This window comes from Perissodus microlepis, chromosome 19, assembly GCF_051167445.1.
Source record: "Perissodus microlepis isolate ML-2025 ecotype Zambia chromosome 19, ASM5116744v1, whole genome shotgun sequence".
Lineage (NCBI taxonomy): Eukaryota > Metazoa > Chordata > Actinopteri > Cichliformes > Cichlidae > Perissodus > Perissodus microlepis.
Window position 1 is genome coordinate 17,955,675 of NC_140479.1, and position 112,391 is coordinate 18,068,065.

The 112,391-nt window shown below is 40.4% G+C and overlaps 1 protein-coding gene across 2 annotated transcripts; it reads left to right on the forward strand.

The window, feature by feature from the left end:
* Positions 1 to 26,281: 26,281 nt before the first annotated feature.
* LOC146365807 (glutamate receptor ionotropic, NMDA 3B-like) lies at positions 26,282 to 109,793 on the forward strand. Of its 2 annotated transcripts, none has more exons than XM_084915716.1 (12): positions 26,282 to 27,208; positions 69,488 to 70,188; positions 76,171 to 76,667; positions 77,745 to 78,016; positions 78,638 to 78,874; positions 83,477 to 83,623; positions 84,551 to 84,696; positions 87,475 to 87,590; positions 103,063 to 103,214; positions 104,424 to 104,588; positions 105,862 to 105,929; positions 106,727 to 109,793. In XM_084915716.1, exons 1-12 carry the CDS (start codon positions 26,675 to 26,677, stop codon positions 107,679 to 107,681), a joined length of 3,990 nt encoding a protein of 1,329 aa, XP_084771842.1. In that variant the 5' UTR covers positions 26,282 to 26,674; the 3' UTR covers positions 107,682 to 109,793. The 2 variants fall into 2 exon arrangements, with proteins under 2 accessions (XP_084771842.1, XP_084771843.1); XM_084915717.1 differs by lacking the exon at positions 26,282 to 27,208 and adding an exon at positions 44,965 to 46,005.
* The last annotated feature ends 2,598 nt before the right edge of the window (positions 109,794 to 112,391 follow it).

Genomic DNA, 112,391 nt, shown 5'->3' on the forward strand with positions numbered 1-112,391 from the left:
GTGTGGAAAAGGGGTCATGCTAAAGCCCAAGCACCCTCACCCTCTACCCCCCATGTAAAGTCGGCTAAATCTCCTTCCTTTCACCCCTCTACCCCTATCTGGGACTCTCTGGGGAACGTGGATAAGATTGAGTGCTCCATTGTTTCAGCTAATGCGGTTTAGCTGCCTGTCAAAGAGGCAGTTGGGATCTGCTTCAGCCTTAACCACCAGCTTGTCTCCAACAATTTCCCTATATGTCTGTGTGCACATGTGTACATGTAGAGCTTTAATTTGTAGCGTGCACAAACATAGGGCATGAGTCCTATGCATATTGTATGTGCAAATTTTGCAAGTATTTATTTCATTAGTCACGTCTTATGTTCCTCTGCCTCTTTTATCCTACCTCAATCCTTAAAAACTTGAATTTATTTGTCCCCCCCCCTCCCAGCCCCCGGTTCATAAAACCCTACAAATGCATTTAAATGTATTTACCCCCTATCTGCCTTTGCTCCCTGACTGCCAACCCTGCTTTCTCCCTCTTAAATAAACCAATTTAATCATGGAGGCTTCTTTGCCCTCATGCATTTCTGTGTGTGTATGTCTTTGCTTGTTTGTGTTTAGAAGTGACTGTGTGTGTGTGTGTGTGTGTGTGTCTGATAGAGAGCCGGAGAAATCCCCACAGGCTTGTGTGGGTGCTTGCGAGCATGCACGTGCAGCCTTCCCCCTGTCAGTGCTGGGTTCAGTGATGCCCAGCATACTCATCCCAAATCGGTGTGACCTTGCCAGTCAGCTAGTCAGTCAGCCATGGCAGGGCATCTAGTACACCTGCCCTCTTATGCTGTTGGGGAGTGTGTGTGCATAGAGTTTGTGCACGTGTAGCTCATTTCCTCTTCCTTCCTGTCTTATTTGTGTGGCTTCAACTGTAGCAGACAAACAAGGCCCCATTTTGTCCCCTAAGATCAAATGATTAGCATCTGATTGGGTCTTTTAATCCTAATGACTTTTTCCACCAAACGCTTTAAGATCACACCAGCTTTGTCACCAAGTTCCAGCCAATAATAATCACTTCCTTCGGGCCTGTCCCGAAGTGACTGCAGTCATTGCATAATGTCAGATCTTGAATGTTTTTGAATTTGAAAAGTTGCCGCTTGAGATTGCAAGGCAAGCTAGGATACCCAGGCAGCAAAAAATAGAAAGTAAACACTCTCCTTTTCCCTTAACAATTACTATCAAAATGTCCTAAAGCATATATCAGGTGCATATTCCCTTTTTGCGTTATTTGAAACAGTTAAGCAGCTGACATGTTACAACTCTAAGTGTTCTTGAAACTGCCTAGATATGAATGTTTTTAACTGGCTAAATAAATGTGTAGCAGAGTGTTACTGCATAAAGAGCCTAAGTGCTGAGCAAACCCTCCTTGGATAAATACAGATTAGAAACACACATATATACAGAGTTGGCAGCCAGGTCTTATGTGAAATAGACTAGACTCAAGGCAAATACCACACAATACAGTGATTTAATATAATTTTAAATCAAGCCTGAGTAAACCTGCCAAAGGAATTTTTTTTATCTCACACCTCATCAATCAATTTTTGTGCAAAAAAACAACACCTGCAAGATTTTTTTCTTTGATTCTGTTCAGTTCCGTAAACTTCCCGTCTCCTGTGTGTGGGGGATTGAGCTTAATTCATTTCTCAGAAGAAGAAATCTGGCTGTGGGCCCTCTGTGTGGAAAACCAGAGCAGTATCTCCATCAACCTAATATCAAAATGGCCCGCATCCCTCCCTCTGCCCCTGATCTGTTCTAGCTGGCACGCCTCAGGGCCGTTTGTCACACAAGCAGCATCTCATATGAGACTGAGGCTGACATTGGTCCACCAGGAAAGACGGATGACACATTTCGCTACACCTTTATACAATTGCAGAGGCTTGTCTGTCAAACTGCTGCAGAGAGGAGGAATGAGTGAAAACCCAGTGGTCAAGGCAGAATTTAAAATGAGCATCGGTTCTGATTCTTCACTTTCCTCTTTGCTCTGTTCTTTACGTTTTTCTCTCTTAAATGGACCGCCCATCACAAACACTCAGAAATCAAAAATCATTACATGTAGAAGGTGGATGTATTTTTAGATAAGCTATCAAAGTTTGTAACTAATAATTTTATTATCCTGGGTAAAGTACTCCTTAAATTGTATTTAACAAAATAGCACATTAATTAGCAGTTGTCAACAATTACAGCTCTCCCTCTCTCCACCTATTATCCCATAGAAAAGTTATCTGATGTAGAGATGATAATCCTCACTGAATTATAGTCTATAAACAGCAGTTTTTCTTTTAGGAACAGGTGATGTCTAACCATGAAATGCTTGAAATCAGCATTTCTCTCTCTTGTGTGCAGCTGACATAATAGTTTTTGTTTTTAGTTTAAATTCATTTTGCTCCTTCTTTCTTCTCCTTGCCTCCTGCAGGCTGAGATAACTGTTGGAAGTGATTTAGTATCAGAAGTGCTGGTGAGGAGGAGGGAAGGGAGCAGAGGTGGAGTTGTCTAAAGGGGAGTAATAGATGGACGGGCCAAGGATCACAATGGCACGCAGGAGGGCTGTGCAGCTGACACTGAATTCTCTGAATCAGGCTTTCTCAAGGACTTTAGTAATTCACAGTTTGAACTTGGCCTGGGGGATCATAAGGAGACAAACAGAGGAAAGGTAGACAGGAGTAACGGGCCTTCGCTCTTTGGGGCTTCACTCTGGCTGAATAAATTGAGAGAGCAATTATTTGAGAGATATGAGATAGATTGGTCACTGATGCAGTGCAACTACAATGACCGATGTGTCTGTTTGTTTCTCAGAACAACAGAAAGCAGCTGGGGTGATACTGTTATAAAAGTGTGCAGAGAGGTGGCAAGTGCTGACAATTAATGAGACTTGGGAGACTATCCAGCACCTGAGATTAATGCTGGATAGTCAAGCTAGTAGGGGATAAATCAGGCCTCACGTTGCCAGTTTGAAGCTCATAAATTACTGAGTGGCAGAGGAATACACAATTTAGTTAAAAATCAGCTCAATTGTGGCTTGGCAGACCTGTTATAAAGGCATTTGTATAAGTGGCCACTGTGACAAAAGTGACCTATCATCTTGCTCATTCAATAGACTTCTCTGTTTTAACTGTGGTGCAGCAACTTTATTGATTGTAAAACAACAAAGCACTAATTGTCTCTTCAATTTGCAGTGCATTTAAGTCTCGAGAGGATCGTGTCCTTATCAGCACTGAGCAGGCACCAGGAAATGGTGCTGAAGTCTCACACAATAGCTCATTCCATTGAATGTATAGACTCTTATGCATTTACACATGCAGACTTATGCGTATGCATATGTTTGTGTAAGTAGTGTAAGTACATACAATGGGTACACTCTAGAACTAACACAAAAATACACCTAAAAATGCACACCCCTACCTGTCAGTGGACTACAACAGAGGCTGTTTCATGTTTCCAGTCATGTATGTGTGTGTTTGAATACCTCAAAGGCTTGTGCTGTTGCCCGCCACTCAGCTTGCTCTGCAGCCCTAAGCTGCAAGAAGCAGAAGAAAGGGGATTTGCAAGTTCACTAGTGGCTGCTGAAATGAGTGTGATGCTTTGGCGAGTTCTGCTCGTGTGGGATTTAAGTGGCTGAGAAATTCGAGGACAGTTTTTACTCCTCTGATTCAATCCACTGGCTGATCTGTCTTTGGCAAATTTAATACACAAATGAAAAATTTAAACCTCAAGGGCCAAAAAAGCTCTTGACTACTTCCTTTTCAGTATGTTGTAATAAAAAGTGTGATTGTGAGTAAAATACTCTCCAGAGCTCTATAGGTGTAATATATAACATGTCTATATATGCCACACCATGCACAGACAGCCAGTCCCCTGGATCAAATCACAAATGTTTAACACCGGGTGTGTAGCTCTACAGCACTATTGAAATAGCAAAGTTAATCACTTAGAGCCACAGATATTCTGCATTACAATATTTCCTAAATCTATCCAAAGTGTCACTTCCAGTCGTTTCCTTTTGCTTATCCTTAAGCCAAGACCAGCTTAGACTGATAAGAAGAGCTAGCTGAGGGTCATCAACTGCTTATCCTCTGTTGGCCTGTGTGCATGTGTGTGTGTGCGCGCGTGTACATATGTGTCCATCTATGGGCACGCCTATCCTTGCCTTTCTTTATGATACCAAGATGTGGATGTTTGGTAATGTGCATACACATGCATCAATATTCATTATGTGCCATCGCCATGTGTTTTGTCAGCAGTGCTGATAGGCTGAGGTATTCAGAAAGGTTGGGGATCTGCTTTATCTTAGCTCTCTGTTGCTGTATCAGACTTTTCTGACCACATTCAGGGGCTCATCCTATACTGTCCCTGCACCTGCACTAAAATATGGCCTTAAAGGCAAAAAAATATGATGTTCTGTCAGTATAATGAAAAAAATGGTATCAAATATCAAATAATTGGTGTTAGTTTACAGATTTTACATTTTGCATTATAATCCTAGTTTATGCTGCGCTCCGTAACTGTTTTTACTTACTCAGTATATTATTATGTCATAATACTTTCTTTCATATTTAAATTTATTCTATTATGTATATTGTATTGCCTGTTAGTTGTATTCTTTCTTCTCATTTTGCAGAAACATGCAGAGCATGAAGACACCAAATTACATTTTGTTTAGTCTGGAGAACTTGGGGAAAATGTTTAGCATAAAAGTTAGGAAAGGGCAGTTCCACAGTTAGCTGTCTTGATTCCACAGCAGCAAAATTATGTGAAAAGACTATTTTTTGCTCAACTGCACCAGCCATGCGGTTTAAAACAAAAGGATTTTCAACCTTACTGTGCATCAAATGCCCCAGGGGGTCTACAGTCTCATTATCCTGTTTGTTTTTTGTCACCTAATGATATAATCATTAAGAAGTAACATATATTTTCTGACTGAGTTGATACTTAAATATATTTTGTGCCTCTATTACAATAATTAGTGTAAAGAAACAACACCAACCTCAAAATGGAGCTTTAAGTAATGTAAATGTTTCCTTAAAGAAGTGAAGACACAGAGCTGTACTCTACTCTGTCCTGCTTTATTATAATCTGCTAAAATGTGCTCCAATCTATTTTAACCTGATCTGTGTCATAAAACTAATCCCTTAACATCATTTTGTATCACACTTTTCTTTGTTTAAGAATCAGAATACTCTAATAATCCCTAAGGAAATTTAGTATATTTTAATGTATTATGTAAGTATATTTTAAACAACAACATGGTTCAAATGATATCTATAAAGCTAAATAATGCCTAAAGGATATTTTTTTAACAAGTTTACTGACAGTAAATGATCTGTATCCCCTTTAGACTAGTTTACTCAAGGAGGTCAGTGGTTCGCTGTCACATAAAAGCAAAAAAATAATTTTTATAGTTTGTTGTTTTATCAATCAAACAAATGAGATATAATTTGTTACATAATGAGCTTTAATTGTTGCTGTTATTGGTAGGTGACTTTTACTCACTATGGCCAGCTAAGCTGTTTTGCTTTATCTTTATGCTAAGCTATAAACTAACTGGCTGGTCTTTCTGGAAATGTAAAGATCTTATCAAGAAAAGTCGAAGAGAGGAGAGGAGAGGAGAGAATCTTTCATAATCTAATGGGGAACAGGGACTGCAGAGAAATGAAGCAGCATTGGCTGTAAGCACATTATATGGCTTTTAGATGATTTTAGATGATGAGTTTGCTTTTATGGTATTTCAGGACAATCAGCTCCTGTGTAAAAGTTATTTACTATGCCCTTGTAAATTGTGTTCCTTGTTCTTTTCAAATTATTTACTACACAGTTTCATCTAAGACCCAAGTGACATTATTCTCAGAGGATTAGGGGAACTGAACAAACTTACCTTCTTGGCTTAGCTAAGCTGTCACTGGTAAAACTGGACAAGTTGCATTAACAACGCAAATGAATGCAGCAACAAGGATCATTGTCTGTAACACTGTAATTTTAGAAACACTTGCCTGTGGTAAATAAACTAAGTCTAAAAGTGTCTGCAACAGTTTCTAAACAGCAGGAGGTAATTGCATCGCTTCATTGGTAAGTATGAGACCGTCTACTTTCTGCTTTACATTCTTACAGTTGGAGAAATTCCTTTGATGTCGTGGGATTATTGATTCTCTTTAACTCAAGCTGTGAATTGGGTCCAACACAGAAGAAGACTCATGAATGAAATACATAGCGTTTCTGAATTCATATAAATTCATACAACACAATCTCCTCTTCAGTAATATCATACACCCCGACGCAATTATCTTAATGCTTTTCAATTCTGTTTAGATGACAAAGAATTTTTTTCATTGTCAAGACGGATCCTCATATTAGATTTACCAGGATTGAATCACGTTTCTCATTAGATACTTTTGTATCTTTTTTCTTTTTTTTGTGGGGTGGGGGCTTTTTGAGTGAGTGAGTTGACATGAGTGGATCAATAACCATCTCTGTTTACTATGTGATGCAAAAACACCCAGCAGGCCATCATTCTGTCTCTCAGTGTGATAGTAAAGATGCATTATAAACATATTCCAGCTGGCTTGATGCCTGGAAATTGATTATGATTTTATTGATAATCACTGTAGTATGTCATAGTGAGGATAGTGATATGAGGAATATTAGGCCACTGATAACACAATCTTCCTGCTCTTTTCAAAACGTTGACCTTGACTTATAAATAGGTGGTAGAACATATGATCGTTATTCAGTGCTTGTCATTTTAGCGCTTAATTATAAATGGTTAGAATTAATGCAACGCTTGTATGATGAATGCTTATCATTGTTCCGGGTGGCGCCATGTGCCGTCGGCGACAGCAGTTTACGCAATCATTTCTCCTCTCAGCCCTTGGTGAGTTCATACCCTGTGACCCTGTGTGCCCCAAACATTTTGTGCTTCTGTAGACTGACTGTTAATCGATGAGGTAAATTGTCTCATACATAAGAAATAATGCAGGAGTGCATGGAGGTGATGAATCGGTAATGTAGGCTTGTCCCTGGGAACTGATGTATCTTTTTCCCCCCTGGTTGTTCCAATTCATACATTCTGTATTCAGAGCACTTCAAAGGCTTCAGTGGGAGTGGGGGGAATTCTCAGTGGAAATATACTCACCAGCCACTTTGTTAGGTACACCTGTTCAAACAGACAGTAGAATGGGTGATTTAAGGGGTTTTGAACATGGTGTGGATATTGGTGCCAGGTGGGCTGGTCTAAATGTTTCAGAAACTCCTGATCTGCTGGGATTTTTCTGCACTGCCATCTTTGAGGTTTACCGTGAATAGTCCAAAAAAGGGAAAATATCCAGTGAACAGCAGCTCTCTGGGTAAAAAATGCCTTGTTAATGCCACTCCTGTGGGTGCCACTCCTGTCAACTAAGAATGAGAAACTGAGGGTACAGTTTTCACAGGCTAACCCAAAAATAGACAACAGAAAAATGTGAAAACATTGCCTGATCTGATGAGTCTTGATTTCTGCTGTGACATTTGGATGGGGTCAGAATTTGGTGTAAACAACAAGATGGATGCATCCTGCTTTATATCAGCAGTTCAGTATGATGGAGATGATAGTAGGTGGTAGTGTGGCCTCTTAGAACTAAAAGCACATAACCTACCTGAGCATTGCTTCTGACCAGGTGCACCCCCTTATGATTACATTGCACAAATCTTCTAAAGACAGCTGCCATCAGGATAGCACGCCATGTCACAGATCTCAAACCATATCAGACTGGTTTCTTGAGTAAGTTGACTGTACTAAAATTATTTAACCCCTCGACAAAAAGGGTCTAAAGGGAAAAGAAATGCATGCAAAAATCAAGACATATGGAGAAAAGAAAGAAATTATGAGTGTTTGAAAGAAACAGAATCAGCTTACTTAAAACTCTGAATCAGTAACAAATGAAATATAAGGAGGAGGATGGAGACTTGTAAGGTTGATGATACTGCCTTTATTTGTCCTGTTTGAGTTTCTTTTTCAAATAATCGGCTTTCAGATGTGCCTTTTGTTCCAAATGTTTGAAAGGCGAGCTGTAAATTTGAGATAAACAGTTTAATGGGGTAGCATGGAACTGGCATCTATGGGTGTTGGTGTGGTCCGGGTTTCTCGTTGCTTTAACATTTGATTGAAAGCGTGTATTCTTCAGCTGTAGCAAAGAGATGGTGCTTCCTCTTTGTCTTCCTGCTAGGTGTATGGGTGTTTTGTCTGTGTTTAAACGCGGGGCCTTATTTAGAATTATCCCAGGTGATTTCCAAAGCACTTTGGGTTCAATAAAAGCACTGGTCTTTAAATGAACTCTGACAGTTTATACCCACACCTCAGTGAGCTATCAGTCAGCATCAGCTGCCCCACTGCACTGGCGGGTGCAGAGGTCTTATTGGAACTGTGTCTGTGTGGTTATTGACATCAGCAGAAGGACAGAAACACCCCGAGGTTAACAGAGGATGTAGACCTTCTCTGACGTTTCATTTCAAACCATACCTCAAAGGAGTTACTTACAAACCCTCATACTCATTTACAAAGCCAGACATATGCACATATGCACACATCCACTGTAAGCGCATATGCACAGCCTCACTGAAATCTGAGGATTAAAAGCTTCTGTTTGGTCACAAATTAAACATGTGTGCCTTTCTGTTTATGTGTGTATTAACCAGTGTGTATAATGTAGTGCATGATGAGAGGGAGCGGGGCAGAGAGAGGGGGGAGATTTTTTGGCAGGGTGCTGAGCAGAGAGAAGGTTCAAAGCTGTGGAATTTTTTTTCCATCTCCCTGCTTCAGCATGTGCACCACCAATGACCTCAATTAGCTCTGCGTTTGATAGACATACACACAGAGCATCCTCAGATCACACACATACAGACAGTAGCAAATACTGAGATATAATATAAAAAGGGAAGAGGAAAGAGAGAGAACGCTAGTAGTGATAGGATGTAGCCCATGCCATTGAGCTGCTCAAACCTGTTTTTTGTTGGCCTCCATTTCACCATTAGAGATAAACCCTGACATCCCTGGTTGTGCTGCCTGTTGGTCATAAAGAGAAAGAGTGTGACGGAAAGGGACAGAAAACCAGGAAACAATCACGGACCCTATCAGCAATGAGAAAGGTTACGGTGACCAGAAGTTTGTTATGGCTCAAAGAGAGAAACTATAAATGAGTGAGGTTCAGAAAACCAAAAGAAGGAAGATGGGTTTTTTTTTTTTGAAGAAACCAAAACATGAAGGAAGAATAAGAAAAATGCTGGGACTGAAAATGGATGAATGAATGAAAGGAAAGTGACAAGGTAAATGAATGAAAAGCAGAAGGAAGGAGAATTTTTTTAAGAACGTGAAGATGAAGGAAGATAAATGACTAGGAAGACAAAGAGGAAGAGTCGGGCTGTGCACAGATGTAGATGGCAAAAGCAGGGATCTGTCAAACGGCAGGCTCACTGAAAAACAGTTCTTTGACCTTCACGGGACAAGCTGCTACCACTGACAACAATTTATGCAAGCTCTCACTTTGTGTTATTGGGTTAGAACAGCACTAGTGCATATACGTGTGCTCAGCCATGCATACGCGTGTGCTTTGTAGTGTGCGTGGCCATATGTGTTTGTGATGAAGCATGAATGAACGTAGGAACATACTGTATGCACTGTGTGTGGGCGAGTAACAGCCACAGCATGAATGAGGTAAAGAGTGAGGGTTTTCCCCTCATCGCACATATTCCGATTTCTCTCTCTCTCCCCCTCACACTCTGTCTCACTCTCTCAGCGGGAATTCCATTAGAGCTTCCACCGTGTTATCTTATCTTGGAAAAATAGCCAAACCGCCTGTGGTTCAGAGCAATTATAGTACACCATATCTCAGGGGGGGTTTACAAATTAAACATAACTTGGGTCGTCCACGTTTATCTTTAAGCAATAGCATGCAAACAAATGTTTATGTTGCAACATATTGTATTAGACATAAAAACTGGCATGGCATTCAAACGGCTCACGCGCTTTTGTAGGAAATAACTTTAAGAAGGGATTTGAACAAAGAAAAGGTCATCGTATTATATTAGAATGAATAATCCATCTCAAACAATGGAAATTATTGAGCGAACACTAGAGAGGTGAATGGGAGAGTCATTGGTGGCTTCCAGGGAAAAAAAAACAAACTTTTTTGCTTCAAATCTCCTGAAGGAGTTGGTAAATAATGATTGAATTTCTGTCTGAAAGGCAAGTAACTCAATTAGTTATGATGTGACTCCCCTGGCACTCTTCACTACTGTAGATACAAGCTTGGTCCATGTGAGGCAGAGATGCTCAGTGGTCAACGCTGTGATTTTTACCACTTCCACTGAAACATCACTGGTGCACTCTACAATCAAAACATTAATGCCGATGGATTAACGAGAAAACTATTTCCCCTTTTTCAACAAGTGATCCGTTTGCTGTGAAAGCTTATCAATAAAATGGAAGCTCTCAAGCGAAATAATGTCTCACAACAAATTTCCAAGTGATATGGGTACTGAGCATGCACAATTAGTCATGCAATGTGAATAGTTATTTCATAGAGATTAAATTTTGCTACGTATTCCTATTTCATGTTCTTAACTTACAGTGGTGATGAGAGATGAGTTTATTCTTGCTTATTCAGCATATTTACTGAATGTTTTCAATTAGTTTTGAGGTTTATGGATAGTTACTTTACACGTCGAAATAATGCTACTGAATTAAATGCAGCCCATGGGGATGAATACAGATGAACTGGGGGAGGCACATTTTAGATGCTTTCCACACCACTGCTGTACTTAGAGGGAATACAGTAACCAAAACAAATTGCTTCCTTGTAGCTATCCTGCAGTACTAATGCGGGATAGCTGCACGGAAGGCGGAATTTCTACAATAGCCACCGCAGCAGGTTCATTTTCAGTGGATTGAAAAAATATCTGCTGCGCAGCTCAAAATGTCAGGGAACTTAAATAAATGTACACCAAGGGAGAAAAAAAGTCAGTCTGCACACTCTGCTTTTTTTTTACTGTTTGTTCCATCTCTGGCGTCTTTTCGTATCTTGATCTGATGCTATCATCTGCACATGTGTGTAAGGTTGTGATGGTAAGGCTTAGTATTTTAAAAAGTCCTATTTGGGTTGTTGGATTGAATTTGGTACGTAAGACAAAAATACATTTTCCACAATTTTAATGAGCTTAAAAGCCAACTTTTGGTATCACCATACTCTTCAACAGAGCCTGAACGTTCTTAGGCAGCTTTGTTGTAATTTCTTTGAGTAGTCTTCAGGAATAGTTCTCTGGGCTTCTTGAAGGGCATTTTCTTCCATCGTCTTTTACATCTGGTTGTAGACACTCACTGCTGTATCTCTCTTCTGACCTCCTACGATTTGAGCAAAAAATGTTAAATCTGGATTCATCATTCCATAAGACCTGTTGCCACTGATATTCAGTCCAGTTTTTGTGTAATTTAACATACTTCAGCCTTTCTCCCTGTTTCCCTTTCTTAAGAATGGCTTCTTGACAACCACCCTTTCACTGAGACCATTTCTGATGAGGCTTTGATGAACTGTAGATGGATCAGCAGAAGAGCCAGATGCATCTCTCAGGTCTGTGCCAGATTTATTCTCTTTTTTTAAGGACATGGCTTTCAGATATTGTTCATCTGCTGTAGACAGATTTTTAGGCCTGCCACTTCTTCTTTTATCCTCCACTTGTCTAGTTTGCAGAATGTTTTAAAGACACACTGCACATGATGCCCAGATATGGCAAGTTTAGGGCAAAATACAAAAATACTGTTTTATGCCTCTCAACCTGCATTATCTTTGGTATTTTTTTTTATAGATTAAGACACGGGAATAAATAACAACAGGTTGCTAATAACAAAGTGTCTAAAGAAACTATTTAAAAGTGGTTCTTTACTAAGCTGCCTGTTATGTGCAGATAGGTGTCTAGGTGTCTTTTTTATGCTCGAATGATTCGCAAGTCAGTGTTAAGTTCATTCATCAGAAAAAGATCAGGTACAAAGACAGAATAAACGAAAAACCAGCCGATGTCTGAATAAAATTTTAAGAGATCTTCAGGAAGTCAGGAGAACTACTGCTCAAAAACACTTTTTAAAAGATGTCAAGAATTTCTGTCTCCTTGGAAGCAAAATATAAAGAACTGAAGGATGGTCAAGACTTTTGCACTGTATATTCCCAAACTTATGTTATAAATGTGGAAATTTAGATGACATTGAAATAGCCATCTGTGGTCCTCCTCTCTATGTCCTTCCTTTGAGCTTTGTCATTGCAATATGTATCATGCCTTAGTATCAGTGTGCATGCCTGCATGTGACTTAGCGTGTGTTATCCTGATTGCAGGAGGCTCACAGGCACATTCTGGCTGCTTGAGAAGCATCTGCATCTATGAGGGCAGTCATCCACCTGTTGTGGAAGCCAACAGTACGGAAGGCTTTCCAAGAGTTTGGAGAGTAGAGAGAAATTATCACAAACACAGACTGATAGCTTTTGATGTGTGGCCATGAAGCCAGTTGGTGATTTGTGGCCACACCCCAACATGAGATTTGAAAAATTCGAAGAGAAAACTTTTCACTTCTACAACTTCTTTCATCTGTATGAAAACACACTAATACCTGCAGACACTCAGCGGGGCTTAAAACCTGCACAACACACACAGAGTGGACCCATGAAGGCTAGAGGCTGTTTTGTGACATGTGATTAGTGATGACTCCTAAAAGTTAAACTTGCCTCTGGTTGCACATACACACATGCATACACAGATACTAAACACACACTGTACACACAGACACTCAGGTAAGTTAAAAAGGTTTTCTGCCCCATGGTTGTCCTTGGGCAATATCATCACAGAAAGAATCAATAGAGCCATCGCTCAGAGTGAGCAGAAAGAAGAAGAGACACAGAGAGGCATTGAGGAATATATAGCAAGGGCTGACTGGGGAAGAGGGGGAGTAAAAGGGAAAGGAAGGGAGAAACAGCAAAAGCAAATGAAAGTAAAGGGAAAACACAAACAGAAAAGTAAGCAAAAGAGTGTATCATTAGAGGGAGTGAGACCAGGACACAGAGGTATAAGAGGAGTAAGGAGCTGGCAAAGGTGTTGGAGGCAAGCAGGACAAAAGGAAGCCAGATACAAAGTGACAAGGACGGATTAGGGTTGCAGGTAAAAGAACAGATGTAGAAAAGGTGGTGAGTGAGTGAATAAAGGAAAAACAGGCAAGAAGGAAAAGAGAACAGTAAATCAGACATTAAAAACAGGAGGCTATAAAATGTGGGCAGAGATGAAGAACAGAGAGAAAAAGTAAGATGGAAGGAGGATGAAAATGAAGACAGGACAAAAGAAGAGGAGAAAATGGAATGAAGTGGAGAAAAAAGAGTCATTAAGTGTTTGAGTGAGTCAGTGATTAAGTGAGACAAAGAGTGACCCTGCAATCAAGTTTTGTCAGGTTTATGGTGTACAGTACATGAATGACACGTTGTTATGCTTGATGGTCAAATTGTAATGTAATTGCTCTTGTCAACATTGGCTGATCAGAGCTTCTTGAGCACTAATGAATGTCTTACAGTAAAGCTGAAAATAAAACACAGCTGCAGCTTTGGTGCAGTACACATCCAAAGCACTATTATGAGTTTTCAAAGCTGCACCGAGGAGAGATTTTATATTTACAATGGCTCAAAGGGCTGTGGAGTTTTAACAATTGTTAATCATGGCCAACAAATAGAAATATAACCTGTATTAAAAGATTTTATTACATGTACAATGCATAGAAATGTATTTCAGTTCATTGCTTTGGTTTTACAGCCTGAACTTTTATTGTTTTGGTTCAACAGATCAACTTATTTCCATTTGCAGACTTCCAAATGATCGGCCCTCACCAAATGTTAGCAGCTGGTTGTGAAAGGGTGACAAATTCAATGCTTAAGGTCCCAAATATTTTTCTCGGGAGTTGGCAAAGACTGTCTTTAAATGAGACTTAATAATGGTCTTTTATTTAGCAGGTAGTCAGAGATATGGTTCTAAATTAAAGCAGATGTTTTCCATTTCTCTTGCCTATACAAAAAACTAATAACTAACACATTCCCACATCTACTTTATAAAGTGGTCATACTGTCGTTGCTCCATTTAAAGCTAGTTTCCACTTCCACTGAAGGGCAGCAAAGATTTTAAAGGATGTTTACTTGACCTTGTATTGTAAATTAGATCATCCTGAGCAATATCCTAAACAGCAAAGAAGAATTTAATACCATAAATACTGTTAAGGGCTGTTGTCACTTGTGTGGGTGTGCGTGTTGATAAAGGTGAAAGGAGCTCAGACTGTTAAAGACGAGAGGACGAGTAGCAGTAGTTGGATGGAGCGGATGTGCTTCTGTGAAGCTGTAATTACACTGGGCCAGTCATGGCCAGGAACTGAGCCAGTCTGTTGTCAACTTCATTAGCAAGTCCCATGTTAATGCAGTGACAAATGGCCTACATGGAAAAGCGACTGATTAGATTGAAATAGATCATAGAAGACACAGATTAGCTCATATTAGCCTCATACAAGACCTCATATTATTACCCAGCTGGCCTGTGTTCCCACTCTGAGGTGAGCTGTGTCTCCCCACTCTCCCCTCCTCTTCATCCTCCTTTCACCCACTCTACACATTGCAAAGTGCTGTGAACGCTTGGGGAGAGGCATAGTGGCCTATATTAATGTAATCCCCTGCACCTAGCACTGCCAGCTCAGCACAGTACAGCCTCCCTTATGACAATGGGAGTAATGGGCACAGCACTTACCTATTATCACAGCTCACTGTTAGCCAGGAGGGACATTAACCTGTGGAACTCAACATGTACATCTTCTACAGCCTTTTTTTCAAATTTTTTTCCGCTTTCGGTCACGCCGTGAAGAAACCGATCCACCAACGTTTAATATGGGCTGAATCTATACTGCTGTGCCAGGGGAATATCTGTCTTAGAGAGAAAACAGTGGGAACATTTATTTTTCCACAGTTAAGGAAATTGTAATTGAACAGTTGCAAGGTATAGCTAATCTTTCTAGCCTGTAAATGAGCGAAAAATGTAATTAACCCACATACCCCTCAGGCATGAAATGAAAACGCACAAACACTTTGCTCACTCATCAGGTTGATCAAAGACAGTTGGCTCTATATTTGTTTCGATCTGAGAGATAGTAAATCTCAGTTGAAACAGTCATAAAATGCAACTTTGAGACTTTTAAATGGATCTGCAAAGACTGTATGAAAATGGGCAAATATTGTGGATCAAAGACAATATGATGATGAAATGAAGAGCATAATGATGAAAATTAAGAAATTAAGCTTCTTGAGAAACATAAGCTTTTTTTCTAAGAGAGAGAAACAGAAAGTGTGGAATTTCAGACCAAACAGACTTTTAATAGCAGTGTGTGATACAGTAGATAGACGTATCGAAACATTATTTATTGGAGCATTTTCAGGGCAGATCCTATATGTTTTACAGACACTGCATAAGCAACTGAACTGGAGAAACCCATTAGCAAACGTTATGTGTTGTATATCATTGTCAAATTAATTCTTAAAGCCTGCTGTAGCCTAATTATCCCACTTAAATGAAACCATGGTTGGAAGGATTGCTGTAGCCTCTATTTTCCTGCGGTCGGTCTGTGTTGGTGCATCTCTAAATTAAGATCACATTTCCCATAAAAATTCATTACTTTTTTCAGCAAAGTGGCGCTGCAACTAGTCACTTCTCCTCCTCCTGCCTAGCATTTCCCTGTCCCTGTTTTTCTGCTTTTTTCTATTTAATGTTTTTGGTAAGAGGATGAAGGTGTTGAAGGCATTTCTAAGCTTTTCATTCATTCTGACATCTGCATATTAAGTTCAGCTTCTCCCTCCATGTGCTGTAACATGATGTATATAATGGTGTGCATTCACCTTTGTATTTTCTTTATTTTGTATTAAAATGAATTAGATCTAAAGTATTTTGTGTTGTATAGTTGCATTTAATGTGCAAATGAAGTCTACTGGGTCCAGTGAAGAACCCTTTATGTTCACCTAGAAGTTGTTAAATAAAATATGCAAAGTAACTATTGTTTCAGCAGCATTTGTGTTTAATTGTCACACTTGCTTATGAGCTGTCAAACATTTCCCTCCAGTAATGTCACAATTAAATTAACATTTCATTTCTGCTGAACTAATGTTTTCATAATGCAGTCATGTCCAATTGTCAAAGACCGGATATGCCATGGGAACTTTCAGGAGCCAATCAAACTCAGTTTGTGACAAAGCAAGAAAGAATGCAATAAACGGCAGCAGTCTTGATCGCATTTTGCACCCAACAATCTGTGTGTCATATTATTGATGACACAAAACGTGTCTTTTCTTTGACAGCTTGCTCGGTTTTTGAGCAAATGCAGTACAGCTTCCTCTGCAGATTACACAGTCATTTCTATGGTACATTCATCCTTGGATTCTGCTAATTCTACCTTTTTATCCACTTTCCAATTCAAACATTTTCTTTCTTCCTCGTGACAGCGATGAAACAAAACCAAACAAGCTTTTTCAAGTCCTGGCCTACCACAAAACGGCATCTGTCTCGTCTTTGTCTTTTATGTACATCAGCAACAGGTGTTACGCATCAACTGAGATAAAAGACACCAGAAAATCTGCAGATGTCACTTGATACACGTGTGTCTTTCTGTTGGTGTTTATAATAACAGCGAGCTTGTAATGCGCTGGAGACGTTAATCTGAACGTGCTGTGAAAATCAAAGACCAGCAAAGAACATAAAAGCAAAAAGAGCTGCAGGCAAGCGCAAACTTCTACCTTGGGAAAGTTTAAATGATTAAAAAGCTCACAGCAGCCCTCCCTCCACCATCCCGTGGCTCATTATGCCTCATGTCCTACTATTGGACCTCATCATTTTCTGTAATTGCCCTCATTGGCCGGACTCCTATTTGGCCTATTTTGTCCCATTCTGCTGAGAAATTAAGGCATTCCTCTAGCGACCCTGACCTGTCCCAGGCTTTGTCATTTGACTGACAGCCCATTAGCGAATCATTGATTGGTTGAATCTTGGAATGTGTGAGCCAACCTAATTAGAACTGAGTCCCTCCTCTCTGAATGTCAATTGAGACCCTTGGAGGAAACAAAAGTGCAGGAAAATTAGGCCTTTCTAATCCTCTAGAAGGAGACTGTTTTACACAACCAGATTGGTTTGATTTACAGTACAGAGGCTAAAGAACAAACGTGTTTGTGGATACCAACGTGCACATGCAGTCTTGCAGAATTTAACGTGGTAAACAGCATATTATGCACATATTAATCGCTTATATTTATGCATGCAGCTGCACAAACGATAATTCACCTGGGCAGTGAGTGCATATTTCCTCTGTCTTGCACAAATATATTCACTGAAACTTTTCCAGAGGTCCTGATTAACACTTCACCTCAATCACCTGTACAAACCCTCAGTGTCTCACAGGGAGGTGATTAAGCGGACGCAAACACACACTTAATTACACACATCTATGCATACATTCACATAAGAAAAACACACATTCCCACACATCTCTTCTCTCCTGAATACACAGATGCTCAGATTTTGATGTGTGTTAACATGTTTAGAGACACACACATACAAGCTTAAACACACACTGTCACACTGAGTCGGGATACATGTGTGCATGTTTTTCTGGCAGCTGCTTATGCCCACAGCAGGTTGGGAGACTATTTGGGCTAATCAGTGCAGCTCTCCACCACAGATGGTCCTTGACTGAATCTACTACTATCCTGCCATTAGTCATCCTGAGGAAACTCATGAATTCATGAACAACAATAAATAAATATTCTTCTTACCTTGAAGATCTGGGTTTTAATGTGTTTGTGAGTTCGATCATGAAAACTGAGCCACATTTGTTGTCACAGGAGGGCTAAAGATGTCCTTTTTTTCCTCCTTTTTTTTAAACCTCAGGCAAGATGCTAATGAGTTGTGGTGTTGGTGAGGGATTTGTTATGAAAAACTGGTGGCAGCGTAGATGACAGTTTATTAGGCTGGCTTAAGATAAGATTGATATTTGTGTGGCGGAATATCGCTTTACTGTGATTCTAGATTATATTTGCAGGAGTAAGTGATTATTTTTGGAATTCAATTTCTGTGCAGAGCTACAGCTACAGTGAGTGTTTTCTTTTCTTTTTCTTTTGTTCTGTTTCTGAGGGTGCAAGGTCTTTTAGAGGACACAAATGTATTCTGATTTGCTGATCAACCAAAATTCTCTTTGGAAAAGAACAGAGGGATAGCAGAGCAGAATGCAAAGGCAATGCAAACTTAGTGTGATGCAAAAACAAGTGTAATTCAGTTCTCAGCTCATATGTATAAAAAATGTACACCTTTTGTAAAATATACATGAATTGAAGTATTTTTGAACTCTGCTTCTGCATACTTCAATCTCACATTGAATCATTAAAATCTTTTTAGCGTGAAATAATTTACTACTTAAGAGCATTTCCTTGTTTGGATTTCTTATGAAACAACGACAGAAATCTTCATCCTGACTTGGGTAAGGACAGAAAGTTGATCATGCTGATCTCTAATATTGTCTTGTTCATTGTTTACTTTAGCTAGTATTGGCTAATTAACAATAATCACAAAGCCTTGTTAACACTGATGTGAATGCCACTGTTTTTGCAGGTATTTAGACAGAAACCACATTGTTGCACAAAGTCTTGTCTCAGTGATGCTACTAGATAAAAAATTAAGGCATCTCCATGGAACGTTTTCACAATTCAGCCTGAGGCAAGCAATATTTGTTTGTCCCAAATGCAGTGCGAACACTCCATCTAAGTGTATTTCGTAACATTACCGTTTCTACATTTTTGTCTAAAAAAGCCCACTGAAGTAATTATAATCTAGAGGTTATCAGAAACATTTGGCATTATAAAAATTCATTTTAAATCATGTACGCTAAATGAAAATAGGTCTTAGGTACAAATACTGAAATGTTTAATTATGAATCATAGCTGTGGACTGAGTGAACAAAAGCACTGACATACCAATACAGAAATACCCAGATGTTTGAAAAAAATAAAAATAAATAACAACCAGCAAATCTCAGCTGCTTTAAAGATAAAGATTTAGACTTTTTAAAGATCTAGTGTTTTCCATATATATTCACTCACTACTTTGTTAAGTACACCTGTTCAACTGCTTGTTTACATAAATAACTAATCGGTCAATCACATGGGAGCAACTCAAGTCACTTTGGCAGACAGGCATGCTCAAGACGACCTGCTGAAGTTCAAACCATTCCTCAGAATGGGGAAGAAACTTTGTTTCTGTGACTTTGTATGTGCTATAGTTGTTGGTGTTTATTTGGATAGAAAATATCCAGTGAGTGGCAGTTTTCTGGGTGAAAATGCCTTGTTGATGCCAGAGGGCATAGAAAAATGGCCAGACTGCTGCAAGTTGATAGGGAGGCAACAGTTACTCAAATAGCCTTTTGTTACAACCAAGGTATGCAGAACAACATCTCTGAATGCCCAGCACGTCGAACCTTGAAGAAGATGAATCCTAGTTTCTCTGTGCATTCATCAGAGTCTGAATCTGATGAATATGTCAATGTTAGATAGAAAGCACTTAGGCATAGAAAAAAAGTACATTCCTGAATGTGTGTGTGAATTCGTGAATGAGACTTGTACTATAAAGCGATTTGAGTGCTTAAGCTGAGTAGTAAAGCACAATATAAAAACCAGTCCATTTACTGTAGGAAGGCCAGAATTTGGTGTAAATACCAAGAAAGCACGGCTCCATTCTGATTTGTATCAATGGTCCAGAGTGGTGGTGTAATGATGTGGGGGATATTACCTAGGCACACTTTTGGTACCTTAGTACTAGTTTGTTTTCATTTCAACACCATCCTCTGATGGCTGCTTCCAGTAGAATAAAACTCACAAAGTTCAGATCATCTCTGGTATCTTGAACATAACAATGAGTTCCCTCCACAATCAGCACATCTCAATCCAATAGAGAACCTTTAGGATGTGGTGAAATGGGAGCGTCTCATCATGGATGTGCCTCTGACAAATCTGCAGCAACTGTGTGTGAGGCTATCATGTCAATATAGACTGAAATCTCTGAGGAATGTTTCCAGCACCCTGTTGAATCTGTGCCGCAAAGAGTTAAGCCAGTTCTGAAAACAAAAGGGGGTGCAACCTAACATTTGCAAGGTGTACCTAATAAAGTGTCCAATGAGTTTACATATAAATGTATTAGAATATATACTCATGACTTAAAATAAACCAAGAAAACGCATTCACAGAACGAAACACACATGCACACACACACACACACACTATGTGGATTTGCCAGACATGTGCAGAATGTTGCCAGACTGTACACATATACAATTACAAAAGCAGACACACTCACTTTTTAAATAGAGGCACACACACAGAGACACACACACTGGGCGTACATACACATGCAGAGTGCTTCTGTTGCTTCTAGATAAGTCTCTCTCCATAGACCACTGTCTTTGTACAGTAGAGAGAGCAGAGGGTGAGAGGAAGTCAGAGAAATGAACTCATGTCATTAATTTGTTTCAACTCCAAAGACACAAAGCATGCCAAGCCCAAATCTCACGTAAACATTCGCACTTCTCCACACTTGTGTACTCCCTACAGCCTTTCCAGCTTTGCTACAATCGATTGTCTTTATTTTTTCTGTTGTATTCTTTCTTCTTTTCTTTCTTCTGCACCGTTCTTCTCCTCTCGTGTCACTGTCTTGCTACTTGTTTGTGAATATTGTGCTAAAAGGTGATATTAATGCCTTTAGAGCTGTGCCAGGAATACTAACACACAGCTTCCCAGCATTTCAGCACCCTCTGTGCTACCTGGGTTTGTACTGCCAGATTACTTAGGATTACATTTGCACACAGCCACACAATGACACACTGACACACACACACATGCATAGGCATAAACCATTTCTCCTCACAGAAGAGCACTCACCCTTACTCAAATTGGCAGTCGTTGTTGGCTCACCCCTCAGTTGAACCACTATGTTCTCCCGCAGTCTTTTACTAGTGTAATTGAAGTTTCGGTTCGGGAATGAATCATTGATGTGGTTTAATAGTGTGGGTTGTATGTTTGGGGGCAAAATGGCAAATTTGCTGTCTACCTCAAAGAGACATGAAATTTGAAAGGAAGAGTAAGGCAGTGGGAGGAAAAGATCAGAGGAAAACCAGGATGAAGGTGAAGGCAGGAGGAAATGGGTGGAGCTGGATAGATAAACGAAAAGGAAACGGATCAAGAGCGGATGTGTGCACATTTAAAATGCAGAGACAGAGGGTTTGGTAGAAGGAGGGCCAGAACAAACAGAGGGCAGTAGGTGTTGAGCGAACAGGAGAAGCGATCTCAAACTGTGAAACGGAGACACGGCTCCGCTAGCAAAGATGAAGGGGTGCTTAATTGGGTTTCTGATTCGTGCTTAATCCTATCCTCAATATTAATCCCTTACAATGTACATAATCATAATAAATACATCCACGGGGAGAAACTGTTAATAGGAAACCGTAATGCAGATAAAGAGTGCATGTGGGACACCTGTATACAACCTTTGGGGACACACTGAGGACATGTCTCATTCATCTTTCCCCCGTGCAGTGTTTTGAGCACCAAATAGAGTTTGAAATCACGCTTGAGTCTCTAAATAACTTGCCCCAGGAACATATCGTGCTGATGAAATATAACTGTATCACTGTTGTATTCTTTAACAATGGTTTATATCCATGCGAGGCAGCAACAAGTGGAAATAAGTCAACTTGCCCCAAAACAAAAATCCATTTTGGGGACCTTGTTTATCAGCTCTGCTTGTGCCAATTTTGAAAAAATACTCTTTCTCACTCATGTTCCCAGTGTTTTAGTTTGTCATGTTGCCACTTACTAGCCTCTAGAGTGTTCTATACCTAGAATTCATGTAACATATTTCACAGTTAATTATTTTTATTCAGGTTTTGGATTTAATTCATGCTCGTGTCTTTTTTTGAATGATCAAGCAGGTCTTTCAATAAATTTTTAGAGTGGTTTGTGTATTGTATTTAATTTATTTTGCCCAGCTTGTTTAACGAAGTAAATTCTAAGGTCTCGCGGTAAAAATGTTGTACATATACAAATACAATATGACCATGTACAAATCATCCCAGTATTGGCGCAAATCCAAGATTAAACTACTTTTAAACAACTATAACGAATACACATCAGCTTTATTGGTGTTTGATTGACACATCATGTCACGATCGAACAGGGAGGATTCAAACGCAGGACTCTAAATAATGCAATTAAGTGAGTTTATTTACAGGTACACAGCAAATATGGTGGGGGTGGGGAGAAATAGGGCTCCAGGGAATCCAGGGAAGGGAACACACATCCAAACTCACTCTACACAGATGTCCATTCACACTCATGCTCGCTCGGGGCTACACTAACTGTGATAAGTACAACGATCCAGTGAAGAACATCACCCAGCCGCCACCTTAAGTAGGGCCAAATGAAGTTGATGAGCAGCAGGTGAATAAATTGCAGCCAGGTGTGTTTGCCAAAGGTGGGAAACTGCAAAAAGAGTACCGCCCAGGCGGGGGAGGAGTAAGGAGGAGAGAGAGAGAAACAGAAGCACAACAACAAACACTGACAGGGCAGAGGAGAGGACTGGAGGACCACACATATGGGATGGGCCTAACTGGGAAGGGCCTTTATTTGTACCACCCCTCCCTTAAAGTTGGGAGACTCCAGTTCCTCTTTTTCCAGGTAAATAACAATTTAACCCTCCTCAATGCATCATTAATAAGACTATATGATAATAATATAAAATTCTGTCCTGGAACTTTTTTTTTATAACTATACATGCAAAACAATACATTTTAAGCTTTGAAAAATGGAACCCTCCTCATATGACTTATTGTGGTTTGGTCCAGTTGCAAAGATGAGCTTAAAATTCAGGATGTGTGCGACATTGTTGTTTGCTACAAACTCTCATGAGAATAAAACATATTTATGCTTGTAGCCAGCCTGCATTTTGTTAGCTTCATTACCTCCCGGTTGAATCAAGTTTTTCTTATTGTTACCGGGCAGCCATGTCTCTCAGTGCATGTTTACAAGGTAGTAGGCACGTGGTACTTGTATGCAACTGCACTTGCTGAATTTTGACCCATTTTATGATTTTTGTGTTTCAGCCAAAGTGAGAAACAACCCTAGGAACATCCCTGGTCTTGTTTACATATGGTATGGCAAAATCTTCTCCCAGCATATTATGTTTCCCTCTTACTTTTAAATTGTCTATAATGTTGTAATGCCATCATAGTACTCAATATATTGCAAAAAGTAGATGAAGGGATAAAGTTATAGAGGGATAAAGTTAATGAGCCATGCCATGAATCTATGGGAAAGAGTTGTTGAAGCTATGTTACAAAGAGTGGTGATGCTCAGCAAGCAGCAGTGTGGCTTCATGCCAAGAAAGAACACTACAGATGCAATGTTTCCTTTGAAAGTGTTAATGAAGAAGTATTGAGAAGGTCAGAAGGAGTTGCACTGTGTCTTTGTAGAGCTGAAGAAAGCATTCGATAGGATGCCAAGAGAGGAACTGTGGTACTGCATGAGGAAGTCAGGAGTGGCAGAGAAGTATGTGAGGATAGCGCAGGACATACATGAGGCAGCAGTGAGGTGTGCAGTAAGAGTGACAGAACAAGTTCAAGGTGGGGTTTGGCTCTGAGCCCCTTCTTGCTTATAAGAGTGATGGACAGGTTGACAGATGAGGTAAGGCAGGAGACTGTGATGTTTGCTGACAACACTGTGATCTATAGTGAGATTAAAGAGCAGGTGGCAGTGAGCCTTAAGAGATGGAGGTATGCACTGAAGACAAGAGGAATGTCAGTAGAAGCAAGACAGAATACATGAGCGAATGAGAGGGAGACAGGTGTAACTGTAAGGTTGCAAGGAGTAGATCAAGTGTGAGTGAAGGAAGATGAATTTACATACCTGGGGTCAAAGCAACAGGCAGTGCAGGCAGAGAGGAGTGAGTGGAGACGAGTGTCAGGGGTGATATGTTATGGAAGGACAGCAGCAAGAGTGAAAGGGAAGGTTTACAAGATGGTGATGAGACCTGCTGTGATGTACAGTTTGGAGATGGTGGCTCTAACAAAAAGACAGGAAGCAGAGTCGGCAGGGTTGAAAATGTTAAGTTGTTTTGTTGGGAGTGACCAGAATGAGCAAGATTAGAAGGACAGATCAGGTTGAACAATTAAGAGACAAAGTTAGAGAAGCAAGGCTGAGATGTTTTGGACATGTGCAGGGGAGGGATAGTGGATATAATGGACAAAGGATGTTGAATATGGAGCTGTCAGGCAGAAGGAAAAGAGAATGACCACATAGGAGGACAGTGGAGGTTAGGGTGCTAAGAATAGGGTGCAATGAAGGATGATGAGCCACTGTGGTTGGTGACGCCTAACAAGAAGAAGATTGTAAGATTTTTTTTTTAATTATCTGAATTATTTACTGTGCACATTTTATGTCATCAGTTATATGTCTCATAAGTGCCAAGAAGCCATACATAATCAAAATATAAAATAATTTTTAACATTTCTTTTTCTCTTTTTATCTAATGCACGTAACTACAAATAGCCCTAAGTAACAATGTAAAATGAAACCAAAGAAAAGAGAAAAATGTTTGCTCAAATTGATAATATATCATTTGGTTACATAACAGCTTCAACACCGTGGTGCGCTCAGATTTCCACATTATAATGAACTCGGTTTCCAGACAAACATTATCACATTTCACTACGTAAACAAACAGAAATATATTTGGAAAAACGCGTTTTTCCCTCTCCTCTGCCCAGCTTCAACAGGTACCAGAGGGAGAGTGTGTGAAGAGTCATGCAAGTTTAATGCTGACGGTTTCTGCTGTACAACAAAGCCCACAGTGTTGGTTTTCATCTTTCCTCTATTTGGAGCAAGTGGAGCATGAGGCGAAGGAGGAAAGGTAAGAAAACACTCTTTTCTCCCAACTGTCTCATATTTGTCAGTAAATCGCACTGGTATCACATCAGGTCACCCAGCAGGCTGTGAAATGACTTGTTGATCCCGGGAATGTGTGAGTGCGTTAGTGATAGACAGCGAGAGGCAGTGATACTTTTATCTGCAGGTTCGCCAAGGAAACCTTTTCAAGCCAGACCTCACAGTGAAACGGCCCTGCAACTTCACCCCATGCCAAAGCCACAGAGAGTGAGAAAGAAAGAAAAGCAGAGACGGGACATTAAAGGCATCACTGGTGTTTGACAAACAGGGAATTATCAGAAAAAAGGGTGTGCGGGGACTATGAGAACCACAGCACCACCAGCCCAGATTTCACCCGGTGGACACAAAGATTTGCTGAATGTTCCGCTCTAACGATGGCAAATTAGATCCGGGGGACAGAGAAGTGAGTGCAGAATGAATGAAAGGAGTACTGAGCACTGTCCCTTGCATGAAGCCATATTAGCATGCACAGTAGATCTCTTTTATGGCATTGGCGCTGTCCGTGGTGCTGAAAAGACGTGGTTACACAACGGGTAATGTTCTACTTGGACGGTAGGAAAGAAGTGGGTATAAATCCCGGAGGAAAATTGAGATTTCAGCGAGCTATTAGCTTTGTGTTGCCCAACCTGGCAGGAACATCGCGATCCGGCCTGCAGAGGTGCTTAAAAGTGGCATATTACATCAGAAAATGAATGGCCACCTTTTCAAAAAGGATTCAATTTGAAAAAAAAAAAAAACAACTTTCAGTCCTCTTTTTGCTTCGAATCAATCTTTATGACACTTACAGCAGTCTAATACTTTTTGTGCTCGGAATTTGTGCATTTTCGAAAGATCTTTGCCATCAATAGCTCTCTGTACAAATCTAAGTCATCTAGAAGCAGCAAACTTATTTCTATATTTGATTATCTGGCTGGCTTAATACTATTGTAATACTTAATACTATATATATAGTATTAAGTATTACAATAGATTTGTCTTATCCGATACATACACACACACACACACACACACACACACACATATATAAATATATATATATATATATATATATCAGATAAGACAAATCCGATGTTTTTTTCAAAACTGAATGAAAACATTAACGGCAAATTTTCCCCGGGACCCGAAGAAGCGGAAGGAAATGTTACCCGACGAATTTTCATTAAAATTCAACAAGAGGCAAGCTCCGTGAGAGGTTAGATTATTGGCGGGCAGGCTCTGTCTCGCGCGCGCACACACACACACACACACACACACACTTGGAGAGACGCTCACACACACACTTCACAGCTGGTGTGCCTTTCTCCAGCAGAGACTGACAGAAGCGGGGCGACCGCACTAAGCTGTGAGCGCTCTTTTCTCCTCTCCTCCACCAAGCACGTCTTTTACTGTTGACATAAAAACTTTGAAGAGGTGAGAGTCGAAACGTCAAAACGCCGACAAATCACCGTCGACAGCGCGCATCAACAAAGAAGAAAGGGGAAAAGAAAAGAACCATCAAGTCTGAGAAAAGCGGTGGAGCCGGGAGAAAGAGGGAGCTATGCCATCTCCCGCCGAGCAGAGCCCAGTCCTCCAGTGTTGTGTGTCGGAGCTGCAGCATGGTGTCTCTTTCTGGACTCTGGACCTACTGCCTCGCCCCGGGGAGAACTCATCTCCTTTTCTTCTCTGCCAGAACGCTCCTGCTGCTTCTCTTATTAACCGTCTCTTCCTCCCCGGACGCCTGCTTCCCTCACCCACAACCTTGCCACATTCTCGCCCGGATAGGACACACCGTGCGTCTCGGTGCGCTCTTGCCGACCCGACAGCCGGCACGGATACAAAACGCGCTCAACCGCGCCCTGGCCAGCCTCCGGCATCAAGGCGGAGGGGCAGACTCCTCCACAACAACCTCTCAGCCACCTCCTCTGCTGCCCTACAACCTGAGCTTGGAAATGGTGGCTCGATCGCCCGCGGGAGGGGACCCTGAGTCATTGTCCCGTAGTGCCTGCCAGGACCTGGTGGTCAGGGGTGTGTCAGCCGTGCTCGCCTTTCCCCGCTCCAGGGAGGAGCTGATCCAGGTGGAGTTTCTCTCCTCTTTCCTGGAGATCCCCTTCATATCTATCCTGGAGGACACAGAACCCCTTGTGACTAAGGTAGGGATTGACGCTGTGTGTCTTTCCTGGCCGTCACTGTGCACCTGTAGCAATCATCTTTGAAAGATGACAGTGAAAAATGGTTATGTGTGTATATATCATGGCTTTCATCTTTCCAGCATCTTGCACTTCAATTAGCAGCATGCCATGACCTAACATAATTTCATCTGATTCCAAGAGCTGACATTCACCAGTAAGTCTTTGACTGACCCATTAGCCTGTGGCATGGATTTTGTTATCTGAGTTGGTGCAAAATGCTTCCTACTAGCCAGATTTTAAGGTAGACTAAAGGCAAATGGACAGTGTAAAGAACTGTGATCATCAGAGCAGTTACACTAAAGAATGAATAAAATAATACAGACAGAAATGGTGATAATGTTACATGGATAATTAATTTTAAAAAAGCGACATTTTAGTGTATCAGACTTTAACTTCTACCACTGTTGCCTTCTTCCAGCAAAGTCTGCTGTTCAGACTGATTTTAGCTGAGCTCTGGTGAACCTGCAGGCCCTTAACATGCATGTTTAATATCTGGTCACTCTGACTTGGTATTGGACTGAACCCCCGAGCGAGGTGAAAATTTATCTCTTTCTAAGCTCTTTTCTCTGTGAATCTATGTGCGTATGTGTGTGTGTGTTTGTGCCAGAAAGGATGTGTGTACTTAGAGATTGCTTCTGGCACCTTTCTGAGCCCATTCCAGCAGTTGAAATACTGATAGACAGATGTCACGGAGAAGTGTGGCTCACTCTATTAGTATGATCACATATATGCTATGTTTATGTGTGTACGTACAAATTAGGTAGACAACACAGATCTATGTGTGTGTGCAATGTTAGTATTCCCAGCAGAACTGCCAGTCAGTCAGTGCAGCTTCTGTCACATTTGCCTACATAAAAATGTCTCTATCCCACTGAGCAGCCAACTGCATCTCTAAGTCACCACAAACATATGAATGCACGCACTTTGCACACACACATTTAACTATCACCATCATGTGGGGTGGGGGTAAGTCTAAAATCTTTGTCCTGCCACCTCTCTTTGCCAACAATGGATTGCTTATTTCAATAAAGGTTGCATGAATGAGAAGTCAAACCACTTGATGAATGTGTCGGCAGAGCAAGGAGATAAGCAGAGGAGAGTCAAAGGAGAGAAATTTAGGAGATATGAAGGGGGGAATAGAAGGGGTGAGCTGGAAGAGAGAACAGGGTTCTTTTTTTCTATAGAACTGTGCCAAGCAGTCAGAGGGCAAACAACAATCATCACTCTCTTTCTTTGTCTCTCTGTGTTGTAGCGCTCCAGTATTTTTAGCCATAATTTCAAGCGGCATTTGTGAAATGAAAGCCTTTTTTGGTTGATTTTTGTGTTTAATGCTGCACAAAAGCTTCTCTTTTTTTCTCCTTGGTGTCAGACTAATCTTTCTTTTTTATTGAAGATAATGTCCAATCTTATGATGGTTAACAGACAAAAAAAGGACCAGAAAGTGGAAATTACTCCCCAGAGAATAGTTCTGAGTACAGCGTGTGACCAATAAGTGCTCTCCAAAACAAAAAAAGACAAATACAGCCATTTTGAAACACTTATTTAAAAAAAAAAAACCTGCATCTACTGCATGTAAAACATTTCTACCTCCTTTATGATCTTGTTTTTTTGAATTTTCATGTCAATTGGGTAGACTGCTGAAAACATTAGCTCGTTAGTTAATAGCTGGTTTCTTGTTTATTGTGATTCTTCTTTTCTTTTGTAATTTCATGTTTTCATATATGTGTTCTCATTACTGTCATAGATTTTGGACTGTGGGTGGACAAATCAAGCAATTTTAGGAGACTGTAAGAAATCTTAAAGGTCAGATTTTCAAATTTCCTGAATTATGAGACTAAAATCAGGATAATTTCACCATTAAAAAATACAGTTGGTTTGGTGACGATAAAATAGCCTTTAGTCACAGCCCCAAAACAGTTTGAATTTCAGAAGAATGGCCTGTGAAGGATCATAGTGTGTTTTCTTTCTCTCACACCCTAGGGTGCAACTCTATAGAAAGGGAGCAATGTGGGAAATTAAAGGACGCTGGCAGGAGGTGGGACAGGATCTTAAACACACACAGAGAGGGCAATGACGAGTGGGTTAGGTCAACAGGGAGGCAAATTGTTAGCCTGTACAAACAGGGAACAGTGCACAGGTTTCACTGCTGATAGGGGGAAAACACCCAAATCAGAAGATATGATTCTAATTAAAGATGCTATTTACATTCTAGCATCAGGAGGGCGGAGAGCTCCAGAGATGGGGGAGGTGGGCTGGAGAACAGCAGAGACAAAACAAACGGCTTGGCCAAAAAAAAAATAAAAAATCTGTCACAGATTGATCCAAATGAGAAGGGGAGGGTTTTTGTTTTTTCAAAAGAGAGTCTTTCCTCCTGGGGTTTTTAAATTGTGGAAATTCTGCAGGCTACTGGGAATTGAGCCCATGTTTTTCTGGTGAACAGATACCTTTCCTGGACATCAGAGAGGGAAAGAAAGAAAGAAAGAAAGAAAGAAAGAAAGAAAGAAAGAAAGAAAGAAAGAAAGGTTCATGCACATTTAGAAAAAAACAAAACTAATTCTTCCCTTTACCTGCCAAAAGAATACTACATCAATCTTAAAACACCACAGAAAGCTAAAAGGCGACTTGTTGACTTGTTTTCCTCACAGGCTAAACAGACTTCCTCAAGGTCAAAGAAAATGTCAATGAGGGGAAAAAAATACAGTCTTTCACAAATTAATTAGTGTGTGGCACAGTTTTATTTTTCTTTCGTGACAGCTAATTTGCCATATTTCATGTTTCATCTGACGACAACAACAAAAGAAATACTCTTCCACGTCGGGGGCGTCATGTAGCATGTGTGACATTTCTTGGAGGTTGTGATGATAGATTTTCCTGACTACCTTTAAGTGCGCCCAAAAAACTCAAACCAACCAGATGCTGAGGGGTTGAAGGGTTGTCATCATTATGCAAATTTGTCCCACAAATTGTCACATGAAATTCTCTATTGTCAATTATTCCCGTGTCACAAGACTGAAAAATATTCGGCACCACTGATGAAACAGAGACATGAAAGGGCACAGACAGACACGGGGACAGAAAGACAGCCAGAGACAGGGGTCGTCTGTCCGTCTGCGTTCTCCTCTCCCTTCTTAGTCAGAAAGAGCTTTGGGACTATGTGATGTGTCTCAGTAAGGAAGTGCTTATTCTTCCAACCTACTTAAGCTAATTAGAACCACTGTATGACCCCTAACTGTAAATCTCTCTCATCCATCTATGGCATGCAGGATGGGAGGAGAGAAGCAAGGAAGAAGGGACAGAGAGGGGTGGGGAACGAAAAGGAAATGGACTTCTAATTCCCATTAGGGCCATTATGGGCATTTTGGAAGCTGATTTTTTCATCAGTAGCTTTTCATTGATTCAAAGTAAGTAATGAAATTGAGCATATTTGATATTTAAGCAAAAAAGTCCAAAAATAGCCTGGATTAACCCATTAATAAATGGGATGGGGTTTGAAATCAGCATTCTATGGATATGTTGGGGTGTGTTGGTAATAGTAACAATTTAATTCTGTTTTTTTTTTTTGTTAAAAGTTGGTGCAATTTGCCAACAGACATAATTGAAAAATGACATCTATGCATTTTTAATGTGGCCGGCCTTTTTTCATGCACAGTACTATCAAACAATTCTGGATTTGCTGATAATATCACAGGAATTATTTAGTGAGATCATGATTTCTTTTTTTGAAAGTGTATTAGCGGAGAGAGCCGAAGGAAATGGTTTTGCTGATTTCTGAGTGTGATTAGGTGAGAGGGGTGGTATGAAGTGAATCCATTATTTGTCATTCTCCACAAGTGGAACTGAGTTCCTGCAGCTCACTTTACTCACACCAGTTGCCATTGAAATAAACCTTGGATTTTTTTCCCCATAAGGTGGAATGTACAGAAGTCTATTTCACAGACTTTAATCCTGACTAACATTCATATTTTTCCCCTTTGTAGTTCCTTTACCTCAATTATTTCCACAATACATTCCTCATATTATTATATTCCTTTCAATAAAGAACGGCGTTTTATTCCTATTTCACAAAGTCTATTTTGTACTAGCCTTGTATACATGCATTATGAGTACAAAGGCATATTTTGCTTGACCCAGCTTGCACCTGTTACATTGCCGGTGTGTTTAGTGATGCTGATAATTAAATCTCAATCTGAACTGAGCTGCTGAACCTCAAGTCCCACAGAATCGCAGCATTAACAGAACACCATAACTGCAAATGCTGACTATCCCTAAACTGTAATTACCACAATACACACCACAAAGTAATGCAGTGTATTATTTATGAGGTCTTTACTGTTTATGATTTGAAACAACCTTTATCGTTCTGTTGGTGAACTACTTTCCCTTCTGCAATCTATCCATCCCACATTCTTTCATTAAGTCTCTTCTTTTTTTAATGACATACCTCATTCTGCTTAGTAAAATGAAGATTAGTACAGTAAAAAACCCAATTTGCGACTTTGAATGAAATTACATTTTAATCCTGGGACCCTGCTGAATAAGACGCATTGTGGCTCGGAGCTAGCCCTGCTCTCAGAGGACACACATGCTGCAAACACGTTCGCACACACATCTGCACTCCCGCGTGCACATCTGCAGAGAAATGCAAGTACTGGCCTCACGCAAAAATGTATCTTGCATTTTTGAGATTCACGCATGCACAGAGAGTCTGCCCTGTGCTCACTAAAGGTTATTAAGCCTAATGAGGCTTTACAAGACCATGCTGCCTTTAGTGTTTTCTTTGAGATGAGGAGGGGATTTGTGCCGTAAAACCACAGTGGAATAAACGAGTAGAAAGAGAGGGACAAAAACTTGCGCCTAGCCAGCGCTGCAGGGAAACTGACAGCTTGGGACAAGCAGGCCACTTAATGCAAACAGCTCAAAGCTTTTTCTTTATTAGTACTATGATGACAGTTCAGCGCGGTCTTGACTGAGCCAGATTAATTGAGCAGAGCAGAAACAGTGGAGTATGTATTACCAAAAGGACTCTGGGCTTGTTTGAGCTGCTCACTATGGCATTCAAGTTAGTGTTCTAATGTTTGTCTTGTGTTTTTGCCTCTGGTAAAACAAATGTCTCCAGTAGTTCCACAACAATTTTATGTTACTCAGTGGAGCTAAAAAGTAAATGAAGTAGACCAGTGATGGATGGAAGCAAAAAGCACCAGAATGGCTGTATATATCAGCAAGCAAAGGAGATGTGGTTTTCATTATAATGAGTTAATAAAGGAAGTGATGGAGGTTTATAGGGATAAAGAAAGCAGGAATTGGTCCATTCTATACTCAGAAAGAAGGGAAAACGTTGAATGGGAGAATATGGAAGTAGGGGAAAGTGGTAATCAGGTGCTAGGAAATATGAGAATGGACAGAATATGCGGAATTAGAAACCGCATGAAAAAACTACTCATCAAGCAAAAATTAAGGAACATTTGAAGGATGAATCTTGGAAAAAAGGAAGTATATTTCAGAGAATAAGAAAGTGACTATGGAAAAAGGGAGCTACCAGGTAGAAAACAAGGAAAGTAAAGACATAAGGGAATAAACTTAGTGTAAATAAACAGGAAAGAATCAGGAATGAAAGAATAAGGCATGGGGAGAAAGTGGTTATTTAGAAAAAAGGGAGGGAAAGCAAAAGGAGGGAAGTGGGATAGAGGAATAAATAGAAAAACTAGTGAAGGGTGGAAAAAAAGAAGAGGGATCAGCAGAGGAAGGAGAGTTCAAAGGTTGCAAGAAATGAAGAAGAGAAGGTGGAGGTGCTGGGAGGGAAAGTGGTAATGCTGGGGAAGGCTGAGAGCACTCCCATGACTTTTGTTTTCTCTTCCATTGCACAGTCTGATGGAGGCAGTTTTATCTACACTGTGCTGGTTCATTAGAGGATTAGTGAGTGATAACTAAAAGTTGTCTGTGATTGAAAACACCTTCACTCCAACACGTGCACACACGTGGACATGCACACATGTACACACACATTCTGTTTACACACGAACACACACTGTGCACATATAGATTGTACTCATGCAAACTTATTCAACTTCCCAAACTTATCCCATTCACCTAAAGTTAGTGCCATCTTTCCCGTTCTGCAGAACCTGCGATTGTGCAGCAGTTGTTTGCCTGCATACACACATGAGAATGTGTGTTATAGTTTTTCATTATGTGGCAACTGAGGCAGAACACCACAAATCTAGGCCAGGTGGGCTTCAGTGATAAGGGCACATCGGGAGACAACACACACACATTTTAGGACCTCCTATAGGAGATCCCATAGGCATAGGTCAGGGGTGAAAGACAAGCAGACGGGAGAGGCAGACAAGTGGCGAGACAGGGGAGAGAAGGTGAGAAAGACATGCGCTGATGTGAGATTAAACAGATGCTGACAGATGGCGTTGGGGCATAGCTGAGCCACTGCCAGAGAGACAGGTTAGCCAAACACAAGATGAAAAAATGGGGTAAATGTCCAGAAAGGGGTAAGGCAAAATTCAAGTAATAAAAGCAAAAGAATAGGAAAGAGAAACAGATAGAGAACCAAACAGAATTAGACAGATAGCAATTCCGACAGGGTGGGGTGGGAAACAAAGAAAGATTAAAAACTGAGAAAGAAATAGCAAAGTGAAGTGAGCAAGTAAGTTAGAGATAGAAAAGGAAAGGGGGGACCAGGCGGTGTCAGAGAAAGTGTGACAGAGCCAAGAGCTGTCAGGGATGAAGTTATTTGAGAGGCGGGTGAGGCACAGACAGAAGATTGAAGGATGGTAGACCCCAAGGTAACTTCTGTGTTCCTTCTGGGATATTTATGTTGGGAGTTGGCAAGAAAACAGGCATGATTTAGAGCCCATCTGGTTAGGCTTCAACACCACCTGCCCACAGAGGAAAAGCTGTCTGTAAGGAGACATACAACAGTGCACCAGTGGCACTCGTGTACACACTCAAACATGCTTCGTTACATCAGTTACATGTGTAGAAATGGAACCATTTCCTTAGATTTGGCTCTCCTCCAGTTTTGGCGTTTTAAATTTGAGTTTAAATGCTGGGATTTAGGGCAATGCACAGGATCCTAAACATAAACTATATCATAAAGTTATATTTTGGTCCAATTTAGTGTATGTTTTGGATGCTAAAGATAAGAGTAAGGGCAAAATGAAAATGGTTGCATAGCAGGTCACAGCACTGAAAAAAGAGAAACCAGTTATGTTTGTGGATGGAAAACTTGATCGCCTTGTTTAAAGTAATAAAAATCTTTATGTAATGAGGCACGACCATAAAAACTATAAGCCTACTACTGCTTTAGCCAGATCACAGAATAGAATGATGATTATGGAAATCTGGAATTTGTGCAGCGTTTTTGTTCACTACACTCTGACCTCGCCACTCCCCACAAGGAAACACTCTACTCATCTCAGCAGGGAGAAGGGATTTGTGTTGGTGTGTGCAGGCATGCAGCAAAAGAATGAGCAGAGCACTGACAGCTTAAGTACACCGCTGTGATTGAAAGGGTTTCTTGAGGTATGTGATCGCTGCCTTTTGCTTGTCAGTCTGTTTGTCAACAGGAAAAACTACAGAACTGGATTTTATGAAAGCTGGAGGAGTATATGGAGCATGGCCAAAACTGAACTTTTAAAATTAGGCATAAATCTGGATTATCTTGTTTAAAAATTACAAAAATCAGGGAATTGGCCTTGGTTGAACATGAGCTTTGAAAGGGCCCTTTCCATTTGGTTGTGTGTTGCTTTTCTAAATGCAGCATCTAACTCAAGTGGGGCTCCTGTAACTAGCTTGCAGGTTTTAGTTTTTAATTTTTTAAGTAAAAATTTTGTTAACGATATTTGTGAACACAGTTCACAGTTCAGCACAGCTAATATTCCAGTGCATTGTTTTTAATAATGGATTGTCCATCAAACTGGTTTGGGCCACTGGGCAAACAACGGTTTTACTACAAATCCTGAAAAGACTTGGATGCTACGTTTAGTGCTCTGTATGTTCATGGTGTCAATCTACCATTAGCTCACTTTCTTCAAATCAATTTGTGGTGTTTGTGGTCAGACTGCAGAAACATCAAAAAACTAATACAGGTTAAATTGTACTAGTATGTCTCAAGAAATTAAAATATTATGAAAATTGTTTTTTTGTTAAATTAATTAAAAAGGCAGACCTTTTCATATTTTACATTCATGTGACATAAAGTCAAATATTTCAAGTTTGCTGATTATTGCTTTTAGCTTGACTGTAGTAAAAATGTAAATAACTTATTAAAGCCTAGAAATAATGTGGTAAAGGTGGCGTAATAAAGTTGGAACAAGAAGTTAATAACTAATATGGTCATAGAATGTTATTACCATGTAATTACAATAAAATGATAACTATATATAAACATTTAATAGCATTCTAATGTGTCAAGGTGTCAAAGCATCAGTGTAGAAAAATTATCATTTCCCTCAGTTTCTGACCTGTTATTAATGTTATTAATTAACCTGTTATTATTCAGTCACTTTAATTTTAAAACTGTGTATATACTGTATATTCTGTGTATTTATTATCTCACTCTTATTGCCTGTTTATGCCCTGTCCTTATCTTCAATGTCATGTTGTTCTGTTGTATCTTAATTGCCCCTTGGGGATAAATAAAGTCTTTCTGATTCTGATTAACCACATACATAGAGTTCAGTGTAATATTACTCAGGTAGAACCACTGTTTGTGCACAGTAGTCACTTGGGATCACCATCTATTTGGGCAATTAAGTGGTAATAAACTACTATTTCCACATTCTTGCCTTTTTGTTTCCACCTTGTTGTTCCCCTATTACCACATTGTCACTGGAAGCTGCACTAGAAAGTGCAACCAAAAATAAATAAATTGGAACTGCATGTCTCACGTGAGTGAAAACACCCTCAAATTAAAGCTATGTAAACTTGGCTCTTGTTTCAGCTGCAAATGCAAAACTACGGCACATGCTTTGGACTTTTCTAAAACTCTCACACAATTCCACATTTACATTAATACTGACACAATCTCCCTGTAAAACGCATGTCCTATCCCGTGATTGCAGGGACCTACTGATGTAAATCGAATCATGCTCACATACATAAACTCTAGTGTTCAAACGCCACGACAGTCACAGTCACAGCTCTGCCCCACACATACGTGGATAGGAATGCCTCAGTCAAACTGTATCTGGGACCATCCATCACACACAAGCAGTTGTCATTTCTTGGGAAGTCATGTTTCTCTCACCTTCTCGCTTTCTGTATTGACCTCTGCGTTTGAGCTGGCTCCATAAAGTAGAGCAGAGCGGAACGACAGATAAATCCTCGTCTGACTGCAGGTGCAGGGGAAACGTCAAGATGATCTGATATTCATTTGCACAACATCTAACACATAAATACTATTTATTGGATGAGAAGAGACATGCAGACATGGCACAACAGAGCAAGTCACTACAATATACAAGGTAGCAGGGAAAAATTTAAAAGGGCGAGTACTGAAGGCAAGTGATGTGTGAATTTCAAAGTGAGTTTAAATGGGATGATCCACAAGAAATAAAGAGATGGAGAAATAAAGAGCTAAAAAAGTGCGATAGAGAGAAGAGAAATAGGATGTGATCAATTTTCCTTCTTCATTGTCCTTCACTATAGAGGACAGTCCGTCCTCCATAGCGTTAAACCAGCTTCCCTGTCGCACTTATCTCCTGCCAAGTCACGCAAGAGAGCGGTGCAATATTTCACTCTAATTCAGGTAGTAGCATGCATATATCTTGCATCTAGCTGCTCATTTTCTTTGTTGTGGTTGAGGGACAACTGAAGAACACCATAAAATTACTATTTGTAAAACCTTTTAAGATAAATTGTATGACCAAAATGTGGAATGTTTGGACACTTATTCAGATAAAATGACAAATAGCATGACAAGAAAACAAATCACTTTTGTTTGATAACTTTATGCATGAGTGCCATATTTTCCCGGTACAACAGTGTAGGCGTGTAGGTGTGAACAGTCAACTAACTTCACTTGGGCTGTCATGTCATAACATTTTTATGCTATATAAAAAACAGATTCCCTGAGATGTAACAAGGTTTTTGCACCGGCAAACAGTACAAGACTGAGCAGAATCAATAAGTTGTGAAGTACCTCAGGCAAGGAAACAGAGTCAAGATTTTTTAATTGAGAAAAAGGGAATGAACAAATATTACATTGTGTTGTTCTTTGTTTTCTTTCTTTTGTTTAAAAAAAGAAGAAGCTTCTGGCATTATTTTTTTCTGTGTGTTTCAGCAGTAGAGTGGCCGTGAGGTTTTGCTGGAAACCAACTGTTTATATTTTCCCAACTCATGACACCAGAGTGAACTGGCACTGAGGCATGCAGGTGGAAAGGTTTGGTAGAAAGATCCTTTTCAGGCAGGACAGCTGGGCAAAATGGTTGGGTGGATATATCTTTTTCAGGCAGCCCGCCGTTGACTACTGCTGACTGGGACTTGTCAGGTATAAAATTGGACTGGAGGAGCGATATCTCAATTTTAGCTGAGATGCCCGCAGAACGAGTGGATCGAAATCTGTCCTTTAAAAATGTAAAGTCTCATTTAGGAGGATTGGCATACGACGTGTGATAATGAAACACATTTGAAACGACTGAACTGTTTCACCAGAGTAGAAGCATTTTATGTTGCCTTTTGTCACCTAGCTGGGTATGAAAAGCAAAGGAAGGCAGTGCAGTATCTGAAAATATGAATTCCTTCTTTAGTGCAGTGCACAGAAGAAGAAAATTAGCTTTCATCAAATGACTCCTTCAACAGAAAAAATGGGAAAGGCATAGAAGTCACACTTTGTCCTTGTCCAAAAGGCTCATTGCGCTTGAATATCAATAGCAATCTAAAATTATACATCGAAATAATCAATTGCAGGCTTAAAGCTTCCAAATAAATTAAATGATTATGAAACAGCAAAGTTGGGCCAAGGTTACATAAGGCATTATAAACGTAATCCTCTGAAACTCGCTAACTTAAAATACAAGTCCTACAATTCTCCTGCTGGCAGTGAGCAAATGGGGTTCATTTTGCAAGAGAGATTAAGTGTTGAAATTACAGTTTTGAGTTTTATTTTTACTCATGCTTAATAAATAGTTGGATTTACATGCAAGTCAAGAAGGAGAAATGGGACTTTCCTGCCATCTGTGTGTTTTGCTTTTCCTTTATGGCGCAAAGAAACAAAGCACAGCTTATGAGTCAGCAAAGCAATCGTGGCATTGGACATTCCCGCAGCAGTCACTCTCAGACTTTGTTTAACAGTGTTAATTTTCCAAATGGCACCATAGTACAGTTGCAGAGTTCATTGGCACGCTTTTCAGCTGTAGTTAAAGGATGCCTGATAGACCAGTACGTGCTTGATCTGTACATTCCACTTCCTTGTCCACTCTGTCACTCTCAATCCAACCATCGCCGCTGCATCAACAGAGGGGGTTACAAGTTGACTGCCAAGGCAGAAGCTCTGCCAATAGCACTGTTTGTGCGCCTGTGTCTTTTGTTGTTATATTGGGTGTGAAAATGTTTGTTGTGTCAGCTTTGGCATCAATGCGCTGTCCTCACTTTACCGTATAAACAGTTGAGTTTGAGCTCAGGTTTTTATTTTAGTTTCACACGAGCTTCCTCTGCAGATTCTATTGCCTGGATCTTTTGAAATAATAATGTTTACTTGTTCATTTCTGTGAGTCCTTTATAGATGTCGTGTTCATTTTGGATTTAAGGCTGACTTTTACTTTTGTTTCTGAAAAGATTGATTTTTTTAGCCACCCAGAGAGATAGGAACAAGCTGAAAATAAACACTGAGTTGCCCAGCAGACACTAAAGATCACACTTAGCATTTATCTGGATTAATGGCTTTTTAACTAATGCAAGCTTAACAGTCACTCTTTGCATACATGTAGTTTGATCTTGTTTGGAACAAGTAGTTCCAAATTTAATTTGCTTGGCATTTGGTGATGGACAGGTGGAGTACAGTGGGTTAATCAGAGTCTGTTTTCAGCGTCCGGAAAGGAAGATTTAACGAATAAAGAGTTGGTGTTAAATGGGACTAAAAATTCAAAGCGTTCTTATTCCAGGATGTTAAAATGTCATAGATGTTCTGTCACTTGTGCTGGTGTTCCAGAAATACAGCGAGATATGCTCTGTGATGTCTGTGTCTTAGACACAGAGAGATAACGGTCCTCTTTTAAAGAGTGATGCCAAGTTACTTGTTTGCCCGCCAGGGTATCGCAATTCACAGCCTATTAAGGACCTAAGTGTTTTGCATTTTGTTTTCATATGCTGATTCATTGTGACTGTTGCTTGCTTTTTTACTTGCTTCCACTCACTGCTTGGGCACCAAACACTACTTCAGTGTTTCCCCTAGGCTGGCTGCATTGGATGAAGGGAACACTGTGCTTGGTTAGGTTAAGGAAAAGATCAAGATGTGGGTTAAAATATATTGTGTTAAAACATAAATCCTGCATATTATTGTAATGACGTGTATGCACAAGTTCAATAAGGAAGGAAGATATTTTTTGGCTGCTACTCTGTTCTCTACATCACTACCACGTTCCCATGCTGTCAGTCTCAGTGCTAACACCATTACCCTAGTCCAGTCATCTTCTTGCCTGCCTTCGTTGAACCAATCAGCCTCCACTCTGCATGGTTTAAATTTGTGCTCTCCGTCACTCTCCCTTTCAGAATTGTGCAACCCACCTCCTCCCATCTCCACCTCAACCAAGTCACCCAGAGCTCCATCCAAGCCTCAGTCTTCATCTTCACCACACCTCTGCATCTAGGGGGTGTCCTGTCCTGTCACCCCTGGGATACGGATCTGCCATGATGGGTCATCGGATTCTAATCACCAAATACATTCATACATTTCTCTGTCTCAATAAATCATGTTCAGTTCTTCCATATGACCTCTCCTTACTGAACTGGTCGTGCTCTACTGGTGTCTCTTGATGTAGTTCTTTGCAAGCATCTACAGTGGCTTGCAAAAGTATTCGGCCCCCTTGAACTTCCCCACATTTTGTCACATTTTTGCCACATTAAATCAGAATCAGGAAAAAATAAATATCAGCAGGGTACACTTCAGCCATGAATATTGCAATCGGTGATAAATAAAGGATAGATGGATCTCTCATTTCCACTTGCTATAAATATACAGTGGCTTGCAAAAGTATTCGGCCCCCTTGAATTTTTCCACATTTTGTCACATTACAGCCACAAACATGAATCAATTTTATTGGAATTCCACGTGAAAGACCAACACAAAGTGGTGTACACGTGAGAAGTGGAACGAAAATCATACATGATTCCAAACATTTTTTACAAATAAATAACTGAAAAGTGGGGTGTGCATAATTATTCAGCCCCCTGAGGCTGTAGCTCAGGTGGCAGAGCAGGTCAGCCACTAATCAGAAGGTAGGTGGTTCGATCCCAGGCTGCCTCCTGGCTGCATGCCAAATATCCTTGGGCAAGATACTAACCCCATGTTTGCCTACTGGTGGTGGCCAGAGGGCCTGGTGGCGCCTGTGTCCGGCAGCCTCGCCTCTGTCAGTGCGCCCCAGGGCAGCTGTGGCTACAATGTAGCTTGCTATCGCCAGTGTGTGAATGTGTGTGTGAATGGGTGAATGACTGAATGTAGTGTAAAGCGCTTTGGGGTCCTTAAGGGCTAGAAAAGCGCTATACAAATGCAGGCCATTTACTTTGTAGAACCACCTTTTGCTGCAATTACAGCTGCCAGTCTTTTAGGGTATGTCTCTACCAGCTTTGCACATCTAGAGACTGAAATTCTTGCCCATTCTTCTTTGCAAAAACAGCTCCAGCTCAGTCAGATTAGATGGACAGCGTTTGTGAACAGCAGTTTTCAGATCTTGCCACAGATTCTGGATTGGATTTAGATCTGGACTTTGACTGGGCCATTCTAACACATGGATATGTTTTGTTTTAAACCATTCCATTGTTGCCCTGACTTTATGTTTAGGGTCATTGTTCTGCTGGAAGGTGAACCTCTGCCCCAGTCTCAAGTCTTTTGCAGACTTCAAGAGGTTTTCTTCCAAAATTGCCCTGTATTTGGCTCCATCCATCTTCCCATCAACTCTGACCAGCTTCCCTGTCCCTGCTGAAGGGAAGCACCCCCAGAGCATGATGCTGCCACCACCATATTTGACAGTGGGGATGGTGTGTTCAGAGTGATGTGCAGTGTTAGTTTTCCGCCACACATAGCGTTTTGCATTTTGGCCTAAAAGTTCCATTTTGGTCTCATCTGACCAGAGCAGCTTCTTCCACATGTTTGCTGTGTCCCCCACATGGCTTGTGGCAAACTGCAAACGGGACTTCTTATGGTTTTCTGCTAACAATGGCTTTCTTCTTGCCACTCTTCCAACTTTGTGCAGTGCACGACTAATAGTTGTCCTATGGACAGATTCCCCCACCTGAGCTGTAGATCTCTGCAGCTCATCCAGAGTCACCATGGGCCTCTTGGCTGCATTTCTGATCAGCGCTCTCCTTGTTCGGCTGTGAGTTTAGGTGGACGGCCTTGTCTTGGTAGGTTTACAGTTGTGCCATACTCCTTCCATTTCTGAATGATCTCTTGAACAGTGCTCAGTGGGATGTTCAAGGCTTGGGAAATCTTTTTGTAGCCTAAGCCTGCTTTAAATTTCTCAATAACTTTATCCCTGACCTGTCTTGTGTGTTCTTTGGACTTCATGGTGTTGTTGCTCTCAATATTCTCTTAGACAACCTCTGAGGCCGTCACAGAGCAGCTGTATTTGTACTGACATTAGATAACACACAGCACCGTGGAGGGAACAGCCATCCATCATTTGCACTATGATTTAGTGCAAATTTAGTGCACTCTATTTAGTCATTAGCACTCATCAGGCAATGTCTATGGGCAACTGACTGCACTCAGACCAAAAGGGGCTGAATAATTATGCACACCCCACTTTTCAGTTATTTTTCTGTAAAAAATGTTTGGAATCATGTATGATTTTCATTCCACTTCTCGTGTGTACACCACTTTGTATTGGTCTTTCACGTGGAATTCCAATAAAATTGATTCATGTTTGTGGCTGTAATGTGACAAAATGTGGAAAAATTCAAGGGGGCCGAATACTTTTGCAAGCCACTGTATATTTATAGCAAGTGGAAATGAGAGATCCATCTATCCTTTATTTATCACCGATTGCAATATTCATGGCTGAAGTGTACCCTGCTGATATTTATTTTTTCCTGATTCTGATTTTCTTTTTAAAAACTCTAACGTGCAGCATATACGGAGAAAAACATTGTTTCTTCAATGCAAAATATTTTTTTCATAATACAAATTACAAAAATAATTAAACCTTACAATTTTAGCCAAAATCTCAGGTACCAGATGTCCTTTCACTGGGTAATAAAGAGCTCTGCTACAGGAAAGAGGTACAAATAATTCCCTGAATATAATTCCCACATTTACCTGACACGTTTTACCTTACCAAACAAGAAAAGGTGCAACAAATTATATTACAAAATGATATAACTAAATAAATGTCATGTACTTGCATAATTTTCCACAATTTTGTTTTTAATAAATTCACCAGATAAAGGACATCAATCCTTTTCTCTTTATCACTTGTCTCCACAGCTTTAGCTTTAGCCACTTTACTTTTGTTAGCTTTTATTAAAATCTACATGTTAAACCTGGTGAGGGTGAGTTAAGTGTCTAATTACATTTGCTGTTACAAACATTTTCAGTGTTCGAGTCCTCATTAACAACAAAGAGCTTCCACATTAATGACGTGTTCTCATGTGGTTGTGAGTGTACACCTGAGTTGCTGTGTGCATGTTGCGTATGAATGAAATAGACATTTCGCTAGAAATCACAGATTATGGTTCCTGGTTGGTCAGTTATCTTATCACTATGTCCAGGTAAAACTCTCATTGAGATTAAAAATCTCTTTTTCATGAGTGTGTTGCATGCACATATCTGTGACACAGCAGTTTTTAAAAAACACCAGTATTTGATGCTCCGTGAGAATGAGCATCAAACCAGAATAGATTTGAGTGACAATTCTCTTTCGGTTTGTCACTACAAGTGACAGCTTTCACATACTAATTTGATCCACTGCTGATAACTTTATTTCTAACTCGGTTACAATTGTTGAAAGCCAAATGTATTCCATGAACGATTCAGAAGTATTCACATTTAACAATTAATTTCAGCTCAGAGTTTTGAACAAATGTGATTTCACCTGGCTCCTTTCTGCTTCAACAAAGTCAGTGCACATATTTGTGGATATATACGTACAGCAGGCCATACACTAAAAGAAATGCTGGTCAATTCTTGTTCCTTGGTGGCACTTAAAGAATGAGATATTGATTGCAACACACACAACTTATTTTCCAGCTTTACGTAAATCAGTTTGTGATTGACAGTTTCTGGACCCGGAGCTGTCCATCCCACTGACTGTTGATACCTATATCCACTTTCCAGCCTACCAGTGGTTTAACCCTGCTTTCAAATTAGCATCAGTTGCTTCTCCAAGAGCTTTTATTAACAGTGGACATTTCCAAAACCTAATAATATTGCTGGTTTCTCTCTATAGCATGCCTGGGATTGTACAAGCCTAAGTGATTAGTTTTACAGCACAAATCGCTCTGAAGTAGATTGTCAGCGGTGAGTGCAGGAGGTCCTCCAGAGGGAAAACATTCAGTCCTCTAGCTATTTAATTATGAGGGCAACAGACCCTTGGGTCCATCTTTCTCTCACAAAAGAGGCTCACTAACAAACTCCGGTGAATGCCTTTGATTGATCTGAAGCTATTTGAGGTGGCCATGAAAAGAAAAAAGACAGTTACAGAAGGAGGGAATGGGAGAGGAGGAGAAGAAGAAAGCAGGGAGAGAGGGGGCTGGAAAGAAAAAAGATGGAAGGAAAGCGGAGAGAGGGATATCAGCAGGGAGGGAAGTACTGTATGGAGCCAGGAAGAGAGAATGAGGGATGAAGGGAAGCAAGGCATGGATAGATGGCTGGAGGGATGAGTAGAGAGAGAGAGGAGGGGATGTTGGCGTCTTTTCTGGCACGGCAGTTTCCTGCACACACAGAATCCACCACAGACCCAAGAGGTGCATTTGCACACATGCTGACACAAAAACACACTTTGTTAAACTGGTGTTAGGGCTTCCACTGTATCATGGGAACAGAGATGTGGATGTATTTGCATAAGTGGGTATTATACTCTGAGCCAGTGGACAGTAGCGATGGCTAAAGTAGATAAGATAATGCTTTCATTCTCTCTTTCGCTCCCTCCCTTGCCCGGTTGCCACACACAAACTCTCCATTTATTGCTTACTGACTTTTTTTCCCCCTCTTTTTTTACTCAAGGCAGAAAAATTTTCTTCCTGCTCTTCTTACTTTGTCTCCCTCTCTCTCACCAAACAAACACATTCATCCTGTATATTTGTTGTGCAGTTAACACTTTTCACACCCTGCAACTTCTCCTCTTATCTCCTTTACTAAACTCCCAGTGTGAGAACTTTTTCAATTATCCCTGCCTCTACCTCTGAGGGTGAGGGACGAAGGCACTGTTTTGGCAGGATAAAGAGCCCGCAGAGGAGAGAGAGGGGAGAGGGGAGGGGAAAGAGAAGGGTGGAGGCAGGAGGGGTGGGAGGAAAAGAGAAGTTAAGGGAGAGATTCCGCAGTGACTCCGTTCCAACAAGTCATCTTTCATTTTTATGACTTCAATCAAGTGTCCTTGAAGCCTAAATACACCCAGATCATGCACTCTTATCCTGGCTCGAAGACTGGGATACCTTTAAGTATAATAATACCTGCACTGCCCACTGTGTGCACAGATTTTAATGACTGTCAGTCTAGTCCTGTCATTTAATAGGAAATAGTGTCCTGTCCCTGCTGTGCTTGGGCACAAATACAAAATGTACCCCATTTACTTTCATTTTTTTCTCTTTGTCATTGCCTCTAAGTGAGCCTCACTCTCTTCTACTCCTTCCCACACTTTTTGCTCTCCACATCCACCTCTCATTTCTACCACTCACATGCACACGTCTTTCTCTTGGCAGGACACCACTGCAGTTTGTCACAATATGGTACTGGAAGCAGTGAGAGTACCTTTGTTTCTCTCTATCTGTGCGTGGGTGTGTGACAGAGTCTGTGTGAGGGTGAGAGATAGAGAGACATGTGTAAACTTGCTGAGGATGTAACCTTGCCCAGAGAACTCTGGCTGCAGAAAGTCAACTGTCACCTTTGTGTGTGTTCCACTACAGTTACAGAGTTATAGGAGTGTGTAATTTCATCTGTCAGAGTCTACCTCAGTCTGTGTGTGTGCGTGTTTTACGTGTGTGTCCGCGCACGAGCACGCACAGCAGGACTCTCTCCTGTTCCTTCGGGCATTCCGATTCCTCGTCCCATTTTCATCCTTCTCTTTCTTATTAAGACTTGTCTTCTCACCTCTCTGTTTCTCCGTCTCTCTCAGTTTCCTCTCCATTTCCTCATTCCTTTCGCAGCATCGTTTTTCTCACTTCTTCTCCCCTCTCCACCTCTACTTCTCGGTCTATCCATCTTCTCTACTCTCCCTTTTTGTTTTTGCCTCACTCACCCTTCCCTCCTGCTTATCGCTTTCCTTTCCCCTATTTTCCTCCTACTCATTTCCCACCTGTATGGGACTGCTGTTCAGAGCCATCGAGCCCAGCGCTTGTAATACCCTGACCAGAGTTATTTAGCCGCGATATGACAGGTAGGGAAATGAAATCACCACTTGGGTGTGTGTGTGTGTGTGTGTTTTTCGTTTCGTTCCCCTTTACTGTTTCTCCTTCCCATTTATGAGACCCTGCTGCAGGGCTATTTTTAGTCAGCTGCCACCTTCTCACTGGCTTGTAAAAGCCGTCCACCAGACGTTCACTTAGGCAGAAATTCTCTATTGTGATTGCGGGATTGATGAATGTTATCTGCAGTGGTGTTTTGGAATGAATTAAAAAAAACACCTTCCCCTCTCTCTCTCATCGCTCCAGCATTGCCTGACATATATATTATAAATATTTTAAAACTGTTGTGTATCACATATTATATTAAGTCGACTCCGACTCTGCTTTTGGCTGACAAATGAATGATGATAAACGTATTAATTCATTTACAGGTTTAGATTTAGGGACTCATATACCACTGTCGTTTGGTTTTAGGATAGGCTTGGTTTCAGCTGGCCCATCAGCATTGTACAGAAAGAAATACTGTCTATTACCTGACAGTGAATAGATTCACACTGTTTTGCCTCGAGGCAGCAGTCAGGACCTTCTTGCCTAAGGTCCTGAGTTCAGTTCCACCATCAGGCCAGAGTCTTTCTGTGTGGAGCATGTTCTCCCCGTGTCTTTGTGGGTTCTCTCCAGGTACTCCGGCTTGCTCCCACAGTCCAAAGACATGCTGTTAGTGGGAATAGGTTCATTCTAAGTTGCCCATAGGTGTGAATGAGAGTGTGAATGGTTGTCTGTCTGTATGTGTTACTGCCTGCACATCTGATGCTTTTTAGTTTTTCTTTTTTGTATGGTGCAACATCAGCTTGTTACTAGGCTAAGCACTTTTGATAAGGTCCCCTCTTTACACTTATGCATGTCAGTAAGAAGTCCAGGACACAAAAATAAAGTGCACCAGTAAGATTTGCAGTGAGACCCGTTTAGTGAGTAGTGGGTAGCAGCCCCGGGCACTCCTCAGTGCCGATTGCCTCCTCAAGTGGCCCCAAGTTGGCCATATTGATTTGTTGATTTAGTGGAGCTGTTGTTTTTAACTATCTAATATTGTGATTGTAGATTAATTTTTAAGAAATATATTAAAATAAAGGAATAATTTGGTTTTAATTGAAATAGATTTTTTTCTTCTTTTGTGGCCACTCAGTCCTAATTTTGATTGACTGATTGTCTGTGTTTTACTGCCATGTTTGTAATATAATTCAGCATTATTAGATTAATGTTTCATAGGGTGGAATTTCCTCGGGTGGTGGTTTTGGTCATTTTTCTTAAAACTTTTGTGTATTTGATCAAGGATCAAAAGGACAGCTGCTCAGTTTGTAGCTGTGCTATGCTGCAAACCAATGATACTAGAAAGAAACAGAGTCACAGAAGTAAAGTAATAAACCAGAAGAAGGGCTTTTGAAGTTGCATCCAAAGAAATTTTGTCTGTGATGCTCATGCTTTTGCCAAATCTCCGTTCTCTAGCGTTGTGCAGGTTTGTTTGGTAACAGGCAAGTTGGTCACCCCAACTCATAAAAACAAAAAGTAGATTATGCTCCCTGTGGTGCTCCCAAACTCAGTGTTCGATAACCAAACAGAAAAGGAATCAGAGGTCCTGTACTCACTTCCAAACATTTCACACACTCTCAAAGGATCCCATGCCAGTCCTAGAACCATAAACATCCCCGTGGATCGATTTGCTCATGCTTCAGTAAAGCAGTAGGTGTACCACTCTTGTGGTCATGGATACAAGTTTGAATTGGACTGTTACTGCTTGGAAAAAATGTGTTGGGAGTAAAGTGTAAGGATCTTCTTAAGCAAAGTGGAAGTGCCGTGAAAGAGGCAAATTGAGAAATAGGGCGAATGTGACAAAGCTTGAATGTGGTTCCTGGATTAAAATGCAGTTAAAAAGAAGAAAAACTTTTCTGAAAAGGCTCTACTCACCACAACCACTCTTTTCTGTAAATCAGAAGAGCTGGCACAAAGTAGAGCTGCTTTTGCACACCATTTCCATCTGCATGATTTTTACCAAGCTCAGGGGCCCAACTGAGGTGACAGATCGCTCCCAAGGAAAGGACAGACTGCCTGATGTTCAAGAATGGAAGACTTGTGAATTTCTGATCCGTAAATGTCATTTTATCTCTTGGCTATCTTTCAAAAATTCATTTTCTGTCTCTCTTAAGGGTGTAGCTTTTCACAGACACACTTGCACGCATTCAATCTCTCTCTCTCTCCCTCCCTTTCCTTTATCCATCAGATGCTTAATCTGATATTAAAGATACTCCCAAATGCGAAGCTACCCTTCAGAGCTCCCATTTACCACTACGACGCATGCATACCTGCCAATTACACTCCCTCTTCTCTCTTCCCTGCAACTGCTCTCTTGCTGAGTATTTTATACATATGGGGACACACCTGCCAAAGGCACTGATTTCTCCACCACTTCCTTTCTCATGTGCATGCACGCACACACACTTTGACCTGCCAGTGCCACAAAGTATCTTTTCCCTTTGAGCAGACTCCCTAAAAATGTCAGGTGGGGTATAACAGGAGGTGAAGGAAGAGGAAAGGTTGATGCTGGGGAAAGAAGGGAATTGAGTGAGAGATGCACACATCAGACATGAGGAGGATTTCACTTTTGCGTGAAATCACGTTATCAGACTGGTGCAGGGTATGCCAGCTGGGAGAAGAAAGCAGCAGGAGGAGGAGATGAGAGACAGGAGGGGGAAAAATGTCTGAGACAACTGTAGGCTTTCATATCCTGGCTACAGAACATAACACATATTGAAAGGTAGAGATTTTACATTGATGAATTATTACTAGAAGGACTTCCAGACAACCAAATGGATAATTTGGATGTGCACGTGGTCGGACCAAAGGATGGCGTGTCAATTTCATGGTTACTTTGTTTTGTATGCCAACGTAAGCTTCAAAGAAAAGTCTTAGATAAAAGGCGGTGCGTATAATCACCAGCACACTATGCGCTCACACATGCTCGCGCATACTATACCCAGTATTGGCATAATCTCCCCTGCTTTGGCATATGGCTGCACACTCAAGTGTGCAAACTTTTATGTATGTGTCACATTAGACATAGAATGTCAGCGCTTGAAGGGTTCAAATGTTAAATATGGTTTCAGAGATGTGGGACATATTTTATAGAAGTATGCACACAGTCTCTCACCTACTGTACATTTACACATTCCGCCGTGTACTATTTATTATTTTGTTATTCTTCATTTTGTTTAGGTAATATTAATTATTCATTGCTACTGGCACCCACAAATATCATCCCAGAAGATTAATATGAAATTTATCCGTCCCACTTCCTCACCGGCATGTACTCATTCCCGTGGTGTACCTGACACTGAGCAAGAAGCCTATTTGCTATGCAGGGGAACTTCCGACAAGCCGAAGACCTAAAGTTGAGTTAATTAAACATTAAGCATTAATCAAAATGAGATCGTTAATCTCGACACGATTATCTGTGATATTTTGTAAATTATGTGCTCCTTCCCAGGCACACTGAGTCAAGGGTGTGCACACTGGGGCATGCACGCAAGCTGACAGACATATACACACAGTGGAGAGAAATTCACTTTGCCCAGTGTGTGTGTGTGTGTGCGCATATGTGGGCCGACAATTCAGCTCTCATTGCTCTTTGATGCCCTTTACATGTTTCAATCAACATCAATCAACACTTGGAATGCGGCTCGTCATATTAATTGAGAATGAAAAATACAACTGCTGAGGGGGAGGGAGGGAATATTCACACATCAGTGAATATTGCTTTCCATTCACTTGCGACATAATAGGGTTAAATGTTGTAGACCAAAGTAACTTTGCTGACCTGCACACACCACACGCAGACACAAATCATCGAGACTCACAGCTGCTCCCTTTAATTGAACGATCACACATTGCAGAGGTGTTTGCCAACTAAGGAAATTAAGTTTGGCTCCTAAATGTCTATCTACTTGGAAAGATCTGACGCATGCAATCTTTTTTATGAATCTAAATTAGAGGTGACTTTGTAGAGTGTTAAACTCTGAGTTGGCATTTACAGAAAGATTATTGCCTTCTCTCTTTTTTTCTTCCTTTTCTTTTCTGCTCTTCAGCCTGAAGGAGCTGAGCTATAGTTATCAATGGGTTTTGTCAGGAGACAGGCGAAATTTCCAGCCCCAAGGCGTCTTATCTCTAGCTGACTTTGTTTCTGGATGTATCTACTGGCTTTCAGTATACACGAAAAATGACGGCACACACAGCATCCACGCAGTGCGCTGAGATCCTGTGATATAGTCACACAAATATTAAAGATAAGTCGCACACGTGTGGACATCCGCTCACACAAGTTAACACAGAGCTCACAAACATTCCTACATGAGAGCACATTTAGCTTACAGCACCGCAGAATTTGCAGCGCAATCCCTTTATTTTTCTCTGCACTGACAATAGTTGCTTTGCACATAGCCGGCTACCCTTGTATCTGTGTTGATGATAAGTTATTTTCCTCTGCTCCAATTACACCCCTTGGCTAGACGTACTAATGGCAGATAAGTGATTAGGACCTGGTGCAGAGATTTGTCCTATTTATTTGATGCAGCAATTAAGATGAAAACTGAGGTAAGAGAGAGACAGATTAGTTACTTAATTTTCCTGTGGCCCAAATGGAGGAGGCAAAATGGACAAAAATGGCACAGTGATTACATTTGTACCCTACAAATGGAGGGGGGGTCCTGTTGGCTCAGAATCTTGCTGATTGTGCCAGAACTTTCTTTTCTGTTTGTTCCCATTTCTGCATTCAAAGACGCTAAATGGAAACACTAAAGGCAAGTGAATTTGGCCTGTACAAAATACAGAAAAGATGCTTGATCAATAGAAATTCCATTACAAATCATATATGAATGAAGACTGATATTTAGTCCGTGATCAAGACTGGAAAAAGAAAGGCAGGCTAATTCCACTCCCCTCCTCCCCAGCCTTCCGAGATTTTGTCCCACGTAACAGTTTGATATATAGGCTTTGTGGCAATTTGGGACTATTGTGAAAAGAATTCTGAGAAGGTTTGTGAAAATCTAGTTTTAGCGACTTAATCAGCACAAGTGTTACTGTTCTAACTATGTTACCGTAGTGATTTTTTCCGAATATTACAACAGACCAGGTCTGTGCCTGTTTAAAACAGGCCTTTTACCCTCCAGTATTGCTGATAGCAGTTTTGTCAATATTATTGACTTACTGCTCATCCAAGCTTAAAACTACACTGACTGCTTGGGGTCATCAAGACGCTAGCATTACAACTCAAATTAGCTGACAACGTATAGCACAGCTCAGAGAGAAGGTTAAATATGACCTTCTCTCAACACATATAACATAGCCTAGAGCACCACCTAATGACTAGTTTTCCAACTTAATCTAACTGTTCTTTTCTTTTTAGTTGATTAATGTAACAACTGTTACATAAATTACAACTGTTAAAACATAGTGTTTATTACGTATTATAACCAATCATTTTGGTCAAATTAATCATAAAATTTAAAATTTTTAACTTTTTTTTGCAGTCATCCAATAATCCAATCCAATTTTCTTGTCACTGCTGTCATTCTATTCTAAAGTTAGGATGTGGGCAACATAAGGCTGGAAAATAAGTGGTATTAAAACAACTCAGTTAGGTTAACTGGTAAATTGGTTATTTAGCAAAGCTGGTTAGAGGTTCCAAATTCTGAAAGAAACAGCATCAACAAATTGTGGAACAATTACAGAATAACACACACATATTATCAAATTTGAATATTGACAAATAAAACTGAGAGAATCTGGAGAAATCTCTGTAGGAAAGGTTAAAAATCTTCAGGACCTGAAAAAGCTAGTTAAAGGTCTGACATGCAAAGAAGAAGCTATATGTGTACATGATCTAAAAATGCTGCTGTCTTCTCTGGGTCCAAGCTCATTTTAAATGGACTGATGCACCATGGGAAAACTGTTGAAATGTAAATTTTGGGGGTTTGGTCCTGTGAAAAAATTCACATTGAAGACTGATATTTAGTCTCTAGTCTGGAGGACCTCTCGTGAGAAACCATCCGACTTGTTGTCATCATCCAGTTCAAAGGAGCGCATGTCAGATGGTATGGGGGTGCATTAGTGCCCATTGGCAGCCTGCACATCTGGAAAGGCACCATCAATGCTAAAAGGTATACACAGGTTTTAGAGCAGCATGTGTCATAAGTATTTGACACAGTTTCCCAAATTGAGGTTTTAAAGTAGACAATTTACTGATTTAACAGCACAGAACATAACAGCTGCTGGCTTCCCAAGTCCCAATCCATTATGGTAATCCTTCAGGTCTTCTATGGCTTAATTGTTGTATTAGCAAACGTACATGCTATACAATGTGTAAATAAGAGAAAGGAAAACCAAAATTTGAAATAAAGAAATTTGGACTAATACTTGTAATACTTGAATAACATCTGGCATTTAAGTTTTTTTTTCATTTTATTGTGTTTTTTATAGACTTTTTATAACGTCTGTGTCTATCTTTACTGCTAGCTTATGACAGATTTCAGTTAAAATTTGCAATTTATCATTGGAGCAGTGGCATGTCTACATATTCTCCTCACCATTGACTGATTGGGTAGAACTTCCTCAGTTTTTATGTATTTTGGCCAGTAACAGATTAGCATGAGAAAAATTGGTGCATGAGATCGTGCCTGAAGGAAACTAGCAGAAGCCTGACACAGACTCCTTTACTCACTTACCTTCCCTGCAGATATCAATCTTAAAGCATAATAAAATTTCAATGCAGGATTAAAAAAAAAGAAAGACAGAAAGAAGAGAGGAAAATATTTTATAAGCAGTGCTGAAAATTTGGTAATGGTTCATTTTAACTCATATTGTGGGAACAGTCAAGCCACATTAAAGACTGGTATAGTGTAAAAAAAGAAAAGAAAAGCCAATCCAACTTCCTTCAGACTCAGCACTATACCCCCACAGGGATACCTGGATAAACAGCTTAATCAAGTTCCACAACTAACTAAAAAATAAGAAACCAAGGGCAGAGATGAGATAACTCAAAATATAACGAAGCTGGCTTTTATAGGCTGACAGCCACGTCAAGTCTCCCATATTAAATGACAAAAGACATCATTTGTCATCGCCCTGCATAATTACACATAGAGGTGTTGCTTTATCATTTCTCACTTTACCCACCCATTTTGTTAGAGATAATCATGTCAGAGGTTAACAGAAATCAGTTGTGCATGTCAGGAGGAAACGGTCGACCAACATCCCCCTGTGCTGAAGTCTGATTTTTGTTAACCTCAGATAGTCACTGTACCGTGTCCTCCATATCTGTGAATCCAAATGAGCCTAAAGCCCCTATAGTAGGTCACTTAGCCCCGCCCCTAGTGTGTGCATTAACCACCATGGACGAACCAAACAAGGTTAGTTGTAATGATACGTCATAACTAAAGAGACAGCACTGAAATGTCCTTTTAGGCATTCTCCTTGGGGTATATTTCGTCTATGGTGTTTGCTGCAGGTGTTATGGGCAGGAATGAAACAATGGCACATTTGTGTCTTATAAATAAATCCATGCGCTTGTCTCTTTAAGGTTGCGTAAAGGTCACATCTAAAGGGAACGGTTGCTACAGACAATTAGACCATTGTATGCAGGATGAATCATCAAAATGACTAATGGCACATTCACAAAGAGAAAGGGGCTCAGGGGCTATGTTAAGTGCATAGTTCTTATGATATTACTTTTTTTAACCTCATTCATCTCTCCAGAGTATGCTAACTACACCACTTTAGCCCTGAAAAAGTCCTTGTTTATTTAATAGCTTCCCACAGTGAACACAGCGACAGCTTCTAATACTGCCGAACTTCCACCATTTACATCTACCATTTAGGATTTGGCTGCACCACAATTTCTTTCCTCTGATAATGACATTATTTGTAGTAGGTGTTAAGTCTAATTGTTGAATGTTGTCAATGGGTTTCTTAAATTTGTAAACTCTGAGTTCAATCTATAGGATCAAGACATTCCTTTGATCCTGACCACCTCTCCAGCCACTCTGTGCTGGGGGAGGTTTTATTGTAGATACATCCTATCTGACAGATGTGTTTCTTCTGTTGTAAGCTTCCTGCTTTTATGACCCTTTTGGTCAGCAGGAGGTCACACACACACACACACACACACACACACACACACACACACACACACACATTCTCACATGACACACACACACGTTCTTGCACATGCATATACGTGCTTACACATACACACACATAGTGCCTTGTCTTAGAACCATTGGGGGGGTTTACAGAGGGAGGTGCTTGTGTTGTGATGTGTATTGTGACAGTTTGTCAATAAATAGCTGCGAGGGAAGCTGCTCTTGGAAGGATTTTGGGCATGAGACAGGTTAGGAGCGTGAGCTCCAAGAGCAGGTTCTTGACCAAAAACTTCCCTCGTTAGCGAGTGAAAAACCGGTTGAAGATGTTCTGTTATGTCTTGTTTTCTTCATGATGAATAAGTCTCTAAGCTAGCGGGGCATGTAAACAAAAAACTGCTTTCACATCTGTAGAAATCTTTCCATCAAAATAAAATATACATTTTAATAAAAATGCACCAAAATTTTGCACAACATTAAATCAACAGACCACTGCTTTCACCTATAGATTGAGCTGCCACTCTATAAATTAATCTTTGCAAACAAATAAAGGTGTTTGTTCACCTGGCCTAAACGCATCTGCTAAAAGCAAAATATAAAATCTTTCACTCCATTCATTGCACCTGCATGATGGTCGTGACATAAACATGTAGCAAATTACTGGAGAGGTGTGAGATCCCTCTCCATTTCCCATGCAACATTTTGCATACAGAGAAGGTTTTGCTACTTTGAAAAAAGAACTAAATTGTAAAAGAAATTGAAAAAGATCTGTCAAGGTTTATTTGGAGGGGTAAGAAACTCAGATTAAGTATGAAAACGTTACAGCTGCCCAGAGATAAAGGGGGTCTTGCCTTTCCTAACATTTTGCTGTATAACTGGTCATGTCATAGTAGAGTTATACATGAATGGATCCTCGCATATCTAAAAGAGACAGAGAATCCCCTTGAAGCCTGGACATGTTCGCCATTTAATCTCCTAAGCGAACTAGTGAGTAAATATATTAAAAAACATAACAAAGTAATGATTGATACTTACTTAAAAACATGACGTGATATGAATAAATACACTGAAAGTAATCCTATATTGAGTTATCTAACACCTTTTATAAATAATTGGCACTTTACACCAGGAATGAAAAGTGTAATATTTCAGAGATTCAAATATATGCTACTATGTAAATTATTGTTTTTGGCAAGAAAATGTATTCTTTTCAATTGGATTAATGAAAAACCACCAACAATAACTCAGTGGTATAAAGAAATCTTTAGAGTTTTACAAATGGAAAGACTGAGTGCAAAATTAAGTGGCAATGATGATATATATATATATTTTTTGATATATGGCACCCGCTATTGGATTACTTACCTGATGATATGAAGAAAACCATAGGGAGAGGGGCAGCCCGACTCCAATGGCGGGTTGAGTTTGTCAGGACAAATGTGTAAAGGAGTGGTAGACCGAATTATATATACTGTATTAGTTTTCCATTTACATGTCTCAGACTGCTTATTGTGTTTGTTTGGGGGTTTTTTGTTTGTTTTTTCTCTCTGTTGTTGTTGTGGTAGTTGGTTTTTGTCTTTTGTTTTTTGTTCTTTGTTTTGTTTGTTTGGGGTTTTTTTTGTTGTTGTTGTTAAAAAAAAAAAAAAAAGAAAAAAAAGAAAAAACAACTGATCGGAGGGAAACCATATCCTTTGTTGTGAAATTTGTCTGCGTTATTCACCATCTTTAGAGGACGCATATCTTTGCCCAAATGGAATGGGATTGCATTGGAGATTTCAGTAAGCCTTTGTGAGCTGCATGAATATCCTGACATGCTGTACAGGCTCACTTTTATGGATGTCTGAGTTGACGTTGAATGATTCACGTTAGCAAGCGTTGCATTGTTTTTCTTGGCCCTCATGCATTAATTATACTGTAGTGTATGGTGTATTCTCGAGGGATTTAATAAGTTGTGTTGCTTTGCAGTGCAGACACACCTCGACAGCACTCTTTGCATATGGTTTGTTTCTGGTTAACATCACTTGTCCCAAGCAGCAGATGGTGACCTGCTTTGAGGGAGATGTTCTTCACCTTCTTACATTAAAATTTTGTTGTATATCTTTTAACATAGCATTACTCATCGAGTTTAGCCCAAGAAACTTCAAGCTGCATCATCATTGTCATAGCTACAAGCAGCCCAGGCAATGAGCAACCAATTCCCTCTAATCAAATCTAATTCAAAGTGTGCTTTACACTTTATGCTTGCTGTTCCATCTTGCTTGATTTGCTTTTGCTTTGCATTCTACTGGTGAAGCATGCATTTTTAGTATCACTCAGTCACATTTATTTAATCAAGATTAAAATTCGATTAATTGTGTAGCGTTAATCTGTAGTCACTGGGGCTCTAGGCTCATAAATAAAATGCTAGTTTCTTTACAACACCACACATTTTACAAAAGCACCATATATGCGGGTTTGCTTTTTTCCTACAGAGATTTGACCTTGAAACCAAGAGGAGTAATCTGCATTCCTTCCTGTGTTTGAATGAGTAATCAAGGAACCTTTAAAAATATGACTGCTTGCAATTACCCAAAGGAAAGACTAACATGACAAAAATACTGTAGAGACAAATACTGTAGTTTGAAATCTGCATTTGACAGCTGCAGTGCTATAGTTTATCTTTTCTGGTTTGCTCTCTGATGAAAACCATAGTGTAAAGGATATATAATTATAACACAGCTGTTAGTGCCACAAGCAGCTGGTGGTCAAGGTCACTGGTTGGAATCCCACAGTATTTTAGACTGGAAAGTGAATGCACACTTCTTGACCCTTGTGATGCGGTTGGGCTGTGCAACTCTCTGTGTATGAATGTGTGTCAGCTGTGCTTTGCTGTAAAGGAACCTGCAGTCTCAGCATGCTCTGCAAATCATTCCTGGATAAATAAGGGCTTAAATATAGATATCGCAATTGTAGCTGTAGAAAAATGTCAACATCTATCTTGAATTAGCGCTATAGCAGGCACTGCAAGTAATCCCCTCTCGAAAGTTATTCATTAGAACAACATTAGCACAGTTTACTCACAGTTTATTGGCAGGCTGAGCTAATGACAGGCACAGATGCACAACATTTATGTGGCTATGTGCCTTATGTCTGCCCATGTGGCAGGATAGGAAAGCCGGTAAAGGAGAGCTCTGATTTCAAAGGAAATGCCAGTTTAATACAAGCTGGGTTGATCCTACTTGTTCAAATGTTCAGCTGTTGGACTGGCCAAATTTATGTCTAAGAAAAAACACATTTTTACACAAATTGTTACCCATACCTCCCATTTTTTAGACTAACTTACTGAATGAAACTTTTCAATGTGATATTTAGTTGTGGGCTTATTATAAAATGAAAGATCTCACTTAGGAGAGCATTGTATAACTGACAGAACTGATAGGAAAAACCTGTAATAATCTGCAATTTTGCTTTTGAGCTTCCTTCTCTGTGTTATCAGGGCAACCATACTCTTTGAATTTTTATACGCATCGCCGTCCTTGTCCACAGTTTCTAATATAGAGCTCATGTGTTTTAAAATTACTTTCTCTGAGTCATTGTCTCCAACTTAAAAATAAAGTTGACACTCAGAACAAATCACAACTCTCGAAGTCGTACCTCCGTGGGTAGGTGGGTGGGTCAGGTACAAGGACCAGAAGATTGGTTTGGATAAGCAAGGACATTTCAGCACCGGATGCATTTCTTTCTAAATTACTTTGTATTCATTTAGTAAACAAAACAATTTTCTAAGCAAAGGCATTCAGGTGACTCATGTTTATGGTAAAATTATTATAGTATAGAGGTGTCCTCTTTGTTTTCTTTTTCCAAATAGCCTATTCTCCTTTGCTCATTCTGCTCTCGCTACCTCTGAAATTAATACTGCGTCTGAACATGTAGCACAAGTGGTGGTGTGAGGTCAAACAGCATACTCATTTAGTGTTGTGCAAATGTGTTGAGCCATACCCCTTGTTATTTTTAAAGTAGTCTTGAGCAATAGTTCTTCAGATTTCTGAAAGTTTTACTTTAGACATTGACTCTTTTTTCCCCCACTTACTTTCAGTCTGGTCATTGTATCCAACCAGAAGAGTGGTTTTGTTTGTTGGCTTGTTTGTTAGACTCATTAAAACTAATGTGTGAATCAATCAAGAATTAAAAACGCAATAACTCAAGGGTTGAACTAATGTTGTGTCTCCTAAACGGTTGATTCAGTTCATCTCAATGTAGCATTTTCAGTGGGAGAAACGTTTCGTCACTCATCCAAGTGACTTCTTCAGTCTCAGCAGACAGCAGGTTTCCCCAACCTTATAAACAGTGCATTTGCACAAAAACTGAAACCCATTCAGTGGGCTGGTTTTAGTTATTGTGCACTGAAACCAGCCCACTGAATGGGCTGAATGAGACTGAAGAAGTCTCTTGGATGAGTGATGAAATGTTTCTCTCACTGAAAACGCTACGTCCAGGTGAACAGAATCAACCTTTTGGGATTTACTTACCTGGATGATCGACCATGCATCAAGACATCAATGATAACCAGTGTTGGGACTAACGCGTTATTAAGTAACACGTTACAGTAACTACGTTATTATTGTGGTAACGAGCACGATAACTAGTTATTATGCCAAAATCAGGAACGCGTTAATCGTTACTGGGATTTAGATAGGGTCGTTATTCGTTACTTCGTGTGTTGCGTTCGACTTACTTCGGAAATCGGAACACGGTCCTGGGAATGATGTCACACTCGAGTACACGGCGTTCTGGTTAGCCTCGTCAGAGAAGTCGGGATTCCAATATGGCAATGCCTTCAAAAACTGTTGTTTTGCTAGCCCTCTACAAAAAGAAATTACTACTAAACACATATGCAGCCATAGCTGGACTCAGTGGGCCGATGGTGATTTGTTGTTTTGATGGGCCGATGTTTTTTTTTTTTCTTTTTTTCCGTAATGGTATAAACAGTGAAAGGTAGTGGATTGGCCAGATGCTGGCAGATGTGTAAAAATAACTCAATTGTTTGGTGGTGGCTATCGCGGAGCTTCCACAGATTCAGTACACTCTAAAAACTAAAACTGACATTTACTTAAAATTTTTGAAGCAACACTTTTACACTTAAAAATATTGAGTAGATTGGAAACCAGCCAAATCTGTTCAATATACTTGATCAATTGAATAATTAAAGCTTAAACATATTAAGTTGAAATTAATAATTGTAGTTGTTACACAAACATGAAAAACTGAGTAAATAACTCTGACATGCTTGGTCAATGTAACTGAAATATAGATGGTCAGTTAATCCAAAAATTTGTTCCATTTTCTTAATATTGTAAACTGAATGTAATCAAAATTGTACTTAATATTAAATATGGTAAATGGTCTGTATTTGTATAGCGCTTTACTTAGTCCCTATGGACCCCAAAGCACTTTACGCTACATTCAGTCATCCTGAATGTGTGTGCATCATTCAGTCAACACACACACGTTGGTGATGGCAAGCTACATTGCAGCCACAGCTGCCCTGGGGCGCACTGACAGAGGCGAGGCTGCCGGACACTGGTGCCACCGGGCCCTCTGACCACCACCAGTAGGCAACCAGTAGGCAACCGAGACTGTCAGCGCCGGGGCTCGAACCGGTCTTTCTGGTTCAAGCCGGGGCTCGAACCAGAAATGGTCTTCCATTCAGACCATTTCTGATCAGAAATGGTCTGAATGGAAGGGTGGCTCTCAAGAAGTAATTCTTAAGGAAAGAGAAATGACTGTCAACAGGTCTAATGGAGTGATACATCCAAATTTGAAATTTTTGGCTAGAAGAGAGTGTGAGTGTCTACAGCCATCTGTTAAACACAGGCTCTGTCATGGTTTGGGGTTGCATTTCACCCATTGGTGTTTGAGATGGAATTATAAATGCAGAAATGTACCGTCAGATTTGAATTGAAAATGCAAGACCATCTGGAAGGCATCTGACTCCTAGTGGTTTCAATTATGAGTATGACAATGATCACAAACACTGTGAATTTGTGAAAAGTAAAACATACCTGGATAGAAAAACACACAATGGAACACTATTAGTCATGGATTGGCCTCCTCAGGGCCTGGACCTCAACGTTAATGAAGCAGTGAGGGATCCAACTAAGACTTTTATAATGTCCCTCAAGAATCCTGGGGAAATATTCCTAAAGACTACTTAAAGAAATCATTAGAAAGCCTGCCTAAGAGAGTTCAGGCATTGCCAAAGAAAACAGGAGGTCATGCCAAATACTGACTTTCAAGCTTGCTAGAATTGTGCAAACTCTGTTTTTGCCTTAGCATATCTCCATTTATGTTTGCAAATCATTCACTGAATCACTGCAGCTATTTCCCATATTCCTGGCAAAATATAAAGAAATGTGGCTCAAGACTTTTGCACAGTACCCGTATGCGCCCCAAATCAACTCACCCCAAATGATCCCTTAATCGACTGGAACTCAGAGTCATATTAGAGAGGCACTTCTGGTGCGAGCAGGGTGCCATTTGTCATACATATTACTCCAGATTTATACTTGAGGCTAATAGTCTTTTTGTTCACTTCTGCCTTTGTCACACTTGCTCCCAAATTTTTCCCTCTTCTCTAATTAGCCCCTTTATGCTTGCTCTTGCACTTGAAATCTTTCTCTCTCTTCTGTGCATATTCATCCCCACACTCTGTCTGCCACTGCCTCTCCATCTCTCCGTCATCTCTCTCTTATAGAGATGGATGAAAGGGGATATCAGGGAGCCTGGGTGGAGAGCTCAGCTGATAGGCTGAATCAAGGCAGGTCATTTACTCACCACAAGCCCATCCATCCTGAAACCCACACATACCCACTTAAAAACACGCGCACATACCTTTACTCACCTCATACTTTCCCACAAACACATTGCGTCTAAATGACTTCCATCTCTCTAGGTGTATTATTTCACTCCTAGGAAGTCTGGCCAAAGTTTAAATATTCAAGCTGACTGGAGCAAAGGGATCTTTTCCATTAGGAATTTGTTCTTTCACACATCTTGAGCATGCACATTCACCCAAACAAAAATGCACACACGCTCTAAGACTAAGAAATATCACACATAGTCAGGCACGCACCCCGTGCTCAAAGCTCTAGACATCTCATTACTGGCATGGTGTGCTTTCATCGCTGGGGTATTGTGAATGAATGTGTCCCTCCTGAAGTTTTTGCTGTTTGCAGCTCTGTTCCCCGTGGGCTGACTGTTAATGACATCGCGCCATTCTGCATCTGTACTTGGGAAACTGTAAGTATCATACTCCTGGTAACTAAATAATGTTCCCATCTCACAAGTCCAGCTGCCTGCTGGTCAAATTACAGCCAAGCGAGAGGCTATTTTCTGCCCTGCGCCACTGCATCTAAAACAGCTTAGTTTACCCCCAACGTGATGGCATGATTACTCCAAATGCTTGACGCCACCTCCGGCAGGTTAGCAAATCAGTGAGTGAGGAAGATAAAACTGGACAGCAAGAAGTGAGAGAGTCATGATCTTGGAAATCATGGTGATGGGAAGCCAGTGAAAGGTGTTCATGAAAGAGCAGGCGTACGCTGCTGCTCCTTCCTTTTGGTTATTGACAGATGTGCGGCGTAATCAGAATACAGCATGTATCCGCTACTGTAGGGCAGATGGATGAGGCAGGGAGAAAAATGCGATTACAGTAGCAATCATAACTCAGATTAGCCTTCCTCTGTACCTCTCTCCACTGTTCAACACGGGAATCAATCACCATCACATTCACTACGCTGCCTCATATCACACACAGGGCCCCACCAAAAGGACAAATATTATTCTCTCTGGTAGAGAAAACAACATTGTCTATAGAGCAAGGACAACAATCGCTCTCTTTAATAAATAACGGCAGCTATTATGATCATAAATAGTGAGGGGGCCAGAGGCTGTTTGTAGGGGGGGGGATGATACATGAATCCATTCAGCATATTTCTGCTGTGGGCTTGTAACTGCAACTGAGGGGATCAAAGGATCTCCTGACAAAAGAGGCGCAGATGCAGCGTGCTGAGATGACAGCCTTCACCAATGCTAGAAGTGCACTCAGCACTAACATTGGCTGACTAGAGACCTGACTAACCAGTCCAGAACAGCACATTTAGTCCTCCCCTGCTGTTTCCTCTATCTGATTATTATTGATGACATCAGGACATTCGCAAGCCCGTGGAGGCTCATTAAAACAGAAGTCAACTGATAATGAAAGTGAACACTCTGCACTGGATTACTTAATTTACTCAACACGACTATCACAGAAGAATTTGCATACTTTGATATGTGCTTGCTTTTTAGCTATTCCCCCTGGATCGCCATTTGATTAAACTGTGGAATCATGTAGCAAAAACTTCTTCATGAGTAAAGCCCAAAGCACTTGGCTGGTTTGAGTATGTGATCAGTCTGTCTGGATTTGTGTGTCATAATGTGCTTGTGTGTGCGTTGTATCCTCCTGGTCCTTTCTGTTCTACAGTAGCTCGCAAGGCTTCAGGAAATGGAAAAAAAAAAAAAAAACGCTGATGTGCTCTGTGTCTTGATCATTCAAATTAAATTGAAACCACGCTGAGAACAATATTCCATCAAATGGTTTGTAAATTATAGACATTCACATTTATCACGCAAATACTCTTGCAGACACCCTCACACCCAGACAAATAGTTAGCATACCTGTACACGTATACACGTTTTAACTCACACAAACACTTCCACGCTGCTACAGGTTTGCCACCAACATGCACAATGAACAAAACCCCTTTTATTTCAGTTCTCTCTCTCCCCCACGCAGAACGATTCCCATAAACCGAGAGCCTGGAGATAAAGAGAAGACATGGCCTGTCAAGGCTTTTATGGCTTTTCCTACAATCGCTCAGGACTACAGTGGTATTTTTATGATGCTGCAGTACAGCCCCCAATTCTCCTAACACGCCACACCACCAAGGAAACTAACAAGGCCCTTATGTTTAATGGGCTCAACACGCTCATACCTCCAGCGGTCTTCAAATCGTCATAGCTACGAGCTGCCCAAGCAATGAGCAACCATTTCCCTCTAATCAAACCTAATTCAAAGTGTGCTTTACACTTTATGCCTGCTGTTTCATCCTGCTCCCCCAAGGGCCACAGTCTCTTGTATACTTTTCCGCTCGATCACCGTATTGAAGATGGTGGGTGGAATTGGATGGAGTCAGGGTTTTGCATATATAATTCAGTGCTGACAATCAGAAAGACATGGCACTGTCTCCATCAACAGTTAACTGTGAAACAAGATTTAGCCATCCTTTAGTCTGTGGCCAGTCCCGTGGTGGAGCCTAATGGTGTGTATCTTACTGCTTATCACTGTTTCTCTGAGCCAACAGGCTGTTATGCTTAGATAACCATAGTCATTTGCTGTGTTAAGTGGCTGATTGCTTCACAGTCGTGTTTTGCGCGCATGTGTGAGTGTGTGCCATGCTTTTATGCATGTGTGAGCACGTAAATGTAATTTGCTCGCCTGCGTGTGTGTTGCAGTTAGGTGTGCGCACATTGCTACTTTTGCCTCAGCTGCATATGTTTGTGTAGCAGTGCCAGCTTCTTTCCAACACCAAGCTTAGCTCCAGTCCCCGGCAGCATGGCTGAGTAAGATTAAAGTCACCCATATTACACTTACCACCAGGAGACGTAAGGAAATTAGGAGAAAATTAAACAATGCCATTTGCATACAATTACTCAACAGCAAAGCAAACAGCCCAGTTAGCCACTGTCTGGTCAACTAAAAAGTGCGGCTGTCAGTGTTGCTTTATGCAAACAGCTTTGACTGGCCTTATTCAGTCATGGATGTTATTTGGACTGTGAGGGTATAAAATTGCACAAAATCAACAGCTTTTTTATTCATTATGTATGCATTAATGCAAGTGTATGATGTTCAGTGCCCATGTTTTCATTCGCCACTTGTGCACTGAGGGTTAAATCGCTCCGCTTAAGTTGGATTTAGATTATTTTATGTGTGCGTGTAAACCTGCATTTGCTGACATTTTAGTCTGACATTCAGCTTTCAATCCTCAGTTTTCATCTCAGGTGTTTGAAATGTAAGGCTGGCATCCTGCAGAGAAAATATTTCTCTGTCTTCCTCAAGACACGCATGCACTCTACCATCACTATCTCTCGTGTTCCTTTGTGTTGCAGACACATTCAGATGCAAACTATCGCCTTTTACCTCCTTTCACAAACACGGATATTAAACCACATATCAATTTCTCTTCCCGCTTTCATCTCAAACATATATTCCCATCTACATCTGAATTTCTCTTCCTCTGTCTCTCTTCCTACCTCTCATTCCATCCTCCCTACGTACAGGCAACTCGCCTGGTGACAGTCCGGGTAAAATATTAATGTGTTCAGTGCAGTGTTGTTGTTTGGAGTGCTGCCCTGACCATGAGCTTTGTTCCTGGACAGAGGAAAAAGCTAAGCAGCCATTCAGAGGCTCAGGCAGAGGTCCATGCAGCTGGATGTAGCAGCGAGGACAACTCCAAGCAGGGCCTCACTCTATCCACCACTGCTTAGCTCAATGCAAATAAGTCATGACCGCAATGTTAAACCCAACTAGAGCTAGAGTGTGCTTTTGCAATAAATCAAGCTGCAGCAAGATAAAGTGATCCGTTGCCTGAAGCAGTGACGGAAGGCCAAGTAGAGACATCTGGTTTTTAAGTGCTTCAGCTTGGGCCTTTTTGCCTCCTTCAACAAACCAAATTCTCAAATACAAACACAGAAAATGCACTTGCTCCCATGTCCCACCCCTTTGCTTTTCCTTCCAACTTACTTTTAATAAGCTTTGAAACTGCAGGTGCTGCTGTTTTTTCTGTGCTCATTTTTTTTATTTCTTTTTTTGTTCAGGGAAATCTTTTTTCCTCCCCCATTTTTGGCTCTCGAAAGTCAACAACTGAGTGCACGCCTTTGAGTCTCCCAGCTTTTCTTATGGAGACCTAAATAAGGAATGAGCTAACTAACTGAGAGCTGCTACCTCCTGTTCTGATTCAACGCACTCCTGTTGGTTTGCTTACTCCACATTGCCCAAAGATCCTTTTGGGTTTATGCTCACACCTTGGTGTGCTTGCACTGTATCTGTGTCTGCTTGTTTTTGCCTACTGCGTGTGCGCCTCTCTGCTGCCTGGGAGTGTTAGGTTTGCAGTTTGTTTGAAGACCTGAAAATCATTGGCTAACAGCACACTGGAACTGTTAAGTAGAAGCAAAGGTTTAGTTCAAGGATCCTAATTTGCAGATGTGTGAAAGGGGCTATGGATTTTATATTTCATTGGAATAATGCTGACACTCTTTTAGCTTTGCTTATCTTGCATCCTTAGTTCTGAGTCTTTCTAACCTCATGCTTGTGGATAGAGCTTTTACCTGAGAATAGAAAAAGATAAGAGCATACGCACAAAAGCACACACACATACACACACTGGAGGTCCTTACAGGTGAAAATCTATCGCTGCTTACCGAATCCATTACAGTTCTAACCCAGCCTGAAAAAGTCCTGTGTACTTTACAAAAAGATAAACCTGGGTCTGGACCTGAGTCGCACAGAGGGGCTCAGAACTACAGCTAGCAAGATCAGGACTGTTTGTCTGTAGCTGGTCCCTGCACTCCAAAGCAAATTCCACAAAATAGCACAGAAGTGAATCTGTGTTTCGGAAGAAGCCTGCCAACACACGTTAAACTTCCTAGTTCCAGACAGCACAGCCACTTTTAATCTTGACATCGTAGCAAATATGCCACATGTATTCCTCTAGATAATGACTCAGGTGTCCTCAGGTCCGCTAAATTCAAAGTCTGGTACGTAAAATAATAAAATCAGACTCAACCCGAGGCAAGAACACCAGGATGTCAAAAACAACACAGATTCATGCAGACAGCTCGAAGTGAAGACTGTTGTAAGCATTCACAAGCCAGAATGCAAACATATACACATGCATACATTAAATCTGGTGTGTCACTGGGATAAACACTGATGTTTCCAGCTTATTTTGAAGACACGCTGGATTAAGCTGGAGCGATGGCTGACTGGCAGAGCTTTCATTGTTCTGGATACATTGCAATACTTAAAAATGCTATATATAGGGTTTTTCAGCTTTTTTTTTTGAGAATGAGTGGCAAATGCCTCCTTTTTATAATCCAAAAAAGAACACAGTGTGCATGTGTGTTTAATAGAAAAGCATAATGACGAATAAAAGGCTGACTGGCAGTAAGCTGTTAGAAGCTTACTATGAGTTGGCATCAGCAGCTAGGTCATTGAATCATTTTATCTTACACTGCAACACTGTGACATAAGCAGGAAGATATGAGATTCAAAAGTTTGAACTACGCAGCAAGGTGTGTTTGATGTATTTGCTTGGCCAGTGCAGTGCCTTGCCAACTTACCTTACTAAGAGTTGTTTTCGAAGAATTTTGTTTGCTTGAGTCCTTAACGCTGGCAATTGCAATTACATTTTATTTTTAATTAAGGTTTTGGCTTCCAAAATTTCTGAAAACAAGATAATTGAGGTTAGAAAAATGTGCTACATTCTGCTTCACAATGATGCTCTCATTCCTGCATTGTAAATCCAGTGCAACTGTTTCGTTTACAACACTGGATTTTTTCCTTACCTAAAAGCCAAAGTTTAGTAGCTACCACACTCTGTTTAGATGTGTTTAGTGCTGTCCATGTTTATTTTTATCTCATTTTTTGCCAATTTGCAAAAGACCGTGGAAATGAGCATTGTTATCTACTCCAGTGAAGTGTAACCACACTTTTAAAATTTTAGTTCTCTCCACAATTATCACTAAGAGCAGTGTGTCTGTGTGTTCTCCAGCGAGTCATTGCTACCCCTGACCCTTGAACACAGGCTCAGGGAGAAAGCTCTCCTCGGGATTGGCTATAGCAAAACTGCATTACAGAAGAATTTCTTGATCTTATTGCAAAAGTAGAAAAGGAGTTGGTGAGATAAAATGGTGTTATATCAGGCTAGAGTATTTTCAGCATACAAAGCTGAAGGTGTCTGTTTGTTGGTGATCCTTCTTTTTTGATGTTGTTTCATGTTACATTACATCACCTTTGCACCAATACGCACATCAAAAACATGTCTCTTTTACTCTAATACCACAATTGTGATGAAACATTCAAATGCAGACAAGAAATGATTATATTAATAAGCAGAATGAGCCTTACTGATGTGCTTTTTCTTTTCTTTTTTTTAAGAACTTTCTCACTGGGTCCACTTGTGTGGATCACACATTCGACTGCCTACAAAACATTTTCAGAAGTCTTCCCTCTCAAGCCAAAACAGCAGAGTGCTTCCTTATCTTATGGGCTGGAACTCACGTCCTCTCGAAATGGCTCATATCGCCTTATCTCTCCAGAATCACATCACGGCCCCCATGTCTGCCTCTTCCGAGTTCTCTAATTTGCTTTCTCTTCTAACACCAGCAACTACAAACACAACTTCTTTAACGCCTTGCTGAGCTTTTGCTATTATTTTCACGTCCTCACTCTTGAAGTAGTTCTGCTGTCGTGCTCCCTGTAAATTGATCTTGAGCGCAGGCTAAATGCCTTAAATGTAATTGAAATTGTAAAAGAATCTCTTTAAAAGTCAAACAAGCTATCTATGATTGTGCTAGGAAAAAAAAAATAATGCTGGTACAAAACAGCTAACGCAGCAGTGAGCTATCCCGCAGATGAACATTATCACAATTAATCTGACAGTGATAAATGCAGCAACAATTCGTCTCTCGTTTTCTAACAAGCTATGTAGACAAGGAACATAATTTACAGCTTTTTCTCCATTATGCAGACTCAGTCTGTTTCCGATTTTTGTAGCCTCTGACAATTTTTTCAGGACAGGAATCATAACATAACCATACATTTAGTCGAATATTAATATTTAAGCGCTAGCTTAGATAGATCGTACTCAGAGGAATTTAGGATGAGAGCAGATATAGATTTACATACTAATTCCTCCAGCTGCCTTGAGGCTCTCTGTTGATCTTCTATCGTCACATTTTCTGCATATGCATAATATTAGTTTTATTCCTATCAGAAATACACTGAATAAAACTTGCACCTGTAGGCACTACCTTCCCATCTCTATTAGTCTCTGTCATCCATTACCATCTCGCCAACAACCTCCACTTACCAGATACCCCCACATTTCTAGCTCCCCTGCGGAGTTCAAACGAGAAGACCTATCTTCAGTTGTCCTCTTGCACACACCTGGGCCTTTCCGGGAAGACAAACATACGGCATTAATTCATCCATGTCTCTCCAGACTTCAAATATTTTTTCTCTGACTCTCTTAAGAGACTCAAGGACTTTCAGCAGAGGGTCGCTCTGTTTACTCTGTACTCCTGGGTGGGATATTTCCACTTGAATAAATGTGTCTCAGTGTGGGTTACATCTGTGTTCAGCTAGCTTATCTTCAGATATACAGGCATGTGTGTGCTTTCCACAAGTGTTGCTGGACATAAGCTCATAGATTAATAGTATACAGATTCAATTAGGTAACTTCTGTGTGTGTTTTATTTTATAGTGCACAGACGTCTTTCTGGATATATGTTACAAAGATCCTGAAAATATGTATGCATTTGTGCCAGATAATGTTCTTCTATTCATTTGGGTGGAGCCATTCAAAGCAAACTTCAGGTCATGTTAAGCTAAACTTTGAGGTCTTTATATAAAAACAGTCTCCCCCCTCAACCTTGCCTGGAGCACTGATAGGATGAAAAATGGATAGAAACCCCAAAGGAAGGAAGGGGAAGGTCCATCTGTGAGCTGCATTCAAGGACAACAGTGTTATCCATTTTGGAACAGTATGAAACAAGCTAGTGTTTTCAGTGGGGTTTGGAAATGTGGGCTTCTGGATGAACTGTGGATGCTACTGTTGTCTTGCCAAGCCAACTGTGATGTTGCAGATTAGATGCGAATCATTGACTCCTTGTTTGTATCAGTGCGACTCTTCTCATTCAGAGTGAGAGATAATGAACAAATGTGACTGATTGTTTCTGATCTGTGTTGCTGTAAATTACTGCTGCATCAGGAATTGTTTTGCAGAGCTCTGGTGCATACAAAAGCTACGTTTAATGTGATTTTATGTTATTCAGCCCTGAGGTGTTTAGTTTTGGTGATATCTATTAATCTCTGGTCTGATCTTGCTTTTTGTTTCCTCTCTTATCTTCTTTCTCTTTTTGTTATTTATTCTGTTTTTATATTTTTGTATTTTTTCTCCTAACTCTTTCACTGATCTACTTTTTTCTTTTGGTTCTTTCAACTCTTCTTATTTACTCCTATCCTCTGTCACAGAACCAATTTCACCTGCAGATGTCAGCCCGTGTGCCTCCATCAACCCTGGGAAGTTTGCTCCTTGCAGTTTTGCAGGGGGGAGATGGTGGGGATAGGGATAGAGGAAGCCGGGGGGACAGCTGGGGAGGAGCAGCTGTAATCTGCCCAGGCTGGGACGAAGGCGGTGATGGCTTACTGACCCACCTTCAGAAGTACAGTGGTTCAACCTGGCATTTGTGGGACATAATCAACCTGACTCGCATCACAGGGAGCAGAGATAGAAGAGGGGGGAGCAGTGTGGAGAGAAGGGAGGAGCAGATGGAAGAAGAGGCTTTGAAGATCATCTCCACCCGTTTCCTGCGCTCCCCCTCACCTGTTTCGTCTGTTCTCCTCCTGGGATCCGACCCTGAGTGTCTATCCTCCGTCCTTCGGGCTGCTCAGCGCCTCGCACCATCACTACCAGCACTGCAGTGGATCATGGGATATCCCTTGTCTCCAGATTCGCTGCACACTTTAGGAGGTCCTCTTGGACTGTTAGCCTATGGGGAGGTCGGCCGCAAGCCAATAAGCTTCTATATACGGGATGCTTTGCAGCTGATTGGCCGGGCGGTCACTGCAGCAACCATGGTGAGGCCAGATTTGGCACTCACTCAGAACATGGTAAATTGCTATGACAAACCCAACCGACATGAACAGCCCTCTTCTGGACAATATCTAGCCAGGTAAGAATGTACAGGATACACCAACTAATTAAAGGGTTACTTCACATAAAAATGGCTAAAATAATGTCTTTGTTCACCTCTAATAATATTTAGCTATATAGGGTTTTTTGTAACAAATTACTCTATTTGGCAGCTTTGATCTGACTAGTGAGTACACACGACAGAGACAGCAAGTATATATTTTTTTGGTATACAGACTGACAGTGCAGGAACTGGTAATTCTTATTAGTCCTATGCAGTGTAGTTTGTTGCTATAGGCACCCTTACAGATAACAGTCGGGGGTATGGGTTGATTTGATGATGCTGATGCTGATGCTGATGCTGATGCTGATGCTGGCTATAAGCTTTCACTTTTACTTTAATCTCAATTTGGTTGTTTAGCAAAGTCTAGAATTAGTGCCTAGTGTTACTTGATCATCATTAAACCCCACTCTCTGTCAATGTTGATGCACTGAGATCAACTCCAGAGTTTTATGGTTTAGTTTAGAGATGATAGTAATACCTCCTCTAAAAATAAAATGTATTGTTTCAAATGGCATAAGACTAGCTTTATACTCTCTACACTCTATACTTCCCTGCAGCTACAGGTTCACCTTAAATGACTCCTGGGTTTCTGAATTTTTGCACATAGTTTTACTATTTAAATCACCGACTGATTCATAGAAGACAGTGAAAAACTGCATTTAAAATTCGCTGGTCACATCACTAAATACATGCTAGGTCGTTAGCTTTCTGAGTGACATTTTGACATTTTTGTGAGGAGTTGCTGGCTCCACTTGTGGTACTGTATGCTCTGGTTGCTGCCCTTGTCTGTCCTTTGCACCATGGGGGTGGTAATTTCTGAATAGCACTGTCATACTGGAGGTGGGGAGGAGGTCTTTATGGCATACAGATTGGCAGACTGACACCAGAGGGGTTTTGTGTGTTTCTGTTTGCTGTTGCTCCAACTCCTGCAGCTTTCAAAAAAAGGCTTCTGACAGCTTTCACGGGTCTGACAAGGTGTGGTCTACGATGATAACCACAGACACATGGGGGAAAAAAACTGATTGAAATACACATTAAACCTTAAACATTTTAATTTGAGACTGAAACTTGGCAGAAAAACGTAAATCCTCGCATTTGGACATGGAGTGCAAAAACCTATCACACTCGCATACTCTAGAAATCCTCTTGAGCAATATGTGGCTGATAGTGCATGATGCACTGAAGCCTGCTGCAATAAACTCACTGCAAAGTTAAATATTTTTTCTCTAACAGTTGACATGGATATACTTCAAAGGGTACAATGGATAAAACAGCATGCATCCAAGTCATGTGATACTGGTGAGGGAAGGATTTGTGGTAGGAGCTGGGTCCACAACAAATATTGAGCCCACGTGGTGCCTGCCAGCTGAGAGTGATCATAGACAACAGCCACATAATCACAAGCTGGATTCTCACAGCACTCTGTCCGCAAAGCACTTTAGTTGAGCACTGGGATCTCAGAACCATGGGGCATGGAGGGCCACAGGCTTTTGTGGAAGTTGTGTTATTGAACATCCATTATTAGAGTTTGAAACAAGTTAATTAGGTTCAGAGTAGCGCCGCCACGATAGATTTTTCACTTCACGGTTATTGTGGCCAAAACAACTCACAATAATGATAATAGGGCAAACATTTTGATAAATTGCTTGCCTAAACCACAACAAACAAATGCCGCTGATGAAAGCAGGGGCCAGTATGTATACAAAGTTTGAATTTAAGAGCACCAAACTGTAGCGACTCGATCAAGCCAGCAACCATGCAGATGTTAGAGCAGTTTAACAGACCAGCTTTAAATGACTCAGGCGATGTGTGACAGAGAAGCTGCAGAGACAGAAAACATGCAACAGTGGTAGTCACTTTACTTTAGTCAGGCATGAAATGCGCTGATAAGCTGAGGCTGTAGTGTAGTCCTACTTAGTGCAAGGCTGTTACTGAAATAGAAGAGACTGAAGAGGTAAACTGGAAAGAGAGTTTATAACCCTAACCGGCTTTTGATGGACCGTTTATGATATTATCATATCTATATTTTTAATATGTTGTAAAGTATTATGCAAAATTCCTTAGCCGCCTCTCATTTCTTGATATTTTGTTTCCAAGGAGCCAGACTTTAACTCATCAGTTTTTGTTAAGTGCAAAAGTTCTGAATGGCTGCTGAATGTCTTCAAGGTTTTTCACTCATTTTCACTCTTGAATCACTTATCGCTGGCCTATCAATTATTCATTCAGTTGAAGTTACAAAAAACTGGCAAAAATAGTACGGATTGACAGGTGTAAAATTACATTTTCACCATCAAGGTGATTTCCAAAGAGCTATTAGCTGGAAACTTGGCATATCCCTGCATAGTGGGCCCTTAAAAAAATTTAAATAAAATGGACAAATGGAGGATAAAAGAAGAAGTGGCAGGACTAAAAATATCCTTAAAATAGGAAGACATACAGCAAAGACCTGGCACGGGACCAGAGAGATGCATCTAGCCCTTCACATGATCCATCTACTGTTTATCAGAAACCTCATTAGAAATTGTCTGACTGGCTTTCAAGCAGCAATTTTTAAGGAATGAAAACGGGAAGAAAAGGCTGAGGTATGACAAATTATACAAGAACTGGACTGAAACAGTTCTTTAAGGAGTGATGAATATAAATGTGAAACTTTGGTTCAAATAATCATCAACATATACGTAAGAAGTCAGGAGAGTAGTGTAACTGTGAGTGTCTATGGCCATCTGTATAACACTCTGTCATGATTTGGGCCAGTGTTTTAGCCAGTGGTACAGGGTTTTTTTTGGGCGGGTGGGGTTGATGAAATTGATGAATGCAAAAAAGTACAGTCAGATTTTGATCTATGTAATACCATCTGGAAAGAATCTGATTGGTAACCGCTTCATCTTTCGGGATGGCTATAATCCCAAACACACTGCCAATGTAGTAAAAGGATACCAGCATATAAGAACACACAGACAGGCCTCCCAGGGTACTACAACATTATTTTCATCTTAATATCACACCAAACAATCACATCATGACTAGTAATGGTTATTTAGTAAATATTTGATTTTCTATAAGTTGTGTTTTATATGTTATTGGTTTATTGGCTGAATTATGTTGTATTGTTTTTCTCTTCTTTTACGACTGTATGAATTTTAACACCATGGTTGTTAATCTTAAATTTGTAGTCAAAATTTTACTTTGCGTAACACTTTAGTTTTTCCCCATGTGCCAAATGAATATCATTTCAAGCAACTCTCTATTACACTATATTTTAGAGACAATTAATGAAGCTAAGACTGCAGCCAAGGTATATATTTTATCAGTTCAACATAAGCCTATTTCTATGAAGATATAAGTTTTGCTTTGTTTTTTTATTTAAAGAAGAAAAGAAAATAAGACATTTTTAAATGACTCAAACTTCATCAGGACTCTAGGGAAAGATGCAATCTTTCTGTGGGCGACCAATTGGCACATGGTTTAGCCTATCAGAATAAACTATTTATAATAGAGTTCTCCCCAATATAGTCTCAGTGACCTTTGTTCATGGCCAGTGAAAGACTGATAAAAGGGGTTGTTCTATTGCACTATTCAAACTCATGCACTTGTTCTCCAGTGTACTCCCTGATTCTTATCCCTCGCCTCCAACAGCCAGACACGGCAGTTCTCCGGAGAGCCTTAACAAAGCTGGAGGAAGTGAGAGACTTCCACATGGAAAAGGCAATTAACAGCTCAATGCCCTGGGGACAGAGTGAGGAAAGCAGGGAGGGAGGGAGGATGTCTTGAGATATTAGCAAGTAAAGAAGGTATGAGAGGATGAGAGGATACAAAAATAAAAGTTACAAAATTACTCTTTCAAAGCAATGAAGATAAAAATATGAGAAACTAGCCACTTTTGATGTTGTTCTTCCGAATGTCCAGAATCACAGAATCCCTAGGTGCTTATTCCCAAAAATACATTAGAGAGAAGGGAGAATGTGGTCAAAGACAAACAGATAGATAAAAGAGAGGAAGTAGGGTACAGCTAAAGAAAAATAGAAGTAAAAACAAAGGAAAGGAAGGACACACTTGTGTGGAAAAGGATGTGAGGGAGGAGAAAAAGGAGGAAAAAAGATAGGGGGTTGTTGTTATCAGAGTGAAATCTGCCAGTCAGTGCCATCTCACTCAACACAAGCTGCCACGCTGATTCCATCTCCCCCGAAGAGATTACAACCAATGAAACAAGCAGGCCTTGTATCATTCCCGACAGACAGGCAGACAAAGACGAAGGGAGTAAACTTTCCTCCAAACTGAAGGAGGTGGACTGACAAGAGATTGAGACACATGCTTGGGACAGTCTTATAGAGTCATCATTTACCGACCACGCCACTGACATTTACTCTGAGTGCGTAAACCTGGGCCAGGTGTTAGGGAAGGAAGCCATCCCTCTCTGACATAGCTGGGTGACTTATCAACCTGCTGTGAAATCCAGAGTCATCCTTTAAATACAGCCTCTGGCCTGATGCTACAAAAACAATCCGCAGGACCCATAACTAAAAGGTGGTGCAGCTTTAAAGTGTGCAGTACATTTTTTTTACACCAATGCTCTTATCCCTATATTATGTCACACTCCTATCTCACCTCTTATCTCTGGGCATGAATCCAAACGTGTCACAAACAGTGGGAGAGGACCCTTTGAGACCTTGCACTTTTCTCCTTGGATAAAAGATGTAAAGCTTACAGTGTGGCTATTTTTTTTTTTCTTTCTTTGGCCAGCTTAGACTAAGAGTCTGGAGTTGGTTGGCTTGATGAATCTGCTGTCTATTGGATATGATGATTCAGCTGTGCTATTACCATGAGTGATTTCAGCTCAAGGCAAGGCTAGCACTTTCACTTTATGGCCACAGAGACAGAAGGGAGCTGCCGATGAGGAAACATAAGTTAATGTGAAAGGGAACGGGGATGGCTTCCAATCAGAAGCATTTTTAATCAAGTTCTTTACAATTATGTTGATGTTATAGTAAATCACAATGAGAGGATATAGGGCAAGGAACTAAAGCGGAATACATAAAACCTTACATATATTCACATTTTTATATCAGTCGCTGTGTGGGGCAGACAGGCTTTAGTAAAGGCTAAACTTGGAGGACAGGTTAATGACCCACAAGATAAATTTAGCCTTTTCATTATCCTTTGGATATTCCATATTTAATGAAGAATATTCTCAGCTGCCACAATCTAAGCTAATGCATGCATATAACCTAGTGATGAGAGTGAGAAAAGAAGAAAAGATGGGGGGGAGAACTAAACGCAAGAGGATAAACCTGTTTTCTGTTCTGTGAAAGGACTCCGGCTCAACCACCCGTTTCTATAATGTGGAAGGAAAACTTGCCATTTCTAGCCTTGACCCAGACATCATCAACAGTCCCGGCACGGTTCAGCACCCATACTGAAATGGTCCCTGCATACTTTAACATTTAAACAACCACCCCTATGATTTACAATGACCTCATGACAATCCCTTATGATCAAACAGAACTCGCATGGCTTGATGATGTCCGCGTGATCGACTGCTAAGACATGTGCAAAAAAATCCCTGTGTGGTTCAAGAGGCCAGGAGAGATTTATGTGCGAATGGGGATTGCTCCTCCTAATGTGTGGAGACGAGTGAGCCGAATAGCAATGACTGTCTGTATGGACTGGCAGATAGGAGGAGAAGACCCTCACTGCACTGCATTAACTTTTAATTATGACTCTCTGGAAGATGCAATTACCCATTAGAGACTAGACTTGCTTAAGCTCTGCAACCACACTGTAACTTTTTTCTTGCATTAGCCCCATTTTCCTTTTTTCATAAGCCTTTTTTCATAGACTATGTTTAGTGTCATCTGTATAATATTGCAGGCTGTACTTTTTTAAGGTGGATGTCAAGTTTATTTTCTATATTTTGTTGGCTTCCACTTATTATTTGTTCTTTTTCCTTTGTCCCTCGAGGTTTCTCTCCAACACTTCCTTCACCGGGGCCACAGGCCTGATCCAGGTCGATGCTGGTGTTTCTCGGATTCTGTCCTCCCAACTGTTTCATGTATGGAGTCTGAAGAGAGGTGCTCTGGGGCAGCCTGCTTGGGTTACTGTAGGCCAGTGGACCCGAGGTCGACTGGAGTTGGAAGGTGGCATTCTGGGACTGGTGGGAGGGTTCATGACCAGCCAGGGACAAGGTCTTGGAGCCGGGGTGAGGGGAGGGGATGGCCAGGGTGACGGCAACTTTGGAGGTCGCTGGAGGCCGGGACTTTCAGTTGAAGGGCACCGCCTCAGGGTTGTGACCCTGGTGGAACACCCATTTGTCTTCACACGGGAGGTGGACGAGGATGGATTGTGTCCAGCTGGACAGCTTTGTCTGGACCCCAAAACTAACCAGTCTAGTATAATACATGGCCTTTTTAACCAGCTTCACAACTCAAATACTACAACGGTAGACTGGGATGGCACAGGTGAGTGTTATTTTGCCATTTGTCCATAGAATACTGTCATTATAGAACCATTATACTGTAGAAGTGTAGTACTTGTCATAAACATTTTAACTTGTACTGTGAGCATCTGTACTGTGACTTCTAATTTATGGCCTCTCCAAGCTTTTCTTACATAAACCCTCAGATCTTTTCCTTTCAGTTTCAGTGTTGCTGTATTTGGCTGGCCATGTCTCTAGAGCACATATGAAAATTTGAGGTAGAATCAATAAGGGATTGCACCAGGTCAGTTTAGTTGAAAATATAACAGGGTCAGGGTCAAGGGCTACACTCACCAGCTACATCTTTCATGAATGAAGAGCATATAGGAATTCAATCAATAAGAGATCAAGAGTATTTTGTCAAAGATGTACTACTACAATATTTCTTTCACACATGAGATTATCTGCAGCTATACATCCAGTCCACAGCATAGTAATAACAGTCAACCTGACTTTCTTTAACTTTAATCAGCCGATTGCATATGGAAGCTATAGGAAAAATGTACATTTTTGCAGGTGCAGGTACTAAATGTTGACGTGTACTGTGAATTTATTCAGTTGCCATTGATAGGATTAATCGTTTCAATGCAGAGGGGTATTTACACCTTTACATAACATAACTTACAAAATATTGAAAATAAAATTCATGATGGTTCATTTGTAAAAGAAGTCCAGAAGCCAAGCAAGAGCAACGGGGACGCTGCTGATGTTGATTAAGCGATATTGCAAGGAAAATGTTTGCCAGAGCAGTTAAAATGGCAAACATGGCAAGAACTTAAAAATTCATATTGTAGCAGCTCCATTACATCTTGCCAGCTCTACTTTTCTTTAATGAGTTTGAGGGTTGTTAATTTTTTTTTATCCAAGTACTTAATGTGAATAAATGTAGTCCATGCCAGGTCATAAAAAATGCCAAAGCTGAAGAGTAACGTAAGAATCTATCAACATTTTCCTTGAGCCATGGTTGTTTGTAGACAATTCCCATATGTGCAACCACATCCAAATCATGCATATGAATGTCCGGCTGGATGTCACACCATCATCATTTCTTTCCTCTCAGAACTACCAGAGGACCTGAGAAAGTGCTGCTATGGGTACTGCATTGACTTGTTGGAAAAGCTGGCAGAAGATATGGGCTTCACATTCGACTTATATATTGTGGGAGATGGAAAGTATGGGGCGCTCAGTGGGACAGGACGCTGGACGGGACTGGTAGGAGATCTGCTGAGCGGAACCGCCGATATGGCCGTCACCTCTTTCTCTATTAACTCTGCCAGGAGCAGAGTCATAGATTTCACCTCACCCTTCTACTCCACCAGCCTGGGCATTCTGGTACAACTGCTTGAAGTCATCATTAATTGTTGGAGGTTTAAACTTGATTTTTTACGACTGTAGAATTCATGGCATGTCCTAAAAATGTGCTCTGTTTTAAGTTAAAGCACTGCAGTCCTCAGTGTTACTTTGACTTTTTATGCCTCTGCCGGTATGATTAAATCATTTGGCCTGCAGCTACTTATTGTTCACCCTAAGCCCCCTCACCTTGGTATTGTAGTAAGGAGCGGGAGATCATTAGTTGAGAGTGTATGTTAATTACTGAACTTCAAAATTGGATGCAGTTTAAGAGTGTGTAATGAGTCTAAGAGGCATTTGAGAGACAGAGTCCTCAAACATGCTGTAGCTATTCTTTGATTGGTTAGCATTTCCCTCTATAGCTGACAATCTGCAACGCATGATATGATCTGACAATACGGCTCCATTTGAAAATGAGATATTCATCATTTTAAAAAGTGATTTCTTCTCCTGGCTGAATAATAAATAGCACGGAATAAAAACAATGTGTGCATTTTTTTTTAAACTAATTTGCAGAGGAGTCATTAACAGAAGTTTATACAAACAATGCATGGCAATCAACGGTCTCAAGTCAGCTTCTTGTGTTTGCATTTGATCCAACAGGTCCGTAGCCGGGACACTGCAGCTCCCATTGGAGCCTTCATGTGGCCCCTCCACTGGTCCATGTGGGTGGGTATTTTTGTCACGCTGCATCTCACAGCGCTCTTCCTCACCTTGTATGAGTGGAACAGCCCCTTTGGCATGACACCCCATGGCCGGAACAGACTACGTGTATTCTCCTACTCCTCTGCTCTTAATCTCTGCTACGCCATACTGTTTGGACGCACTGTCGCCACCAAGGTAACAAAGCTCTTCTCTCTGTGATTAATTGGCATCATGTGGGGCGGGGCGAGGAAAAGTCATTGCAAAGAAGAGGGGGAGGGGATGCTTTATGGGAAAGTGTACGCCAATGGCAAAGGAAAGTTGAAAGAGGGTGCTAGAGAGAAAAATGATGGAGATGGCTAGGGAGAAGAAAAGATTGATAGGGGATAGGTTAAGAAGGTAGGCAGTGATGAAGTAGAAAGGTACAGGGAGGATAATGTGCATACAGGGACAGAAAGGTGAAAGGGTAAGTGAGTGACAGAGAGTGAAGAAGTTATGGTGAGGATGATGGGGCTCGATGAAGGTGGTGAAAATGGGAGCAAGTTGAGGTTAGCTCCCCAACGCAGTCAGACCCAAAGTTAAAAACAAGAAGGCACGGAGAAGAGGGCCAGTGAGGGGGATAGGAAGGTAAGAAGGTGAATCAGGAAATAGGTTTCAAAAAGACGGTATTAGGAAGGCTGACAGAGGGATGGTGGGATGGGGTTGAAAGGGTAAGTGGGTAAGCAGGGATGAGAAAAGCAACAGATTGACAGTGACGTGGAGGTGGGCAGAAAGGGGATGATGTAAAGGAGGGGGGGCATGCGAGCGGGCATAGGTTAATATCAGGGAGAAACAGAATTGCGAAAGATAAATGGAAGTCAAATCCTCAGACTGAGGCAAATTTATCTAATAACTTGAAAGCAACTTGAAAAACAATGTCTGTTACTTCAGAGATTTTTTTAAAAAAAAGGACAACTTATTTTCATGACATATGTTTGGTATGAAAATGTAAATTACAAATATTAAATGTACCTTTGGAGTAACAGCATTTTTCAAAAACTTGTCAGATTTAACAGATCGTGTGACACCCACAGTCACACTGGTGCACAAACACAATCTCAATGTATTTGCCAGTGAATAACGACTCTGTCTTCTGCAGTCTTTGTTTTATATAGCCTCACATTGTTCCAGAATCAATCATTAAGATAACTTGCTTGCTTTTCAAGTTTCCATGCAGTGACATCTTTTCCTTAAATTATTCCTGTCCTTATAGTGAGATTGCCGCTCATAATATTTAAATAAATACAAAACCACATTTTACCCTTAAAGCAAGCTGAGAAAACAACTTAAGTGGAAGAACGGTCGAGTGATTAGTAAGACCTTCCCATTACTGAAAGGTCACAGGTTTGATCATCGCATTGGCGATGTGTCAATTAACAGGTTGTGTTCATTAGCAGCCCTGTGACCTGTTAAAATGTCCTTGAGCAACTCTCTGAACCTCTGTGTGCTGGGTCACAGCCAAGTAGTCAGGTTTACTCAGGCTATGGGAAAGAAAGGGGGAAATAAATTGATTGCTAAACCTTTACTGCTGGGTTGAGTTTTACAACTTGACTTTAATGATCAGGAGAATGTCAAGACAAGGAAACCAACTGAAAATTTTTGTCTGTTTTTAGTCTTTCTGCAATACAAATGCTTAAGGAATATATTTAGGTTTTCCTCTTCTAACATAAGCTGTTATCCTCAACATACCTGACTACTACAGATAGCAATAACTGAGCATCACTTCAGAGGCCAAGCACAAGAACCATTAATCTGTGTGGTTGTGTTTCACAGCAAGGATATCACTGTATTGTACTATATGAAGCTGCTATTGCTATCAGGGTTTAGAGTAACATTAGGTGCTCTGTTTTGCTCTTCATTTCCTTTGATTTTACACTCAGGCAACCCCAGGTAAAAATAACCGAGATAGCAATGTTCTTGTCAACATATCTAACCTTAAAAGCCATTTGAGATTGGAAACAAGTGTGTTAGATGATGAACTGTTGCTTTTAGAATGAATTAGCAGTCGCTTTTAAGTGATACTTGACCTTTAAATTGAACAGGGGTTTATTTTATCTGTGCATTATTAACTTGCAGGATTGTAATGTTTTGCCTAGGAAATACAGCTTTAGCCTTATTATTTAGGCTAATAATAAAATCACAAGTTGTCCATAGTATCATTTTTGTATCCATCAAGTTCACTTTCAGTTACAGCTCCTTTAAATGATTCATGTTTTAAAACCAGTCAGCTAGAAACATCACAGAAGTCAGCCATCCCGCGGGTCAATGTTAGCGTAATTAGCTTTCTAGCCAGTACTGCTAAAATGTCAGTGAAAGCTGCATTTTTAGCAGTTAGAAGAATGCTTTTGTCCAAGTTCACCCAATATATGTTATTTCTTAAAGTTATTTTTTTACACCCTGTGTTACATTCCCAATCTGTCAGCAATGGCTGCAAAAGGCTGCTAGCTTAGCCTCATGGGGGCAACAGGAAATCTTAAAAGGTGTTCAGTTTACAAATGCAGTTGCATTTTAAAAAGCTCACCATCAGCTAACCATTCACAACCAAAGTGGATTGCTAGCAAGCAAACTCACAATATTGGAACAGAGATCTGACAGGCCATGTAAGTATGTGTAGTTCCTCACCTCTACTTTTTGATGAAGGGCATTCTCCTATCTTTCACTTTGGCAAAAATTCTCAGCAACTCTGTCAATGAAATCAAAAGGTTTCATTGAACTTGTTGCCAAGTTGCCAAGCCTCTCCTGTCCACAGGTGTTTCTGGGTAGACTTTAATCCTTTTCAGGCAGGGAGAAGACCTCTCTGCAGATGTGTAATAGGAATGGTGAGCATCAGCCTCAGCAGCTTGCACACTTCAGTTAAAGCAGCGGTCAGTTCATTTCTTATGAATGTCTCCAGCAGCTCATCCGGCAGCTTGTAAAAGTGGGCATACACACGAATGACCTGGTTTAAAAAACCTCAGGCATGAAAATGAAATCAAAGTCATTCCACTTTTATTTCAGAGCAAGATCCCATCCAGGCCTAATGATAACACATGATGTTAAAAGCAATATTCTTTATTATCTCAAACCTCATGTACGGCTTGCACAGCCAGGTTTCTTATGTTCCACCATCTTCTCGGGTATTATTGTCCGCCTCAGTGAATAGCACTGTCTTTTTATCTGAATAGCTGAAAAAGTTGTGAAAGCTGTAACGATAGGCAAAAAGAAATTTTAATTTCTTAAAACTGTTTGTTCCCTGAGGCAGGGCTAAGTTAAACTTGTGCACATGACAGTGAATAAACAATGCATACTGGCATTTCAAATGTCTCGCTCCATCATATGCTTGACAAATGAGATTTATTTCAGGATGGTACTTTGTAATTGTCTCGATCACAACAGTCACTCTTTATCAAAGAGACCAGTCACGCACATTTGTGGACTATGACAATCAATTTGCACCTGTACATGTGCAGTATCTCTCTGGTGTCATGTTGTTTGACTACCATGAAAAGTGCAAAGAATGAAAATCCAGCTCTGTTGTGTCAGGGGAAGAAAAGAATAACAGAATTTTAAAAAAATATAATCCCTGAAGCTCTTGTGACAGCTCTGTTTACTTTCGCTCAGTCAGAGCTAAACTTAGCAAAAACACAAAAGAAGCATATACAGTAGATGAGTTAAAACTAGTTGTGAACCCCTTACTGCACTAACAGTAGCTACTAGTAGTGTTAGTTTGAGTACCATAATTTTTGAGTACCATAATTTACTGAGCAATGCATTTATTCTGTGCTGCTCCATCCACATGTGCAGTAGTGGAAACAACAATAAGAAAGAAAGGAGCGTACCACCATGCTGTTAAAACTTTCAGCCTGAGCTGTGAAGTGAATTGAGAGTATCTAGACAACATGAGTTTTGACCAAGTTATTAAGCAGCTAATTACGTGTGGCTAAGGATTGATAAAACTTCGTCCTGACCGTTGGCTCCACACTGCAGGTTAATGGCAGTGGTTCCTTAGGTTTGTTAAACATGAAACTTTGACTCTCTGAATCCATGTTTTAAGATTGTCATTGCTACACTGCAATTCGAGGGCATAAGGGTAATGATAATGTTAAAAAAAATTATTTGAGATGATCCTCAGTCAAACTTTCCACTTGTAACTCTGCCCTTATTATTAGTGCGACAGGCTTATAGAACAAAAAGCTCACAACAAATAGAACAACAACAATTTATGCTTGTATTGTGCACGCCATTCTCTGTTTCTCCCTTTTGAATTCCCCAATTAATTGTGCAAAGAGTTCTGAAACACTTCAAAAACCTTTATAATGGGTTACAACCTTGTTTGTATAATTAATATCTCATTAATCCCGAGCCCTTACAACACTGGAAATTCATCTCTTTTCTTCTTTTAAGTGGATTTTAATTGGTGGAATAAATAAATGATCACAGTGTTCAGGTGGATTCATTCCCCGAAGCAGCCAATTTCACGGAGAGATATTTCTGACGTGTCACACTAACAATCACATTTTGTTAGATTTTGTGTTTTGCATTAGATGTTCTTTTGCTCTGTTTTAATAAATGGGATTGCCTTTCCTTGGGGAGCAGAACTGCTCTGTTGGGAAAAGGATGAAGAGGGTACATATCTGAAGCTGGGACACATTTGAAAGGACCTTTTTAAACACTTTTTATTTTTTTGCTTTTGTCCTTTCTCACATATATATTTTCAAACCTAGTTTCTGTCAAAGGTAAGCCAAACTCAAGTTTCACCTGTCATACGTCTCCACTCTACAGACCCCTAAATGCTGGACAGGACGCTTCTTGATGAACCTTTGGGCTATCTTCTGTTTACTGGTGCTGTCCAGCTATACGGCCAACCTTGCTGCAGTAATGGTGGGGGAGAAGACGTTCGAGCAGGTTTCAGGAATTCATGATGACAAGGTTAGACCACTTTCGAGGTCACAAACATGCAACTCCAGAAATGTTCGCATGCTACACATATATTCACACACATAATAATCTTACACAAGGATGAACTAATGAGAAGACGGTGAAATATTTGTGAAGGCTTATTGCTTTCCATTTCCCTAAACTCTGTAGGGAGTTCAGGAGTACTGTGAATTTAATATGTGCCCCATCGTGATAGCTGCCCTCTCTTGGGCTAAAGATGATCAAGATGGGAGCTGGGAGTTTTGGAGAACCAAAATTGTTGTTGTTTCCAAGCATCAATTTGTTTGTTGTGTTTTGTGCAAGAAACACACCCATGGCAGTTGATCCATTGTGTGCACTGCCTCCTTTAAAATTGCTGGGCTTTAATATAGTTGTCACTGCTGACTGGGTAGCACTTCTCACATACTCACCAATATGAGAAAACATACCTTAAAGCCTGGTATATACACTGTTTCCCATCCTTCAAGGAAACTTGTTGTTCAGCCCTGAAATCAGAGCAAAATGTGGCGCCTGGTGGAGCAAGGGGCTTATTCAAGAGAGGAATCAAAGTAAATAAATACTTAAATCAAAACAGTAGTCAAGCAAATCAGCTCAAGTACATATTTTACTTATTTTAGCATCTGAAAGATCTTGGGTTCAAGACCTGAAGGAGACAAAAACCCAGGCTCAGGATGTCCCACGCTATTTCTGGTCTCAAGCCTGGATAAATGGGAGGGTTGCAGAGTTGCATCAGCACGGACATCCGGTATAAAAATTGATATCAAATCAAATGCGGAGATCCATCTCTTGTAGCAACGCCTTGGGAATAAGGGAGCACCTTATCTAAACTCCTAAATAGGATGATATCACCTGAATTCATCACTTACATTACATATCCACCCTCTCTTATACCCATGCCTTCCTATTCCATCTCCACAGCTGCACCATCCGTCCCTGGGCTTCCGTTTTGGTACAGTGAGGGAGAGCAGTGCTGAGGATTACATGAAGAAAAGTTTCCCGGAGATGCACGACTACATGAGACGCTTCAACCAACCTACCACTCCAGAAGGTGTACACATGTTAAAGTAAGAAACAATCAAATCCATGGACACTGTCTGAAATACTGAAAATAACCATTTTTACCCTTTTCCTTTCCTGCTAACCTAAAAAAAATCTAGTCATGTTCACATCTCGTATTTGTGGCTTTCTATATTCAGTGGACTTATTTTCTATGCACATTGTGCAAAACAGTTCTACTAATTGCACCAACAATTTGCATGTTACTCGTTCTCTCTCTTAAATATTTATTTTGAATTATTATGAAGAACAAGCTACAAGCTTAATGTAAGTTTTGCTTTGGGGATGATTTCTGCTTTCTTTACACCTGCAATGCTGTTGTGTGCAACCCATTTATCAGCGTTTTCTTATTAAGAGAACACACTGTTTTGCAAGTGCATGTGACAGAAATATGAAGAAGTGCTCAGTGCTCTAGCCGCATGTATTTAAACCATGCATAATCATGAGCTTTTCCTTATCTAGACACACTTCAGCATAAGGTGTAACCGAGGTAAAAACACATAAATTATATTTCATTAGTCCTTGTAGTTTATAAAGAAAGAAATAATTAGACTTTTTTATTAATGAGGGATGAATAAGGGTCAGGGGCAGGCTGATGTAGGGAGTGCTGAGAAAAAATTATTCACTCTGATGTCGAATGGGGACAGAAAGCAGATGAAAGCAAGCACAGAAGACAAGTTTATTTTTGTATCGCATTTAATTTACAAAGGAAATTGAAAATGCTTTACATAAATCATTGAAAATGAAAAGAAAGAGCTACAACAAATTGCACTTAAAAAACAAATTTAAGTGATGGGGAAAATAAAAATGAATGGAAAATCGTAAAAAAGTCAGGGTGACAGAAAGTAGTTCTGTTCATGCAAAGGATGTGGATGAAATAAATGAACCTCATTACAGAAGTTATAAAGATGATCTGAAAGGCTGAAAAAAGGTCATACAGAGGAATCCAAGAAATAATCATTCTGAATAACCAGTTAATTAGACTATGTTCACACTCGTCATTCATTATATTAGTTATTCACAAATTATGTTGCTTTTGTATATTTACTTTTTTATTTATTTTACATGTCCTTCACTCCTCCACATCTAGCAAATCTGTTATTTCCGTACCAGCTGGCTTTCCTTAAGCAGTTGAGGATGAACTCACTTTGGTTTCTGGCAGCCTAAACTGTTTTGCCTTCAGCGGTCTTCTGGATTTAGCTTCTCCATCAGATTACCAGCAATCGAGGATGAGAGTGACAATACATTTAGTATTCGCATTTAGTTTTTGTGGCATCTCATCGCTCATAGTTTTGCTGTTGAATAAAGAAAAGGGCTTATGACAGAAAGATTAAATGTTTGGGCACAAGATTCTGTTTTGAGGCAGGTTTTTAAATTTTACTTTATCATTTTATTTTATTTAAAATCAGATCGTTTTACCACGTTAGACCCCTTAAACTTCACATCAAAAACACTAGACTGGATTCACAGAGTGCAAAAATAGTAAAAAAAACCCAAAAAACTTTATCCTGCCCATGTACTGTACCAAGCACAACCACAACGACGCACACACTTCTCAGACACAATGCCTACTCCAGAGAGCACCAGCAGAGCTACTGAGATGGTGCATGTGCTGACTTTGTGATTCAAGTAGGAAGATAGAAAGCGCTTGTTCAGAGAAAGAGGATGAGAACAGAAAAGATGAAGGCGGCATTTGTTTGCGTGTGAGGCAAAGCAGAAGTGGAAGTCACAGCAGTGCAGAGAACTGGAGTAAGGCTGTAAAATACTGTGTTGGCAGAACTACTGACCCCAATACTGCAGTCAAATCTTAAAGAAGAAAAATCCCAAGCCTTCTCCTGGAGAGGCACGATACACATGCAGGTGCACACAAACATATAAGCCCAGAGGAAATTGTGCGCACGTGTGCACATACACAAGCTTAGAGCTTACAGTTGTACCTGCACACTCTCATGCCTATAAATATATAGGCATGCTCAAATACACACACACACAACTCTTATTCCAAGGCCATGCATCGGGTAGCTTCCAACTCTCTTTAGTCCCAAAAGAACTCTCTATCCTCACTTTTCTCCCTGTGCATAGTATTTGACAGGTCTAGACAGAGAAAAACAGACTTTCCTTCTTCCCAGCACTGCAAAGACTTTGTAAAGTCAGCCTGTGTTTAGTGGTAAATGTCCTGAATAACAACAAGTTTCAGGTAATTTGATCAGTCTTGTCTATTTTTCCATTGGACTGACTATATTTGTACACGTCTTCTTCATGCCTTTCAAATCTGAGTTTACTTGTTCATTATTATGACTTTAAAAGCCTCTGCATCGAACGTATATACATATCTGTGTGTAGGTCTATCATTCAGACCCTGTCTGTTGAGCCTTATTTCCTGGAACTAATCCTCTGCCAACCATGGTCAGCAGCACAGGATGCACACAGAGGAACAGTTTATAATTAAGGGTCAATCAGGGTCAATTGGATCGATATTGCCAGAGTAGGAGAGTCTTCAGCAGTGTGTATAATGCCTTATCAGTCCACGACAGAGGATGTTGGTTTAGGTAATGATGTATGTGTTTACATTGTGTATTAGAATGCAGTTAATCTTATCCCCTGTATAAATGACACAGTGGCATAACAGCCCTAAATCCAAGGTTCCTGAGCAGGTCTGGAGATTTAGGAATAGTGTGGAAACAGAATCTGATTTGTAAAACCGAAGATTAATCGTCTTCAATTAATGTTACTCTCTCACTTCTTGTGATGTGTGTGTGTGCGTGTGTGTGTTGTTGGTGGTGAAGGACAGATCCTCCTGCCCTGGATGCATTCATCATGGATAAAGCCCTGTTGGACTATGAGGTCTCTATCGATGCAGACTGCAAACTACTTACTGTGGGAAAGCCATTTGCTATTGAAGGTACAGACACTAGCACACACGCACACACTTGTTTTTATCACTTGTGAGGGCCCGTAGTTGTTGTTTGAAGCCAGTTTTTTAAAAAACAACTTGAAAGGCGTTGAAAAGCACTCATGCATACACATGCACACCCCAAAACTCTATAAAACAGTAACATTTATTCATGTAGTCACACACTTAGAGGTCCACTGAAACAATAATTCAGGTCAGGACTTTAACTCAGGGTTGGGGGATATATTAAAATTTTCTACTGACATTTGCTAGTCTAGCTCTTTGACTGCTTATAGTATATATCCACAGGATATGTGTGGAAGGCCACACACGAGGTGTGGGCCACATGATCCTGCTCTCCAGAGTCAGTGCTGTGAGGATAGAGTCCTAGTTAATGCATGCATTTTTAAAGGCTCATTCCTCCTTGCTATGTTATCACTGGTCAAGTTGACTGTTCAAGGCAGGTCAAAGTGAATTTAAGGCAATGGGAGACCCATATAGATATAGATATATACAGATTCATTTCAAATGCTGTAGTCAGTCATGTAGTAGCTAAGGAAACAACATGACTGACAGAATAACACGGTGATTCACTGTGTGAACTTATAACGCTCCAGGGTAAAAGTATTCAACCATCTATTATTAACAAGACTGCCCAGTCAGAACACTTTGGACTTTGATGCTCAGACATTCCAAGAACATTTAAAAAAACATGTAAAAAAAATCCACTGCCAATCAGAAAATAGCTAATAAGATAAGATAAGATAAGATAAAACTTTATTATTTAGAGTTACAGAATATTATATATACATATATATATATATATATATATATATATATATATATATATATATATATATATATATATATATATATACAAAGGGGATAAATAGAATAAATAGGAATAAAATAAAAATAAAAATACAAGTGGATTGCACATTTCAAGTATGGAGTCTATTGCACCGTTGACTATTAACAAAAAGTATTGCACAAAAGGTAATTGCACAGTGAGGTGAAGAGGCACTACAGCTTAGTTGTTCCCCCCTCCTATGTCCTCCTGTTTCCCCTCCCTCTCCCCTCCAGAGAGGAGTTAAACAGTCTGATGGCGTGTGGGACAAAGGAGTTTTTAAGTCTGTTGGTTCTTGTCTTGGGGAGAAGCAGCCTGTCACTGAACAGGCTCTTCTGGTTGTTTATGGCCGTGTGCAGAGGATGCCCAGCATTGACATGACCCCCACAGGGGGATATCAGATTCAAGTTCTTGCACACTGCTCCATGAATATGTGGGCTTACGCATGCTTATATCTGAGAGTCTGGCACTGATGTGTGTGCGTGATTCTTTTCTTGGTACACTTTATTTTTCTGCCCCAAAAACCATAATATTTTCAGAGACGTGCACGGAAAACATGTGCAGCTAAATTTGATTTTTTTCCTTCTTTCCAACATTTTCCTTCTGCACATGTCACTGAGGTACTGTTGGAAAAGAAGAAATATTACAATAATAGAAGCTTTTAAATATTGTAAATAAGATTTATGTATGCAAAGAAATATATAATATATCTGTTTACAAGGTAAACAGCATTGTCCCTATTTGCAAAAAAGTCTAAAGGGCTTATATCATTCTTTTCTGGAGGGTTTAATACAAGACAAATTACACTGTGTGCTGTAGCCATTGATCATTTATATCAACAATAACTCATGTTTTTTGGCCAAGTAACTGATTACTTTACGTGATTATTATGGCCCCATATACTGGAAAAAGTTGCAACATAAGAAGTTGCAGTACTGTAGCAGTAGTAGGAGTTGCAGTGATGTGCACACACACACATACGCACACACGGGAGTAAATTATAACACTTTTAGAAATAAACGCTGCTGACGACCTGCCGAAAGAAATTATGTCCCAGCGCCAATAAATCTCAGGTTCTGCCGTTCGCCGAGATAAATAAAGCATTCTAGCTATTATAGCAAGTTTTACAGTATTCTAGTCACATGCCGTCTGCACATATACACATTCTGAAGGTGACTTTGAAGTGAAATTTCTGCTAGCGGAACACATTTATTGGATATATCAAACATTTAACCTCTAACCCATTGTAGCTTAGTCACCAGGAGGTTTTTCTTTACTAGGATAGAATTGGCGCTGGGAGCTCACGCATGACCACATATGTTTATTTATGTCCAAGCATATTACTGTAGGTGTGCATTTGTGTACTGGTGCGTGCATTTGTGCATTTGATTCATATCAGACTTCTTTTCTCCTCATATCACTGATACAGGCACAAACAGAAACACAGACGATAAATAGAAGCTAGTACGGGTGCCACCTGGGACCAGACACTATCTTTGATACTATTTCTCTGTCAATCAAAGGAGCTTGCAAAGAAAAGCGTCTGGACTTCTTTAAGTTACTTGAAGACGTTTCACCTCTCATCCGAGAAGCTTCTTCAGTTCTAAGGTCAAATGGTGGAGAGTCCCAGATATAAACCTAGTGGGAGTATCCCCCCACAGAGGGACAAAAGGACCCCCTGATGATCCTCTAATCGCCTGGACCATCAGGGGGTCCTTTTGTCCCTCTGTGGGGGGATACTCCCACTAGGTTTATATCTGGGACTCTCCACCATTTGACCTTAGAACTGAAGAAGCTTCTCGGATGAGAGGTGAAACGTCTTCAAGTAACTTAAAGAAGTCCAGACGCTTTTCTTTGCAAGCTCCTTTGACTACGATGACCTGGATGACTGAGAACCTTCACAGACATATTCTCTGTCAATCAAAGTGTCACCTCAGAAAGACCCCACTCCCACGTTCCCTACTTCCTCTACAGTCCTTGTTCACTGGAGATTATCTAGTGCTTTCTTCATTGCATTGTACAAAATGAGCCCAGGGACAGCACTGAGCCATTACTCATGAATGTGAAGAAGGGAAAGCAGGTCTCATTGATATGTAAAGCGTGTCAGTTTGATGACTACTTGATTCACCGTCTACACAAATAAGTCATGCAAAGAATCTACACTTGTTCGAGTAGCTATTTTGCAGGAGTGAGGGAGAGTAGGATGGGGCTAAATAAAGAAAGAACAGGAAATGACACAGACAGGAAACATGAGACAAGTAAAACAAATAAGAGGGAGAAAAGAAAAAAAACACGAGACGGAATAAAAGATTTTATTTATTTATTTATTTTTTTTTTTTTTTGTGTCCCGTTTGGATCTTTAGCCATCAGAATTGTTGTCTTAAGGCCAAGAAAGATGCCAAGCGGATTTATTTTACCAAGTGGATCATCATGGCCTTGCCATATTGGTCCATTTGATTGACCTTTATTATAATTATGTATTTATTTTATTTTCGGTTGCTACAAACGGGACAGACGTGACTGGGGGATAGGACAGGGAGAAAGAATGAAAGAAAGAGTGGGAGAGAAAGAAAACCAAAGGGGAGAAGAGACGGTGAGAAGGGGGGGAAGAAAGGAAAAAACAAACAAACAAACAAACAAAACGCCTGGATCACCTGTATGGAGAAAAAAACAGAAGAGAAAGCAAACAACAAAGAGCAACATAATAAAAACAGCACCATCACAATAAACTAGCTAGCAGTAGATAACAGTAGATACTAAATAATAAACGATATTGTGCAGCACGCAAGATAGACAGCGCACAATGTGCTTTGAGGCAGCAGCCAAGAAAGGTGTAGTCCGCGTCTGTGAACACCCGTGTGTACACCTGTGTGCATACCTGTGTGGATCAGCATGCTTGTATTCCAAAGGTTTCTCCATGTAACGATCTGCTAGGGAGTGTGGGGAGCCATAGCCCCGTCCACCAGGGTATGAAGCAGGTATGGAGGAGATCCAGGCCCCAGATATCCAGAGGCCCCAGAGTACAAGGACCCGAGGAGGACCACCAAAGGGGGGGGGAACCGTGCCACCCTCCTGGGAAGAGCTGAGTAGAGCCCCAAACGAGAGGTCACTCCGCAGCTACGGAGCAGAGGCCAGAGGGGGTTGCAGTGGCGTGCCCGCGGGCTTCGCCGGCAGCCAGCTGTGCCAGAGAGGACCGAGCTTCAGGCCCAGAGGCCAGAGGCCTGAGGGCATCCCACCCCCCGGAAGGAGCCCAGCCGGGCCACAGGCGCCCGGCCCCGCCAATCGGCCACCAGGAGTGAGCCGGTACATGCATGAGCGCCCAGCCCCAGATGACAAGGACCACCAACACACCAACGTCTAAGGGCATCAGCCACCGGCAGGGAGTGTGGTGAGGGGAGATAGGCCTCCGTACTTTAGAGGGCCTGAGATGTACCCAGAGAGGTTGAGTCTAAGACCCAACCTGACATATAGACACAGACAAACAGGCACACGCGGACACAGACGTGCATTCCCACCCCCATATGCACAACCAAATACTCGGCACTCACCCAACGTGTAGACAGACACAAATAGACACTGCACAGACAGTCGCACTCCCCAAACATACTCTATATCCCAGGTCCAGGTACCCCCGCCCCCAGAGGGGCAAGCCACACCTAGACCCAGGAGATGTAACCCTTCTCTCTGGGGTGGAGGCAAGCGGACCACCTCCTTATCTGCAGTAGCAGGGAGGCCCCGCATCCCAGACCCCAGTCTGACGGCCAGCACCTCCTCCCAGCCCCCCAGCCCTGACGGCTAACAGAACCGGGGTGAGTGAAGACCTCAAACCTCCCTACGCCCGCTCATATGTGGTGTTGTTGTGTGCTGTTCTAAAGTGCATTTAAAACTCAGGAGAGCATGGTACTAGCTTCCTCTCAGAGAGCAGCACGGCTCCTCCCGAAAACCCTCAATGTCTAAATGCATTTAAAATTGAGGGTAGGGCACCAGCGCCAGAGGTGGGTTGGAGTACATAAAAGATTTTAAAAAGTAAGTAAGAACAACAAAAGTAAAGAAATCGGGGGCCAGTGAGTGAGGTGGGAGTTGAGCATAAGAAGGAGATAGAGGGCTTTCATTTGCCCACTGCCAGTTTGCTCCTTTCTGCACAGCTAGTGATAAAAGAGGCAGCCAACAGAGTCTCCTAATCAAGACAAACCTTCACCCCAAGCAGATGGAATGAGGGAGGGGAAGAAAGGACACAGAGTGGAAGAATGGAGCAAAGAAAGAGAGGAAGTGTTATTTTGTCTGTATGTGGATGCAGGCAGGATTTATAGAGCAGTTTGTGGTCAGGAGATACAGAGAGACGCTGGAACTGGGACTGTGGAGTCGCTCCAGGCAAGGTGCTCTGCTGAAATCTTCAGGCTGCTTAAGTGGAGCGAGATGCGGGGGTGTCGCCGTGTGTCTGTTTTCGCTGAGTGCTGTTGGGAGATGTTTACGACAGCCTAGACACACCCCATATTGCCACTGAACACGCAGCCACTAGCTGCCCGCACGCATGTGTGTGTATGGGGTTGGTGTGCATGTGGAACATGTGTCCCTGCGTGCATAAGTGGTCTGCACAAGCTCAGTCAAGCAGAACAAAGCACGTCTGAAGATCAAAACGAGGATGGCAAAGGATCCTGTTGGCGGGGTGAAAGTATTGTTGGTCGGGCAGCTCACGTCTGACGAGAGTGACGTACAGACACGTTTTTGTGTGTGTAGTTGTGCGTGACGTGTGCGCGTGCATGCAGAAATGTGGCAGAGTCTGAAACAAAATTAAGCATTACTGACTTGATTACGTGATTAGTAGAAATGGGCAACTGTTGTGATTGATTAATTAATAATAATTCAGCTTGATGTCTTATTTTATGTGATAGCAGTTTTTAGATTAAAGATGTCATCTTCTGAAATATTTAGAGGACTAGCTTAACAGTTTTTTTTGTTTGTTTGTTTGGGTTTTTTTGGGGGGCCCCCCCCCCCCAAAAAAAAACCCCAAACAAACAAAAAAAAAAACTGTTAAGCTAGTGTTATTGAAGAAGAGATTAATCAAGAAAAATAATCATGAATATATATTTGATCCAACCCTATAACTGTGGATCTTGTTCACACATAGACACAAACCTTAAGAATTTTTATCCAACCTGAAAAGATTAATATTTGATTGAATCCAGTTTTGCCCTCTTTCAAAAGCTAGAAATTCATGCCTCCTAGCCCCAGTCAATAACAAAAAATATTTTTAAGTTGGAATTCAGTGAAATAAAAACTCGCACGCACCATGAGATCAACAGGTATAAATAAGCAGAAGCTTCAGAAAACATCCATTCATCATCTTCCACTTATCAAAAGTTGAGTTGTGGTTGGAGCAGGCTAAGCAGGATATTCCTAATGTCCTTCTCCCCAGCAACACTTTCCATTTCCTCCTGGAGCATTCTGAGACATTCCCAATCCAGATAAGATATATAATCTATCCTGTGGGTTGTGGGTCTACCCTGGGATCTCATCCCACTTGGATATGTGCAGAAACACTGCAGAGGGAGGCACCCAGGAGGCATCCTAACCCGATGCCTAAACGGCTTCAACTGGCTCCTTTTAACACAGAGGAGCAGCAGTTCTACTTCAAGCTCCCCAGCCTATCTTTGAACTCATACACCCTTCAGAGGAAACTCATTACCCAGATCTCATGACCATCAGTGAGGTCTGAAATCTAGATGGACTGGTAAATTGAAAGCTTCACCTTTTAGCTCAGCTTTCTCTTTACTACAACAGTACCAAAACAACCACAAAGATGCTGGATTAATCCGCTGGTCCACCTCACATTCCACCTCACATTCCACCTTCCCATCACTCATGAATAAGATCCCAGGATAGTTGAACTCCACTTTCTGCTTCTCTCACGAGAACCCATTTTCCAGCAGCGAAACATGACCTCAGACTTTGAAAACCAGCAATATTTAAAGTGTCTGAAAACCTGTTTTCTCAGGCAGCTATTTAAAATCGAGTTAAATACAGAAATAGCTGAAGTTCGAAATGTGCTGGTTGTTTCTTTTAAAAATTGCCCCTGCTGCTTTTACCTGCACATCTCTTACCAATTTGAAGAAACAAAATTACAGATTAAAGCTGAAAGCCAGCGTCACTTGAAGGCCACATATCCATGCACCAAACAGGATTTTTCTCATATTTTAAGAGGTTGGTGGGATAACACATGCTATTTATGTTGCCTAGGAGATGCTGCTGAAAAACTAAATTGATGCAACCACTCTCACAGAAGCACCGGAGTTTGTAACTGCCTAACTCATGCAGGGTTACACAACGTTATACATTTATTTAGAGAGTCCACATTTCACGTTTTGCTTGGAGAGTAGGGCGTATTTAAAACTTTTTTATTAAATTACTGTATCTCCAAAAAACTGAAGTAAAAGTACATTAAAAAAACATGAAATAGGGAGTATGCTCTTTGATGTTTAATGTAACACAAGTCAAATTTACAGCAAATCCATTTGTTTTTCTTCAGTGAAATTTTAGGTCGTGTTCTTGGACTTTATATAAATGATGGCTGTAGGCACCATGACATTGGCTATTGTTTGGAAGCTTCAACTTTAGCACCTTGGTCACAGTCTTTCTCTATTTTACTCATTTGGATCATCTATTCACCTTGATATATATTTTATAATATTCCTCCAACTGTACTTTAAATTTCCTTCTTAGTAGCTTTCACACAATTGGAAAAACTACACCTACAAAATAGCAAGAAAATCCACCTGTGCACAAAAAAATATGTGCTTTACTTTTCAAACAGTAACTAATGTAAGAGTAAAACACCTGCAAATAGTCAAACCTCAATAACAGCAATGAATGTAGGCAATGAGCCATGAAAGTGACTTAATACAGCCCATACTCACTAATAAGCTGGTGTGCTTAGGGGAACACGAACCCAATATTAAATGCACTTTTTACAAAAAATGTAACTGTAAAGGTTGAACAGATCATCTGTGTTTTTGAAATAAGCTGAGCTTTTTACAAACCCAGTGCTTTTAAGTAAAACTCGACGGGCACCGGTGTGTCTTTGAGTGTGTGGGGGGATTTGAGTGACAGTGAAAATGTGAACGTCTGGTGGAAAGAATCAAAACAAATGACAAGTGACTGCCCACTTGCATTTCAGTATTTGACTGAGTGCTCTAAAGAATTGTGGATGGAGATATGCTGATGACAGAAAAATGCTCTCTGTCTGCTTGAAAGAAAAAAAAAAGCATGAGGAGCGAGACATACAGAGACAAAGCAGTGGACTCGGGAGAGGAGCCGAGAGATAAAGAGAAGAATGAACTGAAGCAGAAATTGAACGAAAGCGAAGGGATGACAGAGATAAAGAGTGGACTAACAGAGGAAGAGACCAGCGGCAATGGTGGGAGAGAAAAGACATTGGATGGGGAAAGAGAAAGGATGAGGGGGGAAGAGAAGACGAAAGGAAGAAGAATGAGAAAGGAAGGGTCGGTAAAGGAAGGAAAGAGCAAAGAGATGGAGGCTTTGGCAGTCTTTGTCATGTAGGAAGCAGAGTGTGACAGCTACGTGAACCTTCGCTATTCTCTGTTTCTGTCCACAACCCCCATCGGGCTCATACACCTTGACAGCCCCATAACACACATACACACACATAAACACACTGACAAACAGCTGCCAAGTCTGAGCCAGCCACACACACACACAGAGACACACACAAAACCCCTGTTGGTATGACTGTGTCTGTGACTGCAGTACAGATGAAATGAAACAAACAATCCCTGGAGGTTTGGTATAGCAATACATTTTAAAGAGGGTCTTCTCTTTTGAGTCAAAGCTGAGGAACACATTTCTTTCACTTTTCACCTGTAGAAATAGTGGTCGTAATGCAAAACAGATCCCTTTTGAGTAAGTTGTGAAGGGCAGAGAGGCAATCCTCTCCAGCTATTAAACAACACTTGAATGTGCTGCTATAGAAATTAAAGCAATAAACACTGGTGGAAGATTGTACTTAAGTCTGTGACTTAATTAAAAATATTGGAGTTATATAATTTTATTGCTGTAACTACTCTGTATTTTATTGCTTTGTCTGCTCTCATTATTCCAACTGCTGCTGGTGGTGTTTTAAGCAAAAGGGGAAACTTCTAAGGCATTACCAAACAATTAATGATGATGACGAAGAAACAATTTCTATAAATAAAAAACAGATTAATATTTAATGCACTACAATAATGATTTGCATTACTGGCTGCATAATTTGATAGACCTTTTAAGCTATCAGTTTCACATCTGTGACATTTAACTCTAGTTGAACTGTACTGTACACCCCTTGGTTTGTCTAAAAAAAAACAAAGCCGGGAGGATTTGTAAAAGAATGAATATAACTACAATCATGCAGTCATTAAAAACTGTACAAACACAACAAATCACATTAAACCTCGGGAAGTAGTAAGAGGGTAATAAAAAACAGAATAATTTGTGTTTATGCAAAAAAAATAACACATTTAATGGAGTATCTTACAACCATTTAAAGGTGCAGTTAGTAATTTTTATTTAGGTTATTTAATAGGGAAAAAAAGATATTGTGCTCACAAATATACTTAGATTAGTGTGTAATTACATCTTCCAACAAACTGATGCTGTCTCAAGTGTGTACATGTGCGTGTGCATGTACATAGGAATAGTAGTGGTAGAATAGTTATGTTAAGCTATATAGTTTATGTCTTGCATATTTCCACAACCATATCCATAATCACATACTGTGTATGCTACCGTTGTATATAGTGTATTATCTTACTTATTTTTATTTGTTTGTATTTTATTTGTATTTTTTGTATTTTCCTTCTGATATCTGTACCTGATCTGAGCTAACGCAAAAATTTCCCCAGCGTAGGATCAACAAAATCAAATCTTATCTTATCTTATCTTATCTTATGTTATCAAATAAACAATTAAAAAACACATATAGTAGGAGCAGACACGGGTTTGTGGAAGCCACCATTTTTCTCATTAAATTTAAATGCAGCAGTCAAAAAGGACATGTCCCTTCCAACTAATCGTATTTGGTGGAATAAGTCTTTTTTTTTTTTTTTTTTACTTCATGTGGCTAGAGACAACCCTTATAAATAGTACACCAAAGGCAAAGAAGAGCAAATTAGATATGCAACCATTTCTGGACAGATGACAAGAGCTGGCTATACAACAACAGCTGGTTTTAAGCTAGCATTATGCCAGCTAATATTAGGCTTGAGTGTCCAAAAAGTCCGCTAACAGTAGCTACGAGCAGCAAGAACAGCAGTCTTACTGACAGAAAAGTTCAGCATATCCTCAGTTCACCTCAGTATCCTTGTCATCGGTCAGAATTAGCATCTCTGACTCATATTGGACTCGTACTGGACTCCTGTCACAAGGTTTTACAGTTTCCAACAGAGTAAATAAAAGTGGATGCTTCTCACCCGGCATTGGCAGCTGAGGTAAACAGAGGATAGACAGCCTGCACAGTCAAGGAACAAATCTAGGGTTGATCCAGATTCGGTCCAGACAGCAGTACAAATACACTGGCTCAGCCCAGCTCTTATGCCGTACAGTCTGTGCACAGTCTAAGTTTGTCCTAATAGGAGCCACCATAGCTGGGATTATGCACTCGAATTGGGCAAGGTAAGAAAACAGAACTCAGTTAACACCAATCTGCAATCTATTGACATCTAGTGGCGAAAATTTTACACACAGTAACTTTAATTAGATAATTAAGATGATTTGGCATAAAAAGAAAAACAGAGATATTACTTTCTATTCTATCTAGGACATGACTATTGAAACGGTGCATGGGAAAATACTTGACAAAATAGGATTTTGGCATCTGTGGTAAATAGTATTTAAAAATTCAGAGAATCCAGAAATAAGGCTGAAAGGGATAAGGCTGAAACTAGTAATGAATGGCCGTGATCTTCGAACTCTGAGGCAGCACTGCATTTAAAACAGGCACCATTCTGAAGTGGAAATCACTGGGTGATGAATGACCACTGAGCAGATGGATTCAAATGGCAGAGGCAGACTATGGTGCAGACCAACCATTCGGTGAGTCATTCACCCCAAACAATTTACAATTCATAGACATGAAAACATGGTGTGGCTGAGGATCACCTTTGGACTCCACCAGCATCAGCGCACATGAATGTTGGTACTGTCAAATTTAAAATTAGCTTTTTTTTATAAAATAAAATGAACAAAATGAATTTCTTTTGTTTCAATATTTGAAACAATATTTGAAACTAAATTAACTAAAAATAAGGTGCAAATTATTTGCAAATGATTGCATCTATTGTTTTCATATTCTACAGAACATTTCAACTTTGTTTTGGCAGCATTACAACAGCATTCTGGAACATAACAATGACTGCATCAGTATATAGCATGTAATGGGCAAAAGATTTGTACTATGCAAAGGTTTCAGACTACCCCTCATTTCTTATGATTTTGCTAGGGAAAAAAGAAATGGTGATGAAGTGTGCAAAAATAAATGGAAACATAGTATATCAGTATATAAGGCAGAAACAGAGTTGGCGCAATTCTTATGAGCTTGGATGTCAGTATTTGGTATGACCACCTTTCTTCTTCAACACAGCGTGAACTCTCTCAGGCAAGCTTGTCATATCTTTAGGTAGTCCTCAGGAATAGTTCCCCAGGCTTCTTGAAGGACATTCACGCTCTTCTTTGGATGTCAGCTGCCTTTTGTTTTTATTCTCTGTCAAGATGATCCCACGCTGCTTTAATACTGTTGAGGGCTGGGCTCTAAGGAGGCCAGTCTATGACTGATAGTGTTCCATTATGTGTTTTTCTAGCCAGGTATGCTTTTACTGCAATGACAGTGAGATCATTGACATGCTGAAAAAATTAAGCCGTTGCCAGTCAAGTTCTTTTCAGATGCTAGTGCATGATGGATCAAAATCTGACTGAACTTTTCTTTGTTCATAATTCCATCAGTTTTGACAAGATCTCCGCTGGCCAGAGTTGTAGAAAAGTCCTTGGAATTGAGGGTGTTGATATGCACACTCATGCGTGTGTGTGCATGAGCACAGCTTGGGGTGAAGTGTACTAGAAACCTCGTAGTATCTTCCAACTATAAGGTATCTTAAGACAGAGCAGTCAACACCTTTATGTATCTATTTTTTGCATTTGGCATGATGCATCCCCAGCACCCCTGTTTCCCACAGCCTTGCCACTGGCTGAAATTTAACCCCAAATCATAACAGAAGCTGCTCCATGTTTTACCTCTTTCCTGACTTCCTGCAATCATATTGACAATGATCTAAACCAGAGATTTCAAATTTCTTTTTTCCCTGTTTCCATTTCTTAAGAATGGCTTCTTCACAGCCGCCCTTCCACTGAGACCATTTCTGGAGAGGCTTTTACAGACAGTGCATGGATCAACTGATTAACCAGATCCAGTTCTTTACTGGAATTTTTCCTATTTCTTGAGGAAATGACTTTCAGATAGTATTCATGTCTTGTAGTTACCCCCTTTTTTGTCCCCCACTTGTCCAATTTCCTTTTATGCTTGAATGATTTGTAGGTCAGTGTTAAGTGGCTTAACAATCAAACAAAATTCATCTGAAAATGTCAGATACAAGGGTTGGAGTGAAAATGAATCAAAGAAAACCTGAAGAACTACACCAGTAGTGTAGTTCTTCTACACCAGTTTAAAAATATATATTCTGGCTCCTTGTTAGCAAAATATAAAGAAATGAAGGATGGCTTAAGAGTCTTCCACAGAAGTGTATGAAAAAACAGTCTAAAACTATACCTGATCTTGACATTTTGTATATTTAATCAGATAAAAAAAGACATACTTTTATTTATTCTGTATTTTTTTCACTTCAAGATGTTTTTTCTTCACCGTCCATGATGTGAAAGTGAAAAGTACTTATTAATACTGTCAAGAAAGTGATGCAATAACTACCTCCGACAGAAAGCTACACTTACATAATTAAAGAGGAACACCATCATCAGAGCTACCCACTGTGGCGACCCCTCGTGAATAAGGGAGCAGCTAAGGCAGCTTTCTTTCTTTTTTACTGTCATCAGAAGAACAGGATTCATAAAAGGGCTATAATATCAGTATGGTATCAATTTCCTGTGCACATGGAGTGGAACCAACCTTTGTTTGGCCTTTCAACAAAATAAGGTCTTGTATCTGTAACTGGAGGGTGCGAATGTGAAGTGAGCCCAGAGTGGATGATCAGCATCAGGCTTTGAAAAGTGTTTTGCAGCTAGTAGCTCTGGTGAGGCTTGGTGAGAGGAAGGAGGTGTTTTATTTTTTACAGAATCTGTAAGTCTAGTTCCAGATTTAGAAAGATTGTGCTCACTTTAAAGTATATTTCAAACAGGATATGCAAATGGAGTAAAACCTATAAAAACCTCTAAAGTAATATGCTATAGTGTTATAAATCTTATTTCTACAGTGGAGCACAATGTAGTGAAATTTAAGGGAGAAAAGGCTAAAGCAGAAATGAAATGGAAAAAAGACACCATTAACATTCATTTAGAGGGGCAAGAGAAGGAAGTTTGATGTACAAGTGAAGAATAATAACACAAGAAGTTAACTTTGACATTTTTACATCTACTACATTTACTCCTCACAGCAGAACCAGAAGTCCAAGATGCTGTGTTGGACCAAGACCTCATAAAGAGAATTTCATTTACATAAAAGTAATTTACAAGACAATAATTCATCACCACAGTCTGAGCACTGCCATGTGACTGTAACCAAAGGGAATCTAACCAACATAAGAAACAGTCAGGTAAAATATGTATATTTGCATACTTTCCACTGAAGGAACTCTAAAGGGTGGAGTCAGATTTGATCCCACTCCATTCCTTAAGCTGGGATCAGACTACTTGATATCAGCCTTAAAATGGCCTGACTCACAGAGAATGGGGTGGAGTTGGAGCATTTGGAATGGAAATGAGTATCAGATGTGACATATACAACTTGTCTAGAATGCCTTATAAGGTCTCAAGAGGCAGACCTAACTATTTTCATTATCATAAATAGAATTAAAAATCCAAAGAATCATAAATGTTTCTAAAACTGACATTCCAAACAGCTGCAAACTCCATTCTGAGTTATGTTGGAGAGAAGCATATTTTCTCTCCAGCAACGTAGCTTTCGACTTACAAGGCTGATGAAGACTGTGTAAGCAAGTAAAGTAGACTGTGGAGATATAATCTTAAATTTGTTTCCTTTCCACTCTCATGTTGTTAGGGTTTGTCACCAGAACCACTTTGTTACATAGAAAATCTCATACCATGTCACACAGGTATATTTATTTCATAGGTATATTTATTTCAGCAGCAAAGAACACGTGCATTCATCCCCCTGATAAAAACATGAAAAGAAAGAAACACCACACCATTACTCATTGAAGAAGCCTCTAATAAGGCTGGGTATTTGTTAAATCCACCAAAATATGATTATGAATTTTGAGTTAATACAGCTCCGCCAGATGGGAAAAGGAGGAAGAGTTCCAACATGAGGATGTTTTTTCTTTCTCAAAATGTCTGAAAACCAAGTTCTAAGGCACTGCTGAGAGTTTAGAAAGGTTGTTCCCAGTTTACTAACTACTCTCAGAATAAGAAGAAAATAATTTTATCTTAAATCAGCCTCGATTCTCGCTCCATAAGCTCATCACTGATGCGTTTGACATGTTTTGAAATCACAGGAAGTTTTGGACATATGCGGAAATCTTTCTGAAACACATCTAAGTTACTGAGATAAAATCATTAATCATCTATGCGCATTTAAGCAGGTTTCTTCCCCAAACTCAAGACACAGAAGCAGACTGATATCAGACAGAGCTGCCAGCTTGTTACACTCTGACCCTGAAGTCTGAAACCAAACAAACATAAAAGAGTAGAAAAGACTAAATCGTGTCTCAGCGGGAATGATATTAAATTAGAACATTTAAGAATAATTATTTGAAACCCTGATGGTTGGCAGCTCTTTCTGCATCTAAAACAAGCACTAGTAGGGAAAATTAATTGAATGGGAACTTTAAAAAGGAAAGACTAATGAAGAACGACTGCTATATTTTCCTGAAGGTCACACGGGTCATGAAAGACCACTTGGTTGTGTGTCTTGATCACCTATTGCTATACCTCTGGGAATAACATCTAATCTTTTCTATGCTTTAGATCTGATTAGAGTTTGTAGTTATAAACTTCTTGGGCAATATCGAAAGAAGCTTCAAACAACACAATACTTGAAGTTGATCCACTGTGTGTTCTGTAATACAACCTCCAACAGCTTTAGCTGGGGGGGGTTTCCACTTTTATACAGAGCTGTTGTCCAGGTGAATCTTGGGACACTGTATTTGCACTCTATAGGTGGAAATACTTTGCCAGAAAACATAGTTTATTTATGATTCAATCTGAAGACTGTAAACCGTAAATCTTCTTTTTCCAGAGGCCATCTGCCCTTTGGCAAAGTGCAACTGTCTGACTTTGGTTTTACTGCAAAAAAAAAAAACACCGAGTTAGACACTATCTTCCTGAGGCATGACTGTAGCTCTCAGGTTGGTTACCTTTAGCACACGTATTTACATCTGTGTCTGTGTCCTCTTTCAGGCTATGGTATTGGCCTTCCCCAGGGTTCTCCTCTAACCCGTAATGTGTCAGAGTTCGTCAGTCGCTACAAGTCTGACGGTTTCATGGACATGCTACATGACAAATGGTATAAGGTTGTACCCTGCGGAAAGAGAGTCTTTGCAGTCACTGAGGTAAGTCATCCGTGGGAGTGTGTGTTCATGAATTGTGTACGTGTGTTGTGTGTTAAGCAAAGCCTTCTGCTGCTGTACTTCTATAAATGAGTCTCCCTTTGGGACACAGACTGGATTGCTTGCCAGCTAGGCACACATACACTGACAGACACTTTCACACACACACAAACAAAGACATACAATCACATAAACTCGGGCCTATTTACTGACCTTAACCAGAGTTACAGGCACGCACAGTCTGAGTGTCGATTCTTATTTGTATCATGTGTGTGCTACAGTACACTGAGTTCTTGCCCTCCCTTTTACTTGCACTCCTTTTAAAGAACTGGAAATCTCTAGACAGAGCAAAATATCCGTATCTACATCTCTTGTTTGCGAATAGAGAAGCTATTCAACTCCCTTTGGCCATCTCTTTTAAATCCCACTTCAAAGTTAAACCATAATATAGCAACAAATGCAATTATGCAGTCATAGGTTTCTCCAGTGAAACGAAAACCTTAACTTCACCCTGCATCGGAAAGCTATTACTGTTCATCCCATTTGAAGTGCAGAGAGCTGGCTACTTTCTAACAATGTAGGCGTTGGTGTGAACCTGCCCTCTGGATTAGGAGCAAAAGGAGGTCAGTGTTGTCACTGATGAATTTGTGGTGTCAGCATGGGGCTAATTGCTATCGGAGACAGTGCAGAAATGAGTCGGGTGGAGGAAACATGATTAGAGAGCATTGCTCTTGTCCCTGCCTCTTCCACTTCCTCCAGGCCGATGAATGCCTCATACGAGATAGACATTATGTCAGGGTGGGTTTAGGCAAATCAAATAGGGAAAAGCTGCTCTTCAATTAACCATCGTCTCTTTTTGCCATCTCTGTGCAAACTGCTGTTTCTTTCTATTACTCTCTTTTATGCCTCCCCCGTATTCTCCGCTGCCGTGCTGCTCTACACCCTTTTCTTTCCAAAAATGTCTTTTACGCTGTTGTCCTCTTCTCTTGACTAATATTCTTATGGGCTTACACAGCCAAACTAGATACACAACAGCAGAATATCAAGTGCTCGTTTACAAAAAGTGGCCTAAATGGTAATTATGTAAATATAAATCATCAATCTCTGTATTTTCCTCTCTGTCGGCTTAAGTCTTCAGTAATCTGTGTCACTCCCCCAACTTCTCCCTCACTCTCTCTCTTTCATGCTCTCTTTCTGTCACCGCCCCCTCAGACTCTACAGATGGGAATCCAGCATTTCTCAGGCCTGTTCGTGTTGTTATGCATGGGGGTAGGTGGAGCCTTGCTGACCTTGGCAGGTGAACACACTTTCTATCACCTGGTCATCCCTCGCCTCCGGCGTAGCCACACACTTCAGTACTGGCTGCACACCAGCCAGGTGAGTAAACATAAGGCCACACCATCTTTCATGCTAGCAAGACATGCCATGCACTTGAGCACAAAGAGTTATGCTCAGACATTTAAAACTCACATGATCTCTCGTGCACACCAAAGACACACATAGGAGCACAGTCAAAGGCTATATGCATGTGTGCTCATATGTATATTGCTGTTGGTGAGACATCCTTGCCCCCTGGAGCTCACACTTTTCTTGCAGATAACCAACGCCCTCTACTGGTTAAAAATTAAAAAGTCAAAAATTAGACTAAATGTTCCTAAAGCTGAATTGTCTGTGATAGCAGACATATTCAATTAAACATGTCTTTCCATTAAGTTAATTACATTAATTAATACAAATTAGGTTCTTGAATAGTCAATTTGTAAGTAAAAAGTTAATAAATCTTACCACTGGCAGTGTTTTATTAATTGATTTATAAAGACACATTATGCATTCGTGCCTTTGTTTGTTTAGCCTTTTCTCAGACAGATGAAGAGACAGATCGTTATATGAAGCTATTTATACAGATTTCATCTGTGAAATAATTTTAAATATTCGTTATTTTACATAAAATTCAAATATGTTATATTTTCTTCACAAAGTCAGTGTATAAATGTGAATTGCAGAAAGTTTCTGACAGCAAATGTGTTTATGACAACATCCACCAAAGAAACAACAAATTGAATATTTAAAGGTCATATTTTGGTTTTGTTATGAGGCTCTGGCCATTACCAAATGAGGTGCCAGTGGCAACATTTTTTGAGTGAATAATGGAACTAGCAGTGTAAATATCAAGACTGCTCATATTGCTCATATTCATTTGCTACATCTCTCTAAAAGGGCAACCACTCGCGGGCAGCCTCTAGCATTCATCACAAAAGAAGCTCCGCTATGAGGCATTGGCATCTGTGTCAGACCCTCAATATTATTCTTATCTTTAGAATAAGCCTCATTTCCCGCAGGAAATATTAAAGCATAGTCACACTTTAAAGTTGTTTTTTTGATCATGCTAACCTAAGCATTTTGATACTTAAATGAAAAAGGCCTCAAGGAACTGACGCGTTAACACTGAGCAGAAAGGAACCGTCTCTCACTGAATTACAATTATTAGAGTAAATTATTCAAAAGTGCACTATAGCAGGAACGGCTGTCACAGATGTTCTCTGCAGCTGGATAGAATAATAACCCTTGCAAATTCATCTCTCCTGATTTATTTCAAATCTGATGGCGTCTTAACAGATTCCATGTTACTAATCATCTTCTCTGCTTGCAGAAAATTCACAGAGCCCTGCACACCACATATGAGGATGTTGGAAAGGAAATGGCCGGCCTTGATCAAAAGTAATGAATTCACTAAGTGATTAATGCACCACTATGTTGTCTATTTTCTTCTGTTTGTGTGTTTAACAGATGTCACTTTGTTGTTGGAAGCGCAAAAACTGATTATTTTACTTCATAAAAATAAAAAAAAGAGAGCATGACTTTTTGTTTTTGGGAGGCAAATGTTTATTTGTTTTCTTGCTTTAAGTTGGATAATAACAATAATATGAAGCAGCAAGCTAAAAAATAAAGCCATAAAGACTGGAAATGGGCAGACTCTGTCCAAATGCAATAAAATCTACTTACCAGCACCTCTCAGCAAAGCTCAGTAATTAAAGCCGTTATATCTTGTTTAATCTGAGCTTGGCAGCTGCTAACAGTTTCATATGTACAGTCTAGAGTCTTATCAATCTCATCATCTAACCCTCTGCTAGAAAATGAATAAGCATATTTTGCCCAAACGTCAAACTATTTTTTTCTTAAATAATCATATTAGAAGCAGGTTAGACCATTCGTGCTACTGTGGCAGATTATTACATTTCTATGACTTGATAACAAAATTAATTGTGAAGGAGATTTTTTTTTGTGAAAGTCCTGTAATGGGTTTAAATCTTTTATTTAATTTAAAAAAGAAGCCCTAACAGATAAATTATAATTGAGACAAAAGATGTAGTGTTAAGTCAGATAATATCACTACACTCTACATTTGGTTTACTGGGTATAATTATCCTACATTATATATAAAAGTCCTTGCATTGCAGTACAGCATATCTCATTCTGTGTATTCCCTTTGCTGTGATCTTTCTCTCCTTCACCAGCCCCTCTTGTATCTCGGAGAACTGCACCCTACACAGGAAACAGCATCAGCCTCCTCCACCATCCCCTCCCACGTCAGCTGGGGACACGGGCAACTCCTCACCATCCAATGAACCCAAGGAGAAACGCGTGCACTTTGACCTGGAAACGCTTCACAGCTACCGCCTGCGCACACACACCGCCTCAGTGCGCGGCAGGCCTGGGATGGTTGGCCGTCCTGGACTTGGCCTCGGAGGGTTGGGGCTTGGCAACCTGGGGAGTTTTACTTCTCCTCCACAGATTAGCCTCCATGTCAACGGGGGCCCTGTCTCGACTCTGGCTTCCACAGGTTTGGTGCTGTCTCCCATGGGAACCAGAGGTGCTCAGACCAGCTTATGGGAAGGGGAGCTCCAGGAGTTGCAGGCAAAGATCGAGATATTCCGCACCCAGCTGAGAGAGGCTCTGGCTAGGAGAGCTGAGATCCAGAGCAGTCTGGAGAGAGAGAGGAGTGGACTGGTACGCAGGGATACTAGTCTTGATAGGGACAGAGACAGACAGAGGATACAAACTATTAATACAGACAGAAGTAGCTCCACTCAGCCCAGGCTCCCTGAGAGAGACAGGACCAGCCAGCTGCAAACCCTGAATAATCAGCAGACTGGGCGGGCTAACCAGTCAGGTGGGCCTGGGACTGTGGAGCATGGGAGAAGCAGCCAGTTAAACACAGTTAACAGTTTGGACAGAGGCAGAGCCAACCAAGTGCGCCCTGTTAATACTTTGATAGGAGAAAGGACTGTCCAGTCGCGCACTTCCACTAGTTTGGAGCGAAATCGAGCCAACCAACAAGGTGCTGGAAATACAACTATCCAAACACGGAATACTTCTAGCCTGGACAGACAGAAGGCTAACCTATCACGTGCACTGAACACTTTGGAGAGGACAAATGCTAACCAGTCGACTGTAAGCAGTGAGACTTGATTAACTCCTGACCTGTAGGACTGCAACAGGGTTAGTGAGGTATTGCTTGCATAGCCGCGGGAAGATGGCTTTATTGGTATGGGTTACATTTATGTGGCGTTTGCTGAACTATAACAGTACGTGTTTACTCACAATGTTACTTACTGCAACCTAATAATTTTCATGCTGAGAATTATTTCCACACTTACTTAAAAATGCAACTAAAAATATTTTTCTGCAAGTGAAGAGCTGATGTCATCCATGAAATATTAATTAAGCAATGTAATATTTAAATAAAAAGCAGAACGTAACCCCATTAATACATAACCGACAAACTGGAATGGGAATCCAGAAACCACGGTGCTTACTGTGGAAAACAGTAGGTCACATGAGGAATCGCTGTAGGAACTATAATAAATCAAAAATGTGGTGTGTTGTGCTGGCTGAAAAGGCCTACAAGCACATATGGATAATTGCAAAAGCACAGAAGAATCACAATTAACTTTAACAAAATTGAATGAATCCACATACACATCCAATACATAGGATAAGAAAAAGAAACAAAATAGCATATTTCAATTAACCAATATAATAATTTCCTAAAATTATGAATGATGAAAATAAAAGTGTTGCACAATCCCAAAACAATTCTCGTTTGGGGCAACAATCCAGATCCCATGAAACTGAAGCAAGCCTTACGTGCATTGACGCTTTGCAGCTTTTCTTATGTTGTTCTGCAGTAAATATACCCAACGAGTCAAATACTCTTTTTGGATATTTTTATATGCTTCTCTCCTGTTACAATACGTCACTTTGTGAGATGGTAATTCTCCTCTGCTAGTAACTTTAAAAGGACAAACTGTTTTTGAATTTGCAATAATTTGAAAGTCTGCAGAGTGAAATAGTTTAAAGCCATTAAACCCAAATATCCTGAAAAGTTTAGTTAAAAAAGGTGACTTTCCCCTGACCCAGTGATTAAAAGACATAAGGGATTTCAGCTTCAGCTTCAGCAAAGCTTGTACCACAAATATTAGCTCTTAAGGCCACGGAAGGTCTATTAAAAAGATGCAGTCAGGACAATGCGGGTTCTAGTGTTGTGTTTTTCTAGTTTGGCCAATGCTAGAGCTGTTCATCTCAGCCTCTGCTGAGTTTTTAGCATCTTTTTTTATAAGCTGCCTCACGTGACTACACCACCTTTATAAAAGTGCAATACTAAATCAAAAACCCCTTTAATTTTCTGAATCGTGTGTCTGGGGTATGGGTTTGGAATAAATATATCCACTATTTTTCATTACTAAAACAATCATGTAAAAAACACTGAGTGTGGATTGCAATTTACTCAGTACCTGCAGATCTGATGGGTGAGATTTCATCTTTTTAACATATCTTTGAAATAGATGTATGCTTTTACACATTTTCTTCTCCACTTTTTTTCTATAACGTAAATTAAGTTCCATGCTTTAAATCAGCCATTGGGAGCTATGAAGATCTGAGGTTCTTCAGAAACTGGCTGCATGTGGGACTCGCTTTCAGTTACTCAGTCCACCACTGGATGGCACTGAATCCCTGCTTCCTGCGGCTATGGACACTGGCGAGTGTGTGGATTCAGGTTTTATTCCAGCAAAATGACAAACAGATGAATTTAAGTAATCAACTTCTGAAGAAACAATGACAGACAGAAACTGAATATTGCCATGCAGTTCTCATGGAGAGCAGAGGATCTGGGAAATAAGGTTTTACGAACTCGCTCCAGCACTATACAATGTAACGACACCTAACTGTATTGGGATAGTCAGTCTTGTGTGTCTCTCAGTTCTTTAAGCAAGCACTGGGGATTTGACAGCAAGTTTAAGAAAAAATTGATAGCAGTGAAAGTTAACATGGCTGATGATGGTACTGATGTACATTTAAATTTTTCAAAATCTGGTGTGGTGTGAAGTGGTTGTGTTCACATCCCATGGTGTCTATGAGGAAAAAAAACATTTTAAATCTTTATTGAGAAAGAGCTTGTTGTACTGGATATTTAAAGAAATACTTTTAAAGTTACCCGTCATAAAAATTATATAGGGCATATTATTGAATTTTACCATAAATGGTCATTCTCATGTTTTGAAATAAACATTTATATACTTATTTTTCTGGCATTATTTCATACTTTGAATGGAAACAAAGGATAGCAAAAAATGTTGAGCTTTTCTTATTATTTAAGGACAGGAAACAGCAGTAAACACTACAAGCAAGTTACTTTAATGGATTTGAACTTAGTCAACCGTATTTAATTGTTTTTATTATTTAATGCTTTTTACAGATAAAGCTGCTTCGTCCTGTCGCAAGTGTCAAAGTGATTAAAAAGTTCAGAACCAAAAATGTTAATTAAAAAAAACTTTGTAATCAGGAAACAGCATTTTCTCTAAGGGTGTAAGAGCATAGCAGCAAATCAGACTCAACATGTGTTTTCTACCAATTAGTTTTATTTTAGAACAACTATCCGGTGGGAGTAAGCATGACCAAGTAAATGATTAGCAGGTTCTTAAAGGATTGTCGGTCTGTTTGGCATCATTTATGGACAAAAAATAAGTAGAATCCTATATATATTGTTACTTTTTGGACAGTTTTTACTGACCAAAATTTTTATCTCAGAGGACTTTTTATACCCTTTAGTTTAATGGTCAGGAGATCCATCTTTCTTTCTGTACTGATAGTCTGGGCTGTCTGCCACTGTGGTAAACAAAGCAGTAAACCTGCACTCTTTCCTTTTAATGTGCCACAGTGTTCCCAGTCCTCCATTAAACAATGACGTTTTGAGGTGTATCTGGTCTCTTGACAGAACTGTTAAAATGTTAGTAGCAGAAGGCCATTTTAGTCACAACAACAAATGCATTAAGAAGAACGAACACTGACAGCATAGAACTGCAGAGTCAAAGTCAAGCTGCAGAATATATCTGTTCTATCAAACTAACTGAACAAATCCTAACCACTGTGCCTCTGCTATAGCAAATTATTACCATGGAGCACTTAAGCACTTGATTTGTGTGAGAATTGTGGGTGATTATGATTTTTGGCTTGTCGAAATGTTGATAAAATGTGAACACTTTGTAAGCCCTCAATCAATATCCTTATCACATTTTAACATGCTGAAGCCAATAACACAGTGAAATCCTCCTCTTATCTGCCACGAGCCCTATCAAAGTAAAGTGCAGTCTGGAAACACAAAAAGAGCACAGAATCAATGGTATCACAACCTAATAGACTTGTCAAACAAATGCCAGTGTTCCTGAGGCTACTCAAGTAAAGGTTGAAGCACTACTTCACCTCAGGGTATAATGGCTTTGTTTAACTTGTCATGTAATGACAGCTCTTAGCCACACAGTGGCACTTGAAGCTGTCCCTAAGCACAAGAGCATAGACTGTGGAGTGGCATTACCTGCACAGAATGACTTACCACTGAGGACATTATGTTGACAGTGTGACAGAGACGTGCACTTATTTACTTTTGGGAAAAGAAAAGCCACCTTCAGTGAGAGTGCATCCTATATTATGTGATTATCTCTGCATCCCCATGTTCATTTGCTAGTCAGCCAAACATCAACCACCCCATGAAGCGCTGGCCTACATAACATGCCAAAACAAATCACTGTTTCAGATTTCTCTATTGATTGTCTTTCAAATTACAAGGGAACACAATCAGAGCTATATTAATATTCTTTTAAAATCCCGTTTGCTATTTGACACTGAAAATTGAGTGCTTATATGAAACCTGACACTTAGTGAAACCAAAGCTGATATTGATACCACAACTGTGTAACACAGAAGAGCAATAACAACTTGTGTGTTGGTTGAAGGAGATGATAGATAGATGGATGGGGGCAGGCGCTGATTTAGTTCCACTACGTCGACCACGCTGGATAAAGTGAAGATCAATCTTTCATTTTCTGCACTCACATGGTTGGATTCTCCCTTATAATAAAATAAGCATGGCCTCTGTGTCAGGTGTCTTCAAAGCACGCAGGGTAAGCTGAATAGGTTGTTTAAAAAAAATCAATCAGAATCGAGTTGTAAAGTTGGGGTTTGCATGGATGGATGGGTAAATGTGCTGGCATGCAATGATAGAATTAATATCTTTCATGTGCACTTAAATTGATCGACATGAAAGTCTGCATTTACTGTGTTAACATGTGTATGCTATGTGCGCACTGCAAGAAGCTCTGTGCATGCATTAGCCATGTAAACATGCGCTGCAAGTCTGGGTCTGAATGTGCACGTACATGTTTGTATCTGAACAGAGATGGTTGCCCTTTCGCTCAGACAAATAATTGGGTCACATGTGTGAACACCAGTCAAGGAAAATTTTAATCAAACTTAAGAATCCCCATTGTACATCCCCTCCAGCAATCAATTACCATCCAACTGGGGTAAATAGTAAAGAGTGCTGATAGCGCACTAACTCCACTAGAGAAAATGCAATTGTGGTGATGTTTGGCTTTCACAAGTTCTATAACTGTGTTCATAATTACCAGAATTCACCACCTTGAGAAAAGTGTAAGTGTCTGTGGGAAGCAGAAAAGAGCGTTCAAGCACCTCCACCCCCCTCCTTTTAGTGCTTTGTGTAGTGGGTAAATAGGAGCCAGATAGTGTGAGTGATGAGTTTATTAGCTCCTGCCAGCTGTGACCAGCCCTTGGGTATTATTGGTGGGTTGGTTGCATGGTTTGTGTGCGATGCTGTTTAGGTGG

Bases quoted from the DNA above. Each gene is read 5' to 3' on its own strand.
- LOC146365807 (XM_084915716.1), top strand. From the start codon at position 26,675: ATGGTGTCTCTTTCTGGACTCTGGACCTACTGCCTCGCCCCGGGGAGA. The intron at 83,624-84,550 runs GTTAGACCACTT...CCATCTCCACAG, and splicing joins CAGGAATTCATGATGACAAG to CTGCACCATCCGTCCCTGGG. The intron at 103,215-104,423 runs GTAAGTCATCCG...CCGCCCCCTCAG, and splicing joins GAGTCTTTGCAGTCACTGAG to ACTCTACAGATGGGAATCCA.